Raw genomic sequence first — 140,411 nt, forward strand, 5'->3', positions numbered from 1 at the left:
CACCTAGACAGAACAGCTCTGTCACCAGAGGAACGGCACACAGTGAAGTCAGCACAAATCTTCCGCCTCTTTTTTTTTTCTTTTTCTAAATGCATATTCCTCCCCCCTCGCTCGACAGCACAACACAAACACACTGAAAATGTTTAAATCTGTGTATTCCACTGAACTTTTATGGAGCTATTCTAGTCCACAGAGCAAACTTTAAGTGCTCTAATGAAACTCATAAAAGCCAATTAGCCAAATCGACAACAGTTCATTTGAATTAATTATTTTTGCACTGCAGTTTATTATGGACTAACGAGGACGTCAAGTGCAACACGCAATTAAGCTGCAAATGCAGTCATTCAAAGAGAGATCCCCAAGATGCCCAAACTGTCACAATTTAAATGCTAATACTGATTTGTTATATAACACACTTTAGATTGCTTTAGTCAAAAAGGCACATGGTAAGTCACTGATTGATTCCTCATGAACCCCAAATGGGAGAAAACATGTAATGACCCTCAAATATGTGAGTAAACTAAAAATCTACAGCAATGCATTGATTACAAAGTAAACTGCACTTTTTCTGCAATATGTAGGATGGCATCGCAAAAGAATTCCCTAAACAAATCAAAAGAGTTTAAATTATACAAATAATTTAATGCATCCATTCCTAAGTGATTAAACCACTAGGAGGCTAACGACTGTACTCTGTCACACCCGATCCAACCCCTACTTGTCTTATAGTGACGGTGCAAGAGTCTGGGTGTTGTCAAGGCTTAATTGCTTATTGTGTTCATCCAACAAAGTATGGATGCCACTTCTTGGCCTCATGCTCTCTGGGCTGTCATTTTTAGCTGAAGTCAATCAAAATAATACCAAATAAAACCAGATCTGGTGTCAGTCTCCACTTTATGTTGTGCTATTGAGCCAGTTCGTAACAGCTGAAGCAGTTTGCTTTGATATGTAAGTCTTGCCACGTACAGCATGAAGGCCTTTTGCGTTTAACTGGCCCCAGATGAACCACTTCCTTGAGCATGGCATGCCATCATCATGTGGACACTGCATGCAACAACAACTCTTATTTTCACCTCCCCAAGCAGGCTACAAGTCTTCTGGAGTTAGCAGACCCAGATTTAATCTAACTATGAAATCTATGTGGGCTGAGTGCAACAGTCATGAGTAAAAATTGCAATAAGAAAACCGATAACTTCCCCAGAAGATTACACGATTCTGATGTGAATCAGTCATCAGTAAACGAGTAGACAGCTACGGAGGTGAACGTGTTTTCTTTTTCGATACAATCATTTCCCAGGTGGAAGATAAAATCTACAGGAAGCTTCCTGATCTGTGTTGGTGGAACTCCTACATGGCAGCCTAATGATAGCATCACCTCTGGTGACTAACAACTGGCTGAGTGGGGGCAGAGCCAGTGTCTCTGCTGATACAACCAGAGTGAATATGAAGGCTAGAGCTTCTACACCTGAACAGGCTGAATGAGCTTCACAATATCTCCACAATAGCAACATGCAGCACTCGTTGCTCAGCTTTGAGCACTTCTCTTCATCTGCGTCTCTTTTTGATCGGTGCAAATGTAATCCCATTAAACAAACCATTAAATTCATTTCGCTTCTTATTTCTGGAGTTATTACACGATCAAGAAAGTAGAACAGCTGTAGCATCTTTGGTGTGATTTTTATGTAACTACTTATTTCTTGTTATTAAGAACAAGTTGTGTCTGCATAAGCCCGCTGAGAGTTTGCTGCTTCCGTGACAGTGTCAGTATGCTTTGAACATGAGAGGAGCTTAGAGCTGGAGTAAATGTGTCACATGGCTGAAGAGTGACAGTTTAAGGGAAAAAAATTACAAAGAGAAAACAAGAAAAAATACACACACACACGCAGCATTAAGACCAGCAGAAGCATCTCTATTTCTCAGACGAAATCACTCAGATAAAGAGGAGAGGTCAAACTGACAGAGAGAAAGATGACACCCATAACCACAGAAACCACATATACCTGTCACCCTAGAGCACCAGCGCACCACACCTATGAGCAGTTGCACTGTTTCCTTTGTGCACATTTTATTATGCAAAGAGAAACCGAACTGCGCTGACAGGTGCAAGTAGATGGGAGGGGGTGCACACAAAAGAAAAAAAACATTTTGACACCCTGCAGCTCAAAGCCTTTTAAGTAAGTCTTGAAACCCAGCCACGCCTCGTGAATCCCCAGGTAGTTGATTTAGGGCGCCAGCACCTAGCAACATCACTGGAACACAGTTCAGAAACCTGTTTCAATGATAATCCTGCTGTAAATGTAAGAAGGCAGCTATGCAGGTGAAGCCACGACGCAATAAATTATACAAATTACATTAGAAATATAGGCAGCCTCCAGACGAATGTTGTGTTTTGTTATATAAGTCCAGACTAATAATAAACTGCAGTGGGGGGAAAAAAATTGTGCCAAAATAAAACGACATCTCCACTTTTACTTCCATCTGCTTCCCGTCTTCTTGCTCACAGAGGAGATGATATGCTTTGCACTTCTTCATTCAGATTCTCAAGCTGTCGATTTGACTAAGAAGGTGTCGGGGACAGCGAGAGTGTTATCTGAATGCGCTGGGTGCTTCAGCGTGTCTCTTTTCTTATGCCTCACACTTCAGCAGATAATTACATAATCACCAACTGATTCTTTCAGCTCCTTTGCAAATAGGAAGTCGCTGACGGCATATCATTATCCTGTTCTGGGGCTGACAGGAAAACACCCTGCACGGGCTACCCAAAGTCACCACCTATGGACTCTTTATAGCAATTGCTCCTTTGTTAGGAGCTGTGATACTTCCATTAGACTAAAACTTCCCCTCATTTTTGGAAAAGAGATGAGAAGCATCATCCCCCTCCTTCTCCCTTCAGCAGAGCATCAGTAGAATTTTTTGCAATGAGGCCATTGCTGGAGGTTCTATTTTGAGATGCATTAAGCTCACTAAAAAAAAAAAAAAAAAAAAACTAAACTACTAAATAATTGAGACGAAGGCTCTATCATATTCTAAGCTGAGCCACCAGCTAGCTCATCCCGGTCTGACATCATCAGGGATGTCACCATACACTTGATGACATGATGCTGAATTTCCAGTAAATATGGCTCACATTTTTTTCAACACAAGTAGTTGTATAAGAAGGCATTCTGTAAAAAAAAGAAAAAAGAAAAAAGAAAAGAAAAACTATGTCAGCCTCAAAATAGATCCCAGCCTGATATCCTATAAATAAATCAGTCCGGATCATGTAAACTCCCAAAAGAGCAGGAACTTTTCTGTTTCTCCCTGCTGTTGTTTTTGAGTGTAAAAATCCGATTTATGATTATTATTATTGTTTTCACAGCTGTCACCCTGCTGTCATAGCTGCAGTGAGATGCTAAATCATTAATTGCGTCGACCTTTTTATATGTGTGCATACCACAGAGACCACCTGTTTTAAAGCTGGCTTTAGATTGCATCCTTCTTCCTGTTCCTGTGTATGCGCTTAGACTACATAAACACGGGCAAGTGTAGGATGAAAACAACACGGCATACAGGCCTGCTGCGGACTAGGACTTACTTTGAAGTGTGACACGTTGTCATTTTTTAACACTTTCACCAAACAGACAGGCAGTAGTGTGGACATAGCTCAGTGGGCTGCATTTTTTTTTTTAATCTCTTGGCACAGCAGGAACACGGACACGCTACGGCAGTGCTGAAAAGCATGCGCTCATGCAGTGTCAGGCTTTGGATCAAAGCGTCTGCTACATGCGTGAAACAGTGCGATGAGGACAAACCGTAATTCTCCCCCTCCATCCCGGTGGTGCTGATGCTGCTGCTGCTTCTGCGGCTGATGAAGGCGTCTCTGTCCGGGGATGTCTCTCTCGAAGCGCCCGCAGCAACTCCGTTACCTGCCGCCCTCCTTCCCTCCCTTTCTCGTCTCTTCTCTGGCTTCGCCTCACCTCCCAGCTCTCAACTTGAAAGCAGGCGTAAGCTTACTTTTTTTTTTTTGTTTTCTTAGCTTGTTGCTTTTCTGTTTGTCCCTTTCTTTTTGCCGTTTCAGAGGTGTGTGCTGCCGATGCCTGGCTGCTCCGCTGTTATGTAGCTCTCCAGAAAAGCCGGTGCACATGCTGGCCCCTCCCATCCCAGATGTGATGTCACGCTCTAACTTAGCTTCAAGTTTACTAAATGTCCTGCTGCTAGGTTTTATAACTTGCTGCTTATTTGACGGGCCCTGTAACGTGTGCATACAACTATTCATATAATCCATTAAATACAACATCCAGTGAAAATATGAGAAAATTACTAAATGTAATGCGAGAAGCAAAACAGATTTAGGTGATCCTCTGTTTATTGGAGCGTTATTCAGTCTCTTTTAGCTCCCAGACGTAAATAAATCTTCCTTTTGAGCTAATGAATAGACTTCAGTTGCTCACCAGAGCAACTTCATCCCTGTTTTCCAAGAGAAAAACACAGATGGAGTAGAACAAACTCAGTGGCCGCTGCTAACGATAGTCCTTTGTGGCATAAAGTGAACACGGTGCAGAAGTGGCCCTGGTGTGGTCTTCTGCTGCTGTAGTCCATCTGCTAACATGCTCTACATGTTGTGCAATTAAAGATGCTCCTCTGGAGCTAATGAGTGGTTATTTGAATTACTGTTGCCTTCCTATCAGCTTGAAGCAGTCCTTTTCCTCTTACTTCTTCCACTCATAAATATTTGCTGTTTTTCTGACCGTTCTCTGTGAACCTTGGACCCCTGGTCTGACCCCAACATGCCATGTTCGAAATTACTTAAATCACATTTCAATAAGGAGAGAGCTAAACATGATTTACTGAGATAAAGAAATTAGCGTATTGGGCGATTAGACACCAAATGACCCATCATGGCAGAACAGAATCCCAGCAGTGATAGGATTTAAGACAGGACCTCCACAAATGGTGGTAAAGATGAAGACTGAGGCTTGAATAGAGCTGTGGCTGAGGTAACTGAAGTGGAGATGGGGAGGAGGTGGGTTGCATGAAAGAGAATCTGAAAGGGAGAATGGCAGGGAGCACAGATTTAAACCATGCAAAGCCGAGGCTTTTGGCTCAAAGAAGGCAGGCGAGAATTGATTGGACTAGAGTAATGATGTCAGAAATGAGATTGACAGCATGGGAAAGCAGTAGTCCTGTAAACAACAGAAAAGCAGCTGAATACACAGGAAAACAGACAGATGAGTGACTACAGATACCTCCTTATTGAACTTACACTTAAGCTTAATTTCTGCCTCATTCTGATGCTTACCTTGTTTCTCAGCAGGTGATCTTGACCATCTCTACATGGCTAAATGCATTGGGTTACTGCTATGTGATTATATGATGTTGGCATTAAGAAGCTGCTGAACCACTCAAAACACTCTATACTGCAGCAACATTACCTTTGCCACACATATTCACACAGCACTTTATTCTGTACTTGCATGCTTCATCTACCTTGCATTTACACCTGCAGCCAACTGAGAATCACCAGCTGACATATTTTTGTAATTCAGGAGGAAACCAGAGTAATTGGACAAATCCCACCCAAGCACAGGAAGAGTATGCAAAGTCTGCTCAGGAAGCCCTAGAAATCTGGAAGGGATTGGGCATCCATAAATCCAACTGGTATCTCTCATACATCATAGCCACAGACTGGAGGTAAAAGATGGGTTGGTCTGAAATGTCAAATAAAAAAAACAAACCAAAAACTCCCCAACTTAGTTGGTCAGCAGCATCTCCCCCTATTACAAAAATAAGTGATTATACAAAAGTGAATGAGAGACTTGATCTATCACCCACAGTAAACGTCCTGCTAATGAGATCTGGTTTCCATCTGTAGTTTTAGGACTTGTTAGGTTGTTCATCCTGTAGATTAGAGTCCTTTTCAGACAGAAAAAAGACAAGAAAGCAGTGTATACTTTAGAGCTTTGCCTGTGGGTTACAAGTTTTTGGTTTCCCAGTCAGAGCTCACCCTAATTCGTCAGATCTGTTTAAATCAAAATTTGAACATCATGCACAATTTCTTGCAATTGCATTGAGCACCATGTTTCCTTGAAATGGTACACAAATGGTTTTGAGGTCCATTTTAAATGTAACCCAACCAGCAGCATGCTGTATTAACAAGAAAGTGCAGTAAGTGGTTCAGCTTCCATAGATAAAGGCAATACAACATACATGCACCTCTTTTAGTAAGTCAGACTTTCTTAAAGAAAGAACCCTTCTTAAACAGTGATGCTGACCCTATTTGTGCTGTTTACCCACATACCATTTGTATATTTGGAAAAAGCAGAGGAAGACAAAGAGAAAAAAAAAACCCCACAATCAGCTCACAAAAGTCACAACTTTATTGCACCTTTTCAGTTAGCTATTACGAGGTAAGAGCTACTTTCATTATGAAAGCTCTCTTCTCTGGTCAGAAAAGGTGGTGCAAAATATGGAACCATCAATGCAAACATGTGGACTGTCCATTCACGCCAGTAAATGTTCATCTGCCAGTCCACTTCACAGCTATCCTTTGGAAATGACACTGCCCCTCTTGTACTGTACACATTACAGTGACATAAGGAAGGACTTGCATGAAAAACAAATGTCTCTCTTACACACAACTGAACAAACACACTTGTAGATAAATTCTCAACACCCACCGACTACTCTGAGTATTTAGTAGCACAGTAAAGATCTTCTTTAAATTACATATTTATAACATTAAAACCTATGCTTTTTATAGCCAATTCAAGGCAACATCTCTAGAATGAAAAGAAATGCGTGGGTAAATCTTTACAGCGTTGTCGGGGTGGGGGAAACACTGGTAGCACAAGATGGACTGTACAATCTACACTGGCAAAGCATTTGTTTATTTAACTTTAGTTTCTCTACACATCTGTGCCCAAACTGGTGCAAGATGATTAGATGGATTCCACACCTGATATATTTTGTATAAAACAGTTGTTTATAGGATGTACAGGATGCAACGAGGCGGCTTAGGTCCAGGGATGACTCCTACATGAAATGGGGTCTGATCAAGGGTGGAGATGGGAATACAGGAGGTTCTGGGTTCCTGAGTCTCAGCCCAGTTTCTAGACGGCGAGCATGACTGTCAGAAAAATTGCATAGAGGTATAAGATACAAGGGGACAAGAAGATCTCATCATGTAGTTATCGCATCATAACACAGTGCCAGAAGTATAAAATGTAACCCTTTAATTGCAGTATAGTGGTGAAGGAGTTTTTTTCCTTCTTTACAGAAAACAAAAACATGTTTCCAAACTGAGCTTCTCTAAATGAAGAACTGATGAGATGAGCTACATAGTTGGATAGCTGCACAGTAGAAAATTAACTGCGCCAACGAGAGTTCCTCCAGAAACGCCGGCCTCTACGACGCACACAACAATTGCACCGAGCTGTAAGAAAACAATAACTCATGAATAAAAAATAAAACTAACAGCATCCGATGCGTTTCCTCCATATCGATGACACCGAGCATTCCTTTGTATTATTAATGTATTAACATTAAAGCTGAACTTGGTAAGGAAGGGAAAAATCACGTGTGTAACAAGAACTGCGCAACTACAAACGACCCTTCATTTAAAATGGGTTTTGAACCAGTTTAGGCATGCGTAATGAGGAAACAGTGGCTATTTTAAACCTCAATTTTACCAACAATATGCAGGCAAAACTCGGTCCTTAAAAAGAAGCAGTGTGGTACAGACACTAGAGTACAAAATAAAATCCCAACTTATGAGAAAAAATAATAATAACATAAAAATATTTAAGAAATCTAAAACAAGAATAATGAATGAGTCCAGCTTTGTTATTTGACATAGAATAATTTCATTTTTTGTTAAAAAAGTCACTTTTTTTGCTCAGATTGCGTTTTCAGCGCAGTTTTCAGCGAGGCCAATGAGTCACAGCCTACCTTTCACAATTAAGGTAAAGCTTTTTGTATTTCATGGTAGCACATTTTCAGGGAAATAATCGGGGCTCAAAGGACACAAATCTAGCGCGATATTGACGTGATGTTCGTGATGTAAGGATTTTCAATTAAATACTGAATGCATAGAAAACTTTAAGCTGCTCATGGCGGCATCTAAAGGGGAGATAGTGAAATTCAGCTGTCTGCTGAAAACAATATTTCACATTGATTAGTTTAAAAGTTGTGTTGGCAGACTGCTGATGCAGTAATGTGTACTGCTTTTGGCACATATCTTATTCTTGAATATGGGGGATTAAACAAACAAAAGACAAAAGAAAAAAGAGAGAGGGAGAGAGAGAGATTGGGTAAATGAGTTTGGTAAGAAAAGTATTTTCTGTCTCAATTTCAAGTCAGCAAGACTTCAGCAGCAATCTGGACTCTCAGCGTCGGACTCCAAAAACTCTCTTCCCTCCGGGTGTTACAGACCACTTGTTCCGCCTGTCCTGAATCTTCTGGAACATGCTGCTGGCCCCTCTCCACTTCTCTCTTTTATACTGCTTTACTTTCTTCACCTGTTAATAAGAGGAAAAGGGGACAAAATTAAAATTAAATAATTGCATATCGTCTCGGAGAAGTATTTTAGTTGTTAATAATCAAAATACTAAACAGGAAAGCAGGGTAAAAACTGGCCATCATAGAGAGAAATAGGGGCGCTGTGTTGTTTAATAACAGAGATTACAACAACACATTTTTAGACAATCTTTCCAGGGATCGTACTTGATTGCACAATATACATGCAAAGTGTCACAAGTAACTGTTTAGGTCCCAAGAGCAACAACGTGTCTGAATCAGAATCAGAATACTTTATTGATCCCTGGGGGAAATTATTTTTTGTTACAGTGCTCCATTTTAAACCAACATTAAGACAAGACAGACAATACGCTAACTAAGAATAGTACAATAAAAAGTCTGGTTAGTGGCACTAAATTTGCCTGTGAAATGACAAATGTAACTTTGACCTCATGCACGTTTTGAGTAAAGACTCATTAGGTGATCACTGTGTGCAAGTTTCACTGAAATCTAACTAATTCTAATGCAGCAGTACAGATTCTTGTGAACTGAACAGACAGACAATGACTTTTTTCATGTTGCATTTCACCCCTCACCTTTCCCCTGTCGAAGTCTTCATCCCACTCGTCGATCACAGTGTCACACCTGGCATCGCGGGCATCTTCAATGGCATCTCTGCTGACAGCAGAGACCTCACCATCCCAACTGAGGACTAGTGAAGACAAGACACTGACACCCTTTAGGGTCTTTAAAAACACATTTTCTTTAAAATTGCATTTAAAAACACAAATATGACTCTGCATCTCACCATTGGCTCCGTAGGCTTTATCCGACGCGTTCCTGAGCAGCTCTTCTACCACACTACTCGTCTTTTTCCCATCCCAAGCTACGGGTGCGGCGCGGGTCGAGCCATCCGATGTACTTCCATCAGCCGCTGGTGCCACGCTGCGCTTGTAGCCGTCCTTCACTTGGCTGTCCCACACTACCACTGTGGCTGGGAATTGAGAAAAAACAAAACAAAACAAAATCACAGAACTGTGATTAAATCTGACATTCTCAAAATGCAATGAGTCACACTCTGCACAAAAGTAGAATGACTGGTCACTCCACAGAAAGGCTGAAAGGCTGCAGAGGTGCAAAGTGATTTTGTCAAATGGCTCCAATCAAAATTTTACATTGACACTCCACAGGTAATCGATGTAATGTTAAGTTCTCGCTCACACACCTGTGCTTTCTTTGTTTATTCTGTCCTTCTCCATCGTTTTCTTTTTGTACGGGGGCTCCGATGCTTCAGTCTCAGCATCAGGACAATGCTTGCTCTCCTCCCACTGCTGCATCTCTTCTTTTAGCCTCTTCTTCACTTTTAATTTCTTTTTTACTTTTAATAAATCTCCTGTATCTTTCTGGCTCCCTGTGGGCTTCATCTCAGAACTGCTTCTGGGGAAAAAGCAGATGAGAGATCGAGGTAATGAAAGGCATATAGCAGAAGCAACTACTTTGTCTCACTCTTAACCCTTAAGGGTGAGAAGATCAAATATTTAATGAAAAAGAATCTTATTTCAAGTCCTTTATGAGAGTTATGAATAATGATAACACATTTAGAAAAGTTCTTGATTCCTAGAGTCAAGCCAGTAATGTAGACTTTCTGAGAGCTTTACACACGAACTCAACTTCAGGTGAAGAACAAACATAACCAGACTCGAACCAACCTTTCTGTTGTAGAGCGTGCAGACACTGTATCCTGCAGAGCGTCTCCTGACTGACCCACATTGTCTTTCTTTTTCTTCTTTTTCTTCTTCTTCAACACACAATCCGTTTCCTGCTTTTTCCGGTTTGACTCACACTGCGATGGAGTTGTAGCGGATAACTGAGGCTTTTTCTTAGACTCTTCTGCACTGGACTGAGGGGTCAGGCTCCACATGCCACTCTGACACCAGTCCTCCTCCTGGCTTGACGTGTCCAAATGAGACGAGACACACGCCCGCTCCTTCGCCTTCTCTCCGTCTTCGTCCAGCCGCTTTCGCTTCTTCTTTTTCCTCTTGCACCTCTTCTCGCCATCGGACTCTGCTGCAGTGCACTGTGTTTGTGGAGCTGGGGATGTGACTGGCTCTGGGACGCTCTCCACCTCAGAATGCCGCCGCTTCCTCTTCTTCTTTTTGTGTTTGACATTTTGAGCGGGAGGGTCGTCAAGGTCTGGTTCTTGAACCACTGAGTTGAGCTTGTTGGAAGACTTGGGACTCTTTGGGCCTGGACAGTGAAGACCGTTTGTTTTAGGAGGAAGGCTCACGCTTGGCTTTTGCAGTGTGGAGAAAAGGGACTGTTTCTGAGGACTCTGCAGTTTGAAGGATCCAGTTGAATGGGCTAAAGGTGATGATTGGACTTTACATGAATGGAATGGATCAGCTCTGGAAAAGAAATCAGGATCGTCTTTGTTTTTGGGTGTCAAAATTTGAATGGATACACTCACATTAAGAGTATACTGACCCCCTAAGTGGCAGAGGACTGTACAACTCAACCATGCCTAGTGTGAGTATTCGCAATACGAAACAGGTTTCCATATACATACCTGTGAGTGGGAGTGGGTGAGGCAAGGGTGAGGGAGTTAAGTTGATTTTGATGCATGGGGTCACTGGACGGCAAACGGGGCAGAACATCAATGCTGTTCGGACTCCAGCTGCGAGCCTGCAGTTATCGACATAAATAAAAACTTGGTGGTCTAAAGAAAATAGCCATGAGTGTGACAAAAATAAGGAAGAGAGTAAATAAAGGAAAAAAACAGGGTGATTAAAAGGATGATTGGGGGGGGGGGTGGAGAGAGGAAAACAAAGTAGAAAGGGTATGGCAGAGAAGAATTAGAAATGATTAGGAAAAAAGAACAAACTAAAGGAAAAGAAGACAAACTTTAAACAAGTGCTAACATGTGGTTGATTAGACGGTACACTGGAGAAATAAGACATTACATAAAAGGCATAAAACGTAACACAACACCACTCTTTAACTTGCCTGAATAAAAAAGACTAATTGAAATCAACGGTGCAATTTGTGACAGCAGGTGTGGCGTTACACGACAGGAAGCAGAATTATTATGAGTTTGTAGTAAGACAGGAAGTGAGGCAACTGCTGTGGATGGGGATGACGTTCACCTTCTTGGCCGACAGGGCAAGCTTCTTGGCAGGTGGAGGTGACATGGTGCTGGTGGCTTCAGATGTGATGTTGCCGAGAGCCGGGGGTTTAATTTTTGCCGTCTTCTGCTCCTCTGTGCTCTGAGAGCGCTCCACGCTCCTTGCTGGAGACGCCAGGCCGCTGGAGCCTTTCCGAGGAGTGGAGGGAGTCTCTCCTACTGGTGCACTTTTGGGACCAATGGAGTCCTGGTCCAGAGAGAGAAAACCAAAGGTGGCGGTTATGCTTTTGTGAAGCTGCAGATCTGATCTTTTACATCAAACATGGCTTCTGAAATGTGAGAGAATCCTTGTTTTCATGCTACTGTAGACTGAATCTCTGTAGGAAAGCATGTTTCCCTAAAGAAATGCCACTGCTTTTCACAGCACTCAAATATTTTGAGTATTTTTTATTACCTGATGATCAAAATTAAAAATCCCTGTCAAGATTTCACCCTTAATGTAACATTTGTATTCATGCTTGTTGACTTTATACCGTACCTTTGACTCAGTGGTGTCAGCAGAGGAGGAGTCAGACAAAGACTTAAATGAGGTAGACGCTGCCATGCCTCTGCCTTCTCCACCTTGTTTTTTATCTCCCTCCGTTCTGCTGACCCCGTTGTTGGAAGGGGTCGGAGTGCTGCTGCGGGATGGCAGCTGGCTCTGCGAAGAGGGCTTCTTCACCTTCTTGAAAGGTTCCTCTATAACTGCGGGTCCACCCGGCAGCTTTGGCAGACCGTTGGAAGAGGATGTCCAGTTGGACAGTCGGGGCTGTGGCTGAGTGCTCACACCGTTCCTGGAAATGGGCAAACCCAAACCACCGTCCATCGACTGGATCTTGCGCAGCTGGGCTGGCTCAAGTTTCTATCAAGAAAACGAGGACTTTTCTTACATTTTTTATCCAGAATGTTAAAAGCTAGAAAGTTTAACACATACATTTACTATTTTACAAAAAGCCAAATATTTCTTATACCTTTTTCACCTGTGGGGAAGAGAGAGGCCCGTTCAAGTTGGACCTCTTTATCTGTTCCGATGGTGCCGTATTCTTCCCGGAATACAACATCCCCTGCTTGGTGGTCTGCCCATCTGCATTTTTCTTGGTTTCAGGTATCCTTTAACACACAAACACAGACTCTAGTTTGTTGGACTGCACATCCAGGAGGTACAGACATCTTTTTTGATCTCTTGCATCACTCGCTACCGTCTCACCTCAAGTAGAAAAGCACATAAGCCTGCTGGTTCAAGACCACTTTGATGTTACTTGAGTGCACCATTGAATCATTCATTTGGTACCATTGTCCATTGCTTGCCTGTGAGGATAAAAGAGGGAAGAAACATAAAATAAAGCCATTTTCCCTGTAAAGATAACTAAAGCTCTCAAATCTTAATCACTAGTTTAGCTGTGAAAGGGATTTGTTAACTTTTAGCTTTTAAAAAGGAACTGAGAGAAACCAATGTGACCCTGACTTTTGGTGAAGATCGATATTTGGCAAAAACTGGCAGCTATCTGTGTAAATGTGTTGTACTGGTATATTCGATGGATACAGCTTGTTATATCCAGGTCTGCTATGGTAAGCTATTAACAATCCACTCTCTTGTCCACATATAGTCACTTCTGACTCCACAAAACTGACGTATTAATGGGAAAGTTTCACAACAAGCTTTCACAAACAGTGTAGAAAAGGAACTTTAAATTCAGATCGCTGACACCTAATTTGTCACCTTTCCCGATCGGAATCCACAAGACGGAGTGGAAGGATTTTTAAAGCCAATTTTCCTTCACGTTCCTGTCACACGCACACTAAAAAGATTGTTTATCTATACCGTCTTACCTTCACATAGCAGTAGTAGTGTCCAGCATGACAACTGTAGCCTGAATGCACCAGAACAGCATAGAGGCCGTACATGACAGGATCGCCTGAGCTCTGAGACATGTAAGGGCGGATGTTTAGAAATTCTGGGTAACCAACATCCTGAAAAAGAAGAAGAAAATGACAGAAAGGTGTGAGATATATAGAGGAATGAGGCAGTTTTGCTAAAAATCAGTCCGTGTCGTGAAAATTCTTTAACCTTTGTTATTTTTCCACCGCTGAAGTTTGCAAACCTCTTCAGTGAAAGGGTGAGTACGTTGGATGTTCGATGCACTGTGAAGCGCTTGGTGGCCGGCACTTTCTTTTTGCACCTGAAGAGGACGAAAAATAAAAATTATGACGACACTCTTTAATCTTTTTTTAATTTTAAGACCTTTTCCCCAAAAATTTTAAGATTTACACTCACCACTGACTTTGTTAGATACACTTGTTCAACTGCTTAATGTAAACATCTAGTCAGCCATTCACATGGTAACGACTAAATGCATTTAGGTACGTACACATGGTCACAACGACCTGCTGAAGTTGAAACTGTGCATCAGAATGGAGAAGAAAGGTGATTTAAATTACTTTGAACGTGGTTTGGCCCGTCTGCCATCAACAACCAGTCTATTTCGGAAACTACTGAGCTACTGCAGTTATACTGATCTGCATCACCGATGTGCTACCAACAAATCTGCAGCTGTGTGATGCCATCATGTCAATATGGCCCAAGAGGCACCTTGCTGAATACGTGCCACAAAGAATCAAAGCAGCTCTGAAGCCAAAATGGGGTCCAACCCAGTACTAACAAGGTGTACCTAATGAAGTGTCTGGTGAAAGTATTTTGAATCATTTCTGACTACATGAGAGGGGAACTTACTTGGCACACATGTAGGCATTCTCTCCACTTAAAACATCTGGTTTAACAAACAGTTCCAAGGCTCGCACTATGTTTGCTGCTTGCTAAAACAACACAACAGAAATTACGTTACCAAACTTTCCAAAGACAGAAACATGAACATTTCCATGAAAATAAACGTTATACAATAAGGAGATATCGTGCAACATACCCGAATCTCAACGGCGATATCCAGGTAAGGATCGTACGTATCTGAGACACTTTTACAAATAGAGCATTTTACTGAAAGGCAAAAAAAAACAAGTCTCACTCTTCTGACAGTACTTGTAAGTAAAATCTGTTGAAGCTGCAGCAACCTCAGTTCAATTTCCTGTAAACATGAAACTGTCAGGCACCTCAAACAACCTCATCTGACTATTAGAGCAAACTTTAAGGGGAAATTCCTTTTACATTTTAACTCGTTTCTATTTTTCCATTATAGAACAAGCGAAACTCTTGAACCCACATAAAAGAAATTACACGAACTGTTCCTTAACCTCTCACTTTCAATATGAAAGTTAATCATAATGAATGTCTCTTTTAATAAGATTTAAATTCAATTTAAATTAGAATATTTGAGCAGTGGGTTCTTAAGTAAAACACAGAGATTGAATAGTTAAATAAATTTTGACAATGTAGTGTCTTTTTCTAAAAAAATAAATAAAATAATTACACAGGATACCTGCATCTTAAGCCAAGGTAAGATACACACATATGACACCTCTCTGTTTTCCATGCATGACTAAAAAGATTATATTAGCCTGAGCTGCGTGTTTATTCATCAGTCAATACCTCTTGACCTGAGGTAACCTCCAAAGATCTGGTGAACCAGTGTCGTGGCCTGGGTCTGCCTGTCAAGCCTAAAAACACAAAGACAAAAGTTATTCATGTAATGACTAATGACTAAACAAATATCATAAGAAGCATAAATCCTTACTTCGGATAGCCATTGAGACAGGCTTTCTGCATGGCATCGATGGTGTACCGCAAAAATTCATGGGCGTCCTCTTGACTACCAAAGCGAAAATGTCTTGCAATTTCTGTGGACGACAAAGAGCCTGTCAGATTTCATGCTTTACCAGAGTTACATTTTTCCTCTAGCCTCGCACTTACTGAGACAGGGAGGCTCAGAGAAAGGCGTCTCTCACTTTCCAACTTGTCAATAATGTTCCTTGTATTTGATAAAATGTTGATGAACTGCAATGACCCACAGGCTCATTAAAGAAATAGATCAACCACTGACTACCCAGATTATCTGACTGAGGTCACAGACATTTGTTACATATCGTGATTTCTGACAATAAGTGAAAGCAAAGCAAGAAACTGTAGAGGTTCATTAAAAATAAAAAAACCTAACAAAAAATTCATTTCTTATTTATAGCATGACAGCTTATCACTTATGGCCTGATAGACACCAAAGTAAACCATTAAAGGTCACAAATTGAAGTAATATTTTCATTATTAAATAACAGAAAAGTTATTGTTTTCCATAATTTTCTACAGAAATGTTTTTATTTATACACAAACAAAATGTAAAAACTGAATTTTGCTGTTAATTCAAAGATTTTTTTCTATTATTTTTTTTATTTTTGTTGTTGTTTTAATTACACGTCAAAGATCAGGAAGGAGTTACAAGTGCTTTTAATGTTTACAACTTTATTTCTTATAGACAAAGTCTAACAGCAATGCTTTTTACTTTCATTTACTACAGCAGCATTTCTTTACAATGCAGAAACATGAAGACTTAAGGAGAACACATCAGGTTTTTTTAAATGGTCATTAGGTAATTAACCGATTTGTCTGACCCACTGAGATTTAACTGAACTGGCCCACAACGTAAAATTAGGTTCTCTCTATAGTCTTCATAACAAGAATAACTGATTATAGTCATTTAACTATTAAAATATGACACGGCACATGTGCACACTTATAAAGTGAATGGCTAATACAGATAGTAGTGATGTACAACAATCAGTGAGCCGATTCATCGGCTCTCTCTCGGCACTCAAAGGAAATACATGCATGTCGAGGTAATATGATAAATACCACTCCTTTTATAGGCTGGCACTATACTCTTCCTACACTGGCAAACTGGACAGTACAAAACTCTAGCAGTCCTTTGTTTCTTCCTTTAGAAACTAGCACCTCCTGTCCTTTGTGTCCAGTCTCTTTAGCTACACTCCAGCCATCCAAGTTGTCATTTTCCCCAGGTTAACAGTCACACTTTTTTGTAACTATTATAGAAACAGGTTAGGTCAGCACATTCATTTCAAACAGTGGGCTGGCTGTTTCACTGTAACTACATAAAGGTCCTTTATCAGGAAATACAGTACACCCTGCAGCCAATCAAACTAGAGCTTTCACCCAGACCATGGCATAATGACCCAATAAACATGTTATGGTTACAGAGCGGCGTCTAATCTGCAGTAAGAGTCTCATAGTAGAGATAATGTACCCTACTGTTATTTCCTAATGGAAAACTGGATGAGCTATTAGAATGTGGTCATCAACATATTCCCAGCATAGCACCCCTGCACATTCACAACAATGAGTCACCCGAGAGTGGGGAAAAAGGAATATAATACATCAAGCACTAATGATCTATTCCAGGCACTTCCAGGAGAGGAGAGAGGCAACATCTTGAAGACATTAAAGCTGTGGGCATTAATACTGGTGTGTCGTGTTTTTATTTTGTTTGTGAAACCTCAGCTGTGAGATCTGGTGGCAGTTCAGGAATCGGCAGCAGTAAGCTCTTTTGTTTTTGTGCAGTGATATGGCACTGTATTAATGGGCTTTAGAGTTGGACTAGAAATACTGAGGTTGATATTTCAATGTGTGCATTTAAACTGTTCCAGCATTAGCGGCACATTTTAAGCTACAGAGGAGGCCACTAGCTAAATCAATGTATAAAAAACCTGAACACACATACAGCGCATCCTGAGCTCTGATGGGGGGGAGAAAGCAGGTGGCCTGTACATTTTTGTGCTAAAGCCCGCAGTCACAAGGAGACAGAAAGGGCATTGGGAAAGGAGGGAGGCAGAGAAAATGAGGCACAGGAGGTGGAGACATGATTGCAGCATCACATAAGGAGGAAGCAGCCAGGTAGGGAGGGGACTAGGGTGCAATGAAACTACAGCACAGTAACTCGCCGTGTCAGGGCACTACTCACACCTCATCGCTACTGTCTACGTGGGATTCATTCACTAACTGCAGTCTCACTGCTCCACTTCTATACTGCAGTTACTGCCCATTGTTGTCATACGGGACACTGTTGCAACACATTACCCTTGAGAGTAGCCAACCAATAAATGTGACGTCTGAGATAAACCTAGAAGGCATAAACTGCTCAGGCACTGTTAAAGGAGGGCGATCTTACTTTTTAAGTCTCTAATGAAGGAGACGGGCTTAATGGCGTTGCCTGTGTTGGCGAAGGCTTGGATGATATGGTTCTGCATTACACAGATCATACAGAAGCCTGACTGGTGACCTGAACAACAAAGAGGAAGAGGAGTTACACATAACATAAAAGTATAAGCAGGTGTTAGCATTAAATACAAAAACAATACCTTTAACTCAAATTTAAGGGGTTAAAAGGCATTCCACAAACCAGCTGCTGATATTACAATATGTTAATCTTTTATATAGAGTCTGTTTGAATGAGATGATCAAAACGAGTAAAAAAAAAACAAAAACAAAAACGCTCCAAATAATAAATGTCTTGATGCATGCACAATCATCCAGGTAAGGAAATCCCTGGATGATTGGGAGCTCAAAATAAACTAGCTGAACCAAATGAAGCTACACTTCTTGTTTTTCCTTCTTCAGGCACACACAGGGATATAGGCCAGGTAAAAGTAATTCCCCAAACTGTGTGAGAAACTGTTAGTGTTTAAAATAAAAAAAAAAATAAGTAAATAGGATAGTAAATCTACTCACAGACACGGCTGTGCTCCTTTGAGAGTAAGTAGTTGGCAAGTGGCGGCGTGTAGGTGAGACACTGCACTGTGGAATTGAGGAAGCAGGTGTTTCCAAGGTTATGGAGGCCGGCTCCCACCCTGTACACACGCTCCCACTTAAGGGTGATCTTGTTCCCCGGAAAGAGCATCTTCTGCGGAGCAGGGATCCCATCGCTCTGGCCCCCGACCACATTCTCTAAGACTAAAGAAGGGGTACAGGCAATTTTGTGACATTAGCCGAGGACAGAACGCCAGAACTGAGCTTTCAGGGTAAGCATCAAAGAACAAAAGGTCAAACATGGAAAATGTCAGGCCATCAAATTCTGCTCAATTTTCAGTTCATTTTGAGAGCTTACCTTGCCTCTTAATTTGAGCAGGCTCTGCAGCTTTCTGTGCTGTAGCACCCTCAGTCCTAGGATTGAGGATCACATACTTGTTCTTTAGGCTGTCGAGCTGATAGGAGAACCCCTTGGTGGCAGGCTCAAACTCTATTTTCTGCAAAAGGACCTTCTTGGCAGAAGAGGCCAATAGCTTGTTGAGGTCACCCTCATCGCCTGTGTCCTTTCGGCCAGGTTTTAAAGCCTCCTTGAGTTTATCCACTATCGGCATTGTTGGAACATCACTGTGGGGACAAACAGATTGAGTGTCAGCATCACTTCTCAAGACTGCACAAAAAAATAAAAATAAAAATGTACCATTTCAATGATATCAATGACATGCCATCCTTTTTTTTTTATATCTGCAAAAAATGCTCACACAAAATTACTTTGTTTCAGAGTTAAACATGAGCAAAATTAAACCTGCAAATACAAGTTAAATTGCTCTCATAGCTAATAAATTAAGCCCGTTTGTTTGCCCTCCAGTGGGCACCTCTCTAGGCACATTTTCTGACATCACCTTACAAGAGAGATAAGGACTGAGTGCTTCCAGCTGGGTCTTGGCAGCTGTCCCTGCAGTTATGCAAGGCATCAGATGTAACATAGGGTGGGGGAGTGTATGGGATAGGAGAGGGAGAGCATTTATGCTTACACATAAGGTGTGAGCAGCTGTAGTTAACTGCCAAATTACATTTATACAAGTCACATTTTGACCTAATCAAATTTTTTGTCATCCTCTCGACTCCAGTGAGTGCATAATCAGCAAAGCTGTAGCTCCTTAAATTTTGTCACAACAGTTAGAGATCTACAGTAACAAGTAATAACAGTAAACCTAAAAGTGTTTTCCATGTACTGTTTCTACACATAAAAAGCAGCTTAATGTACACAAAGACCATTTTAGTGTTGAGAACTGCTGCTTTACACCAGGCAGCTGTAAAGGAGCTCTGATTCAGGCTGCTAAACTAAACAGCTGATGAAGGGTGTTAGTCGATCAAGTTGACTGGCCGGCTGACTGCAGCGGGAAGAAATGAGGAGATCAAAGTCCAAAGGAAAGAGTGACACATTGTTTACACAGCTGATCATTGCAGTTAACAGAGAGCAACTCCAAACTACGGGAGCATTAGAGGGTCGGAGAGTAGGTGACCTGCAATCCCTCGAGTAACACATTCAACTATCAATCGCTGAACCTGTGACTTACTTTTTAAACTTACGAGTAAGCTATTATTACACAGCATAGCAACGCCATATTTTGATGGTGAGTGTGTAAAACATTCAATCTTCTCTCAGTTTACCCATACAAATGATACCGTCCCCCCCAGATAAAGACAACAAAACATCTAAGGAAAAAAAAACAAACAAACAGAAGCGAAGGCTACATCATAGAGACAATACAGCACTACGACTTACTCATCAGAGTAGGCAGTGACGTCATGAAGAGGGAAGGAGGGCCGAACATGCATTGTATGCACAAGGGCATGCTGACCTTCACGTGCTGCTGATACTGATACAACTAAGAAGCACAGAGCCCACAGGGAGAGGGAGCTAACTGCAGTGATGCAACCGTCCAAACAGGCAGCTCTGCTGATGCGCTGACCAAAACACGGATGTTTAATCCGATTGTGTCACATTACTGATAACACAGAAACTTTCTGACTGCTGTTTGGGATATGCTGGTTGCATAACTAACAAATGATGCTATTTAAGACACGGGTCATTTTAAGGTGAGTGAAGGTTTTCACAAACAGTGATAATCTGGGAATAATTACTTACACCGATGCTTAATTTGAGAAAAAAAAGAAAATCGATTAAATCCAAAAATAAAACAAATACAATTCCTCGTCTTGTCAACTCAAGCTTACATCAAGCATAAAATTACACTGGTAAAGCTTTTTAATGTTAAGAGTACTTCAGATATCTTAAAGCCAACTTTAATAAGTTTTCACTTTATGTGGTAATTTATGTTAGCATGGCTTTGTTTTCTGTTCCACTTTCCATCAATGCCCTTTGCCTTTTTCGTTGTACATGTACCATGACAATAAAGGGCTATTCCATTCAATGAAGGAAGGGATGTACACAGGCAGACAGTCATTAAGCGTAAGGTCTTGTTAAGCCATTTTGCCTATGTAATCAATATGTAGTGCAATGTCAAACTAAACAATACGACTTAAAGCCTATTTACAGGGGTTTAAAAACTTATAACCTGGTTGTTTCCGATTTTAAAAGGTAATCCTCACACTGATATGAAAATATTTCATTCAATTTGTAGGAACACAACTGATATTGAACTTAAATTTAGATGTTTAGAAAACTGACTCGTAAAGGATAGATTGACTCCATATTGCACAGTGAAAGTTCGGAGAACCTCAGTTTGATCCTGAGAGTTCCTTCTGGGATTGCATCACGAAGGGCATCCTGTGTAAACATGCGGCGCGCTCCTTTCCGAATAAGTGAGCAACCAAAACTAGCTTTTACTTTTGTAGGATAGATTGCAGCTGAATTAGTTTATTAAGTGCTTTTATGGACAGTCAATAGCAAATTATGTTAGCTACTAATATTTAAACAAAGAATAAAAAAAATAAAAAAAATGTAGAGACAGTGGGATTACTTTCAAGTACCCTCCAGTGAATACTTGCATTACCCAATACTGACTCTTTATTTGCATTTCGTAAACTATGCATACATAGATCGTGCACATATCCTGCCTAAACTACTGCTGGATGCAGGTGACTTCAAGGGCTACCAAAAATGTTGAATTATGACACAAAACAAACTATGAGAACATTTTAAAAAAATGATTCTTTTTGAATATATATATATATATATATATAAGGCAATATATCATTAAAAAAGGGCATTTATTTACAAGGGGTCACCACAGCGGGTAGCTTTACATGTTTTATTTATTTATTGTCTTGTTGAGCCACAGAAGCTTTGGATAATTAACATTACTTACTCAGCATAATTTATCCCTGAAATAATTCATTCTCAACTACTACTCAAACGACAGAGGAAAAAAAAATCCATAAACTATTAAAACAAAACACCAGAATATGAAAACATGCATTCAGCCCTCACCTTCTCCCATATCCAAGTCACCCACCACCACTAGAGGAGCATTGGGCCATCCTATATGTTTTTAAAACTGAGGGTTCAGATCACTCTTAAAGAACTTGCTGCAAAGGTTTGTCTAATGACACCAAAAAAAAACCCAAAACTGGACTACTCCAGGTTTAATATATAGATCTACAAAAAGCTACTCACTCGCTTCAACACACTCCCACAAGCACACTCAAAGTGTAGAGATTTCACTTCTTAAATCCCACAGCTTATTGTTTTGACCTGCTTATAAATCTACCTGGACGCATAATTTAAGCTAGTTTGAGGTCTTGTTTTTTCTAAAGGTCGTTAAGAGCTCCATGAAGTAGCCGGTGTAGCTGCTCACCTACTGGTCCCACCACTATGGGCCAATCACCAAAGCTTGAATGCTAGTTTGCTTATCTACAGCCGCAGCTAATCTCGCCCTGAACCGTTTAAAATTTATACAGGAAGCGTCGCTAAATATCGCAACTGCTCGATATTTAATCGTTTATCTGTCCCTGCTGTCGACTGATTCGTGTTCTGCTATTCAATCGTTTAACAGTGGAGCAACGCGGTTAGCAGCCAAGCTAGCTTAACGTGGCGAAAGCCAGCCTCCCTCAGTGCTGCAATGTGGTTAGCATCCCAGCACCCAGGTAGCTAACAAACCTCCCTAACCGCCACATCTCGCCTCTTAGCCCAACGACAGCACCACGTAAACAAGCAGCGAACAGATATTACACGAATACGCCTTTCCGTTCACTTACCTTTCACTCAACGGGACAAAATAATTTAAACTAGAAGCCTCTGCTTCCTCAGATGAAGCTCTTCAATCTAGTATTTTCGCCCATGCTGCATTATGAGAGGGCGATAGAAAAAAAATGACTGACAGGAATCACGGACCAATCAGAGCACAGGTCACGCTGTAGCCGAAAGGTTCAGCCAATCGGCGCTTAACGTGACGTCGATCTGTCGGGAGAGGGCTACACGTGACTTCCAGCCAGCGCTGTTTACCATTGATGCGCGATACCTGATTATGTTTTTATATAACAACAAAAACGCGCGGAAACATGGCAGGGCCTGAATCACACCGCTACTCATGCTCATGAAAATTCCCAGAGGAGGGCAACCCCCCATTTTACATTTTTAATGATGCTTTTTCATTTGCTTTTCTTTCTAAGATTGCATTTCATTCGATTGTCATTGCAAAGACCAGCAGTGTTATCCTAAGAGTAGGACATTTTAATGTTAGAATAGTAACGCATTTAAAATCTACAGTGAAAAAGGATTGCATGCTGTGAAATGCTGAATGGACTCATGTTTGCTTGATCTGGGCACATGGATTGGCTCGTGAATGTCACGTTGCTGTTGTCTCCAGTAGGCGGCAGTAGATTGCCTCAAACGAGTCTCTAAATTACAGATTTAGTAAGCTAAAATGATGCATGATGATCTGCACTAAATGCACATTCCTAGGCATTTAGATTTAGCAGCAAAGTGTGCTTGCTGCATGTACTGGTATGAAAATACTGAGCACACCGAAAGAGGTTTATGAATTTAATTGTAAGGGTCAAATGTACAGTAATGTTTCAGATGGCTATGCATACAAAAGTCATCTTATCTTTAAAAAAAAGTCCCATGTGAAACCAGCACATCATACTTGACTACAGTTTCAAATGACGAATCTTTTTACACTCTCATATTAATTATTCATGTCACATTTGCGCCACACTGACGGCAATCTTAGTACCGTCAGTGCGAGAAAAATGATTGGTTACAATCTGTTATTCCCAACAAAAATGTATTTTACTAATGTTAAGAAAATATATGGTGTTCTTTATTTAAATATACTGCAACAAAAATTAAGGGAACAATTCAATGATCTTGTTGTTTTCCACTGACCAAGCCGATGGGCCATTAAATTTTTTTCCCACAGTATATACATACACTTACATTTACATATTTTATTTATCAAAAAAAGAGAATTTAAGTGTTTTCCCAATAATTATATGTAGTACCTTAAATAAAATATGTGCTCACACGTACTAAAGTATAACAGTGCCTAGAGCTGTGATCTATATATGCAGAAACAAAACAAACAAAACAACAAACCATGGAGGATTTGATCCTCTTTTAATTCCAACATGTTTTTTTCATTACAGACAATATGAATGTTGCGATATAATTATGTTCAAAGTGCCTTCTTGTCTATTCAGGATTATAGTATAAGAAAAGCAGCGACTGTGGTTAAAGAGTCGTGCTTTAACACAAATCAGTTGCCACACATTTAAAAAGCATGCTCCTGTTCCCTGTGATAGCTCTGCCAGGATGATTGTTTCCTGGTGTTATTTATCAAAGCAGATTCACAGAACTTTGATCAGTAGGTACATGTTATTTTAATTATAGAACCCTTTAAAACTTGAATAAAGAATTACAGATTAATAGCTCAGGAAGAAATTGTATCATTGAATTATGGTGTTTTCCCCCCTTTGTTCCAGCTGGAGGAGAAGTGGTTTATGAGGATGTGCTTCAGATTCAGGGGCCGGTGTGGCAAAAAGCGCTGAGCTCATAGGAATGATAAGTGAAAACATGAGATCTGCAATTAAAACCTTTTTTTTTTTCCTTTTTTAAAAATCCACTCTACAGCTTTTTTGATAATTAAAAGAAGGGGAATTTGATGAGTTTTTTATTTTTGTTTTTGATATTTCTATGGTGGCATATTTAAACTGCAGACATGTGCACAGTGGTAAAGTTAAGGGTCTTCGATGTCCATGAAATCCTTTTTGGGCGCTGCAGAGCCTCTGTACCAGGCACAAGAGTTATCACTCCTCTTGATGCATGCATAGTGTTTAGCTTGTCTTCCATTTTCAGTCTTCTCCATCAACCAGTCCAACCAAAGGCACTCGGATGGGCTGTTGATCATGCAGGGGATGGAGCTGCAGGAGGTGATCTGAGGATCAGAAAAAGCACAGTGATCGTTACAACATCGTGCATCTAGCGGTGATTTGTTTTATGCAACTGGGAAGTGATCATCTGGTAAATGTAAACTTTAACTACTCCCTTAGACTTTTAATCATAAATTTTCCATACCCTGCATTCGCAGCCCATTTGATAGCGCTCAGTCAGACCCATCTTCTGAGTGGTAGTCAGGTTGTCCCAGGGTTCAAATAAGCCACACAGAGTGACGTGCATTGTCCCATCAGCCTCCAGCATTCCTACAGTGGAAGGAGAGCAAAGTGTAAATCTAGAGGATATATAAGAATCTATATGAAGCCACATTAAAGAACATGTTTGTTATATTACACAACATGTGCCTTACACTGCACTGAAAGTCATACCTGTGATTAGATACTCTTTCCTGCCGTCAGTCTCCAGAGACACTCCACACATCGCAGAAGAGCGAGCTGTGTAGAAGGCATCGATAGCGTTGCTGGGACCTTTGAACATCTGGGAATTCAAGCAAAAACATTTAGATTCCACTGAAGTTTTTACACATGGAAGAAAAATGATAAATGCAATAGCTTTGTCCTAAATACCTTGATCTGTTTAATGTCGTACTTAAGCCGTTTGATGGAATCCCCATAGACGTCATTGCCAACATCCACCTCTTGCTTTCCGACTACCTTTGCCCTGATAACTGGATAAAGACAAGAAAAAAAGAGAAAAAACAAATTGCATTAACATTCATTTTGTGTGAATGCCAGCTTTGTAACTGGAACGCTGCTTTGTTATGTTAAAACTGAAATGAATCCGCATCTATCTGTATCTGATCTGAGCCCTGCCCAGGTTTGGCATGCTGGAGTTGGCCGCAGCACATTGCTGTGGCTTGAATCTGAGAAGTTTGCATGTGCCAGGTCCTGGGAAGACAGAGGCGCATGAGTGTTTCATCAGCTGCAATCAGAGGGAGGAATGCATGCTGCCTGTTCCCAGGTTCCTGGGCCGACACAGGAGGAAGCCAGTCAGCAGTCTTTGAAAAAGCTGAACTAGAGTGCCCCCCGCCCCCAGGCCTCTCAGCCAGCCTGCCTTTCTGTCTGGAGAGAGGTGCTGACATGCAAATCAACCTCCTCCTTTCACATGTAGCCTCCTCCTTTTCTCTCTTGCACTCTGAAGCTGGAAGAAAAGAGCTCATGTGGAAAAAAAACAGGCTTTAATGGAAAATTACTATTAGAGCCATACAAATGAGCCGTTGAGCTAAAATCCCGAGTAGTCGAAAAACAAAAACAAAAAAACCCCAAATCAACTTGTGTTTTTCAAAGTTGCTGCTCTTTCCATGTGTGTTCAAAATGTGGAAGTGCAGTACAGTATGATCACATGTCAGCTGCAACCAGACACCCGGCAGTTACTGTATATTCACAGGACTGCAAGGAAGCAAGCGACAGAGCTAACACTAACCAGATGTTCTCTCTCAAGTTCCACTTCAGTCCTTGCTTTCCCAAGGTGGCAGCTACTGACTGTCTCTGATCGCTCCTTGCCAAATAATATCAAGCCCTTTCATTTGCCTTTTTTATATGAAGCTATGAAGATGTGAGCCATATGTGCCCTCATTCATGAGGCTTAGAGAACATCTCCTTTTAAGGGTCTAAAGCATCAATCCCAGACAAAAGGAAGCAAGAGAAAAAAGGAGAATGTGCGCACACATGGAGTGATGGAGTGATGGGTCCTGAAGCAAGCACGGGAAGGCAGTCACATTGCTGAAGTATTCTTAGCGTAACAATGTGCTGTGTATACAAGGAGAAGACGGCCCTTTAAAGTCAAGAGGGATACAAAAGAAAAGCTGTGTTAGGGATAATCTACACCAGTCACCGGATTTCTCTTTTTCTTTTTCGTTGTTTACATATCACAAACTCCCTCCCTCCCTCCCTCGCTTTGATGCAGAGTGAGGTAGCCGTGCCGAGAAACTCTCCAACTTCTCAGCAGAGTGTATTAGCGGTAATCCCCCTTTGCTCCAATGTGTCGAATCAAACAGAGACCTCTTCTTCTACGCCTAAAAGCAGGAATTAGAGCAGGTGGGAATAACCACAGGATGTTAAAGAGGCATAAAGTGAAAAATACTGAAAATGGGGTCTTATGCGCATACTGATATATAATCTTAGCATGTTTTAGAATTAGGTGTAGCTCTTGAGTTACATGTACATGAGAAAATAAGGCAAGTTATCGGGGAAAAAAGGATCTTTAAGCTAATTAATGTGATATTCCTTTGACATGCCACCTATTTGATTTGATGGATTTTTCCTCCACAAACTGTTCGAGCGGTTTAGAAGTACAACTTTATTCTCTGTGCTGGTATATAGTGTGTACGCAAGTTCTTGCCAGAGCCTGGATGTTTACTGGAACAGGCTGACAAAGCCCTTTAAAAATCATAAGTTTCACAGAACTGGAAACCGAAGGAACCATCTAATTTTCTAGTTACTCAAACAATAAACACAATATTTTGCATGCAGTATTGTGGTCATGGGAGGGTTTTAAAAACAAAGAACAAAAAAGCAAATGCATGTCATGTAATTGAAGAGCATGTGCCCTCGTCTTCCTCTCCGAGGAGCCACAAAGCGGTCAGAGTGCGAAAAAGTCAAGTACAAATTCAAACTGACTATCCTGCTGATCCTGTGCAAAGAGATACAGACTAATCTGAGGTAATCCTTTGTTTTCCTTTTAAAAACGGACAATTGTAGAGTTTAAATACTCATCATCTCATTGGTGTGCGTGTGGTAAGCAAAAGGTCCCCGGTACGATTCCAGCCAGGGATACAAATCGCCTTCAGGGAAGAGCATCCGATGTAAAACGCAAACACATGAAGCTATGGACGAAGATAACTTTAAAATCTCATCATCTACATTAGCCGTTAGTTTTGTTATGCCTTGCATAAAAAAATGTAGCGTTTTTAGCGTTTTCTCCTGTTTTTTTTACAGTCTGCATGTGACTGAGGCCATGGACATAACGTTCACATGCAGTTTCCTAAAGGGGAGTTGCAAGTGTCGCACTGCACGGATCAATCCAGCGCGCTATTGCAAGTGGTGCTGGAGCTTAAGGCAGCTGCTGTGGTTATTTGCACAAATTCTGTCCAGCTCAAAGGACGGAAATCTGGTTTTAATATCAGCTGTGTTTGCACAGCTTGCAATTTATGGGCTGCTTTTGTCCCAGAAGTCGTACCCACTACTTTCTGTTCAGGAACCAATATGACTCATTTTCTTTCTTCACAAAAAGCAGCACAGATAGTTTTTAAATTTAAAAAGAAAAATAAAAGTAAAGAATAATGAGTGTGGTTTATGAATACCCAACATTCCTCTGCCTCCGCCAAGGAACCAGAAGATAGATTTCCATTTATGAGGAAAGATTGCTCTGACTGTTTTGACAGTGGAACTGTTTACAACAAAACTTGATCCTAGGCGTGCACTACAAACCAGGCTCTACAAAGCCAGACTTACTTTGCTGGATAAAACCATATACACCAATCAGTGGCAGTTACCTTTTTCTCCTAATCACATTTTCTCTATCAGCCTCTGTGCTGACTCCCAGTTAAGGGGGGTTCTGACAAGACATTAGACTCTTCTTCTGCACAAAGTTGACCAACAGCTGACTTCAGTAAATAGGAACATAATGGCAGATGGCTGCCCCTCCCTGGTTCTGGTTTTGCCCGAGGTTTCCTACTGTTGTGATTTGGTCCTGTAGACATAAAACTGAATTGAATTGAAAATCATTGTTGTTCCAGATACAAGGATAAAAGAAGTCTCTGATTTTGTGTGTGTGTGTGTGTGTGTGTGCTTTTTTTGTTCCTGTAGCACCCAGGAGTTGCAATAGATACTAAAAGGTGCTACTTATCCTTAACTATCACTGCTCACTGACATCAAACCAACCCATCTCCATGTTTATCCAAATCTCTGAAAATAAGCTGGTTAAGTCTGCACCATAAGTTACCATGGCGATCAACTGAGGTTAAAAAAAAAGAGAACCACTGTTATGAGATTAAAAACTCTGGCTCAAGGCTTAAGCCTCCATTAATCTTAGTATCAAACTTGCATCTGGAATTTTCATTTTATATCGACTTTCAGGTTATACGAAGGCCCACCTTTAAAAATGACATCACAAGTGGTGTAATGATCTTCCTGCACTGTGGAAATGAACTGCTCTTCAGTAAGTATCTGTAATCTCCAAAAACCAAAACCAGCACTAGCTATGTGAAACTTTAGCAATACTTCCAAGTCAGTTAGCTGTCTGGCACTTATTAAGATAGTATCTTGACTTATTTTAATCTACATAGGAATGCTGTATTTAATACACACACATCATTTATTATAACACAAGCGGCCCATGGTTCAAAGAAAAACATGATTCACCTTCATTTTAAGCCCAAGAAGAATAAGAATTTTGAATGAGCTTGCTTAATGCAAAATTTCATCAACCCACTGAGGTAGCAGTCAGTTCATGGGCTGGTGAAGTGGAATGCCAACGATTTCGTAAATTCCCGAAACTTCTCTCTGACGTTTAAATAAGTTGTGCAAGTGTGCAACAGTTGACTGCCCTCTCTGTGACCCAGCAACTTGGTGAAGTTTTGCTGGCGCTTTTCTTCTCCAACTAGCTTGAGCCCACTCTTAAACTTTGCCTAAACCCCCGAAGACACGAACTCAAGAATATTTGGTCAAGAAACAGATTCCCCGAGACTCTATGGTGGTTTATGTTTATGTGAGGGTCTATCCATGGTGCTGAAGCAGGAGCGGAGGGTCAAGGTCATGTTAGAAACTGACTTAAGAGATGGAAATGAGGTGAATCAGCTGTGAGGCTGAGATGACTGCCAGCATCTTCGTTTTTCTAGAGTTCTGCACAATCTGCCTAATCAAAAAACAGAACTTATTTTAATAGGTTCACTTTGTAAAGCCTAAAGCACCAAAATAGGGTAAAAAGAAAGAAAAATTGTCTTCCCTTTTAGTGCGGTATCTGACTTTCCATTTGTGTACATTCTCAGGTAGCATAATAAAGTTTATTCATCCTCTTGAGCAATGGAATCCAGTGAGTAAAAATCTTTGAATAAGTCACCTTCTGTCCACATGCCACACACTCAGCCATCTCAGAAGCAAGAAAAAAGACCCGGAGCTGGACAGGCTGGTCACTGTTAACAGTCCTGTTAGCTTAAGGTCTGTGTTGAAGGCAGCAACAAGTACTTTTTTGTAACAGGCGAAATTAAAGGGAAATTATCCTCAGGAGCGTTTGAGTAGGATTAAATGAATTTGCCTTTCAGTAAACTATATGATCACTGAGGTGATACTGGTGAAAGAAAATGAAGTTATATTCATGTTGTCATAAACAAGCACAAACACAAATGATTTTGTTTAAAGTCTCCTTAGCAACAACAAGGAATAATGTGGTTTACTGTAGATTAAAAAAAAGCCTAAAATGGTATTGAAGAAGACAAAACTCCAGACAGTATATTGATGTGTCTATGAAAGAGCATTGAAGCTATCAACAGAAGATTAGAGAAAAAGAGGAGGGCAGTGGAAAGAAAGACTGGGGGACAGAAAATTCCATCCTCCTCCCACTGCAACTGTAAACACGGGAGCTGGGCAGTCTCCCTCTCAGAATACGATGGTTTCCTTGTGGGGGGGGGGAAACCCCAAACCAATTTATCCTAGACATTGCTAACTAATACATTAATGGCAAAAACACAACTTGATGTGTTGATTGTTAGTCTAAAAATCAACTTACCGACGTCTGAGTTGCAGAACACCTGCTGGGGATGCCTCGGGGAGCAGCTGCAGGCTTCTGCCAGTTGTTGCACTCGCCAAAGACACAGGATGGCCAGAGTGACAAAACATCTCTTCATCGTCCAGGTCATCTCTGAAAACTACGCTTTCTAACTGAAACTGGAAAAGTGAGTGAGGGTATAGATATAGACCTGCCTGTCGGGTTTAAAGGAAACGAGTCGCTGTCCTTGGCTAGAAGTCGACGCACGACGGTGCTGTGCATAAAATGATGCACAGGGCACGAGAGAAAGTGTAATCCTGCTAAAGACTGCACACCAAGTCTGTTTTCCACTACCCTCAGCAGCAGCAGCCACGTTTTATTAGCAGGCAGCAGCAGCAAACTCCTCCCTCCCCCTCCGGTGGCCAGAGAGCGCAAGAGCGCGACAGAGGTCAGGAGCTGCCGACTTTACACACGCACCCCTTAAACTACGTAAATCTCAGGCTGATGCATGAGGAGGCGGATAATTGTTTTTAGGAAACGACGGTGATAACAAACAGCATCACCCTGTGACACACGTATTTTGGGACTTGTGACTTTTTCCCCTTTTTTTTTTCGTAAGTTTTAAGCGAAGTGTTTCCTCACTCTTGCACGCCACTCCATAAAAGTACAAGTCTTGCAGTGAGAGTATGTAGGTATTACCATGAAACTTATGGGTATCTAAAAATATTTTAAAATGTTTTAATTGTTTAATTTTTGTACTTTTTTAAGGCCCCTTCTTTCATTTAACTAATTATTTGACTTATACCTTGTGTGGTTTCGCGCGTGTAAACTCTCGCGTTGTTTTAATTATAGCAACATTTTATATTTTATCATTTTTTATCTGAAGGTTTTTAAGAAATAGTAAATAAAAAAGTGCAATATTTCCCCCCGAAATACGGTAGAGCAGTAAAAACTAAAATTTGGCATAAAAAAAACTATCTGTTCTTCAGTTTGTGTGGTTCCTGCCACAGAGGTAACATTTGTTTCTCTAATCATAATAAACAATTTCTCAGTGGATTATATATAAATGCCTACAAAAGGCATCAAAGAGCTTGGAACCTGAACATCTGGATTCAACTCCAGAGGTAAGAAAGCGTCAGACTAAATCTTACTGACGTTTACAACTATGCTACTAACTTAAAATACAACTTTGGAATGAAAAGCCTTTCTAGATGGACGTGTGTGTGTGTGTGTGTGTGTGTGTGTGTGTGTGTGTGTGTGTGTGTGTGTGTGTGTTACTCATTTAAATTGTTAGATAAGGACAGGAGCTTTGTTTGTTTTAATGATAATAAATATGACGTATTACAATGCATTACTATTGTTAATACATGATATTCTGTTTTGATTTTATATACTGTTTTGTTTGTTTGTTTGTTTGTTTGTTTGTTTGTTTGTTTGTTTGTTTGTTTGTTTGTTAATTAGTTAGTTAGTTTATTTGCTTGTTTTAATCAATTTTAAATCATGCTTTTTATTTGTTCTTGTTTCTAATGTCTCTGTAAAGCACTTTGAATCACCTTGTTGTTGAATTGTGCTATACAAATAAACTTGCTTTGCCTTGCCTTGCCTTGCCTATTCATTATAGTCTCTGTACTGGACACCATGAGGCAATGGCTCAGCACACCAGAATAGTCTTGTGACTACATTTCTCCACTAACAGGAGACCAAAAGGAGCAAATACTGTGGAAGTTTTAAAAAAGTCTGTATAGTCTCATTAAATGAAGTGGTTCAATTATCACATCCTGAGAGAAATCCCCAGTACAGCAACAACTATATAAGCCATTTGTTGCCGTACCTTTTAAAAACACATTCAGCAATCATGGAGCAACACTGATATTTAGTGTCTTTTAGCCCAGTTTTTTGCATTAACAAACTCCTGGAGGAAATCTCTGTCTTGGCATAAATAATTCTTCTATCATGCTAAAAAACTATCCTATAAAATCAATGAGACTCCTGTGAGGGCAAAACCATTTGGCAAAGCTGTGGCTTGGACAGACAAACAATTTACTAAAAATTGCTATAAATCTCACTTAAGCTGTGGGTAGCGGGAAATTCAGGCCACAGTCCCCTGCAGGTTCATCGCTCAACTCCTTTCCCGTTGCCAGGTCTTGTCACGGCAACATTTGATTCACTGTCACAAAAATATTGATTTTAGATGCTTTAAACATTTGCACACATGATAATTCGCCTATGAGTAAATCCTAACGTGGGTCAGGCTGAGTAATCCGTAGCCCACGCTGCGCAGTTATCTGAGGTTGGAATTTAGCGAGAGTGTTTATGTATCTTATAGTCACTTTCAGGAACTCCTAAAACACTGTCTGACAGAAGGAGGTGTGGCACGGTGGAGAGAAGTGACATCATGCCCTTAAAGTTAATGAGCTCAGTCTGGCAGCAATTCAGCAGCTCCCACCCCCAGCCTGCCGAGAAAGAAACATTATGCTATAGTCGAATTCCTGAGTCGTTCCTCATCCCGTATTCATGTACAGAAATAAATGGAAAGTTTACCGCTGCTTCTGGAAACTGAGGATCTTAAGAGTTTTAGGGTTGCGGCCTCTTGTGTTGATTCTGGCACAGGAGGGCGAGATCACAGCGAGGACATGATGTACAGTATTCAGCGATTAGAGCTGATGATGAATGAAGAAGAATGCCAGAGAGGGGACTGGATCTGCTGTGGCTGCCTCGCTCCCTGACATCATATTTGGCCACTGACTGTGAGTCCTCTGGCCACTCCGGCAAATATTTCCACTGGTTTTCATGGCTGAACAATTTTTGCATGTTTTTCTTTTCCACAGGTCTTTTACTTGATGTCTGTGTTAAAGAAAATTTTTTTAAAAAACACAGGCGGGAGAGGAAGAAAGCAAAATGGTACAACCAAATTGGTGTCATCTGCGTAACTCATTACCTTTGTTAAATTCAGACATTTATTTTACCGTTGTATTTACATGTACCTTTGGAGTGAGATCACCACCAATGAGATAAGAAAAATTCCCAAACTGTTTGAACTCTGGTAAGTCGTTATGACTCGTAAACAGAGTGCAGTTTACCAGAAACAATAGAGCTTAGAGGGACAATACCACAGAAGATGGGTGTGAGAAAAATCAAGACAAACATACAAAAGGAAGTGACACATCTGAGACAGAGTTGCCAGAAATATGCTTCTGTTTAATACAACTTTACCAGGGGCACTGGGGGAACACCAGATGCCTTCTTTAAGGCAAGGCCTGCTGCCTCCTGTCCAAACAGTCTGCTTCCTTTACACTCATATGCTGACTGATGTGATGGGCTCTGCTCACATATCACACCCTTGTCCTGAGCTCCTGGGTATATTCTGAGCGATTTCCCGCACTACGACTCTCTCTTTAGAACAGAGTTTTATCCACCAGTCGAGATCTGGATGATTGTATCAACATTTGGTTTTAATTCGTTGAAAGAGGGCGGATTTGTCAAAGAAGTGCAATGTAAGCAGCCCCCTCTGTGTACATTACCAGCTACAAATGCCAAAAGGGGCTTAAAAATGGCCTGAACCTCCATTCCCTAAATTACAGACTTGCAAGGCCAGGAATACTCTCAAAAGGAAGTGCCCAGTAAGGCATAAAAAAGAGGTTTTCATTGTGGGTACTGGTGGGTGCTGTGGCACTGACCCACATCCTCTGACTCCCAAACAGACCCCTCGCCTGTTATCTGCACACATTGCACATGACCTGACCGCCACGCGGATTTCCAACTGTCCAGCCCCTCTTTGCACCCTCAGCCACAACCCACGGGGTATTTCCAATAACTTTCCATCCATCATTGCAGCTATTCGCAATTCACCGGTGACAATGGAAGACAGTGAATCAGCATTAGGAAACTGCTTCAGGGACACCGATGTGGAAGAAAACATCTGTTTGAAGTTCCACGCACTCTGAGGTCAAATGTCCACATCCACAGATGTTAGCAACTGAGATGTTAGTCACCATGAGTCTGCTGATAATATCCAAAAAGCTTTCTTAGTCTCTTCAGTGCATTTTAATAAGTGGTGCCTCTCTGGGTAACTACGGTGAGTGTGTTTACAGGAACTTTCACTTTTACCTAACAGGCACAGACTTGTAAAATATCAAGTTTGTACAAAATGTACAGTCATTTCCTCTGCAGGCAATAGCACTACCATTTCGTGACTTTGGTACTGTGGGCAGCTCCTTAAATGATGAGCAACTTAAAGAGGGGAATAGATGTTGTGCAATTTGTTTAACCTGCTAATTCCCACAGAAATCCAAATCCACTAGAAAGCTGTTTCCTCTTACACATGGGAATTGGGACATGGGACTGGTTTGAATATAGTGACTACACCTTTCTATCTAACATTCAAACACATTCATACTGTGAGGAACACATCAGAGACTGGAGCAGCCAAGTATCAAACTACCAACCTTCTCATTAGTAAATGAGCTGCTACGTTCTGAGCTACATCCAACAGACTCAGAGGAAATCAGAAATGTGTTTTCAGTATTCCAGTAGTTGTTAGCATAGTTCTTTTTTTTCTTAAAAAGTCACGTGAAACATCTAAAACGCTAAGAACACCTTCACTGCTACCCTTTATTCCATAGAAATGAAAAGGGTCAGTAGCAGTCAGGTGCTGCTAATAAAATATACTCGATTAACTGAGCATCAGCTAAGTGTGAGCACTCCTTGAAAAGCAGAAGATTTTGAACTTTGTTGGTCTGGGGCATTTAGCTATGTGTTAATATAATGTCGCAATCTTCCAGGAAATTCACCCTAAGGTCAGACTATCCTCGGACAAATTGTGTAAAACCCGAGAGCTACACCTTAGGATCTACAGGCCTCGGTTAGCAGGTTAAATTTTAAAGTTCGTGACAGAACAATTAGAAAAAGACTGAAGAAATGTTGGTTGTGAGGGTTGCCAGGAGAAAGTGTCTTCTTTCACGCAGCTTGCGTTTGTAAAGTTGCATCTGAACAAACCACGAGACTTCTGGAACAAAGTGGAGATGTTTGGCCACATTTGGTGAAATCAAACAGCGTATTAGCACAAATACCTCAAACCAGCTTGAGCTCCTCTGTATACCTCTGTGCCTCCATGTGCCACCTCTGTGCCTTTGTCCTATCATCTCTTTTAGCTCTGTCACCTTGTGTTTGCCACTTCCCTGCTCCCGTTCTGTGACATTTTGAACTTCCTGTATTTCTGTTAGCATTAACGCCGTTTTGATCTCCTCACTCCTGCATTTGGATGCGCAATCTATCTTCTACACAGCTGAACCTTCACATTTGCAAAGAAAAGTGGGGCAAAAACCCTCCGCGATGCTGTGAGACTGAGACCCTTTGCTGCCGAACATTTCAGTATTAATGTGATGCTTAATTCTCGGCATGTTTGCAACTTGGTTTGTTATGTTGTTGTGCACTTTTGCCATAACGACACACTTAGTTGCATCTGACATCGGTGGAAATTGGGAAATTCTGGAGGATGTTCAGATGATGAAGATTACATAGTAAGAAGAACATTGTTCATAAAAGCCATGTGGAATTTCAAAATTCTGGGGCTGACCAAACAAACAGAATATGTCATGACATGCGGGGTTAATTTTTTGGTGGGTTAAGTGACACAATAATGAAAAAGCTGCCAGATATTACTCACAAAGCAAGTCTGCCCTTATGATGAAATAGGCAAACCTTTCCTTCTTGTAAATATATATTAGAGTACATTAAACAATCGCCTTAGGATGGGGCTACTTGTGAATTGATCTATTTTCTATCAACCAAACGGTTGTTCTGAGTTTATACTAGACTAAAGATTAAGTATTTGGTAATCTTTAAATCTAAAGCCCACGCAGATTGCGTAGTTTGATCGACTGGTTCGGTACAGCTCTAGTTGTTTTTCCCACCTGCCCGGGCATGTAGAGGCGCTGCTGTCATGAATAACTCTCAGTTGTGTGAAGATGAAATGCAGGAAGACTTGAAGACAGTCTGGAGGGTGGTAAAAACAATCACCTGGGAAAATTTCATGATTCATGACGTGAGACTGCAATAACCTTTAATCAAAGCCCTGTAAACAGTTTTGTATTCGGTGTCCTACCGGGAGATAAATCTGACAGGCTTAAAATCTGTTGTTTTTATTCATTTTAACTTTTAAGACCTTTAAGTGTGACCTTTGACCTTTTTCACGCGGAGGGTGCTTGTATCATCTTACTTGCCGTTATCTGTGCAGGTACATTGGCTCAAGCACACCCCCTGTGAAGAGCAGTTAAAAATATTGTCAGTTTTTGAGAAATGTGCCAAAAGTCTGTTGTGGAGTGCAGAACTGCATTCACATGTCATCTGTATGAACAAATACATCTTCAGATATTTGTAAAAAATGATGACAAAGTCATTCCTGAGCCTTTTCAAACTAGCTTCTAGTATAAATCACTCATGTACTTATATAAGAGTATACATCATATACTTTACAGCTTTACAATTTACAACCAGCTTGCAGGGAGGCGAGGCTTCAGTGAGACAAATGACACAAAATTGCTGATTAGTTTTGGAAAGAACAACTGGAGTATCTGCAGTATCTGCCGTAAAGACATTTTATTACTCATATCAGTGTCATACTTCCTTCTCCTTCTGGACTGTAACAAACTGTCTGACAGCAGATGCCATTTAAGCAAGGTTCATGTCTGGATCTGTAATGTATTTGCTAGAATTTGGCTAAAACCTATGGAAGAAACAACTTATAATATTAATAAATCGGAATGCATTATGTCTGGTGGAATGAATGTATGAATCAATTTGGTGATTAATGTAACATTTATACTTGTCTTGTGTTTCATATCAGGCTAAACTGCCTATTACATTCCACATTATGATTTATTTGTTCTTGTAAGGAACAAATCTTTCAAAATAAGACGAATGCACAAAAAATAATGTGGAAATCACTGTTTATTTGCCAGAAAAATATTTGTCAGTAATAAAAAAGAAAAAGAAAATTCACATGGATTGTAATGAAAGCATCTTATTGCAACACACTAAATAATAAGGAAACAAAGTCACCAGGATTTTCTTTTAATCAGGAACAAATCATTCAAAAGAAGATGACTCATACAATTTTCACAGAAACCCCTTTTCACCTTTTTTAATAAATGATGCTATGATTCTTATATGTGAAGAAGATATGTTTCATATATATGTCAGAAATATCAGTAATCAAAACAATTGGGACTCGCATGGATAATAATGAAGCCAATTGATTTCACTCCATGAAATAATAAGGAAACAAAGATCCTGGACCTGATGGTGCATCACACGTACTCTGGTGTCACTACAATCTGGTAGGTGAACTGGTCACCAGCACAGGGATAAGGAAGGACCTGAGTAGCATTCGCAGAGACGGAAGCCATATTGCTTTTGAAGTCCTGGATTTGACAAACATACTGGCCCTGGCAGACCAGCAAGATCCGGTTACGAAAGAGGATTTCACTTTGGCTGATGTAGCTTTGGGGTGTCAGCTTTGCCACAGGAAAAGACTCACATCTCACACCATGGTTTGAACATTCATACCTGTATATGAATATATTTGCTTGCCAACTCATCACGATGTCCTTGAAGATCAGACTGTTGTGGACAGGTGTGGTAAATGACTTGGATCTGGTTTGACTGTAAGGATTATAGCCATAGTTGTTATAGTGGTTGTTGTACTGTCCGGACTGGGTTTCAGAGGATGAAACCTCTAAAACGATGCTCCAGGGCTCAGCAGTGTAAATCCTGGGCTGGTAATCATTATTTTCTTTGCCGAACTTTTGCTTTGTCAGATTACTGAAGAGGAGCACGTTAAACTGAAAAGCTTTCAACATATTATCACGATACACGGTCTTATGAGTGCTGTAGAGCGGAGAGCTGGACTCTATCACATACAGCTTCTCAGCAGGAATCATAGGAAAACGAATGCGTCCCAACAGATCAGCTTGCGTTTCCAAATCGATGGAGTCGCCTTTCTCACTGATCCATCTCTCTACAGACTGCAGCACAAAATATTCATCTGGTGCCACCAAATCTGAGCGAGTAAGAAGAGCCCTAAGAAGCCCCACTGAGAGGCCGGACCAAGCTGGAGACCTGGTCAGGTTTTGGTAGTTCCAGGCCATGTACTGGACACAGTTCTCCTCAAGCACTAAGTCCTTGGTCTCCACTGCATACTTGTAAAAAGACACCTGGTTGTGAAAGGTGGAGTCTTCTGGGAGGATTTTAGAAAACAGTCGGCCAATGTCCTCCATCAGCTGCTTTAACCCAAAATCAGAAGCCATTTGGTGGAGACACAGTGCAGAGGAGAGGGTCACATCTATCTTACGGGTGTAAATGTACCTAATGAAGATCAGATTATCGAATATTAGAATTTGTACACATTTGTAGATGATTGCAAAACATTTAGATGTTTTAAAGAATAAGTCATCTACTGCAAATGCAGCAAAACATTACGTTCATTATACCTGATGAAGGAGGTGAAATGTGGCTGGCAGGGCAAGCTGAGGTTGACTGTGATGTTAGTAATCCCCACTGAAGCATTAAAGAATGGGATTTGTGACAGGATCATTTTGTGAGCACAGATGGTTTTCTCACTTATCTCTGGGGTCCCATCCTCCTGTTTGTTCCCAGTAGGACTCTGCACTACGATCAGGAAGTCACAGCCATTTCCATCATCAAAGATTTGGCCGAGAAAGTCAGACAGACTGATACTGTGGTCCAGTGAGTGAGTAGAATCATTGATGTCCACATTAATGCCTGAAAAAGAATAATTAATGTAATGAACAAAGGGGGAATGAGCGGTGATCAAGCCATATTCAGCATCAATGCTTCTATGGGTTCTACAAAACGTTTGTTTTTTAAGAGTTTTGATACCTACTTCCTGTTTCACAAACTACTCCAACATCCTCTTTGTGCGTGCAGTCAGTTTCTCCCCAGCCTTTGAATTCACAGGTGAAGAGATGTGTTTCTGTGCCTTTACAATTGATGTCATCCAGCCAAATAGGTCCAGGCGCTACAATGGAAATTTAAAGGGAAGGGAATTTGTTTACATTTCTAGCTATGACAGAGTTGTGATTTGTAGTGGTTGTTATGTTGAGCCTAATCTCAACTATTTTCTGTACAGTCATTGCACTGCCCTCTGCTGGAGGATCATTTATATAAATGAAATAAAAGCCACCTTGTCCGTAGTCCTTCCCAGTCACAATAGATTTGGCTCCAAGGAAGTTGAGCTGGCGACACAACACCTGGGCGTCAGCCATGTCCCAGTTGTCGTCACACACTGTTCCCCATTTCCCATCATGGTAGATTTCCACACGGCCCTCTGACACGTTCTTAGAGCCAAACAGTCTCACATCACCTTCCTGCGGTTCGTGGTGTGTTTCTATTGAAATATATATAAAAATAGGTTATGTGAGCAAAGACCATGATGATGGAAACCACATATTCTAGCCCTTCATTCCAAGTTAATTGGTCACTCTCAAAATCTATTTGTAATTCACTTTCATACTCACATATCATACTCACATAGTCATATCTACTGCATAGCAGCTATAGGATTTATTTGAACTGCTTCGTATGCAAACTGGTGATTACTCACTTAAGATGTCAAATTTGTAAGCCCTTGCAGACATGTGCAGAAGCAGAAGAATCCAAAGAGTGCGTAGATTTTGATGCGTGAGCATTTTCGACTTCCGGTGTAGGACTGACACAGTGATTAACAAGAAAGAAATAATGTGAGAAATCTGCTCCATCAGCTGCTTTTGTTTTCAGTACAGCGCACTGCAAAATCTACTCAAATTAAATGTCTCGACCAAATTTGTGCATGAAAAAAAAGTCAAAGTCAAATCTAAAAACCTTACAAAAAATAAAGCCACATTACCCTTTTTGTGTTATCGAGCTGCGCTGTCCGCAAATGTGCTCCTGAGTGTGTCTTGCCCAAGGTTCACTCCTTTTAAAGTCGCGTGACAAAGGAAAGAGGGGAAGAGGGGGCTAAATGAACGTGCGCTCCTCCAGATTCTGTGAGCTTCACTTCACATTAAACTCCTCTTTTCCAAGCACCTTTCCTAAGTTTCATTTCTCATTAAAGCAGAAGACCACACTGGTTGCATAACTTTTTGTGGGTAAGTCGAAACTTGTCGGATCACAATGTCTGCACTTTACTTGAACTCGTGATTGGATAAAGATCCCTATGTCAGCAGAAAAGCAGAAAGAACAGACAAGTAATGGAAAAGAAACAACCACTGACTTTGAGATTGTAAAGCCCCAAAAGTTAGTTAGAGGAAATAATTATAATCTGAAAAATCATTCATCTGTATAAGAAAGGAAACACTAATGTTTAATTTTCACCAGTTAACCTGTGAAGAAAGTGATCCATCGCAATACAGCCCTGCATTCTCCGATTTGACATGTATTTTCAAGTGAAGAATAAAATGGGACTACACTTCTGTAACTGTTAGAGTCATGTGTTTTACAGTTTTCAAGAGTAAACGGGTAAACAAACCGGGGTGCGTAGATTAAAAAAAGAAAAACGATAATAATAATACAAAAAAATCACCACTATGCAAATAGGTAAGAGTGCTTCATTGGAGACTTACTGTAGTGATAAATGTTTGAGGTTATTTAAACGGAACTGATGGAGTGAGTAGCTGCTCATTTCTCAAACAACCATGCAAAAACACATCTTTCTGTTTTAGAAGGGTCGAAATATTAGCGTGCATTAAATAAAGAGAACAACTAAAGAGACTGCTGAAACTACAAAAACTGACAGTGGTGAAACTTTGTCTTCCAGAAAGAAATGTGGCTGCGTCTTTGATGGTCGTGTTTGGAAATGAGTTTTGGTCAAATCAAATTAAACAGCAGAACTCAAGGCTAGGCTTTGGGGATCAGGACTAAACAGCTGCCATAAGAAAATCACTTGCCAGAGAGGATTTTTTTTTTTTTAAAGGCTTCAGTTTGCAACACAGTGTACAGATAGGGCTCTGGAGTTATGGAAAAAAGGACATCTAATCCAAATTTACCCTGTTCCACAGTAAATTTGTCTTCCTACTTGTCAGAAAGACAAGCAGATGAAATGATGCACCCATCGTGTCTGGGGTCTACAAGAACAACCCGGGTTGGTGGCTTTGGGGTGCTTTAGTATGTGAGGTTCAGATTATCGGAGAGTGGTTCAGTGTGCATAAGATATCATTTCCACGCATGGACTGGCTAACACAGAGACCAGACCCAAAACCTATTGAGAATCTCTGGGATGAGAAGACTTTATGGAGCAGTACGACTCTGTCAATATTAACAGAAGAGCTCACCAAATAATTAACTGTGGATGGAAATAAATGTTATTGCATTAGCTTAAAAAGATGCCAAAGCAAATGCATACCAATTCAATTCAATTCAATAAAACTTTATTGATCCTGAAGATTGACCCCGAAGGAAACTGGGTTAAGGCTGCCGACCTTTGCCAGCGCCATCTTACCCTTCCGACCGTACATACATTACACAAACATCACATGGGGTAGACAGGTCAGAGAGGTATAACAATGGAAAATACACAACATGAGGAGAGACGAGGAGAAAAAAAGATCTCCCCCCAGACTGAGCTCCAACGGGGAGATCAGTTTGAGAACAGAAAAAAACACCTCAGCACATAGCACATGAATCATCGCATCTCACAACAAAGAAGACATAAGCTTCGAAGGCGTTTGGAGGGAGTGGGGGGTGAGTGTAGGTCTGTGTCAGTGTACATGCGTGTGTGTTCCGTGTTCAGCCGAGAGAAAGTGTCCCTTCACCCGGTTAAGCAAAAGTCAACAATCTTCGGTCGACTCGGGTGGCCTTGAAGGAGGGGGAAGAGAGTCACAACACAGTCTTGTTATCTAAAGGAGAGAATTGTTATTCCTGTCAGCTTTTGCCTTGAGCATCCAGCCGGCACCAGGGGGGTCGTATGAGATGAAGATGATAGCTGTTTTGGTTAGTGCGAACAAACTGCTTCCAATTTTACAGTTGGTCTAATGTCCGTCACTGGTCACCAGGTCTCTCAATTCCTGTTGTTCTTCTTCAAGATGTTGTCCATATTGCAGAGCCATGAGCTTCTCCAAGATCTTATCCATATTGTGTTCCAAAAAACACAGTCTGAGTACTCACAGCCCTGCCCATCGTCTATCATGTTGGCCAGCCTTGTGGGATTTTGAGCAGCTGTAGCCGCTTCTTGTTCTTCGATAAGCCAGGTCTGAGCCAGCTCCAATCAGCCAGAACTCTCTTATCATGGTTCCGAATTGGTAGATGTCATTCAAAGTCCACCATCGAGAGTGTTTCCAGACACACGACGCAACCGACCATCGAGTATCTGGCAGCAAACGTCTCTGCAGGACAATCAGGCTCTCCCAAGCCCAGGAGTTGTCAGTTTTGTTAAGGGACCAGTTGATCAAATCCATAATTCTTCTTTAGGTTTTTAGAGAACAAGTCTGGGAGACTCTCTTAGGGTTAGAGAATAAGCAAGACTATACAAAGACATGAGAAGCCAACCAGGAAAGATAAGGGAGAGGGGAGAGGGAGAAGGAGAACGTGTAATAGAGCAAAAAGTAATAGAGCATGTTGGTTTATTGGTTTGTTTTTTATTCAGTAGCAGTCAAGAGGCAACTTAGCCGGCCTCTTTTGACGATCGTCAAGGCCTTTAGTGGGCTAGTAGCTAAACTGTCCAGCAAGATTATAATATTTAAAGAAAACTAACAAAATAATGAAAATTAGAAGTAAAAAGTCCAAATCCAGAGTCCAATTTGGGATTACTCTGACTATGACTGTGTTTTAGATTAAAGCAAGAATGTTGTAGTGAAATGAGATAAAATATTTATAAAGGGGGAAAATCCCACAAACCTCAAAGTGCACTTGAAAAGCTTGCAGAAGAAGGCTAACTTAGCTTAGGTAAGAGAGCACGCCCAACCCCCATCCCCAGAAGCAGAAGCTAACCCCAGGAAAGGCAACGTGACAGGCAAGGCAATGTCATCTGGACCAGCTGTCTTCCCACTCTTTATAGCAGCCCTCACTTCCTCCTTAGTAATCCTTTGTCTTTCCTTTAAAGGTGGAAGTACTCCTTCCACTTTTAAAGGACACTCTTCACTTCTCCTTGATCACCCTAACCTGTTGCACAACTCTTCTCTGTCTTTGCTTAGCCAGTTGATAAAAGTCCTTTTTTCCTTCCTTAGTGTCTAGCCTCACGTACAATATCAGTTGGCCGTCTTGTCCTTAAGAATCGGACTATTGTGCTGAATTAGATGATTTGACTGTAATGACATCTGTGTGATGGGCCACCACATAAGCGCCCAGACTTAACAGTGTAAATCCTGGCCTGGTGATTTTTATGACAAATGTTGAATTTATAAGACAAACACAAAAATGGTATCGAACTCGCATTTTATCTGTCAATAAACTATGCTAGGATGGTTATATGAGGCAAAAGATATTTTTTCACATATTTGTCAGAAATACTTGTCAGTAGTCAAAACAATTATGACTCACATGGATAATATTGGTTGTTTCTTTATTACTTCATGGGCTACAGAGTGATTTGGTCAATTATTGAGAATACAAAATGATGAACGCATTGATCCTGAAGCTGACGCTGCATCACACGTACTCTGGTGTCACTACAATCTGGTAGGTGAACTGGTCACCAGCACAGGGATAAGGAAGGACCTGAGTAGCATTCGCAGAGACGGAAGCCATATTGCTTTTGAAGTCCTGGATTTGACAAACATACTGGCCCTGGCAGACCAGCAAGATCCGGTTACGAAAGAGGATTTCACTTTGGCTGATGTAGCTTTGGGGTGTCAGCTTTGCCACAGGAAAAGACTCACATCTCACACCATGGTTTGAACATTCCTGCCTGTTCATGAGAATATTTGCTTGAAGATGAGGCTGTTGTGAACAGGTGTGCTGAATGACTTGGATCTGGTTTGACTGTAGGAAGACGTTTCATAGCCATAGCCGTGGATATAGCGGTTATTGTAGCGCTGCCGTTTGTCAATCGGTCTTGAGTGGGTTTGAGAGGATGATGTTCTGATTGAAACCTCTAAAACGATGCTCCAGGGCTCAGCAGTGTAAATCCTGGGCTGGTAATCATTATTTTCTTTGCCGAACTTTTGCTTTGTCAGATTACTGAAGAAGAGCACGTTAAACTGAAAAGCTTTCAACATATTATCACGATACACGGTCTTATGAGTGCTGTAGAGTGGAGAGCTGGACTCTATCACATACAGCTTCTCAGCAGGAATCATAGGAAAACGAATGCATCCCAACAGATCAGTCTGCGTTTCTAAATCGATGGAGTCGCCTTTCTCACTGATCCATCTCTCTACAGACTGCAGCACAAAATATTCATCTGGTGCCACCAAATCTGAGTGAGTGAGAAGAGCCCTAAGAAGCCCCACTGAGAGGCTGGACCAAGCTGGAGACCTGGTCAGGTTTTGGTAGTTCCAGGCCATGTACTGGACACAGTTCTCCTCAAGCACTAAGTCCTTGGTCTCCACTGCATACTTGTAAAAAGACACCTGGTTGTGAAAGGTGGAGTCTTCTGGGAGGATTTTAGAAAACAGTCGGCCAATGTCCTCCATCAGCTGCTTTAACCCAAAATCAGAAGCCATTTGGTGGAGACACAGTGCAGAGGAGAGGGTCACATCTATCTTACGGGTGTAAATGTACCTAATGAAGATCAGATTATCGAATATTAGAATTTGTACACATTTGTAGATGATTGCAAAACATTTAGATGTTTTAAAGAATAAGTCATCTACTGCAAATGCAGCAAAACATTACGTTCATTATACCTGATGAAGGAGGTGAAATGTGGCTGGCAGGGCAAGCTGAGGTTGACTGTGATGTTAGTAATCCCCACTGAAGCATTAAAGAATGGGATTTGTGACAGGATCATTTTGTGAGCACAGATGGTTTTCTCACTTATCTCTGGGGTCCCATCTTCCTGTTTGTTCCCAGTAGGACTCTGCACTACGATCAGGAAGTCACAGCCATTTCCATCATCAAAGATTTGGCCGAGAAAGTCAGACAGACCGATACTGTGGTCCAGTGATTGTGTAGAATCATTAATGTCCACATTAATGCCTGAAAAAGAATAATTAATTAAGCATTGATGCCACATACCACATCAGTGCTACTATGGGTTCTACATAAAGTTTTTTTGTAAGAGTTTTGATACCTACTTCCTGTTTCACAAACTACTCCAACATCTTCTTTGTGCGTGCAGTCAGTTTCTCCCCAGCCTTTGAATTCACAGGTGAAGAGATGTGTTTCTGTGCCTTTACAGTTTACATCATCCAGCCAAATTGGTCCAGGAGCTACAATGGAAATGGACACAACACTCAAAAAAACTGAATCATCTTGCCATAACATATTAGACAGCACTCATTCACTCACCTACCCTTTTGTTAGGTACACCTTGCTGAAACTGGGTTGTACCTCTGGGTTGTTTACACCAAATTCTAACATTACCATCCACATTGTGTAGCAGAAATCAAAACTCAGCACACCAGGAAACAGTTTTTTCAATATCCTATTGTCCAATTTGGGCAAGCCCATGCAAACTGTAGGCAGGGTGACTCAGTTTGTGCAATCTGAGCCTGCAAATTGCAGACAGGGTGAAACAGGGTGACACACACTAAGTGACACTCTCTGTGTCACTGGCCATTTACCTCTGACCTCTGGCATCAACAAGGTATTTTTGCCCAGACATCCGATACTCACCGGATACTTTTTCTTTTTCAGACTGTTCTACAGGTGCTTGTGCAGTGAAATCCAAATAGATCAGCAGTTTGTGAAACACTCACACCGGCCATCTAGCACCAACATCCATGCAACATTCAAAGTCACTGAAATCACCTTTCTTCCTTATTCTGTTGCTCAGTTTGAACTTCAGTGACTCCAACCATGCCTAATTTCCTAAATACACCGAGTTGTGATTGGTTGCTTAGAAATCTGCGTAAATAAGTGTACCTAAAAGTGGTTGGTGAGCGTACACATACATGTAGAGTTGCTTTGTTTAAACTGAAATCACAAACTACAATTTCAATCATTTCACTGCCCTCTGGTGGTGGATCAGTGGAAATAAAAGCCACCTTGTCCGTAGTCCTTCCCAGTCACAATAGATTTGGCTCCAAGGAAGTTGAGCTGGCGACACAACACCTGGGCGTCAGCCATGTCCCAGTTGTCGTCACACACTGTTCCCCATTTCCCATCATGGTAGATTTCCACACGGCCCTCTGACACGTTCTTAGAGCCAAACAGCCTCACATCACCTTCCCGTGGCTCATGATTTCTGTCTATTCAACATAATAATGTATTCTTTTTTTAAAAAGCCAGAGTAAATACATACATTTTTATTTCATATTGAACAATATTAATATTGTTAGCTCATTTTGCATCCTGTAAAAGATCAATTAAAGCAAAATAAAACAAAAAACTATTTTTATGACACTCTATTCCAACCCTGAATTTTTTCTATTTTGCTTTTTGGCTTTTATTGCTCTCTGAACCTTTGAATTAATTAAACACATTTTTATTTATATTTTGCCAAGAAACTACAACAAGGAAATGACCGTCTATGAGTAAGCACTTGGTGACAGTGGGGAGGAAAAACTCCCTTCTAGCAGGAAGAAACCTCTAGCAGAACCAGGGCGGGGCAGCCATCTGCCACAGCAGCAAGACATTAATAATAACTGACAATAACTAATGATTAAATACATATTGGATAAACAGAGTGAAAACACTATTTCTCCTGTATCTTGATTGAGATAAAACAAACAAAAAAGTAAACAGGCCTTTAATTCTAAAATCTAGTTAATGACTAAATCTGCCTCCCTTTTTAGGAGACACAACCTCGTGAGCTATTTGTTCTGAAAACACTGAGAAAGCAATCAACCGCTGCTGTATCCCACAAATGACTTCATTCTGTGTATAAAAGGTGCCTGATATGAAGTACATCAGTTAGAAACTATTCCAAATCAGCCAGTACATTTATCAAAGATAGTCAAACAAGACTGCATGTAAAGAGAGCACAGTCAGAGCTTCAGGTCTCCAAAGCCCGAGAGCCATTATGTGTAACTAACTAAATGATCATAGTCATTACATAACTTTGACACTAACGTATATTATTTACACTTTTTTATTATTATGTGTAATTATAAAACTAGGAATATACTTAAAAGTATTTGTGGTTTGGATTACTCACTCAAAATGTCAAATTTGTATGCCCTTCCAGACGTACAGAAGTAGGAGAAGACAAAGACTATTTCGAGGCGGGAGCATTTCCAACAGCTAGTGCACGACTCTAACACAAAGACAAAAAAATAAGAAGCGGCAAATGACACATGCTCCATCTGCTTTACTTTACGTCCTAAAATTATCCTCCAAAGAATAAATAATCAACCTGCTCAGTACTTCCAAAGAGTTACTATATATTTCCATGAGATAGAGAGGAAGATCTATTCAAATTCAAACTGATAGCACAAAAAATTAAAAGCTGAAACTTTAAATACAAACTTACCTAAATCCTTACGTGCAATAAAAACGCATTACCTTCTTTCCTGTGGTTACGAAGTTGTGTTTGAGGTCTGTGAGCACATACCTGATTGCACAACTGCTCTTGGTTTAACAGGAACTTGTTTGAGGACAATGTCTAACTTTGGCAGATTGTGTTTTGAACATGTAAAAAGATATGACAGGACTCAGAAAATAGGAATTAAGATTTTACTCAGTCACCTCCCTCCACACACACACACGCACACACACACACACACACACACACACACACACACGCACAAAAAACCAAACAAAACTACATAGGATAAAATCACCAAAACAGTCTTCAAACAATATACAGGATTAAAAACAAGGCTTTTGCTATCCCACTGACAATACTCGTGTGGACAGAGTGATACTGTGGAAAATGGAGCAAAGGGGAAAAAACCTTAGACTTTCTGAGTGTGTATAGTGTGTGCATAAAGATCAATTTTTCAGGGGAAAAAAACCAAAGCAAATCACAGTCTGATAAATTAGCTTTTGTACATTCATTATAAGAAAGGCTACAGTACTTTTTAAGCCCACATTTGGCCTAGGAAGAACGCAGTCCACCACAACCCGATCCGCACATTCTTGAAACTTTACTCTTTCAGCCATTAGTTCTTTTATTTGTATTGACGATGTCACTTCAACGGTTGGAGTTATGTGTTTTAGACTCAATGAGGAAGCAGCGAGTGCAAAAAGTTCAACAGTGACTGTAAACAAACTAGAACCACAGTGAAGTGGCCTCAAGTGTGAGTGTCTCTGTGTGTGAGCCCTCTATATAAACTCCAAGCCCTCATATTTTACATCCCCGATCTTAGTTTCAGGCAAAAGGATGCGCCCATCAAGTGTGAAGGCCATAATGTACGTGGCAATCTTCCCAGCGTCCTCTTCAGACTTGAGCGCCAGGATGATCTGGTCATCAGTGTTGGGGACAAACTTGAAGGAGGAGAAACCGTGGGTAGGATTAAGTACACCCACTCGGCTGACTTTGATGTCGTTGAAATCTGGCGAGCAGCTAAGGACGAGGTTCGTGCCGCGTCTCTCGTCCGCCGTCTCTTCGTAGCGCTCGCTGCTCGCACGGCGAGGAAGGAAAAACCAGCGCTGTAGGGTGTCGCTCCATGCTGCAGACTCGTGAATCAAATAGCCTGAGGAGATTCGGGGAAATACGGTAATGAGTAAAGCACGGAGATGGAAACGGAGGCGGCTGTTAGCAAGATCAGATCTGCGTCTTTACCTGGTTGCTCTATCCCTGCGGCGGATTTCAGGGATTTGTACTTGGGAACCCAGTTCTTGTGCTGTACGTCGCCTCTGAAGCCCACAACTTTCACCCATTCTGGATTGTTGTTGACAAATTCGCCTTCAGTGGTGGTCCACTCTTTCCCGAGACCGCCAACATACAGGTGCTCGTCCTTCACTGCCAGCCATTCGGCTTTGAATCCTATCAGACGAAGGCACCATGAAAATGCAAAGCAAATGAAAAGTGGAAACAAATCATCTAAAAGTGCAACACCAACCTTTTGCAACGCTGCCATCGCCATCGGGTAAGATGACCCAGGGTACAGCCTTTTCTCCATCTATATGGTAGACTACACCCGTTCTGTCATCGACACTGTAAAGCTTCCCATTGAACACCACCAGCTCAGACAGCTCCATGCCCCTGCCTTTCTCCGACAGGTGGCTTTCCAGCACCACCCTGTCAACATCCCATTCAACGGCCACCTTGTCACCGCTCTCTGACACCAGCAGGTACCCCCGCCGCATGTAGCTGATCCACGTCATCTTCTTGTCGCTGAGAGAGCTGGTGTCCAGGTCAGCGATGACGCCGATGCGATAGCGGGTGCCCTGCGACGTGCGCTCGGGTGGACTGAGGGGGTAGGTGTCGTTGTACTGCAAATCCGACTGGTGGCCGTCGCTCGGGTTGACTCTCCAGCTGCGTGAGCCGTAGGAGCGGTACCGTAAACCCGAGCTGAAGTGCATGAAAAGCAGCAGGATTAAGGCCACAGAGCCAGCTACTGCCACGATGGGCCTCCACTTAAGGCGGAACCGGGGGTCGGTGGCATTGGCCATGGAAGCCAACATGGGGAGGCCTCCTACGGAGATACGCAGCGGGTTCATAGGCTCATTATGCTCAAGTCGAGTATAGCCTGGAGAAGCAGGCATGGGGGAACCAGGCTTGGAGTGACCTACAGAAAAATAGAGAGAATGTGAGTTCACTGTCAGAGAGGCCACTGGAAAATACTTCAGTCTGGTTCTCTGGTGTCAACATGGAGGTTATAGGAGATCCTTTTTTCAGCACCAAGCCACAGTGAGGTCATCTATTCACATAAAGTTGCTCTAGCCCAGGTGTGTCGAACTCCAGGCCTCGAGGGCCGCAAAAGTATTAACAAAAAAAATCGAAAAACGACAATTAGTTTTTTAACCAAAAGGCTCATTTTCGTCATTTCTCTTAATCCACAAATGAGAGAATGAACGCAATTAAAATAATTAACTTCAACTTACACACTTCCATAAGCGATGGCAGGCAGATGACTCATTTCAGGTTATAGCTTCATTCTTTTTTTTTTGGTTTAATTATCCTACTAAGTGTTAGAGTCAGAGCGGACAAAAGCGAGTCCACTGGTTGAACATTGATTGCTTAGAAGGAGGAAGAAACCGCTCTAGGTGAATATCAAATACAAATACAGGCCATCAAGCGCCCGACAATGAGTCTTGTCGACGTGGTGATGGGAGGAGCTTGCTCTGAGGTAATAAGAGGGCGGCTGAACAAGTTATTCAGGAAGTACACAATCACTGAGCAACTGTCACACTGATGAGCCGTCACATGTAGTGTAATGATATGGTAAACATGAGTGTTGAAATGTACAGTGGCCAATAATTCAAACTATCTATTGATTTACTGCAGAAAGTCCAGCCGCTTTAAAGATATATTCAGACATCTTCTGTCATATCTGAATATATCTGATTTTTTGTGTGCGTGAGCCGTTGTTCAAATATATAAAGATGGCTGAAGAAGGACAGAGAGTACAAATTAGTCATTCAATAAGCTGTCAGAAAACTGAAAAATCCTGCCCTACCAGCTGTCCAAAAGCCCATTGTATTCATTAAAAATATATAAAATAAAGATTGTTACAATTGGATTAATCTGTCAGGACCTTCTGTCCCTTCTTCCCTGTTTTTATTTCAGGTAAATCATCCAAACTTGTGAAGTTTTCACCCCTTTTTGAATTGCAGCGTCCTAAATATTTTGTTTTCGGATAAAACACGTGATAGTGAGATAACAGATAAACAGCGGGATTAATTGGGAATAATTTAAACAACGCATTTTTATTTTACTTTACAAGCTCACGTAGAGCTGAAAGGCCTGTAACTTGGGAAAACTACATTCCTGTTATTTGCTTACACACCCAATAAACTAGTGCGTGTGACCTTTCAGCTGAATCAACACAACCCAAACACAGCAGTGGAACTGTCCGCTGTTAGAGGGTCTCCTGAAAAGCTCTGCAACCCTAAAGCTCCTCTGGGCCCAGCTGCCGCAGGATCATACCCCGAAACCTGAACGCGTTTCTTAAAGGGGAGCAGGAGCTGAAAGGCTCTTTCATACGAGGGCCCTGAGCCAAACAGCCGTCCGTTGTGGCAGCAGCATCGGGTCTCCCTCTCTGAGGCCCGCCACTGTACCTAAACTCAGTGAGTAGCTGAGAATAGAAACAGTGTTGCTGATTGACTGTTGGTGTAAAAATTGCTTGTGCCCCACAACACAATCAGATGACGCGGCTTACCCCTTCGTCTCCTCCTGCCCGCACGCTGATCCTGTGTCATTAAGTTTACTCCACGAGTCCTTCCACAAGTAGTCCTGAGCTCGAAAGCTGTCTTTCTCCCCACTGATCATTTGCACTGCAACCATGACTATGTTGTTACAAAGCTTGTGAACTTTACCTACACTTGGAGGATTATCACCAAGTCCAAAGGGGCAAAGCCTTTTGAGAGACAACGCAGTTCATTCAGTTTGTTATTAATCACCGCCTATGAATGAACAGCTACCGAGGGTTACGAAAACCTTTATTAAGTGCTCAGCGACTATCGGCATAAAGGTGAAAAGCCACAGCCCTGGACATATGAATAGAAGTTAGCTGCAAACCTACAATCAGAGGCGTTCCTGTGATGTAATCATTACACTGAGGACTGCGAGCAGCATAGTCGCACAGGAAACCTCACTGACTCTGAGACGCAGTAATGTCTGTTAATAAGTGATTAACACCTTCTGGACTTTAGTTGGAAACATATTAAGAGCACAGACAGCTTCTTAAAAAGCAACCTTTCAGCTTCTCAGCCCGATACTTTCATGTTTCAGATTCCCCACGCAGTGAAGATGACCTAATAGACAAGACTGCAGCGCTGGGTGATAAGAAGACTCTTAAAAGTTTGGGATGAATTTGAAATAGCCTTTGTTTTTAAAGAAAAGCACAGATGTTTCCCTCTAATATAACACTGAACTGCTTAGAATTGGCATCCTAGCTGATGGTGATGATGGTGAAAGGCTGCTCATTGGAATGATCACGTTCCACTTAGTTAAAAAGCTGACGGCATTTCTCCTAAAATGAACCAATAGATTTGTGTCTCTGCAGCTGCACCGCACCTCAAAACAACCGTTTGACAACATTAAACAAGTAAAATTAAAAACGTAAGAGTTCAACCTGAGCATCAGAATGGGGAAGAAAGGTCACTGAAGTGCCTTTCAACTTGGCATGGTTGCTGGTGCCAAACTGATGATTTTTCCACACAACCATCTCTAGGGTTGTGATCCCTAGAGGATGGTCCACAAGGGAGAAAAATACCAGTGAGTGGCAGTGGGTGGAAATGCCTCTCAGAGGAGATTAGTCTGGGCTGCTTCAAGTCGTTAAATGAGCACTTATTAGAAGCAAGGTATGCATGTCTGAATGCACAACACATTGCCCCTTGAAGCAGACGGGCTACAGCAGCACAACAAGTGAGATAAAGACTCCAGGAACACTTGTGGCCTTCATCGGGGTCATTCAGGCCACAAGCCGAAATGTGTTGGCCTGCTAATAAAGTTGTTCCCTAGTGTTTCATGTGTTGCTGGAGTCTTTACCTCACCAGGTCCATAGTGTGCCATGGACCTCTTCACGCACCTTGGAAGTAGGTGAAGTTGTGCCAGAAACGTTTGGATCTCTACAGCAGCAGAAGACCACACCAGATGTCTCTCCTGTCAGCCAAGAACAGGAAACTGAAGCTACGGTTTACACAGGCTCACTAAAACTGGATAATAGATCAGAAGAATTACAATCAGACACATTATAGTCAAGCATTTTAATCTGTGTTTGCAGGTCTCTAAGTTACTTGAATAATTTAAAGTTCTCTAAACCCACCCCTGCCTGGTAGCAACTGTGCATAATTCAAAATTCAAATTCAAATTCAAATTCAAATTTTTATTTGTCACGTACACAGTCATACACAGTACGATATGTAGTGAAATGCTTGGACAACTGCTCGTGACCTAAAGAAAACAAAAAAAGGAAAAGGCTATGAATAAGAAAGGAAATAAATATGAAAAATTAAAAAGGGTAAATTTAACTAGGAAGGAATAAAATATAAATTAAGGTTAAAAATGAAATAACTGTACAACACAAATTAGAATGAAGGGTAAATTTAACTGGGAGAATAAGATAAATATATAAATTAAAGTTGAAAATAAAATAACTGTACAACAAAATACACAATACACAATATAGAACTATATAAGAATGTATGAAGAAATCTAAATATAAATAAATATATACACAATAACAGCAGCTGTACAAGTATTAACCGGAAATGAAGAATATAGTGACCAGTGTTGTGCAAAACCAAAGTCCAGAAAGTCCAGTGTGTGTGTAAGAACTGTATGTGTGGGTCAGTACTGTGTGGTGGTGTGATTGAGAGACCGTATCGCCTGCGGGAAGAAGCTCCTCCTCAGTCTCTCTGTGTTGGTCTTCAGGGAGCGGAATCGCTTTCCTGACCTCAACAGAGAGAACAGTCTGTTGTTGGGATGGCTGAGGTCCTTCACGATCTTCCTGGCCTTGGTCCAGCACCGCCTGCTGTAGATTGAGTGCAGGTCAGGGGGCTCGGAGCGGATGGTGCGCTCAGCTGACCGCACAACCCTCTGTAGAGCTCGTCTGTCCTGCATGGTGCTGTTCCCGAACCAGGTTAAGATGTTTCCCGCCAGGATGCTCTCTATGGTGCACGAGTAAAAGTTCCTGAGCACCTTGGAGGGCAGTTGGAAGTCTCTCAAGCGTCTGAGGTGGTAGAGACGCTGTCGGGCCTTTTTCACCACGGTGTTGATGTGACAGGACCATGACAGGTCCTGCGTGATGTGAACTCCGAGGTATTTGAAGCTGTCCACTCTCTCCACTGGGCACTCGTTGATGACGGGGGTCTGGTAGTTCCTCTCCTGCTTAGTGCTGAAGTCCACTATCAGCTCCTTTGTCTTACTGACGTTTAGAAGGAGGTTGTTCCTCTGGCACCAGAGGAATGTTGAGTTGAGTGAGTGTCCTTTCAAGCGCCTCTCTGACCATAAACTTGCCTCTGTGCTCCCATAATCGATGACATCTGGTAAGGCTGACCTTCAAAGTGTGTGTGAGGCCAATAAACACTTTTACTGAGTACTTTAACTCGGGTTTTAAATGCCCTGCGTGTCAAGGAGCCACAAACAAATGTGCATCACACACTATGGACCTGATGTTACGTGGTTGCGCTGTCTGCAGATTCCCAGAAGATAACAAGCTGCGGGTGAACCAGGACAATACCCAAGTTTTTATTTCCAGGCCTTTAAGCGCTGAGACACTAAACCTGTAAGGGAATTAAATGTCTGCCGGACCATCATAGTTGATTTTCTCGGTGAAGAAGGCGAAGCTTTTGGACTGACACACGCGATCATCTCATTTGCAAGCGTGCTTTTAGCTGCTGTGGCTCTCTCCTGCCAGGAGCGCAGAGGTTAAAACGCAGATGCCGTCAGTAACGGCCACCTGAAACGTTTCCGATCAAACCCCTCTTCCCGCTTCGTTACTCACCGCAGATGTGGGGTCTTCAGCTCTCAGTCCGCCGGTGGTCGGAGCTTGGATGTCATTATTGTGTCGCTTCCTTCCTCGGCCCCTTTTCCTCTTTTTGCGTTGTCCGGACAGCCGATCATTACTTCCTATGTCAGTTTGATGACGACAGCACCATGTCGTGCTTACGTGTAGTCGATGCAGAGGGAGGGGGGAGAACGCTGCCTTCAGGGGCTGTCGGAAATATGATAACTTAAAGTTTCAGCCTACCTGTGAGAATTATTATACTTTTATAATGTTTTATGGATTTCTTTAGAATTTAATTTAGTTTTACATACATTAAATAATGCAAAGAAAGACCAACATTTAAACATGTCTCTCTATTGGTGAAAAAAAAAACAGAATAAAGAATACAAAAGAGACTTTGAGATGTTTCATTTATCTATTTAAATATTGTGTGTTGTGGATGTTATTTTTTACGATGCATTTTAGAATCTTTTTTTTATGTTATGGGTTGTGTGGCTGCTACCTTGGCCACGAGATCACATCTATCTTTGTTTCTTTTACAGGTTGTGTTTATCACATTTAAGAAGTTCAGAACACGTGTCACATACACACTTTGCTCAAAGGTATAAAGGCTTTATACCTTTATGCCTGCAAGCCTTTATGATAAAGGCTTACAGTACTGTAAGAGATAAGCTACTATTCCATGTTTATTATGATTCATATTATTGGATAGAGAAGACAGGTGTTAGAATATGAGCATTCACTCTAGATTTTGTGTAGATTTCTCAAATAAAAGTATAAACCGGTGTCTATTTAAGTTTGTTACAATGAAAATTCTGCCGTAATTAAGACAAAAACCTAACTTTTAATATATTTCTTTGCTTTATTGCAGTTCATTTTTAATTGATATTTTTATTTTATCCTGTTTTAAGCCTTACTTTTTAAAAATCCCCTTCAGGGTTGCATCAGGAAGGACTACTGCTGTAAAACTCAAATCAAACGTGGAGCTTCCCGTTGTGGTCTCCTCTTAAGACAAGGGAGCAGCTTTCACTTCTACTTACTTTTATTTTAACCTATAATGCATTACTCAAATCTTAGTACCTCAGTTGTTGTCTGGATCCTGCTGTCTCCACACCTCAAGTGTTCCTCCACATTTACTATTCAAATATTTGACAAAGGGGCAGAGGCAGGAACTACACACAGTCTTGCCTTTTCTTTTAAAGAAGTCAGACTCAGAGTTTTAAAACCTGTTTTTATTTGGCACACTCCGTCTGATACAGGATCACTGTGCAAGGCACTTTAATGAGGAACATTTGCAAAGCGGTGACAAAGCAAAAGTGCAGAGGAGAAGAAAAAGCAAGGGGGAAAAAGAATGTGGAGAATGATTCAATTTGATTGTCATGTACCTGAATTTAACAGTATTAAAAAAGAAAATAAATACCAAATTTGCCACAACATCAAAGAATTGCTAAACCTATGGCTGAGACATTTATGGCATTGATTACTTTAAAAATCCTAAGCAAAGAATTCAACAGAAGAATCCAATACAAATCAATCAAAACACCTGTAAAAGCCAAACTATAAAAAGAAACGAATGTGACAAATTAAAATGTCAAACAGAAACAAACTGAGTTTTTCAGTGCATGAAAGCCTATTTAGTGGTTGATTACTTAATAAAAAGACACAAACACGTGGCATTACAGTAGTTATAGACTTCCGATACTTCTGATCTACCAACTAATTGAATAATATGAGTTTGCAATGTGGTGAAAGAGCAGTATACTCAGCTGTATGTTTGAATTGCAGTTATTGAAGTAAACACTGAACAGTTACATATTCAGTAAAAATTTTCAATGCAAACCAGATTTCCTAATGAACTACACTAAGTCTAACCTTTCTGATAATTAGTGCTTTGATAGGAACAGCAGCAAACTGCACTCGCAATAGTAACTAAAGGAGGCACTGAAAAATCTGCAGCGGTTTTGGTACAAAGGCAACTCAGGCGTGGCCATGCTCTCTCTCTCATTTTTTTTTTTTTTTTTTTTTAAACCAAGACAATCACCCGCTAGCAAATAAAAGAACATCTTTAGACTTTACCCGCTGTGAACAACACAGCAAAACTTCCACCATTGCAGGAAACTAAAAAGATATCAGTGCACCCAGAAAACCAAACGCGTTCAGCAGAAACAGAAGGGGGAGTGCAAAGAACGGTCCGGCTCTGTAAAAGAAACAACTGGCACACATATTTAAAAAGAAAAACTTCCTCATTTGATTCCTGCCTTTGAATCTTAGTCTTTCAATAAGATGGAGGCTGATACGCTCCTGGAGTCTCCTGGGTGTTGGAGAAAGGTGACTGCTGATAGCCAGAGGGCCCGCTGGTGCTGGAGTAGGGGCTGCTCTGGTAAGGAGCATTGTGGTCATTGGCTGGGTCTCTGTATTCCTGCTCGAATTCATTCACTCCTTGGCGATACCTTGCAAGTGCAAAGTAGGTCAAGAGGCTCTGTAGAGAGAACTTTGAATTAGTGCTAGGATCTTTTATCACAGCAAATTCAAAGCTAATGCGAACTCTGCCTCAGCCTCACCCAGGTGATGATCGAGAAGAAGGAGAAGGCAATGACACCTCGGGCAGCGTCGGCCACGACTTGTTCGTTTGTCGTCTTGGACCACAGGCTCGTCAGGACGCAGAAGCAGATGAACCACAGGAACGTCCACACCGCTGTCAGGTGTTCACAGGAGAGAAACATGTTTCATGTGTTAACTTTAAGTCTCACTTCCTGATTTATGGCACAGTTCCTTCATTAAACTATGTGGTGAAAAAATGAAAACCAACTCTTACCAGAGAAAGCAAGATCACTTATTACAATGTATTTTCGGTCTTTGGCATTGCTGATGTTCGGGAAGTAGGCATCTAGCATGAGGAACAAAACACAAGCCAAGAAGGCCAAGACTCCGACTCCCACCCCGTAACTGCAAGCACTGTCAGAGTTGTGGAACATGCACTCGTTTTCAGCTTTTTCCTTCGTGTTGGTGTAGCCTTCGGCTGTGATGGTTGCAAAAACCACGATAGAGAATATCTGCAAAGACGGGACACAAAAAGGTCAAGGCCAAGTTTAAGCCACGCAGCTATGGAGTTTGCGAAATTACCATGACTCACATTACAAGAAAGCTTCTTTAATCAAAAAAATAATATCTGTCAATCCAATCTAAACAAGTATAACGCCACCTTTTCAGCTATTCATGACCCACATCCCCTTTTTCATAACACAGCTAACATGAAAAACATTACACAATTACGTGACACAAAATGAAAATACTACTTTTAAAAGGCAACCGAATCACCGAGTCACTGTTCACTCATGTTCTAGCTTCTTAATTCATGAAGACTTCATGCATTTTGTATGATTTTGAACAGGTTTTAAGCATTCTTATAAATACTCTACATGAAGACATCTGAAGAGAATATGAACTTATGGACAACCATTTGCCTGCAAAACCATGTTGGTTTTATTTATAACATTTGAACACTTAAACTTTCCTACATTAGTTATTATAGTTTTGCATTCTTTTGAATTGTATTACATAGTGACTTTTCATTTTTCTTTCGGTTTCCAGACTGGATTGACTTATTGCAGTTTACTTTATATTGTTTGAAAAGGTTTTAGTTTAATATTTATAAATTTCAGTGCTAGTTTTAGCCTTTGTTTTGATTATTATTGTATGGAGGGTGTATGTCAGAAGCGAGATTTAGGAAAATCAGTGCAGGAACCTTTTGAAAACAGTTGATTCATAGTTTTAGTTAAATAAAATATCCTTGTTTTCTACCCGTCTTGTTCACAGATGTAGGTTTTCACTAATAGGCCCACTGAACTTAAATGCACTTACCGGAAAGCAAATACTGTAGCACAACTTTTACTTGTCTGTTTTCTGTTAGTATTGCTTTTTTTTTTCTTGCAAAGCACTGTGAAGGTATGCTTTAGTAACACTGCATACTTAAGCTTCCACTGCAGTGCCTGCATATTAAGCATTTCCAATCACCTGACAACTGGAGTTGACTTGACAACAGATGACGGCGGAAGCTTCAATTTCTGACAATTATCTAAACTATAAAACTGCAAGAAAAAAAGCAAACAACTCCTGTTGTTTTAACCTGTCTCGTTTTTAAACCACGGGAACACAGAAACTTTAAATTAAAAATCTGCAGATCGCTTATCATCATGTGGCAGTTAGTGTGGTGACACAGCACTGGTCAGTTGCTAGTTATTATTAGCTACCATCAACCAGAGCCACAGAAACACCATTTTTTACACTTTACTGAAAGCTCATTAAAATGTTTAAACGTGACACTCAGATAATGTCCCGCGTTGACCGCACAAAAAGCTAAAAAAACAAAATTTTCACTAATTTGGGTGGGCGCTGGCAGCGCACATCTGTTAAGCTAAACTAGGTGCAGTGACAGCTGGCTAACTGTGATGCTAACGTTTCCGTGAAGTCACTCACCCAGCTCAGGAAGCGCAAAATAGTTTGAGGCTGTTTTAGAAAGTTCGCTAAATCAAAGGCGCCACCGGCCAAAGAGGCCCCGTAAGCACTGTTCTGCATTTTCCCCGTGAAGAAAACCCCGACAGTCAGACAGTTTAAGGACAAACTGACAAGTCTTCCTGTCACGACTGCGGCAGTTTCGATTTGTCAAAAAAACTTCCTCAAAACTTTTTTAACGCCGCCCCTGCGGCGATGCGTTCACGGGACTCCCGGAAGTTTAATTCCTCAACGCCGTGGATCTTACGGAGGCCGTGTTATTATGTAAACCTTGCTTTTACCGTGTTTGGTGTTCAAGGCCCCTTTTCCCACCCAGAACTGCTTTAATTCTTCATGGTGCAGATTCAACAAGGTGCTGAAAAGATTTTAGTGCATATTGACATGATAGCATCACACAGTGGCTCCAGATTTGCAAGCTGCACATCCATGATTCGGATTAACCAATCATGTGAACGATTCGAACACATCCCAAAGGTGCTCATTGAGCTAAGATCTAATGACTGTCGAGCACTGAATGTGAGGTAAAGAAACCAGTTTAAGATGTTTCTGACCTTTACCTGTCAGAAGATGGTAGTCATAAAGGGATGGACATGGTTAGCAAGGTTATGGCATTTAAATGATGCTCAGCTGCTGCTAAGGGGCCCTAAATCTGCACAAAAAATAAAATAAATAATAATATCCCCACACCATTACACCACCGGCAGTAGCCTATACCACTGATACAAGACAGGCTGGGTAGACGCTTTCATGTTCAGAAATCAAGAATCATCAGTCCAGGTAACAGCTGTCTCGTTTTCTTGAGCCTGTGTAAATTGTAGCCTCATCCTCACGTTCTTAGCTGAGCTGGCAGTATGCCCATGGGGTCTTCTCCTACTGTAGCCCATCTATGCCAAGGTTCAAAGTGTTGCGTGCTCTTCTATATACCTTAGTTGTAACAAATGGTTATCTGAATAACGTTTGCCACAGATGAGCACAAAAAAAAAATCCCTCATCAAAAAAAAAATCTAATAAATTTTTACACAGCTGCATATCTGTTACATGCTGAATTTTTTTTCATTTCACACAAACACTCATAATCAACAGATTTCTACTAAATTATCACTTCACACTGAGATGAAAAAAGAAACTGTTTTGCAGAAAGGGCAGGATCAAGTGTCCCTGAACCCTTCCTTAGTTCTACTGCAATAGTGCTAGGGTGCTGGGGGCTTTCTACGATGCAATTAGTTTTCCGTTTTCAGTCACCCATGCACCTCTTTGCATTTAATCATTAGCTATTTTGATTGTTATATAATAATAGACAGAAGACACTTGATTGTTTTGGGGTTCTCTCTATTATTGCAGGTCTTTACCTTACAATATAAAGGCAATTGTCATGATTTGGTGCTATATAAATAAAACTGAATTGAACTTAAGAGAACAAAAGGGCAAGTATTTGAGCACCACCAGGAGTCTATCTGCCTATCAGCTCCAAGCAGCCTGGATATTCTTCTTTGGCATCAACGAACAGTGCTGGGGTCTTAACTCAAAAACGAATGCATACTCCTGCGCTTTTGTGCAATAAAAATAAAGATACTGTTCACATCTCCACTCCTCCCCTTTGCCATCCGTTGACTGTAGTGCAAGTGCACAAGGAGAAAAAGGCATGTTTGATTTTTATGTTTTATTCCTTTGCGCCTTTGTAACGGAAGTAATGACATCACTTTAAAGTGGTTACTGAATTTAGTACAGCATTACATTATTACCTCAGTGCTGTGTGTTTATTGTCCTTCTACATTCAGTTCTCATCTGATCTCTTCCTTTCGATAATTAGCTTATTTTTGCAAGGTTTGTGCTAGTCCCTCAAATTCACTACACCAGAGTGAGAACGGTCATTTCTAAAACAAGCACAGGGCTGGAAATAGCCATTTAACCATGAAGTAACCAATCATAATACTATTCACTCACCCACTCATAGGTAACCAAAAGGTCACGCACATTGAAACAAATTACAAAGCACAAACTATTTGCCAACAATGGTACAAAAATAATTATACAAGAAACAATGACATATACTCTCAAATGCATGAAATACAGTACTACAATACATTGGTTTTGCCTTTATTTCAAAAGCCTGTATATTTTTTCCTGCAACTCATTTAGCTTCCTAATATAATGTTGTAGTTTGTTATTATGACCACTGGAGGGTCAACCATAACTCAAAATGCTCATCTTATTCTTCCAGATGTCTTGAATGCAAATACAAATGTTTCCAGTGGAAAAAAATGAATTAGACGTATTTTCTATTATTGCTGTTGTGATTGTGTTACAGTTATTCATATACTTTGTCCCCATACAAAGAATGGTCATGAAATGGTATAGCAAACAACTGAAAGGAAACATTTATGTCTTTAAAGAGTCAAGAAAGACTAACCTAACCTCCTCCTCTTTGCTCTGTATTCATATTCAAATGATTAAAGAAAAAAAAAAGAGATCGTAAATCAGGAAGTTGTTAATACCCCAGCGGCTATGATAAAGGTTGTGGCAGGATGTCACAAGTAGCAAAGCAACACTGTGAGGTTATCAGAGAAGTAGTTAGACAGTGTGACAAAATAAAGCATCATACTCATTTGCAGATAGTTTATTTTCAGAAGTGCAACACAGCACTGCTCCACTACACAGCAGACTTGGACGTCGTGTTTGAGATAAACGGTGATCATCAAAAACCATGGATTACAATGTGAACATTTGTGAAACAGATATCGACTACGAGTAAGTCTCTTTAAAAAAAAAACAACTATATATATATATATATATATATATATATATATATATATATATATATATATATATATATATATATATATATATATATATATATATATAGTTTTTTTAAAATATTTTTCTGTGACGTAAGTAAGTAATAAAGATGTATTTCTATAGCACCTTTCCAGGTAAAATTACAAAGTGCTTCACTTCAAATAAAAATAGCAAAAAGGGGGAATAGACAATGAGACACAATAACATGCTACCTAAACGCTAGTTTGCAGTTTATTAATTTGGTTTGTCAGAGAAAAAATATAATGAAACTGTTACCACAAATCAACATTAATTAGATTAGGGTATTTCCTGTAAACATGTTATTTATGCACTAGTTTGCCTATAAAAACACATAATTCACATGTTCAAGGCCTGGGATAATAGGTGATGCGTTTAATGCCAGAGGAGTGCCGAGTGTCTGTTTTAACCATGACTAACGAGGAACACACATTTTCTCTAGTACAATTTAAAAATGTCTTGTTACACAGCTGATACAAACAACGCATACGAGCCTGAGGAGCAGAGCTTTTTCTAATCCGAACATTTTTTAAATAATCAAATGGAAAGTCTTTTACAGACGTAGCTTCTCATTGGTTGAAAATGGTTGAAGTAAACTGTAAATAAACAACAAACACATACAGGCTCCTTTTGTTTTACTTTTAGTAGCCTACATGTCCAATCTGTTTGGCTGCTGAAAGTCAGTCTCAAAGTTAATATTTGCTGCCTCGAATCCAAATCTCACCTGTGTGGGGTTTGAACAATCAAAGTCTATGCTGTACAGAGGGCACCGTGGGAGAGAGAACATCTATTCAGAATTTCCATTTCCAATGATTCTGGGAAATAAAGCAGTCAGCCACTCACAGGTGTTCAGGTTTACATTATACCTTCCGTATGCAACGTACGCCAAAACAGCCTGTTGAGAGAAATTTGAATTAGTACATTAATTGTTCGCACAAGAGATTCCAAACCAACTGTGAGTTGTATGTCAGACATACCCAGGTGATGATTGAGAAGAAGGAGAAAGCAACGGCAGCTCGGGCAGCATCGGCCATGACATATTCGGAGTTAGTTCTGGTCCACTGGTTGAGCAAGACACAGAAACAGATGAACCACAGGAAGGTCATAGCCGCTGTCAGGTGATTCAAAGCAGAGAAACAAATTCAGGGGAAAAGATTACAGCTGATGAAAGCTTCAAGTTATGACAGGCTGCACTTCCTTCTTTTGTACTCTTTTGTTCCTTTAATGAACTATATGGCATAGCAGTTAAAGCTGACTTACCGGAGAAGGCCAGATCTCCTTTGACAATGCGATCTTTCGCTGTGGCACTAGAGATCTTTGAAATGATGACGTCCAGGATGGGGAACACAACACAAGCCACAAAGGCCAGGACTCCAACTCCCACCGCATAGCTGCATGCGCATTCATTGTTGTTAAACATACAGGTGCCATTTGTTTTACTCGTGGGGCTATAGTAGCCTTGGTCTGAGATGGTTCCAAAAACAACAATGGCGAATACCTGCAAAGTGGAGACACTCAGGGTTCAGTCCCGGGTGAAGTTGCAAGATCATGACATTGCAACATTGCAAGATTATGAAATTGCAAGAAAGCAGTCTAAAAAAAGAAAACAAAATAGAGACGCCTTTCTGAAGAAGTAGAGCTCTGTCAACATCAACTTGCTTGCCTACACAGAATATCAAACATAAAATAAACATGTTTGACATTTGTCCGGAAAAAAGATATTCACATAGTCCTGTAGGTGGGGCACTGCTCTGGACTACAGATCGGTGATTGCAGAGAGAAATCAAACTACTAACCTTCCACCTGTTTTACCTCCTCCTGCTGCAGCCACGGCAAACACTAAATAAATATATGAATATAAATACTTTAAAGCATTGACTTCCTCGTTTGTGATAGTGTTGATTTGCATCTTTAGTTGTCAAGTTATTTTTATATAGTCAATTAGCTACGCTTAGTATTGCATGATTAAGAGAAAATGCTGCTTAAAATTTTGTGCTATGAAAAAGGAAGCGCACCTTCTCTGACTTTTAAATGTAAATTTCAACTACAGGAGCAAAAAACTTTAAAGCCTTTAAGACATGTCACTCATCATCAGGTGGCAGTGTGGTGACACAGGGTTATTTGCTACTATCGGTCGTTGCATAGTTTACATTTAATTTACATTTAATTAAAATGTTTAAACCTGTCTACACTGGGTGTTCATGCCTCATGTAGACAGGTTTAAGCACATATATCTAAAAGCCCGCATTAGTCACTACTTTGCAGTGAGTAATGTGGCTGGCTAACTCTGATACTAATATAATTTCACTCACCCAGCACAGGGTGCGCAAAACAGTCTGTTTTATAAATCTCCTCCAATCAAAAGAATCATTATCCAATGAGGGTAGATTGCCAGTGTTTTCCATTTTACTCCACAAAAATTGCCTATCAGACAGTTTTAAGTTAAAAAGAAAAGCCTTCCTATTACAGTTGGGTACTTTCGATTTGTTGAACAATCTTGCTGAAAAGCACCTCGTAGGTGCCGTGGAAACTGGCCTTACAACATGCTATGCATTAGTGTGAAAAAAAGAACAGGTTAATCTCGTTTGCAATGCATCTGCCAAGTGGATGAAAAGTTGTGAAAATGATGAACACGACGCGCACACTCATGGGGAGATGCCAGGCTATAACTGACAGTGTTTCTACTGTGTTTTTATTCTTTTTTTTATCCACATCTGCTTTTACTGCATTGTTGTGCTTAAAAATGAAGCCATTGCCAATCACAGGTTTTCCAGATTGCAGTTTTGCATGGTGATCAAAACCTGACGACACTGTGTTCGTAATTCCATCAATTCTAGCAAAATGCCCAACACAAAAAATGTAACCTATGGTCGAGCCGCCACTGTGTTTTAGAACTCTAAACACTCATATCTGCACCTCTGTCGTTACGTCTTGCGTACATGTTAACCATGATTTGAACCAAAAACTTTCCAATCTGGGTTCATCGCTCCATCAGACCTGCTGCCACTGATTTTCACTCCACTTCTTGTGCAACTTGGCATATCTCGGACAAACACTGAAAACATTTCTGATGAGGTTTCAGTGAATAGAAGATGGATTAAATAAAGTTTCGAATGCATCTTTTAGGTCCTGTTTTTGGTCTTACTTCGAAATTTTTTTCTATTTTTTATGGATTTTCAGATCCTGTCCATTTGCTGTATATATTATTTCCTTTTCCTTTTACGCTCGCTGCTTCTTCTTTTGTGGTCCACTTGTTTAATTTCCTCAAATTCGTAAGGACTCACTGACCAACATGCAAAGATATTCTTTTTTAAGTTTTCAGCTAATAGCTGTTTGAGCTAAAATATACAAGAGCCTAAAGATACAATTTAAAATGGTCAGTCGTGGTTGTTTTCTGAGTTGTCTTTGATGTGTAGACATAACGCTGTTTCCTCACTTGAGTTAGGGGCCATTTTTATGCATAAATGATGCAAAGTTAAGAGTTAGGCGGCGTAACAGATGAAAAAAGCACTCCCCTGAAAATAAGTGAAAAAGCAGCCAATGTCCAAAGAAAAACTCCAAAAGCTATTCATATAAAACAACATGAGCTATAAGTCCTCTTCATGTTGGTCAAAGGTTTTGGGGACTTTTGGTCATTATTCTGTTCATTGTTGTAGGAATCTGGCAGATGGAGAACCAGCTCAGGATTTCTCCTTCAATCCCATCAATGAGCCAGAAACCAGCACCCAAAATTGCCCTGAAATACTGGAGATGGAAGTCTTTAAAGAATGCACAGGTACAATGACTCAGTGTTTGCTGTTTACACCCCAGCGAAATGTTAGAATCCAATTTCTATCTGTAGTTTTATTTTTGATCTACAGATTATAAAACCTATAAAACCTATCATTTCGTAGATGTACAGTCAAACAGAAGCAGTTACACGAGTGACGAATCACACGACAGAGAAGAGATCAGCCATCTGCAGAGACACGGCTGGTCGGCTGCAACGGTAAAGGTGCTCGCCTCGATGCCTAGTCGCACTGCAGGTGAGGGGAAAATCTCTCCGTGCTGTCTAAATGTTTGCTAGGATTTATTCACACATGTTAACTACAACATTTGTTCAAAACGAAATTCCTCATCCACACAGAATTAAATAAATCCCGGCGAGTGCGATATCAGGCCTCATCCCATGAATCTCCTCACCTCTCCAGACCAGTCCAGGGTGCCTCTGTTCTGGCAGAGGCGGAGGAAATCAACACTGAAGGTGCCATTTGCTATTTTTTTGACAGGTGTTAACAAGTGTTTTCGTTCTACTTTTAACCCTCTCACTACAGTGAGATCTGACCTCTCTTATTCCACAGATTCCAATTTGTGCGCCGCTGAAAATAATATGGACCAGCTGGTGTCCAGCCTCCAAGGCCTCTCAGTGAGTGAAGGCACCCGCAAGCTGCGAGCAATGCCACTTAGCTTGGCAGATAAGATCGAAATCCGGTATGTGAGACACAAACCACTGGCGTGACCAGAGGAGTCGTGCAATGGAAATCACAATCAGTACTTTACGTCATCTTCAAGAATCTTAGAATCTATTTGGATGGCGTCTCACCATTTTTCTCCCTATCTTCTTCTAGAAAAGTTGCTTTCAGTTTAAAAACTGAAAGTTCATTCATTGGCAGAAATATACCCTGCTACACTCATCTAAGCATGTACATTTCAATGGTAAGTGCAAACAGCGTACACAGTGATAAGATTTCACCATGTGTGTAGGCGACACGCTCATGTTCCTTTCCCCTCAGACTTGGCGCCACTGCCTCTTTAGCTGCCTGCCCGTCTTCAGTTCGTTCAAATTGTGGCATTCAGCCTTGAAGACACTGAGCGGACGTTACGGAACCGGTGTGCTGTCCTACTTCCTTTTTCTGAGAACACTCCTGTTCCTTAACCTTCTCCTCTTTGTCATCACTGGCTTGTTCCTAATCATCCCACAAGGCATCAACCCTCCTCCTAGTCCTAAAGCAGACTTCAGTGGTATTGAGCTTCTCACGGGCACGGTGAGATGGCTGTACATCATATCCCAGCTGTATTTACAAGCTTATTTCAGCGACAAAGAAACCAGAGCTATCTTTAATGTTTTCGTTGACAGGGCTACTTTTCTGACAGCTTGATGTTTTATGGCTATTACTCCAGTGAAACGTTACCTGGAGACCAATACCGAATGCCAGCAGCCTATTTCTTTACCATTGGCTTCACCCTCTTCATTATCTGCATCATCCTTGTGTACAGGTTGAACTCTAACTCAATTACTTATGCTTTAATTCTATTTTTGTTGTGTCTTTTTTTTAATACTGTTTTTTTTGGGGGTTTTTTGACAGGTTGTCCAAATCCTTCGGAAAAAACTTTCAAGTCCTCAAATCTAACAAGAATCTGGCTGTGAAAGTTTTTTCTTGCTGGGACTTTAAAGTGAGCAAGAAGATATCTGTCAGACTCCAGTCTGAGAAAATCAGCACTCAGCTCAAAGTACGACTTTATATGAATACTCACTGAAGCGTGAAACGTTTCTTTTGGTTCTTGTTTTGTTGAAATTATTTTTAAAATAGACCAAACCAACCAAGTTATTTAAAAAGGGTTTCTTTACACTGAATGCTCTCTTGATGATTCTTAGCAACAAGTATTTCAGTTTTTGCAGCAGTCTTTGTCAGTTTGACATCACACATAGTAGTGTTTGTGGTTATCGTTTGCTCACAGGAACCTGATCACATGTTCACGTGTTATGTCACCCTCGGGGCCATGTCCTTAGTTTAAAAAGAACAAGCACCCTATTTGAAAGGCTTAGTTTACAAATGGTGCTTTTCCAACAGGAGCAGCTGTCTGAGATGATCAAGGGAGAAGACAAAAAGACCTGCATGCAACAACTTCACCGCCTTATTGTTCATCTGTTGGCGTGGACCGCATGCTTAATAAGCATTTTCTTGGGCACCATAGGAGTGCACAACCTGTCAGGAAAAAAAATCAACATCGAGGTACATTGTTGGGAAAAGGAAATGGTAGCATTCATGCACAGTCAAGCACCACTTTAAGTATGTAAATTTTAATTCCCCACCCACTGTGGTTAGCTACTTCTTCTTTTCTGCTAGACCTTTTGATATCTTTGTCTGTCTACTTTGTGTGATAATAAGCGCCCCCCACCCCCCCCCCCCCCACACACACACACACACACACACACACACACACACACACACACACACACACACACACAACCCCCCCAAAAAAGATACTGGTGTTTCAAAGCTTTTCTGTGCAAGGACAAATAATAATAGAAATAACAGGAATAATATAGAAGTAATAAACTTTTGTGTTATCATCTCACGACTCACAAGGCTCAAGATGGTCCTGAAAACCTGCATATACAGCGCGGTGAAAAAGTACTTGCCCTCTTCCTTATTTCGTAGATTTTTGCATATTGCACACGTTTCAGACCTTCAAAGTAAATGCAACATGCAGTTTTGACATTATTTCATTTATTAGGGGAAAAAAGCTGCCAAAACCTACCTGACAATGTGTGAAAAAGTAATTGCCCCTAAACCTAACAGCTGATCATATCACCCTTGGCTCAGCTTTCTAAAACATTCGGTTCATCACAGTTAATTCACGATTTAACAAGACAGGGCAACTACTTTTTCACAGCACTGTACATACTCAAAGCGGTGTCGCCAATTTCACTCTTCTCTTTCTGAATAAGTCTAAAGACAGTTCTTTAGTAATAACGCAGAATCAGTCAACGTTAGAGAACTGCAGATTGACTTCCAGTTTAACCTGGACACGTCCCCATGATGTCAAACACAACTGCAGGTAGATGGTGTAAGAGGATTACTGATACTATAGCAATACTTCATTTTTAAATATCATGGTTGTCAAGACGATCTCACTTCAGTTGCATATAATGTTTAAGCGGAACTTCATTTCCTGTTTTGATTATAACTTGTCGGTCTGCATTTTTCATTGTGATTTAGACCACTTTAAATCTGCCCAAAGACACTGAGTTGCTGGTCTTGTCAGCAGTGGTGTCGGGCATTAACCTGTTACTCCCTGGCTTCTTCAACCTGTGCGTTTGGGCAGAGCAATATGAATCACCTGGCACACGTGTCTATGTCTCTGTCTTCAGGTAAGGGAAAAAAAAAGGAAAACACGCAAAAGAAGTTTTCAAATGAATAACATAGTTCAACACGATGTAAAATTATTGTCTTTGTTATGTGATTTGATTTTTATAAAGTTTAAATATTTATAATAAAGTATTTGATCATTTATTTTTCAGGAACCTGCTGTTGAAGGTCAGTGTTATTGGAGTTCTATGTTATCGCTGGCTGGAGAGCATTCCAGCCAATGGTCTGGAGGTTAGTAACATCCTCACGCTCTTACATGATTCAGCACTCAGTTACTGTATGCAATCGTTTTTATTCCTTAAAGAAAGCTTTTTGCACGCAGATGTTTAACACATGCGATATTATAGCTACAGTTTTGGAATCTGAAAGCATTTAACATCCACATTTTTACATTTTTTCAGTGTTGGGAGAGTTCAGTTGGCCAAGAACTGTACCGGCTCCTTGTGATGGACTTCATCGTTACGGTGCTTTACACTTTTTTGGGAGAGTTCCTATGGAGGCAAGTTTACCAGTTAGAGCAAGATCGGGTGATTGGTTTTACTTCTGTTTTAAGCCAAAACCTAATTCTTCCCTTCTAGGGTCTTTTCCCAGACAATCCTGCAAAAGAAAAGAAAGCCAGTGTTCGACATTGCTCGTAATGTGTTGGAGCTCATATATGGGCAAACTCTTACATGGTGATTATTCAGTAAAAACACAGCTTTAATATCAGCGATAAAAAGGAAAATCAGTGGTCATGTGTTGCATTTCTTCTTGTAGGATCGGAGTTCTGTTTGCACCACTTCTTCCTGGAGTCCAACTAATAAAACTGATTGTGTTGTTTTACATGAAGAAGGTTGGTAGAGTGTGTATGCAGTGGGGCTGTAGTACCGTATGCCAAGACTGCATTGCAAACATGACTCTTCCTCTTTGTTTTCCAGAGAAGTCTCATTCTCAACTGTCAGGCCTCGAGAAAGCCCTGGAGGGCCACTCAAATGACAACGCTGTTCATTTGCATACTGTGGTTCCCCTCATTTCTTGGCACTGTCGTGACTATCATTTATACAGTATGGACGTAAGTATAACAATCTTCTTGGAATGCACGTAAGCGTTTTCATGCTTATAGCGTGAAAATGCTTGTGAGCGTTTCAAAACCACAAACACGCAGCTCGCTAAAAACAAACCTTAAGTAAAACAACAATCTCTTAAGTACAAACTAAAACTACAACTGGAATATTTTTACCCTGAAGGTAAATGGCCTGGAAATGACATTTTCTCAAGAAAGACCAAAACCAATAGTTTCAACTTAACGATTACAATCTATGTATTCAAATCTTTCTATATTCACTTGCTACTGTGAAGTAACAGGCTGGACACTCTTTTGCCTTCAGACCTGCTGTAATGAATCAACACTGAGCTGCAATCACACAGGAAGAAAACAAAAACAGGAAATAAGAGTAGGACAAGAGACATCTGGTAGATAAGCAGGCTGAAGGTTCCCACGTGATTCATCTTGAGTTCACTTGGAGTTTTCTCTCTGCGAATTCAAAACTACAGGAAAAGACAATGAGTTTACAAACTCATCAACTGATTCAGATCAGAGTAAACAAAAAAACACGAGACATAAAGGATCAGGCTAAAAAAAGATGATATATATATATATACACACACTCTTTACTGTATCCCCTTAAATGCATCTGCCTGTCATGCACAGAATCAAACCCTCGGAAAAGTGCGGCCCTTTCAGGAATCTCACAACAATGTTTGAGGGAGGGCAGATGTCGACCAGGCACCTGGAGGATGCTCATCCAATCCTGAAGTGGCTCAGTTGGGTCTACGACTGTTTGGTAGAGAATCCAGTGTTTCTATTCCTCGCCAGTGGAGTCTTTCTGTGAGTGGTAATGATTACGCTCCTGTTTCCGCTATGTATTTCATTTCATTAATTAGCAAGTCAGCGTTGTTTGTTGGTAGCAATTCGTAGCAGCAAGCATCTCCTCCATTGAAACATTTAATGTTCGTGACTTACAGAAATGGTTTTACGCTCTTAAAATTTTGAAATGATCCATTGCTATTTTTGCTTTTGTTTTTGCAGAATGGTGATATACTTTCAGGCTCAAGTTGTTGATGGCCAGAGGAAAATCATCAGCCGGTTAGAAAAGCAGATTGAAAATGTATGCATGAGTTTGTCTATGTTAGCGGCATTTGTGAGTTTAAGCGCTAACACTCGCACCATGTTAAGGCTGACACTGATGGCGTACTTTTAAAATGTACAAGTAGCATTTGAACCGCTTTTAGCATTTCCCCTGATGATGGCAGCGGAGAAAAAAAAGGCATCGCTAAAGATGTGAAAATTCCTTCTGAGTTGAGAGACAGAAATGACAAAAACGAATTCAGCATCCTAGTTTGAATTCATCATCTGAGTATATATGGTTATGTTAAAATTCTTCTTTCGTCTCTTCCCTCCTGGTTTTCACTTCTTCCTCCTGTCTTTTTGTCTGTGACATCATCTCTAAAGCTTGCAGCCTACGGTCTCTTCTTCACCTCCCTTTTATACTGTCCTTTGCTTTGGATGGTTGACCCAGGTATTTAAACTCATCCATCTTCAGCACTTCTACTCCCCTCATCTTCACCTTTCCACCTGCTTCCGTCTCATTCATACACATATACTCTGTCTTACTTGTACTGATTTTCCTTTCTCTTCTCTCCAATGCATGCCTCCAGATTTCCACTCTCTCTTCCTCCCGTTTTACCGACACCCAATCATTTGGACATTTAATACACGCTTTAATTCTTTTCCTGTCTTGATCATTGTAACTGACTTTTCATGTGCTTTTTATAATGCCGCTTCATGGTGATCTGAACAGACAAAAGAGCTTCCAGTGCTACTGAAAGGGCTTGCTACAAGCGTTCAAAGATCTGTGAAACATAGTCCAAAACATTAGTTTTATTGGATTGTGCAGAAGTTGTTATTTAAATAGTTTTAAAAGACCCCTGCACTGAATAACCAAAAACAACTTCAGCTGGGCTAAGACACAGGGATCCTTGTTTAGCTTCCCGTATTGCACATACCATTAGTGGAACTCCTTCATCCCAGTCATTACCAATAGCCAAACAGCACTTCTGCAGCATAGATTTAATAGTCTGGTGCCACCTTTCCAGAGCTCCCTAGGACTCAGGATGACAGGCACTAGAGACCACATGTTTAACTACTAATAGTCTGCATGACCTAGTTAAAGAGCACTCAAAAGAATCTGTTGTTGGATGAACACAATTTAATCATGGCACCTATTTCCACGTGATTTAACCAAGTACAATAACCAATTTTTGACCATGTCAAACCAACACATTTGGCATTTGGTGGTTTAACGTAATCAGATTACATTGGATCAACGTAGTATACTTACATTGAGTTGAAGTGATTTATTTAAGTATGAAATCTGTTTTAATTCATTCTACACAAGTTAAGGAAAACGCAAAGAAATCTTGTTGCTTGAATAACTACTTTGTTAAGCAAGACAATTACTGCTAGTCTTGCGTAATGAACCAATACAGGGGTTGATGATTTTATAGAGAAAAACAACCATTTACACTTAGATTCATGGGTAATGCAGAATCACCAATTAACCTAACTCTAATTACACACAGCAAACTAGCCAGATTGTGGATTTGAACCCAGGTCCTTCTTGCTTTGAGGTAACAGCATTAACCATCACACCACCAAGCTGTCAACCCAGGCTTAACAAACTAGGAAAGCTATGATTACAAGGCTTGATGCAGCATTTTCTGTACGTTTTTGTCCTTGACAGGTTAAACCGCAATAAATAGCAATGCCATACACGTGGTGTGGGTGTAGTTGTCTGCCTCTTAAAACTCCAGCGATTTTCCTGCAGTTTGACATCTAATGTGATTTTCGTGAGTCCAGGCAACGAACCACTCTTACTAGATTGTATCATGTCATCTCAACAAGAACAAATTAAGTTGCTGAATTTCATGCAGATGCTACATGATTTAATTACGTTCACCATAGAAACATGAAATTATTTAGTTCAAATTACAAGTTGTACATGTAACAACCACCCAATTTCATCTTTTTGAGTGTGTTTTGATAGAAAATTTATGCCTTTGTCTGTCTGAACTACTTTGGATTTTGGGAGGCCAAAGATGGTAAAAAAGCCTTTATGATTAGAGGAGCTGACTCACTCAAGGGCAACAAATCAGTGACTATCAGTGACCGAGATCTACCAGTATCCCTCAGGACTTTTATAGTTTGCTCAACCTCTGGTTTGCTTGTTAAAGGCAAAGATCCCTGAAAGATAAATTGTTCAAAACATGGATCAGGCTCTGGGTTTGAATTGTTTTAATTAACCCCACCCCGGCTCCAACTTCCAAAGTTCAAACTCTGTCTGATGGTTTGGGATTTATCCTGAGCCTCCAACTGTAATCCTGCTAAACATTCCTTGAGAAATGCTTCTTCCTTTATTCCAGGAAGTGAAAAGAACTAATTGAGCTAGGTCAAGTGGTTATTTTTGCAATTTTGGGTGTGTCTCGATAGCAGCCAATTCCCCATCATCCACTGGCAGAGCAAATTTTGCTTGTGTAGATCTATTAGGTAAAACTGGAGGACAAGATGAACCGAGCCCAAAAGTTTGTTTGAGACCACATTTCTCAGATCTCTCATAAGCATTTGCTTGCTCACATTTAATTCAAAGTGTTATGCTATGGACGACAAATCATCTTTTCTACACAAATACAATTCCGTCCATGAAGCTTCCTTCAGAAACTTAAGTCAGAAGCAACAGCTGCCATACTCAGTCCTGTTAACAGTCACCAAAAACATAAGATAAGATAAGAAACATAACATATAACTTTCACTATCTAGTGTTTGGTTGAGAACAGGACAGATCAGTCAGAGTTAACAACCAACATCAAGCTAGCCACAAACATAAACCTATCAAAAAGACCCGACGTGGGTAGGCTCCTGCCTACATAGCAGAGCTTATAACAGCAGTCAGCTTCTCTGATCGTCGGTTTATAGTTCCACACTATTTATAACCAGAGGTGACCACGCTTTTCACGCAGTAGCTCTAAAACTTTGAAACAGCCTTTCTCAGCTCATCTGGTTGGCTCAGTCAGTATTTTATTACAGTTTTTAATTTATTGAATCAATTTATTTTTTAATAACTGCTGAAATCAATTTTTTGTCATTATTAATGTCAATGCATTGTGTTTTGTTTTAATGCTGTTCAAAGGAGGGTAAGGACAAAAAGTTCCTCATCGCCAAATTACAGGATTTATGCAAATAATCATCCCACTTCCCCTCAAGGGTGAGTATTCTCAATACTGCAGCTCTTCACTGAGGCTACATAATTTTTGTTTTGTTTAGGTTTTTTTTGCTTTGCACTGGTATTTCAAGTCAAAAGATGAACTTTCTTTTCTTCCCCAGTCTCTGGCTGAACACTGTGAACAAAGTGCACTCTCTCACTACACATCTCTCACTACGCAGCAGTTTGGCTCACTGAGAAGTATTTTGGCTTCGATATTATCTCAAAGCTGAGTTGATTGTCCAGATAAACAGGAACGTCTAAAACATGCTACAAACATGAACAAAATAAAAGTAAAATCAGTAACCGTGAAGTTTGCTGTTTTTAAATATATGTTAATCTTGGTCATCTCTGAAAACTGAATCACTGACAGTTGGCACCTCAGCAGGGTTATTAATATTTATTTATAGGCTTTTATTATCACAGTGTACAATGATCTTCAATGTATTTTACGACAAGACAAAATAAAATTTCTTCTTTGTTTTTGTCCCTGTTGTTTCTTTTATCTGATGGCAAGTGTTAAATTCCGGTTCTTTCGGATTCTTTACGGCCAAAAAGACACGGCTCAAAAGTGGTCTTTTTACTTTAAAAAATGATCTTTATTTTACATATCCGGATATGGAGACCTTAGCACACAACACACAACCCAAGATTCTTTAAAATCAGTCATCATGAATACCTTCACAATGGATTTCTTAAGAACACATTCCACGTGACATTGTTTAACCGGTAAAATATGCAGAAGTGCGAAAGAAAAAGTAAAGTGGGGTCCTGTTGGATATGTTGTCAGTGAAGAACGACTTTTGCCTGACTGTAAAACCTTTTGAGAACACATAAAGGTTATGTGAGTAAAAACTTACCTGAGCTGACTTGAAGTTGTTCTTTGATCTTTTTGTTGTTCTTCTTTTCCAGTACAAACAAATTGAGTCATATTCATGGTATAGACCACCAAGTTCTAGTCAGTTCATCCTTGAGTTCAAGTGAACAATTGAAGAACATTTGCCAAATCTGAAGGAATATGTTTCATCAAAAGAAATAAAAATATTATAATTATTTTATTTACATTTTTTTTACTGTTTCAATGAGAAAAGTCCAGCTGGATGAACCAACGGTCTAAAAATATGACAACTTGCTCCTGCGTACCACCATGTCCAAATACAGTAAGTTAACTAGCACATTGCTACATTAACAAGTTTTCAGTAATGCCAGCCGTCCCTAGCCACCATACAGTTTCCCCCTAGCTGCTAAACAAGTTAGGTAACTCTGAACAGTTATTCAAAAATTCTTCCTGACTTTCCTTCATGAAAACACAAGAATGAAAGTGGGAGGAGTTTTCCTACCTTACATATTAACCCACTTTGCAGCAGGTTATTTCATTCTTTACCTTGGTCTAATCTGAAGTGCAGGTTTGTCTCACATCCGACTCTCAACAATGACTTCTGGTAAGTAAGGGCTTTCTTGATTTCATGTCTCATCTTTAAAGAAAATGAAATTACAAATTGTTGTGCGACTGCTTTAGATGCATCACCCTTCTATGTTATAATTTTCTTGCTCATCTTTCCCCCAGGCGGCATGAAGACAGCGCCTAACAAAAGGCCGTACATCTGTATTCCGAAAAAACTCATAGATCTTTTGGCCGAGCAATATGAACTTGTAAACAACTTTTCTCATTCCCATATCTTTGAGCAAAGCTATCATTTTATTTCCTTTTATCTTTTTATGTTTAAATGTTTCATGAAGCTCTTGAATTTCTGCTATTTAACAGGAACATGGACTGCTTGTAGAAGATCTGAATCCCTATATAAATGAAGGATATATACAAGCTTACTTCCGAGAATGGGGCACCGTCAAATCATGCAAAGTAAAGACTGAAGAAAAAAACTATTGGTTTGCTTTTTTTTCCTACAAGAGACCTGCGATAAATACTTTCTGTTTTATACTGGATCTTAGATTAGGAAGAATCCCAACTCTGGGAAACAAAAATCGTTGGCCTTTGTGAAGTTTTCTTGTGAGGAAGAAGCAGACATGGCAGACTGGGTCGGTCCTCACAATATCGGTGGAACAGAAGTTAAAGTGAGGCGCTTTGTTACTTTCAAGGTGAGCAAATGACAACTATTTTATGTTAGGGACTTTTCCAATCACAGCCTATCATAATTAAATAATATTTTTTTTAAAAATGTCTTGCAGGGTGAGGAGGATTCAGAGCAAGGGGTTGATGGAGCCACAGTTAAACCTCGACCACGGCCTTCAATGGGTCTTGGCTACCTACTCGAAGATGCTCAGTGGTTAGACGAAGATGAATGAATAAACAAAGCTTTGATCCAAAGTTGACCAGCTTGAGGGCATTGGTTGTTATGTCAGTACCATACATGAGAACATACAACCTAATGCACATGTATTTATGTATGTATTTCTCTTAGTTTTACTAATAAGTTTTACTTACTTACCCATAACTGTGAATTTCTGGCTAAACAATATTTTTTTGTTTATTGTATATTTTGTAAATGTATTGTGTTTATGACATTTTAGTTAAATGTTTGTAAAGGACCTACAGATGTCACACTATAAGTGAAGTTAGTCATGTATTCCTTTGTCCAGCCACTGTTGGTGAATGTGACATGATTGTTGACTTTATGGTAACAAGACAAAATTGTGAAGTTGTAAGAAAATATTAGTTATTGTTGGTTTTCTTTGCTCAGGAATAAATACAAAGAAGTCAAAGGATTCGTGCTCTTCTGTGTTGCTGTTTTTCTGTTTTTCCTCCTATGGTAAATGTTTTATTTGAAATACTATTTGCGAAAACCAAAATATTTTTGTTCGTTTATATTATTTTGTTGTGTATTATATATAGCAAGAAAAATATTTATAAATACATCTAATATATATGTATGTGTATATATATATATATATATATATATATATATATATATATATATATATATATATATATATATATATATATATAAAATTTCAAATCTTTCTGTAAAAGTCCTGTGTACTGTACCGTCTACATGAGTTTTGCGTCACGGGTCAACAGCCAATCGCTACGTAGAGCGCCAAGTTTCTTCTACAGCGTAAAAACAACATGGCGGAAAAGGACGTAGAAATTTCCTTTAAAAAGGTAGGAGCAATCAGCCGTTTGTTTTTAAGTGTTTATGCCTGCTTGTCCCCCCTCGTGTTTTAATAAAAAAAGCGAACTTCTTTGTCGCCGACTTGTGTGTTTTCACGCCCACCATATAAACACAACATGTTTTGTCAGACGACAGCTAACACTTTACATCTTGTTAAGATATTCAGATATTGCGGGGAATAACATTGTAACTACCACGCCGAATAAAAGACTGGGTCCTAGCGATTGCTTTAAGACCACACTTTCCAGGACAACTTCCGTTTTTTGCGCGGACAGCGGAGAGCCCTTTAAATCGCCAAATTCACCAAAGACGTTTGGTTGGCGAAAACTCGAGAAGGAATTCGACGGACAAACTTAGCTTGAAAGCCAAATACGGGTTTTTTCAAAAGTGGATACGCAGGCAGGTTTTGTTGTGTCTGTGTTGCGTTCATTTGTTATTTTTACTAAATCGTGTCTGTTTTGCTTTGTTAGTGCTTTACTAATACACTCAACAAAAATATAAACGCAACACCTTTGTTACTGCTCCCATTCCCCATGGGATGGACGTAGAGACCTAAAATTCATTCCAGATACACAATATAACCATCCCTCCCAAACAGTGGTCACAAATCAGTCCAAATGTGTGGTAGTGGGCACATCTGCAATATTGAGATAATCCATCCCACCTCACAGGTGTGCCACATCAGGATGCTGATCTGACATCATGAGTAGTGCACAGGTGTACCTCAGACTGCCCACAACAAAAGGCCACCCTGGAATGTGCAGTTTTTTGCGCTATTGGTGACCACTGTTTGGGAGGGATGGTTATATTGTGTATCTGGGATGAATTTTAGGTCTCTACGTCCATCCCATGGGGAATGGGAGCAGTAACAAAGGTGTTGCGTTTATATTTTTGTTGAGTGTACTTTCTTTGGCCAGCTACTCAGTGGAAAACCTTATGACTAATACACTCTCCCACTTTATGTGCTCTGTTCTGCACACAGGATACAGTAAGCAAACTTTTGTCTAGTTTCTTCAAAGAAGACAAAACAAAACGTGAGTGGGATAACTATGCTGTTATCAGTGACGTCTTGCTCTCTATGTGACCGTGCTGATGAAATGCCACTGTGTTGCAGTAAGCGGAGATGCCACACTGCTCATGGTAGAGATGCTTAAAGTGTTCGTGCAAGGTAAGGAGCTTTGACACAGTTGCACAACATTTGAGACACAATAACAGACTGGCTAATGATAACACTCTGAAGCTGTTATCTCCTTTTTCAGAGGCTGCTGTGAGATCACAGAAACAAGCCGAATCTGAGGACTGTGACCAAGTAGACATTGAACATTTTGAAAAGATCCTGCCTCAGCTGGTATGTGGCTCAACAGGCTCAAGAAATGTTTTCGTTTCACTTATTTCCGCTTGTTTGCATAGTCTTATCTTTAGCCCAGATTACAGCTAATACTTAAAAATAATGGGATTACTGGGCAAGTTTTTATTTTTCTTTGCAGTAAAATATATTTGTTGCATTAGCTTTTGCACTTTGTGTATGGTTCGGGAACAGCTTCTACAAATCAAAATCATCATGGGTCTTCTGCTGAACTATCTAATATTATCTATATTTAAATGGTCCATCTACTCACTTCCTTCATGCTTTTTGTTTCTCACTTTGAAATCTAAGGCAGTAGACACTGCAATAGACAGCTAGTGACTATGTCTGACTGGTATTTAGGCATATTTCACAGTGATGCAAAGCACAGTATTTAGAGTACTTTTTAACATAAAATTTTTAGTTGCAAAAATGCTGTTTTCATTCACCTTTCATGCAGTAATGATCCAATATGGCAATATTGTACAACAAAAACAAAAATATCAGTAAATGGCCTCATCCGAATGCAAGAACATTCTGTAATTTCCAGATGGTAATCTAATTATAACTGAGAAAATAACTTTGTAAGCATGCACTTTGCCCTGGAGTTTAAAATACACTAAGTTATGAAAAGCTCAACAAGTATTGTAATATCATTCTTAAGTATTTATAGTAAAACAATTAAGATTAATTAAAAAGGGATTAGTAGCTCATGTCACATGGGTAGTATTCTGGTACTGACTACCAGAATGAATGCTACAAGAATTGTAATATATATGAAAATCCTACATTGTTTAGCTTTCAGTAACTCTAAGTATATTTTAAACTTGGTGTCTTGTAATTAAACTGAATTATAAAACTCTTCCAGGGTAGCAAGTCTTGAAACAGTAGCTAGAGTAGGCCTTTAAAATGAAAGATATGCACATATTTGACAAATCATTTTCTAATCTAATCTCTGTACCATCTGTAAATTACAAAACTGTGTTCTGTTCAGAGCAGACTATCTGCTGATGTTTTTAACTTATTTTTCTCAATCCAACAAAGCTTTTTTATCAAATGCCATTTTTAAGACGTAGAATGTTATAAAGTGTTTTTGCAGTATTGATAAAAACATCTGTATACTAATCTTTTGCAATGTGCATTTGTTATTAGCGTGTGCTCAAATATGGAACTTTATAGGAGAGCTTGATTTTTTTTGTTGATGTTTTAACAGCCAAATACTCTGAGATTTTCTTCATGTATCAGTCCCAAATTACAGATCCTGCTTTGTTTTGATGGTTAAAGAAGGCGGTGAAAAATTCTAGCTTTTATCTTTAATAGGTTTTGAGGTCTTTATGCTCAATGACTGCTTCTGATTTTAATCCATTAAAAAAAAGGCCTGAAAGTAGGTGGAATGGCCTTTTAGAAAAGAAAAAAATCCGGAAAGATATTTGATATATGAAGCTGAAATGTTGCAGCACTCATTATATATGTTCACACTTTTAGGCACATTGGAGATGGTTGAGTAGAAAATGTGATGATTTGAAATGGAGTGGTAATGCAAATTTTTTCTGGGGATACGTAAACGAAAACCTTAAATGTGTAGATGCTATGAGAGCTATCATTAATCTCAAATGTATTTAACCTTTCTGCAAAAGACTTTTATGTCTGCTGTCTGACAATCTCAAATTTCTTCAATTTTCTCCAACACAGCTTCTGGACTTCTAGCACAGTGATACCACAAGATGGAGCCAGAGTGCTGCTGAGATGTCTCTCGATCAACAGTCCCCCCTTCCACAGTTCCACCAGCTAAAACTTTTCATTTTTTAGTATGACTGCAGTTTCATAAATCCCCAAATCTGAGATAACGTTGAGATTATGTTTTTATTGGAGCTGCACGATTTTAGCAGGAAGCCCCATTGCAATCCGCACGCTACCACGCCACCACCAATAAGGGCCACCTGTGCTCCTGTGTGCAACAACAGGTGCTTCCAGCATGCTCCGTGGCGCCCTTCATCAAAGCCTCCTGGAGCAGTTGGAAGCAATTAGAGTAATAAGGGGAGCAGCCAGTCCCTTAGATGATGACAAGTGCCAGGAAAAAAGGAGTACCCCCTCTGGCCACTTTGAAGTTCCCTTTTGCTGTCCTGCGATGTTTAGTTAGAGGAGGGGGGGAGGGCAAAGGGGACCTCTGGCACAGGGGGAAAGTTGAATGGGAGTGTGTGTGCACGTATGTGTGCGTGTGTTAGCCAAACACGGCCAGAGACCACACGCGTAGATATTCTATTTGAAGGGAAACATAACAAAACACATTGGAACATGGTCCAAGAAGAGCAGGCTGTAATTCTGAAGGTAAATAAACAAAAGAGGCGAGTAGTGGAGGTGCTCTCTCTACTTTCATCACAGCACAGGGAGGGAGAGGGCGGGGGGTGAAGCTGGGCCTACAAGGAAGAGGGTAATGTGGGGTTTTCTAACCTGAGCGGCTCTGATGGTTTTCCACCAGCGGTGTGTTTGACCAACGCGTCCTCGCTGTGAGTCAGCATCGCTGTGCAACACCTCGCAGTACTTATTTGTGGGGTTCTTGGGTGACTTACGAATGCTACTCACGTTTACACCTGGAACCAACTTAGGCTAAAACCAAGAATCCAGCCCTGAATAGGTGTTCAAGGACACGACACCTGGAATTTGACCCAGCATCTTTTTAGTAAGGCTCACGCTGGATTTGTGTTTCCCAGGGGTAACTTCCAGACCACACTTTCTTGTAAAAAAAGAAAAAAAACTTGAGCACAGCTTAAGTCATCACCAGAGGAAGAAAAAAAATTGTAAAGGGTTTCGTTTTGTGCGTAGCCTTTGTGGAGATTAACTCAAATTGAAATGGATCTTTCCCAACAGTTGATTCTTGTGCACAAAATAAAAAAGATTATTATCTTGGATCTGTCACTGTTTTTTTTTTCCTCCCCTCCTTATGCGTGTTAGTGGAAAAAATTCATCTGAAGTCGGTATTATTAAACATACGAAAGCAGTTAGGACAAGAATTGGGAGGGGCATTGTAGAGAGTAATGAGTTAAAGCTTTTCTTGATCATACATTAAAGGCAGGGAGTGTCGACAGCCAGTCCAGACGCTTTGGAGAAGCTCCGCAGTGAGAAGCTTTTCCCAGGAGACGGAGACTGATCTGTCTCCAGCTCCTGCCTGGTCTTTGGACAGCGCCGCACGTGGGATCGGGCACTCGGCATGGCTTCAATACATCCACAGTCAATGTCAGTAGAAGCACCTGTGACTGCCATGATGGATCTTCATCTTTTTTGTTAAATTTGGCAAATTAATTAATAATCAGTGGGACTGTCAATGACAAAACTGACCCATTATGATTAAATATAACTGAGGTTATTGTCATTCTAGGAATGCCTGATCTATGTGGCTGTCTACTTTAAAGAGAGCTGGATGTTTACATAGCTCTGATAAGTTTGTGGTTCATGGTAATGTTTGTCTGGGGTGGAGTTGTCTGCATTTGTCTAAAGTGTCCCTGCGAGAGTATGTCAGGATTATGTCAGATTTTTCTCCTTAATTCTCCATTTACAACTCGGTGGTGTTTTTCTTCTGTTAGAGTCTCTGTCTCCAAATTTCTGACATCTCAAAGCTCCTTTCCTCTGAGGCCCAAAGCAAAAGGTTATGACATGTCATCATAATACGCCCCTTTCTCCCTGATTGCTGGCTTTTTTGCAATGGCAACATTCAACCAGTCAAAGAGTATGAGCTTACATCAAAGTCAAGGGCTTACATGGCCCATAAAATATTTAGCTTTACCATGATTATGTGTTAAAAACCATTTAAAGTGCCAAGTAGAACATTGCCATTACTAATGCTGCAAGTCTGAACCCTTTTCAGGCAGCAGTCCTTCAGCTTCTTTAAACATTTAGTTCTGAAAAAAGCCATTCTGAAAATCGAGAATCATAATCCAAATGTGGCGACAGGTGTTATCGGCCTGTTGCCATTTTATTTAATCTATGCATGTTGGGAGGCACTTGCATAAATAAACATGTAACGCATGGCGTCTGTTCCTAGATGTCTGTGCTTTCGTTTATTCTATGTGCTTGCATGGATGTTGTGCTTCATCGGAGGCTGTGATAAATTAGGAGACAAGAGGCCCTTGTGGCCCCCTCGTGGGCATGAAACTGCCTAACCATGGAGGAATGCTTCAGAGGACAGAGTGGGAGCATTCCTTTCAGATACCCCATGGGTAACTCTCACACTCGTGAAAAGTTACCAGTGTTTATGGTGCTGTCTGAAAAAGACAAAATATGGTAGCAGACGATTACTGCGTGTGTGTTTTACAGGAAACTCATGTGTGTTTTGAGGCAGCAGCTCTGCTGACTGTACATACTGCTGTGACATGTGGGTTTCTGGGAGGCCCCGGGCCCCACTAAGCGGCCACGGGCCCGTGCTGGGGATGATAAGAACATACCTGGCGGGTTGAGCCACTTGGGCGCTCTGCTGGGATCACTCCTAAATGGTTGTGGCGCTTGGCTGTTAGTCTGAGGCAGAAGATGGTTTGCTGCTGTGCTCCGTGTATCGGCTGGAGCTTTGGTAGCCACAGGGGCCCTAGGGGACGGAAAGGATTCTTCCGGAACCAGTGAGGTGGATGATGAGGTCAAAGACCTTGGCACGCAGCTGGACAGGGAATAGGGAGCAAGAGAGATGTACAATTAGGCCGGCGGCAGGGTTATTTCTGGAGCCCTGCGCTACTACCTTAACTACATCACCCTCCTCTTCCACCCTAAGTCCTTTACTGTCTGTGTCCACCTCCCTCCTCTGTGTGGTGGCCTATTTGGTCTCTGGATATGAAATAACAACAAAGTAATCCCCTTACATAACACTGCACAAACTCAGCGAAACAAGACCATTTAATTAATTTTGGGAGCATCTAAAAATAAAGAAGCAGTTCGTTTGAGGTGACGTGCGGGAGGTGGACTCATACCCCAAATGAGCTGCTGAGGAGCAGAGGTCAGCAGAGAACTCTATTTTTAGGTCCCATCAAAAGTGGTGATATAAAAATACTCCAGAACTGAGCTTCACAATATGTGTCAGTCATGCTTAGAGAAGCAGTAAACCTGAAGGTCACGCACTTGGAATGATGAAAGGGCCGATGTTTGATGATATTTAAAAAGAAGCCAAGTAATGACCAAAATCTCTTTAGCTGGTGGCAGGTGGCACAGTGTGAGGTTGGCCTTTGTTAGACTTGTTAAAAGACTTCATCAGCTGACATGTGAAGCCCTTGGCAAAGGGCTAATATTCGCTACGATAACACCAAAAATGTGGGCAAAACTGGTGAACCGCTGCCCGACTCTGACGTCCAAATTAAAACAAAGACGAATAACAGACAGTCGAACTGACGGTGTTAGCATTGCGCTTCTTCACATGCGCCTGGCTCTCAAAAAGCTCAAAATTGAGAGAGGACAGCGTAACGAAAAGTCAAGCGTACGTTAGCTTTTTTTGTGTGTGTGTGTTTGTGTTGGGTCAAAATAGTCCGTCTAAAGTTTCCTCCAGAGGCCAGCGTGTCGACTGTCTGTCCTCACAGTGGTCGGGGGCCCCGGAACTCTAAATTAGCCCTGGTGAGTCAACAGGACAGCTTTCATGTAGACAAGGGATCATGTCAGATTGCAGGAGAGGTCAGGATCTAAGGGTTAGAGGTCAGGATGCAGTGTTGGTCCCTGTCTTTAACAGCTTCCTGTCTGCCATGTTGTGCAAACTTGGGCAGTAATCCCTTGATACAGGTTCAAAGTAGGGAGATCTATCTTGGTATTACACTGACGCCCAGGTAGTTTTTTCTGCATTAACAGTGGAGTGAGTCTTAGTAAGTGACTAACTTATAGATAGAGTTGCATAAAATTTCATACATTTTAATTTTATATTCATTGTATAAGGCCTTTACCAGGTGTGTGGCACTTTTATTTTAAATGTGTTGTTTATTGTAGACGGTTCTATTTTTATTCTTTATCAGGCTGCTGTAACACAGCATGCTGGCAACAACATTAATTTTAGTCACATGATTTAAAAGAGCACCCCAAGAAGAAGAATCACACAGTAGTAAAACTCTGTGATTGACTAGTGTAACTAGTTCTAGTGTAAGTGTAAGAATAATGCTTGTCAGCTTAAAGCTGTAAAAAAAAAAAGGGTGTTAGATTGGAACTGGGCATCAACAATCTGACTCGATCAGTTGAGGAGTGCTAGTGCTGCTAACATTTGCAGACTGCAAATGTTAAAGTACAAGTGCTCACATAAATGGGGGTCCTAAAGGTGAAAAAACTTGAAATCCCAACTCAGGACAGTTACTGCTGGTGGTTACTGTTTATAGGTACAGATAAATCATGATACACTCCTAAAATAAAATAGATTAAATACATATTGTAGTCTTTATTGTTGTCACATATTAAAAAAACAAAAAGCAGGGTGCAGGTTTAGCTCAGCTGGATGAGCAGGCAATCGTATGCTGCATGGCTGAGAGCGGCCGGCCTGGGTTTGAATCCGACCCACGGCCCTTTGGCGCATGTCTCCCTCTCTCTCTTTCTGTCAGTCTTGTCTTCACTGTATCTGTCCAATAAAGCCAAAGAATATATGAAAAAGACAACTTGAAATGTTTACATATGCTGTTACATATCCTTCGTGGTGTATATATAGCAGCATTTTACTTCAAGCAAATTCAAAACTGCAAGCTTTGCTTTTAAAAATGCGTTTCTTTGACACCTATTTCTGAACGTGTTCTGTAAGACTGCAGAGAAGCTCAAACTGTCGGGTGTGCAGTGATGTTTGATACTGTAGGGCTCTGCGATGCCGGCAAATCGCCCGTTTTTTTTTCTTTTTCTTTTCTTGGCTCAGTGGCAATTTCTAATAAGGTACTAACTTAAGTGGCCTCATCTTTGAAGGCAAGTATGTTCTCTTTATCCGACAGACAGGGTAATGCTTTTATTTCCCCAGACATAAAATATAAGCCCTCTCCAAAAACAGCAAAAGAGCAGATCCACTCACAATGAGCTGTATTAAAAAAAAGAAAAAGTAGCTCTCCTGGAAAAACAACAATAAATTTGAAAGGGCTTCAAAGAGCTGGTGCTCTAACTTTTCTGTACATAAAACAAAAGCACCGGCAAGTTCAAAAACCACTCAAATGTTCAGCCCATCGTGAAACAAATATCTTGCGAAACACTGAGAGAGACAGAGAGAGGTGGAAGGAGACGAGGAGAGAGATTTCTTTGAATTTGACTTTCTGTGTAAAGGTTTTTATGGTTTCTGACTAGAGGACTCCTTTCTCTTTTATATGACTTTGTTTGCAGTCATTCTTAATATGGTGATATTTTGCTGCAAAGGACAGAAGTGGCCAAGAAAGCTCCCTATTTGTCTGCATGCTTAAAATCTGTAGGTTCCCCATTTGTTCTAACAGCTAAGATTCTGTCATATAAAAGCATAGACTACTGCAACCAGATATCCTGGAGGAGCAGTTGGATACACTCCACAGGCGGAGGAGTTTCAGGACGCACATCAATGGGAGGGCAATATCCTGCATTCTGATTCTGTCAAGAGGCACAGCCATGACATGTGTGAGTGCCCAAAGAGAAAAGGCCAGGTGTCCCCGGGTCCTCTTCCATTTCGTCCAATCTAAAGCTGATCTTACTAACTAACAGCACCAGGGATCTACCACCCCTGGCACAGGAACCTGAATCACTGAGCTGTGGAGCTGCGTGGAAATGAGGAATTAGATTACTTTCAATTGCTCCCTGGCAAAAGACAAAAAAAAGGAAAAAAAAAGGCTGAAAGAAGAAAACAGGCGCTTTAATGTGGCATTTCAGTGTTACAGCAGGATGTTAGATGTTCCAGATTCCCAACACTCCGGCTCTAACCATGTAACTATACAGTGCACACTAATGCCTGTCTCCCATTTGACATTTAAATGTTTAAATAAGCTGAACTGCAGTGTGCAGCAACAACAATTCATCAGGAATGTGCTTTGATTTGGGTTAGCTGATATATATATAAATATATATATATATTTTTTCAGTTTTCTGGTTTGGGTAAAGACCTTTGACAAAGAAAAAGTGTCACATAGGGACGTCGATGATATAATATGAAATTTATTAAATTTTAGTGAGAAAAGAAAAGTAAATAGAAAAAAGCCATTACAATATTAATAGGATCCAAGTTGACTTAAAACACTAGCTCTGCAAATTGGTATTGACTGATTCAGTATTTTGTTATTATTATCAATAACTAATTGAATTATTAGCCGATGAAATTGCAGAGGCGCACAACGACTGACTCAATCTAAAATGTGAAAAATCAAATCTCAAGGAAGATGTTGACTTAATTTATTTGAAGAAATACTTCAAGAGGATTGATCCTCTTTGAAACATGGAATTAAAGCACAGCAGAAAAAATATATTTATAGTAACTTATATTTTATATTAAAAGATTTAAATAAAAATGAACGGACGCAGCTCAGACTTGCAAAAAAGGTAAATATACCACTTTGTTATCACACGTGCAAGTCTATAAAGAATCACAGGCTCCAGATTTGGTGCCAAACATTACGATCGCTGCAGAGAGAGATACTGTCTTTAAAAGCTTTCTTTTTTTAAAGCCTTTGTTATGTGTTTTTGGGGGATAGGGCCAAAGAGCTCTCTAAGGCCTTCAGTAAGATTAAGAATGAATTTAAAAAGATCCCGAAATTATTTGAAATATATTGAGTGCCGTCAATTTTAAACGGTCAGTTTGTCCAATACGGGCCACTTCAGTAAAGCCAGGCTCTGCAGGTGACTTTTGAAATGGATGCAGTAACAGGAAGAGGTTGCAAAGGCCGGGAAAAAATCCTTTGGTCATCAGGACAGGCTAAAGTTCTTTGAGAAGAAATTCACACCAAGCATGGTGGTGTAAATCATAGGGTTTGGGGGTCTCTGGGTCTGGGCATTGTGCAATCATTGTTTAACACATCTTGCAGAGACAATATACAATATTAGGGCATCTATGTGAAAGTTGAACTTGAACAGGCAGCAAAATGAAGCAGAAAGTTAATTTTGCATGCAATCAAACAGTCAAAGAGTTGTTACTGCCATAAGCTTCTGAAGCTAGATGCTACTGAATGTTAGACTTATAGGATATTTAATTGAATACATGAATGATAAATCATTACAAAACTACTACACTATCTTTAAAACCAAGTACAAGAGGATCAAGTGAAATGTCTGTTCAAATGTGTAAGGAAAGCCGACAATTTGTTGTTTTAGTTAATGAACCACAGTGATAAAAAAAACTGAAGATAAATGTTTGCCGTTTTTGCACTTTAAATGAGTGGACTACAGATTACAAAAAACTGCAATTGTATGACTTAATATTAAAATAAAGCAGAGTGTACAAAACTGTTGCCTGTGAATAATGATAAAACTACTCCTTCTAGATATAAATTAGCATCAATCAGACGACTTGTAGCCCTCATAGGATACATTTTCACTCCGCTGAGGTCATGGGTAACATGTTTACAGAAAGTGGAGTCTTACGGTGCGGTGCTGCTGACCCAGCTAGTCAAAACACAGAGAGAACTGGACGTGCCGTTCGCTGTGCTTCTGAGGTTATGAAACCTTGTATTTGCTGACGGCACCCGTATCTCCTTCCTTCATCTTTCTTAGCTGAAGAAATATTGTCACAATATGAAAAGGAAGGTTAAATGCTTAGCAGCAATGTAAAACCACAGCCACTGCTGATGCTGAGAAGGGAAGCAGACCTTGTTCATCCACAGCTAAATAAACTACTTAAGTCTATCTTATATGACTACAGACGTGATTTCTTTAATGGAAAAACCTCAAAAATGGTAATGAAAGGGATATATAAACATAGACACGGTTGATTGCCAGACTTCCTTTTGTGATTTCGCAGTGTGTTCGAAGTCTGGGGAGAGTTAGTGAAATCGTACATTGCTGCACTTTCTCTGAATCAAAAACCAGCGATAAAAATCTGCTGCATGAGATTCACAAATACGTCTACAGGCAGCCAGGCCTCTAACATCTCTTACTGTCCAAATCAAATCTCAAATCAGCTGTGTTAAACCTGACAGCAATAAGGTAACCTCTGGGTCTTGTTTCCTGTGCTGCCGATAAATATGGCCTAATTACTCTCCAGTGGAATTGTTGGGACAGATGTTACAGTTGCATCCCTGCTCCTTGCCGAGGTACATGTTGATGGTTCACAGACTGTTTACACGCTTCTCATTCATCTGTGCTATGACCATTCCCAGTTGTAGCTGTTTGCAAACCCAAGTTTAGTGGTTTACATAGCTGAGCCCCTCCAGCATGTGGAGCCCATGCTCTTTACCCTCTGCTTGTTTCGTGACTGCACGCGAGCAAATAAATACAAAGTGAAGATGTATGTTCAAAAGTAATCCACAGAGGAGTGGGCCTCGCGGGCATGGGATCTAAACAGACTATGAAGACTGTATATGTGGAATGAGTTAAACAAGTGACACAGAACATTATACTTTGATCTGCTAATTATAGCAGAAAACAACCTGGAAACAAAGCCGCCGGGATCTGATTGCTCTTTGTTCTTTTTGATTTTTCTATTACAGCAGTTACAGATTCACAAACAAACTAATGATTCTTGAAAACGTCCCTTAACAGTTTCAAGACTGTGGATTTTTCTTTGCCACTCGAGGGCAGCAAACAAGCTGTGAGTGCAACACTGGCATGTAATGAATGTGCTGGCTTAATTACACATCCAGCAGTTACGGATAAGTGTTGCTGGCCACATGAGGACTGTACGGAGAAATCAATGAGTTTTAGCTCTGTTCTTAGCCTTAACTAACTGCTGATAGAAGGTTCTGGCTCTTTAGTTTTTATTGACTCAGCTGTGGGCGCCAGCTATCACTGATTGTGTTTTGGGAAATTTTTTTATTTCCTGTCAGCTTTACTGATATCACTTCAAATAACAAGTTTAAAAGTTAGGAGTAAGCTGAGACTCCCTTGCAAAAGATAAACTTTCTGGACTCTCATTTTTGAAGTGTCAATGTTAACATTTTTGTGGGACCGAAAAGTAGCCACATGTACGCAAGAGGGAGGATTGTTTATCAAAGTTCATCCATAAGCTGCAGGGCTGCTATGCACAGACACAGAGAGCTGCAACTCTAAGGAGGAGACTGATAAAGTACTAGAATTTTAAATCTGCGTTTGTGTATGTTATATGTAGGGTGTAAATTCTGAATAATGATTAAACAGGGTCAATATCTTATACTCGTGAATTTTTCTTCCAGTGGCAAAAGAAAACATTTGATTATTGTTGAGCTGTCATTTTTATCTTCCAAAGATTGTACACTCCTCAAAGGCATTAATACCTGCGCCTTGGTGATGCCTTTAATTGCCATTTAGCATTAAGCTGGCTGAACAATAAAACCCAGGCTGCGGGGATGTTGTCAGGTTTAATGAGACCCTTGGTGAATGAGGTCTGCTGTGTCGGCACCACCAAAGGCTGCTGCCTGAATTCGCCTCCAGTGGACCAGAGTGGTCCTGTGGGGATTTGATGGGCTCAGGGAGCACAGACTGTCCCCCCTTTCATTGTGGGGGTGTCAGCGGCCGCAGTGGCACCAGCAGCCCTTGCTGTGCGTGGATATGCGGACAGAGAGAGCAGCAAAAGAGAGTGATGTGGCATTAAGACGATCAGCGCACGGAGAGAAGAAACTTTTATGAGGTCCAGGAGCAGCTGGTGGTCGTGCACAACACCTGATTCCAAAGAGTAAAATATGGGCCATTTTGTCCCATTGGCAGAATTAAAGAATGAGAACATACAGTGCCAGGCACAAACAGACTTATGGAGACACTGACATGCTACACAAAAGAGAACAGAGCCAAAAAGAAAGAAAGAAAGAAAGAAAAAGCAGTAACAAGTGTGAACTCTGGGCCCAAATTTTAGAGGGCTACATGGTTCACAGTTTCACATGGAGTCCTCCGCCTTCAGACCCCATTCCAGTTACTTTGATTCTTTATTCACCAATCCCCTCTTTTAACCCCCACCTCCCCATCCTTAAGTCCAGCTGATGGAGGCTCTTTTGTCAAGCAGCACCCAGGCAACAACATCAAAGAGCTGCTGGCTGACTGAAAAACAAAACTAAACTAAAAACTAAAGAAATCCTCGAGGGAATGGAGATATTCAGCACCCCGGAAAGGGAAGCGAAAACTACATATACAGCAGGAGAGAAAGAAAGAAAGCAAAAAGAAAGAAAGAGAAAGAAAGCTGTCGGATATCCGTCATCATTAAGTGAATACACAAAGGTGTGGGTTGGGTCATTCTCAGTTTGATGACAACAATAAACAAATGAAAAAAAGACATTATACTTTGCATAAGACCTTAATGACACTTTCTTTGTGTTGGATCATCAAAGCCCATTACGGGACAGAGAGAGGGCCTCCACTGCTGTTCGTGACCACTTCCTCATTCAGTGACAGCTGAATTGGAGGATAGTTGGATTGTTGTGCAAGACAATGTCATGCTTTTGGACTGAATGCTTTGCTTTGATCTCGCGGGATGCCCTTGAAGCTTCATCACGGGATGATATGTTAACAACCTGTCTGGTTACTCTAGTTTGATTCTTCACCTACTTCCCTGCCAGTCGGAGCTCCAAGGGAAAGGGGACAGTGGGAGGGGTAAGGGGAGATAAAAGTCTTTCATCTCTGCCCCCATGTGGGAGCCCTGTAGAGTCTCGCTCGGCGTGGCATCAAGCCTTGTCTCGTACCCACATAGTGCCCGCCAGTGACACACTGACTCCAGAGCTTGGCACCAGGTCTTCAGTCAGCGCTGAGCAAACCCTCTATTCAGCAAGATGGAGGAAACACAACTAGATCGGGCCCGCAGCTTATAATTAAAAGTCCTTAGCCTCAAAGAGCACAGCATCTCCATCTTAATGGTAGGCTTCAATCTGAGGTATTGGTTTAATACTTACTCTGCGTCCCATCAGATAGGGATGAGGACATAGTAGGAAGGGAGACATTAGGACTACAAAGAACATGTGTCCCATCAAGGATTAGAGGTTCACTCTTCCCTCAGTAGGCTAATTGCTGGATTGGCCGGATCAAAATCACTTCATCGAGATCAAGGCCACTGTCTTCTTCTTGTCTCGCTACTCTGTTGCACAATAACTCAACAAAAGCAGCGGAAAACCAGGGGAGGGAGCGAGGATGGTGGTGGTGGTGGGGGGAAACCAGAAGTCGCGGAGCAAAGATGAATGTAGTTCATGTTTAGAGAGCATGTTGTGTGATTAAGGGAAGCCCACATCAAACATTGTGGCTCAAGAAAACCACCAGTTGAAAAACAAGTTGCTTCTTCAGTGCAGAGCAGCGCAGACTGGAGATGCTGTTCAGAAGGCAGCCCAGCCCAAAACTAACCCGCCTGTCTGTCTTTTGAGACAAACAGGGAAATAAGAGGCATAGGTTTGCAGAGCACCAGGAATTTGTTCTCAATGAGAGAGCAGGACGAAGCACAGGCTTTAAGCAAAGTGAAACTTAAGGATGTAAACATACATGAATTTAAATCAGGACATGCCATAACTTGTGAACTTTCTCTCAAAACACCCAGTTGATAGAATTTTAGATGTAGACATATCAATATCATTTCAAAAAGCAGCTTCACCTTTTGCCCGTCACTCAGTGCTGATGCATTTAATATAAAAATGTTGATGTTGCAAAAAATGGCTTCGTGTACATAGTTTTGCATAACAGGAGACGGAATTCTTCTCAAGCCTTGTGTTTGGCTTAATATTTCTATGTATTTGGACAAAACCTCAATGCCCTCGCAGGTTCTCTTGTACATCCGTGAGAAACGCGACATGAAAAGGATGGATAACACGCCCTTTTCCCACAGAGGGCACTTGAGTGGACAGAAGAACGGCAATGTTGTGGCCACATGTGTAATCTTGTTTACTTACGCTTGCCTTTTAACTGCAGGAATCTCGTGATCTAAACAGCGGCATGAAAAATTATTGGCATGTGAGGCGCTCTGCGTTTGATTGGAACGGGAGAAAGTGCCTATGCGTCGACCCGCGTCAGCTAGAACGCCTACAGGAAGACGGACACAAGCGATGTGTCTCCTGCTTCCACACACACACAGAAACACGCAAACTTCAACAGCCTCTTAAGCAAAGATATGTTTATTTTATAAACCGCAATCATGGAAATCTCCCCTTTAAACAATAAACTTCCAACTACTTCATCTCTCTCCTTGCCAGGACCACATCAAACAAATCCTAAGGTCAACAAGGGTCAGCAAAAGGATTTGGATAATGATGAGGCTCAGAGAAAAAGACTGAGGGTGGTGAAAGAGAGATGGTAAAAGAAGGGGAGGGGAGCTGATGGGAAACCAAAGGAAGAATGAAACTGGTGGAGAGAGGAAAGGTGCAAAGGCTAGGTCTTGTAACGACAGACCCCTTGATTACATTGTTGCACAAATAAACAGGCCCTCTGCAGGCTCCCTGGAGCCCAGCTGTGGTGCAGGAGAGGAAAGCTTTCATTTCAAGGGGCTGAGGTCGAGCCACGCAAGTGATAGGATGGGGCCTGACCATCTACCCACACCATCTCCATCAGCAAGTCAATGAACAGAGCAACAGGGAAACATCTCGCTTAAGGAGCCCATTGCTTATGTGCCATTTCCTGCCCTTACAGATTGCCTAGAAACGCCGTCAGGGTGCAGATTAATAACTGTCAATCTCTGAGAGCTACAGAGAGGCGCTCTTTAGGTTGAAAAGCGCAGAGGAAGAACGTTGCATAGCTGCGCCTTTTGATGATGATGAGGGACCATCTGTAAGGGGTCAGATAAGTTTTGGAGGCAAGAAGCTGAGAGAGACAAGGTTCAGATGCCCTTGAGCCACATCTGCAATCGTCTTTCGTTCACCTCCGACCATTACAGAGTCCTGGTCCTCTCTTCTCTCTGTGTCCTGCAGCTATCAAAGCCCACATCAAGGCATGCCCCTGCCAAATGTGTGCCCCCCTATTAAGGGGCCATCATCAGATAAACAAGATAAACAAGTCTAATTCCTGGCAGGACTGATCAAAAGACTCAATGTTAACCCCATGGCCAATTTCAAGTAGGCAAAAATCAAACACAGATGAGGTCATATGGAAATGGGCACAAAAGGGGACAGTGAAGAGGGAGGAGAAAAGAATGGAAATGGGTTTGGAAGCAAGTATCCCCCATGAATTGTACCCTTATCCTCACAGGAAAAACAACATTCCTGCCTTTCGTGCAGCCGTGCGCACCTGTTCATCGCCACACATCAACAGCAACAGACGGTGAATCCCTCCAATCCCCCCAAATTGTAAAAATCATCTTGGCTGCTCGTAGTTGGAGCGACAACTTGGCTGCACACTCCTGCAAAAAATGATACATATGCAACCCTCCATTTTTTTCACTTTTTTTGGATTTCCCTGAAAAGATGATTGCGTCACACAGCCCAAACATTTGCGTATATGGTGGTTTTTTATTAATCTTTTTAAACTTTTTTCCAAAGCTCTTATGTCATTTCTTCTATAAATCACCCTAACCCTTCGCAGACTCTTCCCAGACCCACACACAAACAATCAAACAGCTGGGCTTGCCAAGTATGAATACAGTTATTCATTGCCATCTACATATTATTTTAAAAGCATTGTTACATAAATACAAGACAAAACAGTTTTAATTGTATTTTTATCTTTTCGATGGGATGTCCACAGATGTTGAGAAAGCAGTGCCAAGCAAGTACTGAGAAGTTGTCTGCCTTCGCTCGTGTAATTAGTTCATTCAAGCTCTCTCAAGAGGACCATACTGAATTGTAATCAAAAGATTAACCCAGAATAATCAACCCCCCTTACCCACCCAATAGGACCACCCACAGAGTCTAGAGAGGAACGTGAGACTGGTCGCACGTTCTGCTGCATGTTCTGCTTCTCAGCGAAAACTCAAAGGAAGAGCAAATACAGAAATGAAAGAAGGACACTCACTTTCAAAATCTGTCCCTGACTTGACTGACATTGTGTTGCTTTGTTTGGCGTTAAGTGATGGAAGCATCTGCACCACAAGTACAAGTTCTTAGTTCTTTTTATGGATCGAAGATCCCAATTTAACTGCCACATCACAGATAATTCGCCCGACGTAATACTTAGGTCACGCTACCACAATCTACTCCATGTCATTGTTTGTGTTGCAGGCTTATCGCATAATTGGAAAAAGTAGCTCCGAGCAAAACAGCAGCTTTTCTCTCAAATGATCCTGATAATGACAGGTCTGGTCTATATTTAGTGCTTGTCTCTCTGAAAGACCTCTGACTGTCGTAGCTGGAAGGGAGAGATGTAAACAAAGCTGGCAGAGCTCAGACGAGCATGCGATGGCTGATCTGTGCTGCCTGATATACAAACCACGAAGGCCGGAATCAGAGACGGGCGGTGGTGAGGGTGGGGGGGATACGTGAGCTGCTGGTTGAGGTTTGCGGTTCATCTTAGAGCTCCGACAGACAGAAAAACCCCACGACAGACCAGCAGTCTTTGCTGTTCAGGATTGCCGGTGATGTTATTTTCATCACAGGCCAACTCTGATTGAGGAGATCTTTTTAAGGATCAGTGTGTCAAATGATGACTTCACTTCACATTTTATGGGGTTAAATAATAGGAAAATGATTGCATATTAGGAGTAACGCTCATTTTCCTCTAAGTCTGGGGTGTTGGGTGGAGGTGCTTGCGGTATGTGCTGGGTAGAGGATAGACAGACCCAACCCAGTTTCCTTAGTCCTGACTAATTAAAGGACCACAACTCATCCAATTTTTGATGGGTTCAAAGAAACCTGAGTGTCCTCTGCTGTAATTTCAAATTACTGATTTCCGTTATTAATTATACATCTTAAGCGCCTTTGAAGAATGCTGCAGACTATCCTTCACGAGGAAGACATAATGTCTGGTGCATGTATGAAAGACTTAGAAAAGCAACGAAGCTTCCCTCCATCGGCTCCAGGGAATCTCGGCTTCCAGGAAAATCAGCAGGCCCCGTCTTATTGTATCATTATTATTTTTCTTCCTTGGTTTTTCAAGCAAAACACCCGTGTCTGACGTTAGTGTATCATTGTCATTTCAAGAGTAGTCTGGAAGCAGAGCAGGGGTTGTGATTGAACTCTGAGATCTGCCCCGGAGCTGTACTTTGAGGAAGAAACCACGGAACCACAGATAATGCTTCACAGTCCGCTAGTCTCAACTACTGTCATCAGATTTTCACTTTGTAAGAGACTTGAAAAAGATTGTCATTCTTGGTTCCTCCAGAGCAAAGGACACTGCACTACTGTTAAAGTGAAGACATACATCCCAGAGCATGAGATTTATGCAAAGACAATGAATTATATGTATAAATGCTTGGAAACTGCGCAATATAGGAACATGTAAGACACTTTATTTAACTTGCAACATGAAAGTCGAGTTCTCCATGATATAATATGATCAAATTATATGGACATGAGAGCGAAGAGAAGATATTAAGACCTCTCGACAGTGCTGGGATCTAGGGCAATCTGGCCAGTATTACGGACAGAAAACAAAAGCATCATAGTGTCAAGAACACAATAAAAATGAAACCACCTCTGTTGACTTGTTGAAGACTAGGACGGCACGAGACACAAGTTCAAACACCACAGAGTCTCTTCCTCGTCTACTTTCCACTGGTGTAAAGAGTTTTCAGGAGACAGGGAACGGCATCTCCCTTTCATCCTTCACCACAGACAAACATAGACACATAAAAACATCCATGTTGAAAAGTGGCAATAGTCCTTTTAATTCCAGACAAACCCAGTGTGTAGAACTTAATTACAGAACGGGGGCAACCCAGCCCTTTTGAAAATTACACTTACAGTAAGACCTTTGAAGCAACTACATCCTTTATCCTATTTTCCTTTTGTTCGATGTTTTGTCTCTTGTAAAGCATGCCATTGACTACTGTGGTTTCTAGTGGGTCTCTGTCTTTTCTCGTCTGTCTCCATCTTTGTCAGGCATTCACTCATCAAAGGCACATCTTTTGGACACAAAGCAGAGGGCACGAATATAACAAATTACTATGTGGCTTTTGGGCACATTTTTATGTAATCAATTATTAACACCAGACTTGGAAAGAAGCTAAATTTTAGCAATCAATGAAAAAACAAAACAAAACGAACTGCTTTTGTGGAAAACAATCATATGAATCTGTTTTAGTTTTTTTAGTAGCCTTGGTATTGACTGAGTGAAGAAGTATAGGGGAAAAAAATCTCAAGTGAATGTAATAGATCATCTTTATCTTACAGTTGGCCTTCATGCAGCCCTTCAGTGTGTCCTGCATGTACAACAAATCATTTTAGCTCTTCAATCTCTCTTTAAGCTATATTCTGATTGGCCATTTCCATACAATTTGAAGTCCATCATTCAACAGTGTAAGACATCCAAAGTGTCAAATATTCAAAACAGCTGTCAATCCTCTCAGGAGTGGACGTCCCAGAAAATCCCCCCCCCCCCCCCCCCCCCCCAAGGTCAGAGCTGCAAGAGCTGCATCTCTACAGGGCTACAGGGCTCAGTTAGCATGTTAGCAATTATTTAATGATTCTACAACCTACTGAAACTCTTAATTTAATGATTTTAAGACCTAGTAAGAACCAGATGATTTTTTTTGTATAATGCTCTCATATGTAAAATCTCCTACTTCCTTTTAGCATGACAGTACATTACTGAAAATATCAAAAAGCATGGCGAGTCCCTTTTAGCTTTTCGCTGGCTTTCTTACAAAGCTATGGTGTTTTCAAATATTACCCTGGTGATTACCCAGGTGCTTCTTTACAAACTGCTCTAAGTTGCCGACTGCCAGTGCAAGTATTGCAATCATCCATCAACTATTTACTCTGCACAAACATGTGGGAAGTCATAAAACCGTGCTTAAATAAGACAACTTCAAAGGTGAAGTGTAATACCATGATGTAATAACCCAAAAATAAAAAACAGACTTTTCCATTTTGTTTGACAAGAAAACTGTTGTATGTGAATGTCTCGCACAAGTTAAAGATTTCCTCTTCATTAGCTCACTAGTTTCTAGCATTAAAGATAAAGCAGAAGGCCCTGTGGTTGGATAGCAACAGCAGATCTGGCATTAAAACTCCACTTAAAGACATTGTAGTGAACTGCCAGAACGTGAAAGAGACATGCTGGGGGCTGTGTGTGTTTCACTCTCATCTTTCTCTCAGGTAGCTGTAGGTGATGCTCTGCCAGGTACAAGCTGAGGTGTTGGGTTCACCAGTAAATCAGCATGGTCTACGCTGATCAAACGCTTGTTGTATTTCCCACACTTTCATGTAATCTCATAAAAGGCCGAGAGCTCTGATGGACACAACCTGCCTGCGAAGCCAGCTGGGCCTCCCATACTCAGCACCAAAGTGGGTATAGTTCAGATGGTTTGGTGCTCATGTTAGACTCATGTTAAGGAGGAGGTGCCCTAAGTAAAATCAGATAGACCATTGTCCATGATTTTCCATTATAACACCCCCGACTTACTGTTTGGTTTAACCTCCACTAATTGAAGTCACTGTACTTCCGCACCATTTTTAATGGAATTAACTTACAAATAATATAGCCATCCTTGTGGTACAGCCCATCCATAAAGTTTGTGCTAATGTTCTACTTAGTAGAGTTGTAGCACAAAGTAGCAGGTAACTGTGCCTGGGCATGGTATCTATATAATTTGTAGATGCTATCCAGGATAAGCTACCTTAGCACCCCACCCTAATGATTAATTTAGGGCACTGCGACCGTGGCAAAATGCTACATAGAGTCTTCCAAAATCCAGTGTGATCACCGTAGGTTTTACTGTTTGTTTGGCGAATGCTGATTGGATAACAGATTAGCTGAAACAGGAAATTAACTAACAGTGGTATTGGGACAGATGCAAAAAAAAAGAGAAGTACAGATAGTATTTAACGCTCGGTTTCACTTTGTAGTCTTTAACTTTGCCGTTCATGGCTAGCTGATGGAGCAACAACAACTGCTAACACACTACCTTTGTGTAACCATAATTTTTCCATAGTATGGTAAGTTATGGCTCTGAAAAACATGGCAGTGGCTAAAACGCTGACACTGAAGCTTCAAAATGTGAAGTCCAGAAACCAACGGGTGACATCACGTGCAGCAATATATGGGTAAAAGTTAGGGAAGACCGTGAGCATTCGTGCCAGTAAAACATGAAATGCGCACCTGAAAAATAGGTGGCAGAGAGAAGATGTGCAGCGTCTTTGTGAAAGACTAATAAAAAGTCTGAAACTACTGCAACTCACAACGAAAGACATGAACATCAAAGTCAAATGACTGACTGTTTGATCTCAAGTTTTTCCTCCCTTTTTAACTTCACTCTGGCCTGTTTACACTCTGGTCTTCATTATCCTCATATGCCCTTAAAAATCATTTAAAATCTATCTGGGTCTGACATATGGTGTGATGGGTAATCACAGCTTTTCAGATATAGAATAAAAGAGAACTGTACAGAGTACAAAGCATTTAGCAGCCATCTCCCACCAAACTGGATATCTTATCTAAGGTACGGTGTCACTTTTAATAGAGCAGTTAGGTAGCTTCTCTGTTCTGTTCTCCGCCTCCAGGGACGTTTATGGCTTGTTTTTTGACAAACGGTCAGGAGGGAGATAAAATGCTTACACACAGACTCCATCCTCAAATAAACTAAATCAATAACTATAAAAAGGCAGCTATTAAAGTGTTGGACAGCATCGCATTGGGAATAAAACTAAGATGTTGGCTGCTGTGCAAAGTCAGAAACGGCCACACACATCACCAATAAATGAATGTTGGGTGCTATTGTGGTCAGAATGTATCAAACATGCTGTTAGGCCAATAAAAAATAAATATACAGCACTGGCAGCTGCGAGACAACTCAATCATAGCTTTCTGAGATTTGGCCAGGTTGGCTTCCTCTCGTGAAACATTTCCCTGCATTCAGTATTACTGAAATTTTATCTGGATATCTGCCTGACTTCATAGCTAGACCGGCTTCATGTTTGTTTATCTGTGCCGTTGTGTGTTTTTAGGCTGTAGGTACTTGTCAGATGTGCGTGTATATGAAGCCTCAAAGAGACAAGGCCACTTGTGCCCATGGCGTGCGGTAGAGCTCGTGACTGTGCCTGTTTAACTCCACTAACAGAGCACCATTCCACAAAGCCCATCACGCAACCCACAGATGTCCCACAGAACAGACAGGACTGTGCCGCAACCAACAAGAAGCAGTAATAACCCCCCCCACCTCCAATCGGAGCACACATACACACACAAGCATGCACACAAGCAAACAAACACATACTCCGAAACACGGGGGTCTACTGGGCTTTAAGTTTGGTAAAAAACAAAACAAAAACAAAAGCAGATAAGTAAAAGCATTTCTTTATAAAAATGTTGTGGTATTTATCTATAAGTACAGTTTGGTGTTCATAATAATAAGTCACTTTAATACAATAAAGGTGACTGAAACTTGAGTAGTATATGACACACCCCCATTACATCACGTAATCTGCAGAACAGGTTTTCACAGGGACTACCTCGTCTGCAGAAAGCAATTAAAACTGTCAAATATCAAGGGTGTGAATATCAACAGAAATGGGTAAAAGGAAATTAAGGAATTATTTATTTATTCAATAATAAATAAATATAACTAAATAAATGTTGAAGAGATCACTAAACAGTAATGTTGAAATTTGAAATAAAGGAGAATATCTCAAAGTTAAGCTAAAAACTGTCCTGAAACACCCTTCATTTCTTTACGAACCCGGAAACCTTGGAAGAAGTTTGCTTCCAAGGATGCAGACTTTCTTGTAATTGTTTTTAAAGTGAATTTGACCAACAGTCCTTCAAACCTGAAGGTCTTTCAAAGTTTTTTGCTGGACACTGACTAATTTTCCCCCACCTAACTCAAGGGATGTGTTGAAGAATAAAGGTGCTAATATGATCTATATTTTTGCCTTTTTGACTGTACATAGGATCTATTTAAATCCATTATATTTTGCTTTTCTGTATACTTTGAATAACAATCAGTTGTAACAAACCTACGAACATAAAACTGTGCTACATATAATACATAAAAACTTTAGTGACTTGCTCAGGCTAATTTATAGATTTAGTGTTCTCCCACCTTATGTTCTTTGGATTAAACACACATGTACCCATTATAAAAGCCAGATATGTGAGCTGTGAAATAAAGTCAGGCCTTTTTTTACTACGTAAGAGTAAATCACTTTAGAGATAGAGTTTTCGCATGGGTGGTTTTGGACAGAACGTTTGTCAGTGGTGTATCTCTACAAAGTTTGCCTTTTTATTTGATCCTTATGGGACATTTAGAGCAACACCTCTAAAATGAACAAATCTAGAATCTATATAACTTGATACTCTGAGGAAAGAAATACATGAATATAAAAAATTTTTGTGTTTGTGAAATCACTAAGTCCACTGAGTCAGAGGTTGAAATCAAGCTATTTTTTGTTTTCATTGCATGCATGTATAGGCTACTTTTCCGAGTTGCCCGGGGCTGACATGCAACTTGGGCCGTGACTTCAAAGCCTCCAAAGAAAATATATAAATACAAAACCATTAGCCGGCTTGTTTTCTTTAGTTAACATTTCAAACACACTGCGGAGTGGATCATGTTTTCAGTCCCCCTCCCAGTAACTTGAATGTTGATGTTGTTTTTGTGATGGTCCTAGGGCAAACTGCGGTGCCACAGCTGGAAAGTCCTCAGCATCCTTGAAAAATGGCTGCACAAACACCCGAGCTTCCCTGCCAGCTGCCCTCTAGGATACAATTTGCATTTGGCCCTCGGCACAGTAGAGCCACAAACATAGGGTTCAGTATCAGCAGCAGGTCAAACGCACATGCACGCGAACCCATCACCGAGGTACCATCACGGAGGAGAGAGAAAAGTCGATGCTGCTGAAACACATCACATCGTTTGACACACAATTCCTAAACATGGGCATAGTAGAAGCTGTTTTTATTAGAGATACAAAGGAGATTATAAACTGAGCCACTTGACACAGTGAACTTCACATTTGAGGGTGAACCTCTGTGTAGACAGATTACCACTTCATTAAACAAACGAAGACCTCAAAGAGTAACAAGCCCCTTGGACACGCATACCACAGAGAGAGAGAGAGCGAGAGAGAGCGCAACCCGGATCCTGTAGCCACATGAGACAGCAACAGGCTGTCTGTCCCAGAAGTTATTACAATTCCAAACATTTATTGGAAGGAAATCAAAAAATGTGTGTCTTTTTTGTCTTCCCTTCTTATTTCTGCCCACAAAATTACAATTGAGCAATAAAAATGTTAGGTACATAAATGCTTGGGAATAGGGCTTTTGGTGTATTTTTAAACCAGCTTGGAGCTGAAATAACATCATAAAAAAGACACATGAATCAGTAAAAATAATGCTCAGAAGGAAAATAAAAACCTTCCTCCTTTTCAAGTAGCTATTATAAAGGCGCAGACAGCTGTCAGGAGAACAATTTGAAATGTGCGACCACAGTGCAAGTTTGACCGGAATAGGCCATAAAAACATAATGAAGCACTGGCTAGAGCAGCATGAAGGCATGCATGACAAAAATCAGTAAAAAGTGAAGAAAGATACAACGATTATGGTCTGGTCAGTGACTTTGAAGAGGGGGCAGTTTTGTTAGTGCGAGGCTTCGGACGTCTTGGGCATAATTTAGCTGTACTCTCAGTTTAAAGAAGAGAAAGGAAGGGAAAGTATATATGATGGCTCCTTCTTCAAGTCTTTGGAAATGTAAGAGCAATGAATGAATTTATTAATTCAATTCAATTCAACTTTATTTAGAGAGCGTCAAATCACAACAACAGTCGCCTCAAGGCGCTTTATATTGTAAGGTAGACCCTACAATAAAAGACACCAATCATATGACCCCCTATGAGCAAGCACTTGGGAAGCAGTGGGAAGGAAAAACTCCCTTTTAATAGGAAGAAACCTACGGCAGAACCAGGCTCAGGGAGGGGGGGTGACTGGTTAGGGTGAGAGAAGGAAGACGGGATAAAGACATGCTGTGGAAGAGAGCCAGAGATTAATAACAGGTATGATTCAATGCACAGAGGTCTATTAACACATAGTGAGTGAGAAAGGTGACTGAAGAAGAAATACTCAAAGCATCATGGGAATCCAACATCCAACAATCCAATTATAACTTGAAGTGCCCACCAAACACTATTTCATAAAGTCCTCATCAGGGAATAGCTTACTGTTTTCCATTTTGTGGAAAATCATAATACAGTTTCTGTGTTTAAGGATTACAGTTTCTATCACCATTAACTAAACACACAAAGACTTGAGAATGTGCCCCTCTTCGGGTGAACAGTAACAAGATGTATTGAGTGCATTGTGGGAAATTTGGACCTTCAGTATAAAGACAAAGGGGATCGTTTTGAATTTTTCTCCTTGGCTCTGGGCAACAGCTGCGATGTCTTTGACACAGCCCAGTTACTCATCTGTGTGAGTAACAAAATAGTTTGAAATTACGCAGGACATAGCAGTAATACACTCAGTGAAAGGGCCTGTGACAGAGAGTGATTTGTTCATGGAGGTAAGTGCATGCTTTGATAGACTGGGGCTGAAATGGAACAGACTGGAATTGTTGATTAAATAGTGATAAAAATGTTAGTGTTTCTACAATGTCTGTTTCACTGTTTTAGTTCAGTTTATTTTTGCAACCTTCCACAACAGCCAGTTTCTCATATGCCCCCCCTGGGAAAATGAATTGCCTAGCCCTGCTCTAAAACCATTTTCACCACACACAGTCATTGAATCAGGAGTAGGGTTGTCAAAAAAAGGATACTCAGATACAAATCGGTGCTAAGAATTCATGTTGGATTAGATAACCATCTTCAAAAGTGTTGTCTTCACTGGGGCGATCGTGGCTCAAGAGTTGGGAGTTCGCCTCGTAATCGGAAGGTTGCCGGTTCGAGCCCCGGCTTGGACAGTCTTGGTCGTTGTGTCCTTGGGCAAGACACTTCACCCGTTGCCTACTGGTGGTGGTCAGAGGGCCCGGTGGCGCCAGTGTCCGGCAGCCTCGCCTCTGTCAGTGCGCCCCAGGGTGGCTGTGGCTACAATGTAGCTTGCCATCACCAGTGTGTGAATGGGTGGATGACTGGATATGTAAAGCGCTTTGGGGTCCTTAGGGACTAGTAAAGCGCTATATAAATACAGGCCATTTATTTACCATTTACTTTCTCCAGCTGAGATACAACTTCACACAGCACAGCTGCACACAGGCAGCGCCCCACCCCCCCCCTCTTAGTAGCAGCTGAAGTAGCTGACTTTCACAACACTGAAAAGAAGTTGGTAATAAACGGATGGACAGATTATTTATATAGCGCTGAATATCAACAACTGTTGTCTCAACATGCTTTATATTGTACGGTAAAGACGCTATAATAATAGAGAGGAAAAACAACAATCAAGTGACCTGCTTTGAACAAGCACTTGGCAACAGTGGGAAGGAAAAACCCCCTTTTAACAGGAATAAACCTCCATCAGAACCAGGCTCAGCGAGGGGCAGATATCTGCTGCGAACAGTTGGGGCTGAGGGAAGGAAGACGGAACAAAGACGACAGTAAAACTCTGTTCATTTATCATTTATTAATTCTTTCATCAACGATGGCACGCCCATTACTGTTAGCCGTTTAACGATTAGCAAGTACCCGAATGCCACATTAGCTGTTAAATTAGTGGCTAGCAGCTGTCGGTAAAGGCCATCACACACTGAGTGTATTTCTGGGTTTCATCCAGGAGTTGGTGCTGTATTACAAATGCTTTTGTGCATGCATTTCAGCATGTTGTGTGGGGCAGTTTGAGTTCTCGTTAGCGGAGATGCGACCACATTTGAGAAGTCTGAGAAATAATTTCACAGAGCCGACTGACCCAGGGCAGCCTCTAGCTGTGTCTCTGAAGTAAAACAGTGTAAGTTTACGATTTCTATATGCTGTAAAGGTGTGCATTATGAGCTACGATGTATTTGTTACCAAATCCCCTGGTCTGATTGGTCAGATCTGTTCATTCGCATCCAAAACATCTGAAAAATTCTTACTTGGTTCCAAAAAAAGAAATGCTGCAAATTCATCCAATGAACTGGATGAATTAAGTATCTTCTGAGTTTTAAATTCTAGTCTGGAGCAGCTTAACAGTCCTTTTAGATTATGTCATTAGGCAACAGGAGGTTAGCCAGTTAAAATATCTGATGCTCATGCTAAATTAGAAAACAACTCTAACATGAATATTCTATGCCAAAAAACAGGGAAGGTTTAAAGTCGACACATTTTTCACATATACAAGACAACTAGTGTTCAAAGCGTTGCAAGCATTCAGAACAGAGACACTGTTACGTGAATACGTCTGTATGCACATAGATTTATTCATTAACTCTTCCTTTAAAGTTCCTCTAAGGATAAAATATACTTTACAGTAAGTGTCAAACATATCTCTTGTAATCTTCTTCTTGTCATCTGGGATAAGTCAACAGATTTGTTCAAACACCTGTTAGACAGAACTGCATTTTCAAGTGTAATTCTCCTGCTCTGCTGTAGACAAACCTGACCAGACATTTGGACACTGAAAGGGGATTCCATTTGATCCAATAACAGACAAGAACCAGGCAGGCAGTGACACCATTGCAGAGGAAAAACAGACCCATTCTCACTTCAAAGAGCTGGGGAAGGGGTGCTTTTAAAAATCACACCGGCAATAAATTACAACAGAAGTTCATCGCTTGTCCACAACATGAAAGGAGTTTTCAAAGTTATGTCTCCTCGAGCAGTCCCCTCTCTCTGACCCGATTCTACCCCTAAACTAAGTTCATATCAGCAAAGAGCTGGTGGCGCTGATGCTGTTAGCGTGGAGATGTTACCATGGGAGCGGTCCAATTATTTACAATTATTTATTTCAAAGGCATAGGATAACATCATATACTTTTAAAGGCAGTGCTTATAAATCACTAATCTTATTTCTTTGTTTGAAGGGTGTTCACACCCTTTACCTTAGATTCAAATGGCTACTTGATTGACTACTTGCAACAGTGACATGGGAGTAAATTATAATCCCAGAGACAGCAGCTGAAACCCCTCCCTCCTCACATGACTAATTGAAGTAATTACAGAAAGGAGATGAAAGAGCTGCCCTGCCCTGCCAAATAAACAAGCGCATTACATGAACTCTTCATTTACTCTGACAGGATAAATATAATAACGAACACAATACCAGAGAGGGGTGAAATTACACGCAACGTGCACAGAACCAATATGAGGATGAAAATAAATGAAATAAAAAGAAGGTGAAAGGAAGTCACCATCCAAATCATCATCTGACTGTCAGCAGAGGAAATAGTGAACAGATGAGAAAACGGCACACTCACTGTCATGTCATCTTCAGTGAGAGCAGTAGTAGCCACACGACTCATTTATGTGTTTCTCATGTGTCATGAAGGGATAGGGTGCAGAAGCATGTAGTGGAGGTGAGGTGACAAAGTCTGCACTTGGTGGTTGCGACTGAAATTAGCAGAATCATGAGCAGTTGCAGCTCCCTCCTGAGGTAGATGCTTGAAACAGCATAAGCTTCTGGGGACACCTCAAATTGCTGAGGCTCATATGTAGTGCTGAGATCATATGAAAGACTGGGAAATTAGCACAAACTTTGAAAAAAGGGGGAGGGCTTGCAGAAGTGTTTATTAAGGCATTATTTTGTGTATTTTAGGATATGGAGAATTCCCAGACTTTGTTCCACATGCCTGATTTGCATCTTCCCGACACAAATTATTTCTTGAAGCGGACAATAAAAGTCTGTTTCAGTGATTTTTAGTTTACTTATATATATATATATATATATATATATATATATATATATATATATATATATATATATATATACATTGGGAAGATGGCCCCAACTGACCGAGTGCTCAGTGAATACCTCAAGCAGCAGAAACCCAAGAAAGAGGAGGGAGACGAGGAACCATCATGGAAGGACAGGCCCCTTCACCGGCAGATAGAGGAGGTGGCTGATATCCAGAAATCCTACCAGTGGCTGGACAAAGCTGGACTGAAAGACAGCACAGAGGCACTAATCATGGCAGCACAAGAACAAGCTCTGAGTACAAGATCCATAGAGGCTGGGGTCTATCACACCAGGCAAGACCCCAGGTGCAGGCTGTGTAAAGATGCCCCAGAGACAATCCAGCACATGGTGCAAGATGCTAGCAGGCAAGGCATACATGGAACGCCATAACCAAGTGGCCGGCATAGTGTACAGGAACATCTGTGCCGAGTATAACCTGGAAGTCCCGAGGTCAAAATGGGAGATGCCCCCAAGGGTGGTGGAGAATGACCGAGCTAAGATCCTGTGGGACTTCCAGATACAGACGGACAAAATGGTGGTGGCTAACCAACCGGACATAGTGGTGGTAGACAAACAGAAGAAGACGGCCGTAGTGATCGATGTAGCGGTTCCGAATGACAGCAATATCAGGAAGAAGGAACACGAGAAGCTGGAGAAATACCAAGGGCTCAGAGAAGAGCTCGAGAGGATGTGGAGGGTGAAGGTAACGGTGGTCCCCGTGGTAATCGGAGCTCCAGCAGATCCCGGGAATAACATCGGAGATCTCTGTCCAGAAGAGCGCAGTCTGGGAACAGCTAAGATACTGCGCAGGACCCTCAAGCTCCCAGGCCTCTGGTAGAGGACCCGAGCTTGAAGGATAAACCGCCCGCAGGGGCGTGCTGGGTGTTATATATATATATATATATATATATATATATATATATATATATATATATATATATATATATATATATATATATATATATATATATATATCACCATATTATGGTGGTATGATTCCACCTAAGCATTATTAGGTACTTTTACTCTACATCTTTATTTTCTTTTAAAACTATTCTGATTTCCTTTTCCTACATCTTGTACTGCTCGTCTTATTTTGCCCTCTGTGAGAATGTTATTCCAAGATGTGAACTGAATATGATTTGGGTGTGAAATGACATATATAGTAACAACTGCTGTCCATTTTTTTGTTCCTTTTTATCCCGACGCATTCCACAGCTTCTTTTGATTCCCCGCGTCTCATATGTGGCATTCATTCTGCGCTAAAAAAAATAAAATAGAGGTAAAGATGACAAAAGCATTCTGCAAATTACAAGGTTTTGTCTTTACTATTTTCAGCTTGAACATGACATTTAGTCCAACAGCATGCTAGTCTTTCAGCTTTTTTCTTCTCTTCTGAACAACAACAAAAAAAAAAGAGTAGAAAAAAATACCACAGTCGACTAGAAGCACTAAGTGAAAAAAAAAGAAAGGCTATAATCATAGCTGAAGATGAAGAGCGAGTTAGTCCCCATCAGGAGCTCTCATCTGCTCATCTTCTATTGTCCCTCACATGAGAGTGCGGTTAACTCTGGTCTTGTTTAGCAGAACATGTCAACAGTCATTCCAGTAATGACTATATATGCCTTTGTATGAGTGTTGGGCTTAAAATGGCATTCTCTGAGTTAAACCCCCTCAATCAGGTTGATTTAAACAATACGTGATTATAAGAGCTTTGCAACACTATTCTGAAACGCAGCTACGACGGTGGGTTTGGCTGTTGCGGCACAGAATGTGAGAACGAATATTATCCTTGCATTTTTTTTCTTTTTTTTGTGGTTGTAACTTTTAGTCTGCCATCTGGACACAGATGAAAATGGACTGTCATTCTGACTAAATACTCATCTCAAACATAAAAGGACATCCTAGAGAAAAGGGGGTGTCTGCAGGAGGGGGGAAAAAACTGCAGAATACCAAGAAATTCTTTGTGCTCTAACAATTACTGATGGTGAGTGATGGTGGTTAAATTCTTCATTTGTATTCTTTCATGCATCACATGCTCTGTCAAATATTTCTGTATATGTGGTTCCTGCTAGAAAAGTAGTTAATAGCAGGAGCCACCATCAGATAATAGGAGGATTTCCTGACATCAGGATCAAAAATGAATAGAAGAAGACAAAACTCATTAATTCAGTTGCAAGAAAACATTCCTGATGGCAGGTCTGAATATTGATACCTCTCGCGTGTCTATGCTACAAATAGAACCCATCGTTTTTCCATGTTTTGGTGGAGAATTTGGAAACTGGTGCAGCAATTTATTAAAATGTGCATACATAAATGAAAATACAGTATAAAAGGCAAAAACAGAGTTTATACAGTCCTATCGAGCTTGAAAGTCAATATTTGATATGATCATCTTTATTATTCAACACAGCCTAAACTCTCTTAAGCAAGCTTTCTTGAAATTTCTTTAAGTAGTCTTCAGGAATAGTTCTCTAGGCTTCTTGAAGGACATTCTAAAAGGATGATTGGATTGGATGATTCACAGGTGGGTCAACAAAAAACAACAACAAAACATTCCTGTGAAAATAGTCAGGTATGAAGATTGGACTGGAAATGTCCAAAAAAAATTTTTTTAATTAGAAGAAAGTCTGCATCCTTGGAAGCAAACTTCTGGCTTATAACTTATGCACATTATATTACGTATTCTTAAATTATCACCTAAGATTTGTACCACAGGAAGGCTTGGGTGCTACATTTTAGTCCCAGCTCTTCACAAAGCTTCTCTGATTCAGATTCAAAGAGCTTCAAATATCGTTGTGGTACAGCTTTGATCAGGACGTCATCCCCATGTTTTCTTGGCCTCTGCCATATGGTGCCTTGTCTGTCTATCTTTGTGAGCATGTGCACACACACATGCTAAGATGCCAGAGCATCATTGTGTTTCCCTTCAGGCTCAGCCTCCTGTTCTCAAGTAGATATCAAAGGAGTGCATTTACAGTTATCTCTGCTTGGCTGCGCCACGGAAGTAATCACTGCAGGTCAGGGGTCAGTGCTCTGGCCCAAGACAGAAACGCAACTTACTGACGCTGACTTCAAAGGAAAGTGATCCTCTGACAGACTGTTGTTTTAGCCGGGGACTCAGGATATCATAATCACAAGGGTGGAAAAGGACAGTAAGGAGAGAGAGAGAGAGCAGAAGAGTGTGTGGAGGGATGAGTGAGGGGGGACTCGGGTCTCTGAAGAGAAGTCGAAGAGAGAAAGGCTCCTTTTGAATACTCAGACCTAACAACATCAAAGTGCAGGTTCAAGTTTGGCCTGCTTAACCTTTGTAAAGCAGAAATGGAGCACAACAAAAAAGCGGAATTTTATTCTGTCCTGTTGTTATTCCTCTGGTTGGCGAAACCCAAAACCATGTTAAACATAATGGAAAATATTTGAGGTCTTCTTTTATTAACCAAGAATGGCTTTGATGTTTGACGTCTTTATTTGTTTTACAAGAAGAAAGGGAAGGGGCAATATGGCATGCAAGCGATCTTCTTTTGGAGGAACACACGAAAAGGAGGAAGAATGAATAATATGGGAGCAAACCAAGCTAGTTCATTCTACATAATCAATTAAACATCATTATCGGCCCTTTCAAGAGCACTGACATCAAAGACCAGTAGGAAATGATCAAAGTGACAGCATTTTGTTTGAGCACTAATCCCTTCCTGCTGATGCTGCTTTGCTACAGTATTGATGATATGACAAAAGTCTGGTTTGCTGAAAGTGTGTGTTTAACATCTTATACCAGTGCTGCAAAGAAGATAGGCTTATATATGGCGCTGAACTTCCTGCACATAATCAGCATTGTGTTATTTCTTCAAAAACGATCAGGTTACAGGGGGTGCATAACAAAGCTAGGTTGTTGAGCTAGGTTGTTTGTCGCTTGTGCGTCTGTGAGTTCCTCAGCTCACTGCTGAGTATAGCCCATTCCAAAGTAATGCATTGCTGCAATCACATTACATTTTCACATTACTCTACTGAATTTAGTAATTACATTATAATTACAATTAGGTTATTACTTTTGTTACAAAGGTTCTTCAATAATCTGCATGACAGGAAGACAGAATGAAAAATAAAACATGAAACATGCTGTTTTCTTCCAGAGAACTTCTTGCCGTACAATCAGCTGATTACAGTTTGTGTGCAAGAGAGGAGAAAAATAGAAAAGCAGTCTACAGCTTTTGAGGAGTGTGGATATGGACGTTACCGTGTCCACTGCTAACATGACATCAGCACTTTGCAAGCATCTGCACAGACAACACGTTAGCACAAAGCTAGTAAATGGTGATGGGATCATAGAAAACCGGTTCACAATGGTTCAGTTTCTTGCAATTGTTAGTACGCTTGCCTATCGAGGTGGTTTTTTGCACTTGTGCTGCAGTCAACTGGTTTTCAACTTTGCGTTGTGTTGTTGGCTTTGTGATTTTGCTAAAATACTAAGATAAAGATGGTATGTGTCTCCTCATTAGGATAGGGATTGCAGCAAGGGCAGCTCTCTCACACTACAGCACCGTGCACCACATATAAACACACTTCTACACATACACACACACTCATGGACTTGCTTTCAGTAACGATAGCAATAATAATAAAAAAAAAATACAAAAACCAAAAGACCATGAGTACAAATTACGTATGCTCTTCATGCCCACTGCAACACAAGTCACTGCAGAACATGTCTTTTGCACACACATTGCACAAGTGGTTCCTTTCTCTCCTTCTCTACTGCAGGTACAGTATGTCTGAATGAACTCAACATAAAAGTGCCCTCTGTCTGAATGACAAAATGCCATCACTTTAACACACTAATGAATTTTTTTTATGTGCGTCATGTGTGGAAAAAGGCTTGGGAACAGGAATTATCATGATGAAAATTGTCTCTGACAGTTCTGACAACAAATGGTTATTTGCAGTCATTTTAGAAAAATTAACAGTCAAAGGAAAAGATAAACAACCATATAAAGCAACTCTTATGTCTACTTGTCTGCAAAGCTGGAAAATAAATTGGCTTACGGTTGTTGCCTTTTCACACGTAACTGTGTAAGTATGTCCAAAACAGCATTCCAGTTATCAAAGGCGCAAACCACAGACCATCTTAAGTGTACGTTTTAAGCAAATCAACACTTGAAAGGCATAGCAGTGGCATGAAAAGCAGCCAGAAAACAGGTAGCAGGGGCAGGAGGGAGTCTTTCCTATACAGAGGGAAGGGAGAGGGTGGAGGAGCATTGGAGTGACCTTAAGAAAAGTCAGCAATTCAGGCTGGTCAGCCAAAGAGGTCAGGGAAATAGTGTTGGAACTAGTCCACAAAACCCACATCGTCCTTGTCTTATCACTGCATTCTTGGTGGCTTCAGTCTTCCTACCAGTTTTCCTAACAATTTTCATGACCAGTGTAAACCACTGTCATTTAGACTGTCATAGGTCCTCCCCCTCTCCTGCAGATTGGAGGTGAAAGAAGAACCCAACAACAACATCATTTGGCTTTTTTGTTCAACCAATAAACTACTATTGATCTAAATCACCTTCTTTGGTCTTCATCAGAAGATCTTAAGAACAAACGTTGGATAATATCCTTTTAGAGGACTATGAGGAGAAAGTGGTTTGGGCTAGCTGCCTTTTAACTGTGCTTTTGGAGAAGCTCAAGCTACACCCTTTTTCCACTGGGATGTATGTCCAAAAAGGATCGATCACAATGATAGCATGAAGGTGTTTGTAGAAATATTGTTGCCTAAAAAAATATAATCTCTGAAGTATTCTACACAGCAGAACTGAGTGATGCTTTATGGGAGCTGATAATATGGCAGCAAGTCAGATCAGATCGTCCGCTGCGTAAACCTGTCCAAATAACTTTGGTTGGACATGACTTTTCGCGGCCCCTGTGTAAAAGATCTTACACACTGCATTACCGGACCACAGAGGAGACATTTGATCTTAAACCCAAGTGGAGCAGTGTTTTGTTTGAGCAATTCGCACACATACACATTCACTGACACGCATGCACATACTGCTGAATCATGCCAAAAAGGCTATTTGATCAGCGTCGAGCCGTGAGCGGTGACGTCCACTGTGACAGTATTCACACGCTCCCCTCTCTTCAGCACAAAAGGGCAGAACAACAATATTATGGTGTCCACCGAGCGCCCACCCCCCAGTAAAAACAGTTCTATGAGAGGAGGCTTGACCTACCTCTTCTCTCGTACATAAACACAAAGCCGAGTGTATTCTGACAGCTGCTGCCCGGGTGCCCTGTGGAGAACAGAAGGAGAGCTTTGAAGATCTTGACCTTCTGAAACAATAAAACGGCATCATCAAACACTCTCCTGAGACAGGCTGCTGACCCACAGATCCAAATGTCTGCTTGAGGTAATTCATATTAAACTGTAGGGATCACTTTGTGTTTGATTCTTGCAGAGACACAGACATTGTTTATTTGAAGTGGTCCAATGCCCCTGACTGACAACATGTGGAGTTTACCACTGCTATTTGAATTATAATGCTTTCAATACTTTTATACTATGCTGATACGCTCTCAGACATGAATGGGTTACAGTGTATCCATCTGGACAAGAAGTTAGCTGGTCCTAAGTTGGAATTTCTCATTTTTGAATAATTAAAAACAAATCAGAAACAATACAAAATGTAATTTCATTTAAATAAAGGTCAGCTAAATAGCATCAGAAAACTTTAAAAAAGTCATATTAATCTACCTTATCAGCTGGTTATCCTCATCCTGTTTACAGGGAGCACCAGTGACTCTTAGGACCACTTCCAAAGGGGTGAGCACCCCACTATGGGTTAAATACTTGGACTCTCTGACATTTGTTTTAGAATTTAAGCCTCTTGGATGAGAGGCAAAGGTCTTCTCAAACAAAAAGGAATCCAGTTGTCTTCCTAGAGTGCTCAATTCCATCTCCATCATAATGTGTTTGTATGTAATCCCTTTAGCAACAGAAAAGACATTTTGAAAGACTTTAACTCAAGCCAGATACTTCTGCACACCGACAGGTGTATCTGCAGAGTATCTGGAGGATCAACAACCAATTTTCTAGCCAGTTCCATCCATCTGATCAGTTCCACCAGCACTGACTGTGACGCCAATGCTACATAACTAGATAGCTAACTGCAACTATAAACAGATATACCAAGAATCTGTAAAAAAGGCTTTATACTGGTGGTTTTAATCTCTCTGTAGGTTGAGTTCATGTGACTAATCGTGAAAAACCATCAATTACAAAACCATGTGAGCAGGAGTTGGCTGCATACGGTCCTTGTTGAGAACAAAAGAGCAACTGTGTTTGCTGAAATGTGGTCTCAAAACCAACTATCATCTGATGACACTTTACCTTTGACTGGCTTTTTTAAATTCATCTACATTTTTATTAAATGACTGGGACACAAAAATTGGAAGTCTTGAGCTGGACAACTAAATAAAGCCTTAAAAAGTATATCATTGCAACCACGGGATAAGTGAGTAAGCTAGCCAGTGAGTTCCCAGACTGCACAAGTTATTATATTATTTGGTGTTTATGCAAGTTAACCTGCAGTTTTAATGTAGAATATTTTAGTACAATGTGTGGGCAAAGTCTTGGCCAGTTATAGCCTAAATGTTTGCAAAATATGGCAGCCAGCAGTGACGATCACTGGCAATACTGTAACTCTGCTGAGCTGCACAGTTGTAAACCAACTTGCTACACTTTAAAGTGCAAAATCAATCAAGTTGATCCATGGAAGTGTTATAATGGATGTATACAATATGAAAAGTAATGACTATAAACTTAAATGTCAAATAATCCCTTTTGCACTGGAAACTAATTGGACAAATGCAATTAATAATGTGTTAATTAGTAAGGTGCTGATGAGGGGTATTTGGTTATGTGTGAAACAGACCAATCAAACTGTTCCCCTTTGGTTCCAGTTTTATTTGAGCTTGTTTAATACATTGCATTCATATGAACTGTCAATCTTCTCATTTGACTATTAGCAATAAAATGATAAGAGCTATTTCCCATAATCTAACATGTCTTTTACAGTTCATTAAATGAAGCAGAATCTTTTACAGATTAATATTTTGGTAACAGATTACTAAAAAATATGTTTTTATGATGATACTTGTGGTATCTGTACTGGTAGACAAATCAGATGCCATAAAGGGAAACGTGACTTATCTTCAAGGTCAAGAGAAGACTTTTATTTCTCCATGATGGCATCAGAGGAAGTAAAGCTATTTACCACCTCAAGAGACAAGTCAGGTGGTGTTTTTGTAGCACAGCATGAGTCACAAGCTGAAATCATTGAAACACATCAGAAAAAAGATCTGTTTGTGATGAAAAACATCAAGAAATGCATTACTGATCCCAGCTCAAATGTTCCACACACTAATGTTGTAGTTTAATTCTTAAGTCTTACCAAAAAACAAGCCTTTGATCTCCTAACCCTACATTAGCATAACTGGCAAAAGGTGTTGCAGGGCAAAGATGCCAGCTGAGTCCCCTTGCTCATCGTGCGAAGGTCGGAAGGCCTTCTGTCTTTGACCACATGCTAATCTTTACAGGGCACTCAAGGAAGTGGTGTTGACAGGCTAGATTTGAGGTCAAGAGGGGGCCAAGGGTCAAGCACTTCCTGCTGACATGAAAGCACATCCAAGCACACCTTGCTCTCGGTATCTGTCGTCTGCCCCCTCACCATCTGTACCGACATAATCTGGGGCTCATCGTCCAAAACAAAAGCCATGTGTTAATTACCTTTGAAGGTGTAATGACTTCGGGGCCACAGCCGATCTTCATCTGGTTTCAAAGTGAGAGCCGGAGAACAGGTTACGCTTCAGACGCGTTGCAGTTGTCCTTTGCCTACCTGCCCTGCCGTGCTTTCATTTGCTATGGTTTCCCATATCAAATCCAGAGGTGCATAACTGCTTCACTCTCACTTTGGTGCGCTCTTAAATAAGTAAATTAAGGAGAAATTTCTGAAACACAAGAAACAGGACTACACCTGTCCTCCAGATGTGACGGCATTCGCTTTGATGGAAGTGCTCCTTGTTTTCCCGATGTTCGCACGCCGCACTTGAGGATTATTACTGTTTTTTATGTACTTCCATTATTTTCCAGGTCTGAAGACCTACAGTGAAGAAAAAGGCAACACTTTTAGAGGAATCACTGAAAGTCTTCACATTTACCGGCTTCCCAAATGTTTTTTTCAGAGAGAGTCCATCTCCTAATTCCAGGAATTTGAATTATGAAAAGATCAAAAATGGACAGAGGCAGTGAATGGTGCTGGTAGCAATCTTCTCGTTAGTCATCACGAAGACAACATGAGTTTTTGTGATGACTGCGTGAGTAGAGCTTGAGTAACACTTTCTTCTTCCCACAAATGACCAACTTGAGAGGGAAGTGGGTGTTGTCTATTCCTGAACAGATACATCACCACGTTCTGAATAAAGGAAGGTGATGTTTTTCTACTATCCAACCCCAGGTGACCTTGAGACCAGAGATGAAATCATTTTCGGGATGACACGCATGTTGCTTTTACAGGAAGTGGTTCTTGACCTCATTCAAATCGTACAATGATACTTACACCTACCAGAGTTTGTAAGAGGATACATGCTCCTGCATCTGAATACATCAAAGGGTAATGGGGACTTGGCAGCCTCATTAGTTATGTGCTGTCTGTGCCACTTCAGCCGCTTGAAGATATGCAGCCATTTTCTCCATTTTCTCTCTGCTGAGAATAAACAAACTCTCTCTCTTTCTAATCCTTTGAAATGCTTCCCCCCCCCCTTTCCTTTTGAAAATCCTAAACTCTAGTTTCCAGTCTCAGGATGGTCAGAGGAGCTCACACACCTTGATCTTCATGACATCTACAGGAGAGTTCCTGTGATGTGGGGAGTAGAGCCAGTCTGCTCCACAGACCTACAGGTGAACACAGACAGTGGTCCTGTGAAGCTGACGCTGGGCAGAGAGGCAATGCTGCTGGTTTGCCGGTGGAGAAAGAGGGTATAAATATCCACCTCGTGCAGCAGTTTCCTCAGTTTCCTCCAAAAGCAAACACTTCAGATTCTACCTTGTAATTTATCACTGCTCTCTCTCACTCTCTCTGCCACTGAGGGAAAATCTCGGTCAGGAAAACGTTGACTTGAATGATCGCATTGTTTTTGTTTTTCACGTTTCATTTTGTCTCTTTGCGCCGTCTGCGTGTATAAACTGCACTGGTTTTGCGAGAATCACAAAGTAGTAGTACTACTTTACATCTTTTTTTTTCTGCCAGGTTGGGAAAAATCTTAAGGGAAGTGCCTCACAGTACAAACAGCGTACTGTTAGCTTGGATTATAAATACTCGATGTATGCCACACGCAGTAATGTGTGCCTCAGATGTGTGTTTCTTTCATTCTAAAAGTAAGGGTGTAAAGGCGGGGATGATGATTTCAGATTCCCGGGAGAACATTCCCAGGCCTGGAAGAATCCATGGAAAGTAATCAAGTAACAGAGTGATGTCATTCTGATGAAAGGCAGCTTGTCAGACAGTTGGCGACTAGGGGTGCTCTTTGGCATCGGCCGCAACCCGCTTTACACCGAAATATGACATCAAAGCAGGTACCAGTCCAGGCCAAGAGGCTGGCACTGATCATTGTCTTCTTTGATTACAGTAGCCTCATCTTCGTGGCGAGAGGATAAAAGAAAACGGCTGCTTGGTGTTAAAAGAGTGTCGGAAATAATGAGCCACGTATCATGTGCAAATGGTGTCCCAGTGGTTCAGTGGATTGTGTAGTCAGAAGATGGGCTGATTGTCTCAGACACGAAAATCTGGTCCAAAATTACCCTTAAGACTTTTTTTTAATCAATGCCCTCCAAACTGGCATTACCGGTTTTTCACAAATCAGATTTATGTTGCATGTCAACAGCTCTTTCTCTTTGATATGTTTAATTCTTCATAAAACCAAGATTAAACAAATAATTATGGGGATTCTCAAGTCTTCCTGCCCGGCTGCTTTAAAGTCTGCATCTTAAAAAAAAAACAGCTACAAATGCAGCTCTCACATAACTGAATAACGACCATGTTTTACAACAGGGTGTGGACTTCAAAAGAATTTCCCCATAGAGAATACCAGGTTAAGGGACGGAAAGTGAATAATGTGTTGTGGCTTTACTGTCATGACCTGTAATAAGGGCTTTTCCATGTCCTTTGGCACAACTGTGGCATAAATAAACATTTCCGAGACTAAAGGGACTGATTCTCCTTCTGTCTCGCTCGAGAGGAGAATAGGCGCAGGGGCAGGAGGGCTGCCGCCTCTCTGATGATAATAATAGCAGGTCTCGAATGGTAATTGGTCTGTGTTCCCTCCTCCGTCACTACCAGGTAGAGGGCATTGAAAAGGGTGATTCAGGCACGAGGCATGAGTGGAAAACTCCAGGAGGAAGGCCGCACGCTCGCGCACCGGTGCCTCCGACACAACCTGGTCCACCTCAGTCATCCTCCAGCACACATTCCTACACACATGCAGACGCCGAGACGTGAAACACGCATGTGCACCCGCCCTGACAAACGCAAACATCCATCTTGCTTAGTACGAATGACGTGACAGAAATGTATAGAGGCAACAGCAGCTACTTTGTGACTGTCACTCAGATGAAAGATGAATAACAAGCAGCTGACCTGTCAGTTGAACTATTTGATTACCCCTCAGTGCCAGAGAGACCCCAAACGCAAGCTGTCCTATCTTGAAAGAGTTCATTTTTATCAAACAGGGCATCATCTGTAACCAATAGACCGCCTCCTCTTACAAAATGAGAGCCTGCTCGACAGATGTCTCCTGCCTCTCTTACTCTCTTACTCCCCATTTACATTCACATCTTAGATGGCACCTCTTGACTTAAGTCGAGATCAAGGTTGTTTACCGATTGTCTGGGTAATATCAGGAACATGTGGTGAGGGTACATGAAAGGAACTCCACGGTGTGTTAACACCCAAAAAACCTCTGTACATGTTTGTTTTGGGTTTTAAACAATAGCTTCAACATGAAATTAAGGGGGCCTGCTTCCGGAGGTTTGCCTCAAGGTGACACAGAACAGAAGCCGAGGCTGAAACCGTTTTCGCAGGGGCGCAACGTCAAAGCCCTCTAGCGTTACAGTCATATCAACTTATAAGTGAAGTTGTTGTGAAATCTATATATTTGCATTAAAAAACATCCAATATTAGTCTTCTTTTTAAGTGCATGTCTCCTCAATGACAAGCACCTAAAGGAAATTTCCATATCTGGTGTTATATTACTGGCAGGATGAAAAATTAAGAGTCATTACTACAATATATACAGATCTGCTGAAGGGTCTGTCAGCTTTTCAGCTAATTCGTAACACATGAACAAATTTCTAGTTCTCCTTCTGTCATCTTTTATTAGCAGATTTCTGCACATAAACACTTTGTGGCTTAATAGCACTAAGACATAAGATTTGCTGTTGTGACCTTGGTGGAATTTAGTACTTTGGTTCAGTCCCACAATGCCCAACCTGCCATCATGTGTTTTATACTGGTGCTGTGTAGGTTGTGTGTGGGAATTTAAAGAAACTCTTCTATGAAATATAAAAGTTTTATAGATGGCGATCTCTCCTTTGTTCTCCTGATGAGGACCTCCACCTGTTTCTGATGATGTGAGCCAGAGCATGTCCCTTTCAAAAGGCTGATCCCTCCTGATCTCTTTGATGTAACCTGACCTAACAGTTCCAACTAGCGGGATTTGATGATCGCGGATGGATCCTCGACAACAGCATGTGCGAATCAAAACTACCCGGCAAGGCGAGATGGACGACGGGAATGTGTGAGCAGAACTGGCAGGCTGTGTAGACAGACGGGGCTATGATGTGTATAAACACTAGGCAGGCAATGGTCACATGATCAATGCTGCCAGCCCAGACTTAAGCAGTAAAACCTGTGGATCTGTGAGGGCACATGCAACTGATCGGAGATGAAAGACAAGCTTTGACTTTCACAGGAGGCCTGGGGTTGGGGTGGGGGCTACGGGGGCACTTCTGAGGGACTGCCATCAGAACAGCTGGGTCATTTTCAAATGACCTAATTCTAGGATTAATCCATTCAAAATTTGTGTCTATGCTACGCAAAGAGAATGGGAGGCAAGGAAAAGGGGAGAGAGAGAATTACAAGTGAAAGCCAGAAGAGCTTAATACTTGGAGTTCAAACAAGGTACTTAGCAGAGAACAAGCCACCATGCACCAACAGTAGCAGGACTGCCTGGTGTTTCAAAGTTTGTCTCCGGCACTTGAGTTGTTTTGTTCAAATTAAATGAGAAAGCCTTTACGTTCGCTCTTTGAATCTACAGATTTCTACCCTCAAAGCGAGAGCATCTGCAGCTCTCACTTCTTCAGTCAGACGATGCTTCACCACCAGGGCATCTCCTCACGTTAGAGAGTGTGTCAGGGGCCGACGTCCATCTGCGAGTGATTTAAGGGTTACATTTTTGAGAATGACGTGTGATAAAACAGGGCAGTATGGGTCAAAGTGACTGGCCTCAGTCTGTGACAGAGCCACTTCTCCTGGACCCTACCACATGTTTTAATCTATACAAGCCTCTGTTTGAAGTTCCCAATTAATACCATCCATCCTGGTGGTGACTTCATATCCATCTTACCTGGCTCAAAACAGTTTGACATTCTTTCGGCCCGCTGATTAACCATGGGGCTACAGTGAGCGGGAGGCTCTCTCTGAGAGGATGTCAAGCTGTTTTAGACTGATGGTGTTCTGTGTTTTACGTCTACCTGATCCATCTAACTTGTCCACTTTATTTTAACTTTATTTCAGCAGTTTAATTTAATTGTTCAGAGAGTACTTTCTTACAAGTTACACAAATGAAACTATCTATTGCAAAGTCTATAATGTGAAAAAAGAACTATTTGGCTACGTGGAGGCTAAAGTGTGACCACAATTTGACCAGCCAGTTTCCAAGCAGTTGCAGCCCTCTCTCAGCAATGCGTCGTAATAAGTCTTGGAGTTCTGTTTTCTATTTCAGAGCTCTTGCCTTCGTGGATTGTTATGAAAATTGTGATGAGTTGGTATGAGGAGATTGTATTAAAAACACAGGCTTATCCTAATCCTGCTCCCACAAAGCTGATACAGCGCTAATCAATAAGCTATCTAAGGCTAGAGTTCACATCAGAACTCTTGTGGGCATGACAAAAAGTGGTGTAGCGTCACAAAAATACTATCTGTGAAAATAAATATGAAAGTGTGTGTAAGTGTTGTTAAAAATATTCGGTTGACTTTAGAAATCCCTGTAATGTCCTGTCCAATGAGCTCAAGTCAAAACGACAAACGTCACCAAAACACCATCATGAAGTCTCACTTTGATGAACGATCCCTTTTGCCCTGTGGGCTACACTTTAACTTAAATGTGTCCTTAAAATGAGAGGTTGTTCAAGGGAAGCCTACCTCAACTGTAACGAGGCATTCCTGTGTTAAAAAGCTGGCTTCCCATCAGGATGCTCTGCTCGACTTAAAATATACAGTAGAGCAGGAAAGTTTGGAAGAGACTGAAGTGGGAGGGAGGAGGTGAAAAGAGGGGGAGAAAGAGTGATGGTTGCTTTGATCTTTTGGAGGCCCCATCTGGATAAAAAAGGAGGGGTTGGGGGGGGGGGGGGCGGGCGGGGGGTGTCTAAGTCCCTTTTTCTAAACCTAAAGCAAAACGTGAGCAACTCAACTCGTCAGAACTGGAACTGATTTTTTATTTTTTTTTATTTTTAAGAGGTCTGCACTTTTCTTTCCCAGGTGGGGCGTGGAGTAGCGATAACAGACGGTGCTCTGTGAAAAATGATCAACTTTTACTTTTAAGTTACATTTAAAAGTGTTGAAAAATAATTTTAAAAAATTATAATAGGTAAACTCTTAAAAATAACCTGGCTAAATATTGACGCAACTCTGCCAGTTTATGTTTTGTTTTTTTCAAGCAAGTGTGTAACAAGATGCATATTCTCACTTCATAAATTTGTGGTGGAATGGGAAATGGGCATTTCAAGGCCAATAAAAGCCACCACATCAAATAAAACATTGCGGATCAAAAGAACCAACGCATGGACATTTTTTTCCCTCTATAAATTAAAAGGGGGGGAGGGAGTTAGTCTGCCAGACTTGATCATGCCCTGAGTCCTGCCCCGCTCCTGTGATTGGCTGGACGGTCACACAAGGGGGGAAAGTTTGAATAAAAAACAAGCGCATGGCACCAGTGTTGTCGTTCAAGCTTGTGTGCTTGGTCCAGAAGGGCTTGAGTTGTACCAGACAGATGAGGAAAGAGTTGTAGGCGCACTCGTGAAAGAAAACCAAAATTAAGCCTGAAAGTATTTCCAGTTATTTCAGCGGGTGGCTACAAGTGGTCTTAGGCGCACTCGTGAAAGAAAACCAAAATTAAGCCTGAAAGTATTTCCAGTTATTTCAGCGGGTGGCTACAAGTGGTCTCAGAGGACTTTTGATTTTACCTGACATTTAATTTGTCTCTTTTGGAAGCTGACAAGTGTTTTTTTTGTTTTGTTTTTGTTTTTAAATGAGAATTTGGAGAAAGGACGTCACAAAGATGACACTGATCAGAGTGGTTTCATCAGTGCTGCTGTTGGTACTGATGCAGTCCGGAGCTCTTTGCGCACGGAGGTTTCGGGGTGGCCGCAACCCACAACCGCGACGCTCACCGCCTCCTCCCACTTACCGGGCAGACCGGGGTGATACCACCGAGAGCTTCCCTCTGGATTTCACCGCGGTGGAGGAGAACATGGATAACTTCATGACACAAGTGAAGAACCTTGCGCAGTCCCTTTACCCCTGTTCGGCGCAAAAGCTTGACTACGACATGAGGCTGAACTTTTTGGAGAACACATCAGTCACCTGCAACGACGGCAGTCCTGCGGGGTACGTAACAACTGACCATAAACATGTATGAGGTTACTGTCAAGTCAAAAAGAGGCCAGCTGGGCTAGTAGGAGCTGTTATTTTGCCTTAAGAGTGCTTCAGCAGGACTCATCCGTCCTGCTGGCCATTAAAATAACCCACATGTATCTGGCCTGAGGAGAAAGTGCATCTCCGTTGATTTTCTCAGTATTTGGAGTGCTGAATCGCGTATTTTATTTTCATTTTCGATCAAGAACCATATAAATGTTTTTTTTAACATATTAAAAGAATATATACAAATAAAAGGAGAATAAATGATTAAAACAATGTCCTGATGCCTCAGTCAGAGTAAAAGATAGACAGCTGCTTTGCGTCAGTGAAGCGTGAAATTTGCAGAGAGCCGCATGGCCTATGCTTCATTTCCTTTGCTTCAAATTAGAATGCAGGTTTTGCGCTGCAGAGTTTCGATTTTACTTTTTAGACCCCCGCCCATCTCTGTCCGTCTTTCTCTGATGAGTACTCGGATGGTTGACCTGTTCGGCTTTCAGGGTGGATGCTGTAAAATATCCATAAAAATATAGTAGATTTTTAACTACATTTTTTATAGAAGGTTAGATTAGATTTTTTTCAGTTGTTTTTATTGTTAATAATATTGTGAAGCAAAAACATTCATTGTGAACCCCCCCCCCCCCCCAACTCTACTAAAGAGGAATAAATCGTGCTGCTAAAACAGCAAACGCCAAATATAGTCCCTCCTTCTCTAAAATAGAAAAGGCATACGGACTCTTTTTTTCAGTGTAGTTACAAGAAGACAAATTGTAGGTTAAAGGTCAGCGACACAGATCGGTGTATAGCTGTAGACGGTTTAATGTGTCATGTCTGTCCGCGCATTATGCTGCATCACAAGAGAAGGCTGAAACGTTACACACAACTACACGCGTACTCATTATTCACTGCTGTAAAGCATGTTGTGTCGTCGTGAATACTTTGGTTGTCGTTCTGATTTGTTGATATATGTGACTGAGCAGAGTGAGCTGTGCATTACACGGCGGCTCCTGGCTGTGTAAAGCGTGGGGACGAGCGCACGCAGGGAACAGTTACAGGCACAAGGCCTTTCATTCACTGTGGCTGTTATCAGCTGGGATGCTAATCCATCAATTGTTATAGCTACACGGATATTCATAAGTATGTAATGTAAAAGGGAAAAAAGTTACTAGAGCAAGTTACTAGGAAGTGAGTGGGTTTTTCATCTGTTGGAAACTTGTTTAAATAGGTGGATTGACACAACACCTCCCCCTTTGTTTGTTCAGCTTGTCAATTCTGGCTTCAGTATGTTTGATGGAAATAAGAGTGAGCTGCCTACATCGCTGAATAATAATAGTTAAAACATTAAGCGCAGCCAAAGTGTGATTCAGTGTCTGAGTTAGCAGCTCAGAGCTTCAGCCAAGTCTGTTTGCCTTAAAGTCACTGAAATGTGTTTGCCAATCTTCTGAGTTGAGTCACTGGTAAAATAAAGCAGATATTCAGTGAAATGGGGGGGGGGAAACGCTTCAACATCACAGAAGCACATTCAGAAGCCTCTTGTTTCTGCAGCGAAAGCTACTTTACACACCCAAAATATTTAATTTTCCTTGTGTTTCTGTGTTTTTGTTGAATAAAAGATGAGGATGATTTGGTTAGGACTGCACCCTAAACCATGGGTGCATTGCCCTCTTCTGGACTGACCACAGACAGCACATATCTCCAATATTCCAAGATAGGTTTCCTACAATCTTAGAGCAGCTATAGCTCAGAGTCACGTTGTCTAAGTGCATTCTAAGGGCGTTAAATTGGGCTTATGCAGGTTTGTTGGCACCTACTGCACCTGAGCAAAAGAGTTTTACTTCCTATCATGCCATTACTTTGAATGGCAGCCTTGGTTTTATCCACATTTTATGACATTGTGTTCAGAGTGAAGAGATGATGGTATGTTGCTTATTATGGAAAAATACCATCTACTGGAATCTACAGTGGAACCAGGATATGGTAGAGGATGATGTTTATCTCCTTTTCGATCACTGTATCAGTGTTTGAAGTGCAGCGTGTACACACAGCATCATTGCTTTCATCCGTGGCACCTTTTTGAGATTAGCATCAAGTTCATGGCATCCTTGTTTGTATTACTGATGATGCGATGTGTGTATTTTACGCTTGGGTGCAAGCACTGATGTAGAAACAATGGCCACATTATCTTTCAGTGTCTATTTCTTTCTCCATAAGAAAGTCTCAAACCTGTGGGCCAAGACGTTCATGCAGGCAGCGTAAAGCAAAACTTGAGGAATTTAGAATCATATACACATATTGTTTAAACTCAACCATGCCTATTATCGTGTGCTCACTTCATTCTTTGGTTCTTGTAGGTACTACCTAAAAGAATCTCGAGGCAGCAGGCGGTGGTTGATATTTTTAGAAGGTTGGTATTTTGGACTAAACTGATTCACCTCAACACATTCCTCATTTCATGTCCAGTTATACCAAAAAAATCACATGTGACATGATTGTTCCTATTTTTTGTTATTGGTATATCTGCCTGCAGGTGGCTGGTACTGCTTCAACAAGGAAAACTGTGACAGCCGATATGAGACAATGAGAAGGTTAATGAGCTCCTCCAAGTGGCCCCAGACTAAAACAGGTGAGCCTTTCCATCAGCCCCCCTGTTGCTCCACCCGGGGCTCCTGACCACAAGGTGAAAAGCATACCTGCTTTTAATGCCTCAGCAATTAAAAGGATGGGATGCATCTGTGCTCATTTACAGTGTTATTGAAACTGACACCCGGTCATAATGTTGCTGCGGTGTAGGGCTACCTGGCGCCCACCACTAAAGGAAGAGAGACGCCTCTCTCTCTTGTTGCACTGTAATAACTGTAATCCACGTGGTAATGATGATGAGTAAGAAGAGGATGTGTCTCAGGGAGCCAGAATGGCTAATGATACACGTCGGTCTGTCTCTGCAGGCACAGGGATCCTGTCTCCACTCCCTGAGGAAAACCCTCACTGGTGGAACGCCAACATGGTGTAAGTTGCCTTTTGTGCTCGTTGATGCCCAATTTTTAATCACAAGTGGCATTTTAAATGTTACGTTTGTTGTGTAGGTTTGTGCCCTACTGCTCCAGTGATGTTTGGAGCGGTGCTACAGCCAAAACAGATCAAAGTAAGAGACACCACTAAAGTCTCAAAATCTTGACATGTATTTGCCCTGAAAGAAGAGTTGTTTAGTTCGTTTGTCTCTCTGTTGTACACAGGTGGTTATGCCTTCATGGGCTCACTCATTATTCAGGAGGTTGTGAAGGACCTGCTGAAAAAAGGTCTGGAAAATGCCAAAGTCCTCCTCTTAGCAGGAAGCAGGTGTGTTCACATGTAAAAATATTGCCCAGGGTTTTATATTGAAAGCTTCTGCACGTCATTCTTACTGATGTATGTGTACTGATGAAAATATATATTGTTTTTGTATGAAGTGCGGGAGGTACTGGCGTTCTTCTGAATGTTGACCGTGTGGCAGAGATGCTGGAGGGACTGGGCCACACTGCGATACAAGTGCGAGGCCTTTCTGATTCTGGCTGGTTCCTGGACAATAAGCAGTACCACTGCACTGACTGTGTGGACACTGCCAGCTGTGCCCCCACTGAGACCATCAAGAGAGGCATCAAGTATGGGATTTCTCTCAGTTTAGTTTTATTTATTTCATACCAATATTTATCTCAAGATACAGATTCCTATGAAATTATAGATAGAAGTCCCAACAATAAGACAATAATAGCAAGCACTGCTAGATGTGGCTGGCTGCTATGGCTGGCTGGGGAGAACAAACAAAACATGCGACAAAGCACAATCTCTTGGAAAGAGATGATGACATCCATTAGTCACATATAAAGGCACTGGGAGTGAAAAAGCACATCATGCACGAGCCCAAGCAGTCTGAGCCTCAAGCAGCCGAACTAAGGAATATTTCAGTGTCACCTCATGCATTTATCTACCAGCATTATTAAAAAGAAAAGCATTAAGTCTAGTCGTTAAACTGAGATCACCAGGTTGCTACTATACCCATCATATCCTATCTGTGTCTGTTTCTATTAGGTACTGGGGAGGGATGGTACCAGAACGGTGCAAACAAGCCCATGAAGGAGAAGAGTGGAACTGCTTTTTTGGATACAGAGTCTTCCCGTCTATAAAAAGTGGGTTTATGATCTATGTGGATACAAGTAAATGTGCATTGTGATGTGATCTACGAATACTCACATTGTCTGGCTGATATTTTTCATTTTCCCTGAGCAGGCCCTGTCTTTGTGGTCCAGTGGCTGTTTGATGAGGCTCAGTTGACAGTAGACAACATTCAGCTGACAGGTCAGCCTGTGCAGGAGGGCCAGTGGCGCTACATCCAAAACCTGGGCACTGAGCTGAGGAACACACTCAAAGATGTCCCGTAAGGCCATGCATCTGGATTTCAGGTGGAAAATTTACAAAGAATTATTGCAAAGACTTTTACTGATTACTGTTTTTTTCTGTTGTTTTTTCTTTAGGGCTATGTTTGCTCCAGCATGTTTATCGCATGAAGTTATCACCAGAAAGTGGGTATTATTCATTTTCAAAAGGCCTCTTCCCCGCTGTACGATTTTCTACCTGTGTGCTGACAGCGCCCTCTTGTGTTGTGTTCTAGCTATTGGATTGATGTGCAGGTTAAAGGCACCTCCTTGCCCAGAGCGCTGCACTGCTGGGACCGCAGCCTCAACGACAACAGGAACAACAAGGCTCCGCCTAAAGGCTGTCCTGTGCATCTGATTGACAGCTGCCCGTGGCCACACTGCAACCCCACCTGCCCCACCATCCGAGATCAGTTCACAGGGCAGGAGATGAATGTCATTCAGTTCCTCATGCACATGGGCTTTGATGTGCAGAAGATGGCCCAGCAGCAGGGAATGGACCCCAGCAAGCTACTGGGCATGCTCAGCAGTGGCAGCTAAAAGGACACAAACACACAGGCATTATCTCAACGTTAAACTAAGCAGAGTTGGCTGGCTGGTCTCTCTGGCCAGTCTCCCAAGCCTGATACCTCCAACTACCCCTCCATCTTCACAACCCATTCTACCTATAATGAATTTCCTCTGACCTCCTGTTTACTTTACTCCAAACCTCAGTCAGTGCAGGGACTTTGACCTTGTCCCACAATCCCTTTTCTCCCATCTGGTGACAAGTACTGTGGCAACATACCACAATGACAAGGCACAAATCTTTGCGACTCATCATTTAAATTATATTTTGTTTTGTAAAAGAAAATATCATGAATGTAATCCAGTTTTAAGGATGCTCACTGATGTTTTGTTTTTATGTTTGTCCTTCCATATAGTTTAAATTTAGTCATTGCCACAGTGGCATAGGGATGCTGTTTTTGTTAAGTAGCCAATATAAGACTGTTATCAGTGCAATTGGGCCCTAGCATTTTTCTGTAATTGGAACTCTCATTGCAAAAATAACTGACATCAAGGCAGATATAGGAAAATATCATAAGTGCGCTAAGTGCTGAATCAGAAAGGAGACATTTTATATTTACCTCTAAAAAAAAATAAAAGCATAAACAATAGCCAGAGAAAGACAACTGACACTGATGCTCTAATAAACTCATAGCAAAAGACTGTCAGTTAGAATTACCCTGTTTGAACTAAACAGGCACAAACCATGTGTTATTACCGCTAATGAAAGTAATGCAATAAGACACAATGTTCCTATAGCTGTAACTCCCTTGATAGCATCTAAACCAAATTGGTATATTTTAAGATGTCAGAATGTCCCCTTTAGTTGTTTTACAATGCTAACTGTGGTGCTAAAGTGGATCTGGTTTAATGTCTATACATAGTTATACAAAAACCACAGTGCCATCACATCTAAGCTATACCTCTTACGCACAGGCCGCATCATCATGACAAGACAGTTCAAAAACTCATGTTAGGTCACCTCAGTAGATCAGCAATCCTCAAATCAATGCAATGAACATTTAAAGGGAGACGAATATTGTGTATTGTATTTTTTGAGTATATGTATAGGCTCTATCAAGTGTTCACTATTGTAACTCCCTTCTTATTATTATCTCATAGAGATCACTTTTTAATATAATGACAATGTTGTATGTAATGATGTCTTTATAAATGATGTTTTTAAAGGGCCTCTATTTCGCATCACACCAGAAAAGGAAAAGTATTACTAATTGTAATTTTATTCTGTAACATATTTTTTAACAGGAAAAAAAAACTCAAGCTACATTGGTAATTTACATATTTATTTTGTTATGTAAATCATATTTATAAGTGCTATTTTCACAGAGAAGTGATTCTTTGTAAATTGTAAATACATTGCTGTTTTTCTCTTTGTGTTGACTGCATGTCTTTGTATCAGACCAGAAGAAAAGACACATAACATAATATACTACAAGATAAATATTTTTTGCAGTCTTGTGATTATTACTTCTATAAGGTCTACTAAAATGGTATTATTAATGTGTAGAAGATGTGGCATTACTATACTAAACTATACTTAAAGTCAGTGACTGATCACCTTCAAGAAATGTGGTTATCACCTAAAATAAGAGAAATATTTCAGAGTGAGTGAAGTGATCTGGTGGATAAACAAGAAAATTTCATTATAAGTTCTGCAGACCAGAAGGTACTACAAGCTAACTGAATAAAAGGTGTGCAAATGATGCAAAACTAAGCTGCCTTGCATAATAAACTCTGCACCATGTGGCTCTTATCTTGCTGTGTATTTGAGCCTAGTGCAGTGTGTTTATGCTACCTGCACTGCACACATCACAATTTAGCTTTTGTTCACACATACACTCACAGTGTGATGGTATCTACCACGCAAGGGCCTAAACATCAGGAGTAGTCTGGAGCCTTACTTACAGTTCAGCAGTTCATGGGCAGGACAACCTGGGCATCAAACCACTAATTCACTTTTGCTCCTGAGCCACAGCTATCTTTACACATGCTTATCAGCATCTAAATGTTCTCTCCAAATTATTTAAGCATAAAAACCTTGCTCAGAATAACTCCACCTTGTCCTCCCATGGCACGTCCATCACAGACAAAAAACTTATTTTGAGAAAAATAAATTCACACCCTACTGGAAGTAATTAAAGCTAGCAAACTTAGAAAGGCGTACCGCTTTGATCTTTCAGAATGAAGACCAACAGAAAACTTTGTATAACTCACATCCTAAATGGAAGAAAAATTTGACAATTAAATAATACGTTAAATAATATATTCACAAACACAGTAACACATGTAGGTTTTAAAGTAGATAGGTAAAAATGATCATTATTGTACAGGAATTAATATACACTATTGCAAAATACCAGTATAATACTGTACTTTAGAAAGTTTATTGATAAAAAAGCATAATAATGATGCTTTTTGTTTTACTGTTTTACATTACTGCTAAAAATTTGGTAGTTTTACCGTATTAATTGCTGCCAGTAAAGAACTTTAATTTGAAATGTGTGCTGATAACCCAGAGATGGGTTTGGGTTTTTTTGTTTTGGGCTAAGAAGTATTACTGTTCCCTGTGATTGATTGGTAACCCTCTTGCCTTATGATAGCGCAAACAGGCCCGACCCCCTGTCACCCTGAATTAGATAAGCAGATAAAATGGATAGATAGTACTGTTCTCTATATTACCTGTATAACAGCTCATTCCCTAACAGTGCAAGTGCTGCAAACTGCAAAACAAAGAAGATAAAGCCTCTTTAAAATTCCACACCAAATGACATATTCATTTTTAAAATGCAGTGTTTAAGGCAATTTTGAGTAACTTCCTCCAGAGCTGAAAAAATGCTGCTTTGAACTTGAAACTGAAAATAACTTATAAGTAGTTTGCAGTTATGTATGCATTAAGCAGTTATGAATATTTAAGTTTGCTTTTGTTTTTTGCAATATTCTAATTAAAGAAATGCATATACATGCATGTACATTTCTAAAATTGTTTTAATAGTGATTTTATGTAAGAATATCCTTGCAATGTTTCAATTTTAAAAAACGAGGATACTTAAATAAGAAGGTTAAAATATTTTAAGTAATTGCCACTTCATTTCTACCTCCCTTTCATATGCATAGGTCAAATCTGCCATCGCTTGTGTATAATCATCCCTCTGAACCTGTGTGTAATTTATGCCTCTAATGGGAGTCTTAGCCCTCCTCCCTGTCATTACACAGTGTGTAAATGCCAGTTTCTGACTGTGGGAGCTCTGACTCAGCCACTCTGGGTGCTCCCTAGAAATAAGACTCCCAAACTGCCTGCCACATGCAGCCTCCCACCCCTCTGTGGAATATAGACCCCCTATTTATAGCGCTGGCAAGGCCTGTAACTCTGGGCTCGGCACAAACTTTCATTTAAACAACCACCCCTAGCAATCCACCGAGTGCACACTGACAGAGACAGGAGGAGCAGGGTGTGCTTGCGTGAATAAGAAAGAGTGGGAGATCAAGTCTGAGAGGCAAGAGAAGACAGAAAGCAGCAAGACAAAGAGCAAGAGACATAGCCGACAGTTTGAGTGATTCTGGTGGACAGTTTAGGGAAGAAAAAGAGAAAAGAGAAGAATTTATAAGGACTGAGTCCATGAGGAGTTGAAGTTGACTGACAGGACAACAAATTTGTCCACCTGTTTGGCACTGAGGGATTTTGCTGGAAGATTGATCTTTGGATATCAATTTTCAAAGAGGGCTGATTGGAGAAGACGTTACTTCACTTTGATATTTTGCTAAACTGGAAAAAGTAGTGAGGAAAGAAGCCAGCAAGCAAGGCAAGCAAGAGAAAACCAAGATTTCACTGCAGCTTTTGAGTAAGACTCGATCATATTATTATTACATGAAACACATTTTGAAATCATTAGAAATCAACTGTTATTATTCTGCACAGAAATTAGACTCTTTTTACAAACTTGTGCAACCAAGAAGAAAGAAACCTATCAAAAAGATAGCTTATTATCAAAGTTGACTGAAAGTCTTTTCTCATTTTAAGCTATTGAACAAACTTCTACATAACAATGTACGCATGTAACCTAAGCTTAAACACACTGCTGTAATTACAAAGCAAGGTCAGGAAAGAAATTACAGACATTTGTAATTAAGGACCATCTATAACAGGAAACCAAAAAAAGGGTGAGGTCTGCGCGAAAAAGACAGAGGAGGCCGCAAGGACACCAACACGGGCAACGGGACATTAAGAATCTCACCAGCAACAACAGCTGCTTTAGAGGGACAACAGGCACCATGGATTCTCAAGGAGGACATTACCTCAACAAAGAAGCTGTGCTGTCCCCTTTAGGAATAGCCCGAATGTTCCAGCTACTGTTTGGCTGCACCATAATGGCCCTTGTGTCCCACAGCGCAGGCTACAGTGCCAATTATGGAATCTTCTGTATGTTTGTGTGGTGCTTCTGCTTTGCTGTCACACTGGTTGTTTTCACCTTGGACATTACCCGGCTCCACACTTGTATGCCGATTTCCTGGGATAACTTCACTGTGGCCTTTGCCATGCTGGCAACACTCATGTACATCACTGCCTCTGTGGTCTACCCCGTTTACTTCCTCCAGACAGAGGTTCCCGATGAGGAGTGGGAAGTCCAAATATACCGAATTGCTGTTACAGTCTGCTCTGCAGTCTGTTGCTTCCCCTACGCAACTGAGGTGTTCTTAACACGAGCCAAACCAGGGGCTGTGGTTGGATACATGGCCACTGTGTCTGGTCTGCTCAAGGTGGTCCAAGGTTTTGTGGCCTGCATCATTTTTGGGGCCCTGGCTAATGACAGTGAGTACAACCAATACATTGCCACCCAGTACTGTGTGGTGGTGTACAGCCTGTGCTTCTCTGTCACTGTGATAGTGGTCGTACTGACGGTTTCTGGTAGGACCTCTGCCCTGCGGTTCCCATTTGATCGGTTTGTGGTCATCTACACCTTCTTTGCTGTGATCCTCTATCTCAGTACTACGCTGATCTGGCCCATCTTCAGCTTCGACAGGAAGTATGGCAACACTACTCGTCCCGAGGACTGCCCACGAGGAGAATGTCCGTGGGATAGCAAGTTGGTTGTGGCCGTCTTTACTAACGTCAACTTAGTGTTGTATTTTGTAGATCTTGTTTACTCCCAGAGGATTCGCTTTATCTCTAGTTCTGCTGTCTGAAACCACCACCAACACCCAAGTTCAAGGACATCTCCAGTTTGTTCTCCATATCCAGGTCTATGTGAAAGACTCAATGGCTTAAATCCACCATTTCACAGTGTTATGTAGCCAGAGTATAACACTTTTTTTTAATTAGCAGTATTATCTAGTTTTTATGTTACAGTATTCATCTAGTCCTGAACTTCTTCCTACCATAGAGAACATGCACCATGGAGACAATCTCAGCAACTCTGTCCACAGACGACTCTGGGAAATATATCCATCTCTCTAATACAGGCATCCATCTTATCTGGGACCTAAAGAAGTATCAGACCAGTGTTATGTCATTCAACCTTTCAGAGGCTTGGCAATTTATTTAATACTATTTATATAACAATAAACAGGGTGGAAATATATAGATATGTTTAGTATCTGTTAGGTCAACAGTTTGCACTGAACATAGAATATGGTTTTGGCTTTCTAGCCACTTCGCTGTATTTTTTTCCCAGTTTAGATTATATTCCCCACATATGTTGAAGTTTATAAGGTTTTTTTTTATTTACTGAATGTCAATTTTTTTGAAGGCAAATGTTTGGCAGCAGTATTAGATTTCTTATTTTGTTGATACATTACATGTTGACCACAAGCACGAGTGTTAACATTCTTTTTCCCATGTTTGTACTCTGTTCTGTGTTTAATAAAATGTCTATGTTTTCATTTGGCCTTCTTTCACTTCTTTGCATAAAGTAGGACTTAAACACACAGTGTTTTTCATGTTCTAGGGTAATTTGCTGCTACCAGTGAAACTATTTGGACAATTTCATGTTTTTTCTTTATACTTGGTAATTTAGCATAGACTGGGATTCGCCAATACGTAACTTTTTTTCTCTTTTTAAAAAATAAAGGTTTTCCAATGTGTTGATTGTTCATAAAATGCAGAAAGAAAGAAAAAAGATCAAGCAGCATATGCTAGTTTGTTTAGCCTACATGTAGTCTACAATTTTAGAGAAGCTGTTGAGTTAAATAAAAATGTTTATAAACATTAATGCCTAATAATGTAGGTTTTAAAGTATAATGTAGTTTAGAATGTTTAACTTTTAAAAAAAAAAGCATTATAATGTTGCTTTTTGTTTTACTGATTTACTTTACTGCTAAAAATCTGCTAGTTTAACCACGTTAATACAGAAAATACATGCTGATAACCCATATATATATATACACACACACACACACACACACACACATATATATATATATAAGGTAAAAGTGAACATTATTTTATTGTATGTTAATATACCATGTTGCAAAATAACTCAAATATGCTGTACCCTGTTATACTATATGCTTAAAATGAGGTAGTTTTACTGTTATTTCACCATGTTAATACAGAAAACACTTGCTAATGGCTGCCAGTAAGTCACTTTAATTCGACAAAAAGCTATGACCTGTCTGTATGGCACAACTTTAATCATTACAACCACAATAAGCACAGTAACTACCTGCTACTGTTGAATAGCTAACAAATATAAACAGGTTTACCGACAGGATAATGAAGAAACTTAAAAGAAAAAACGCCTAACTCGGAGTTACTTACATCAGTCTGTTAACTATGTTGCACTTTATCTGCTCAGAATATGTATGTTATGTCTGAGCGCCTCCATCTCGACATGTCTTTCCAAGCTTTTCGCCGGTAGATGCCAGTAAAGCGACTGCGTCTCCTAACCAGCTTTTCCTCTCAGCAGCACAGCCTGGTGCAATTTAAACCCCGCCTCAAAGTTTACGCTGCTGCCACTGCGATTGGTTGAAATTGTCACGCGTAAGCTAAGGGTGAAAGCTCACTGGCTCGCAAGCCTCGTCAATCAAATTCGTTTCTGGTCGCTGTTGCAGAAGCTACAGCGTTAATCACCTGGGACACGTTGACAGAGTTGTAATTTCAGGTATTTATGAAGAGCTGGTATTGGTCTGTCTGTCTGTCAGCTTAAAGATTCTTCCGTTTGTTCATAAATGTAATGAATGTTAGCGTTATGGCTGCTGCCATTATGTGTCCAGGATTCGCCTTGCCCTCCCTCAGTGAATAATACGGAAGTAAGATTATGTTTGCGCTACGTGTCGGAGCTGTAAAAAGGGCACACGGCTCATCCTTTCTTGGTTCATCTGTCACTTGTAAGACAAAACGTTAAATTTAATGTTTTAAATTGTGTATACCTACAGGCAGAATGAGCGTGGGTTTCATAGGAGCGGGCCAGCTGGCCCACGCTCTGGTGAGAGGCTTCACGGCAGCAGGTGAATTTCGAAACATACCTTTAACCATATGTGCATTAATTTCATTTCATTTGTATTCTTGATGTATGTAGATTGCAATCAGGCACCGAAATGATTTCTGGTTATTTTTTCCCCTCTTCAAGGCGTGATTGCCACGCACAAAATCACAGCCAGTTCTCCAGACACAGATCTCCCCACAGTGCAGCAACTACGGGTGCATAGTTTGTTATATTAGTGACTCTGTGTAATTATGAATATGTATTTTACCTGTCTGAAGAACTACTAAAAGAAGTCAATTTGTACAGAAATTGGGTGTAAATTTCACTACCAGCAACAAGGAGACAGTGAGCAGGACTGATGTTCTCTTCCTGGCTGTGAAGCCCCACATCATTCCTTTTGTCCTCGATGAGATTGGACCAGATATCGAAGACCGTCACCTTATTGTGTCCTGTGCTGCAGGGGTCCGAATCAGTTCCATAGAGAAGGCAAGTCATAGCCCGTCGTGTTTACATGTTGTGTGTTTTATGGTGGGAAACTTACAAACTAAACACATTTAAGCCCCCCCTTCCTATTCAAGCTGCTTGTTACACTAGTTTTTATAAGTCAATTGGTGTAAATATAGTAATTATCTACTAGTATTTGTAGTGACATGGTATGGTGCATCGTAGGAGTTGGTGTGTACCCTGCTTGTATGAACACTAGATCACTTAATTATAGTACTACTTTTAAAACATTACGGTAATGCAAATCATAAGCCAGATGAATCCAGACGCATAACTTAAAGTCTTATAAACGCTATTGATTCATATTTTTCAGTGCTCACATCGCCTATACATACATCTAATCTGTTTTTGCTTGCTGTATCCATCCATTATAAGAAACTTTAAACTGGTACTTTCATTCATCATCCCTTCAAATGAAGTCACTAAATTAGAGCATTGCTCCTTTTTGTAGAAGCTGCAGCAGTATCGCACTTCTCCAAAGGTCATACGTTGCATGACCAACACTCCAGTGGTAGTCCGTGAAGGGGCCACTGTCTATGCTACAGGAAGCTATGCAGATGTGGAGGATGGAAAGCTCCTGGAGCAGCTGATGGCCAGTGTCGGCTACTGCACCGAGGTGGAAGAGGACCTGATTGATGCAGTCACTGGCCTAAGCGGCAGCGGCCCTGCTTATGTGAGTCCGTTCTACCTATCAGTGTGTTTTGCAAATCTGCCATAGCTGCAGCATTTGTGAAAAACGTGCCCTCCGGCTTGTTGCCCTCTTTCCATCATAGTAACGTTGATGATTGTGACCTTGCAGGCTTTCACTGCTGTAGATGCGCTTGCTGATGGTGGTGTGAAAATGGGCCTGAACAGGAGATTGGCTGTACGCCTCGGAGCCCAAGCACTGCTGGTATGTCCGTTATAGATGCAGTATATACTTTTTTTTTTTTTTTTTAGGTTTTGATCCTGGTTTGATGTTGCTGTGTTTCTGAATACCCCTAGTGCCTATGAGTTGAGTTTAAAAGAATACTGTTCAATTATGTGTGACCTGCAGCTTGTCCTGTCCCATTGTGCACATTGACACAGTCTGAATGTTCATTATCACGTGGCGTATTTTATGCAATCAATCAGTGGCGCTTCCTTTGTGTTTCTTCAAAGGGGGCTGCTCGGATGCTGTTAGACTCGGAGCAGCACCCTGGGCAGCTCAAGGACAATGTGTGTTCACCAGGGGGCGCCACGATCCACGCCCTACATGTTATGGAGAGTGGTGGCTTCCGCAGCCTGCTCATCAATGCTGTGGAGGCTTCTTGCGTTAGGACGAGGTAGGTTGGCGAGAGAGGTGTTCAACAAACAGAGAAACATTTTTGTCGTTCCTGTCATAAGACACAGAAGAAAAGCAATTCACTCAATTGCTCAAAGGGTGACAATTTTTTTTAAAAGTTTATTATTCAGACAGCAGATGGAGCTATGTATGTACAAATCATTTTAAATTGTGGCTTCTCTGGTTACATATCACCTAGTGTTGAAGTTATTACTACACTGATTTATTATGCTGTGATTAATATGTATTATCCATTCTAACTTGTATGTTTATCTTCTTTTGTTTCTGCTTTTTTTATATTTCAAAAAAGGGAACTTCAGTATTTGGCTGACCAGGAGAAGATTTCCCCTGCTGCCATAAAGAAGACAACTCTGGACCAAGTGCTGCAGCAACCGGGAGTCACTCCAGACGCTGTTGGAGTCAGATCTCGTGGGATCAGTATGTTCAACAGCAGCAGCAGCAGCAGCTCCAGGACCAAAAAGAAATAAAATAACCTGCCAGGTGGAGAAACTGCAAACTTGTCATATCACTGATGATCTGGCTATATGCTACAACCACTACTGCCGGGTAGTTGTTGACCTAAGTAAGTAAATCACCTAAAATATGAGGTGAGACTTAACAAGAGAAAGATTTCAAGCGATAATAGCTTCCTTTTGTAAGAAAATCTCCATTTCCGTTACCATGAAATGCTTTTTTTCTTTCTTTTATATCCCTGTTCCTGGTATTTTAGTTGACTCATGGAATAAAAATGCTCCTATCAGTTTCTTCTCTGGCTTTCTAAACCTTGTTTCTGATGATCGTGTTTCATGCCAAAGAGGTTCACTTCACAACTGTTTTTTTTTTTTCCTCGAGGTGATATCCCATTGCAGCTTGTATTGTACTTTGTACCAAAATCATGTTTTGCAATACTACAGATATTGATAAAATGCTATATTTTGTACTCCAAATGAGTGTATTTTCAAAATAGTTTATTAAATTTAGACATTTAACTAATTCTGTGGTTGTGATTTATTTGTGCCAGTGCTCACAGTGCCAGCAGTGCTGATTCTAAGTCACAACAGGAAGTATAAGAAACAATGTAACAAAGGATGCTGTATTCTTAGTTATCATTTTTTCCCCCTTGCGAGCAAAGAAAATCTTTCATGAATGGAGGCACGTGACCAAACACGATGACGTCTGGCTTCGGTACAAGAGAAAGGAATCAACAAGGAGAGCACGGGCAGGCGTTTGGAAGCGCCGTCGCTTCTGTCAGTGGAGCCGAAATTCAGCTGTGCCTCGGATGTTAGGTTTCAGACGAGCACTTTAACAGCTACAACTTCGGAGGGGCGTCGTTTTGAAGTCAGGTGGGCCCATAAAGCAAACAGAGCTGCTGCTGCTGCTGTTGTTATGCTGAGTGTGCATGCCTTCGCCTCGCCGCTGTCAAGCTGGCCGAGGCTAGCTTAGTGGGTTAGCATAGCTAGCCTCCTGGTAAAGTTAGCCTTTCTCACATCAGAAACATTTCAAACTAAAGTGCCCTGATTATCCAAGTGGTCAGCACACGTTTTGACACAGCTCGGGGGTTTATTTTGAAAGTTTACACATGAAATGCTCGGTTGTAACCGGGAACATTAGTGCTCCTACTACGGTGAGATGGCAGCTAATCTTTTACACACGCGCGCGCGAGCTGTGAATTAAACGTGTCAATCTGATTTTCATGTAGTAGAGAGCGGAGGGGGGGCTGCCAGCCAGCCATTTCGCGCTTGAGGGATAACTCCCCCTCCCTGAGCTGTGGATTCGCTCTCGTTGCTGTATTGCTACAAATAGTAGAAAGACTGAGCACACGGGGATTTCCTCGCTTGCTTGTTTTGTAGGCGGGGAGTTGTTTGCCACTTTTTTTTCACGAGCAGGCGCTGAGAGGCTGGAGACGAGAAGAGTCGTGGAATGTCAAAAACCGTGCGACCCTGTGTTAGGTCGCTTCTTTTTCCTTTCCTTTGCGTTTAAATAAATAGTTTGCGAGGGACGCGTTGGTGTCCGCTGTGCCGCTACGCTTTCTTTTGGTGGTTTGTCAACTCATGCGCTTCTTGCTGCTCAAACCTGCTGCTTCATCACCTCGTTGTGGAGGAAAAAAAGGAGCAAGCGCGAGCCGAGCCAGCGGTTTAGCGAGACCAGGTTGGTTGTGTTATTCTCTCGTAACATTTCTGTCATAGACGCGGTTGTGATTGTCAGATCTGTGTTGTTTCTTTGTGTTTTTTCTTTTTCTTTTTAATAAATGCATTGATTTTTAATCTTCCAGGAAATGCTCTCAGACCAATCGTTTCGAACTGAATTGCTTCACCTGAAGTGACAATTCATTTAACCACTAGTTAAATTGTAACAATGGCAGAGCCAAATCAAACCAGCCGCCCTTGGCTTTAATGCCACAGCCAAGCAGTTAACAACACAGCATTGTTTTATTGTCAGAGCCTGCAAACAAGTAGCGGTATTTTATATCATGCTGAATCATCACAATGATGTATTTAGACGTTCTCAGAATCCACCCCGAAATATGGGTCGATGTTTATCACCAAGCCACCGTTATTAGGGAGATGGATCGAAATGGTGCTGAGCTTTCCTGCAAGTCAGTCAAGCCATGAGCATCAAGTGATGACCATCATGCATTTATCAATAGCCTCATCTACATTCAGCTGAGAATGTGCATTTTTATGGCAGCACTGTCATGATGTACATCAACAAACAGGCTGCGAGTATATTTAGACTAAGTGCTTAGGTGTCAACTGCGATGTCAGATCCATTTAAAAAAAATGCACGATAAGCAGATATTATGCGTGTGTTGCTATTATATAGCCCTGCAATGAGTGGATGCTTAAACTAGGTCAGGTGTAATTATATGATGTATAGGAAGTTAAAAAAAAAATACACCACCCAAATCAGGGTAGTGTTTGAAACATCTCTATAAATGTAAATGTAAATGGTAAATGTGGCATTCTGTAAATGCCCTCGT

The 140,411-nt window shown here is 40.9% G+C and overlaps 13 protein-coding genes and 1 pseudogene across 20 annotated transcripts in view; 7 read left to right on the plus strand and 7 right to left on the minus strand.

Moving 5' to 3' along the window:
* Positions 1 to 6,333: 6,333 nt before the first annotated feature.
* usp36 (ubiquitin specific peptidase 36) lies at positions 6,334 to 22,713 on the minus strand. Of its 2 annotated transcripts, none has more exons than XM_080905138.1 (20): positions 22,578 to 22,713; positions 18,715 to 18,980; positions 18,339 to 18,560; positions 17,779 to 17,889; positions 15,340 to 15,442; positions 15,195 to 15,262; positions 14,575 to 14,645; positions 14,385 to 14,467; positions 13,722 to 13,833; positions 13,484 to 13,624; positions 12,861 to 12,961; positions 12,625 to 12,763; positions 12,153 to 12,515; positions 11,637 to 11,861; positions 11,060 to 11,175; positions 10,203 to 10,898; positions 9,719 to 9,927; positions 9,302 to 9,487; positions 9,090 to 9,205; positions 6,334 to 8,495 (listed from the first exon to the last, which is right to left on the minus strand). In XM_080905138.1, the coding sequence occupies exons 2-20, from the start codon at positions 18,965 to 18,967 to the stop codon at positions 8,364 to 8,366; spliced, it is 3,447 nt and encodes a 1,148-aa protein (XP_080761264.1). In that variant the 5' UTR covers positions 18,968 to 18,980; positions 22,578 to 22,713; the 3' UTR covers positions 6,334 to 8,363. The 2 variants fall into 2 exon arrangements, with proteins under 2 accessions (XP_080761264.1, XP_080761263.1); XM_080905137.1 differs by having other exon boundaries at positions 9,719 to 9,930.
* A 1,318-nt stretch (positions 22,714 to 24,031) lies between these two features.
* LOC308411782 (metalloproteinase inhibitor 2-like) lies at positions 24,032 to 30,898 on the minus strand. The gene is made up of 5 exons (XM_080905812.1): positions 30,502 to 30,898; positions 25,344 to 25,444; positions 25,146 to 25,254; positions 24,898 to 25,022; positions 24,032 to 24,757 (listed from the first exon to the last, which is right to left on the minus strand). The coding sequence occupies exons 1-5, from the start codon at positions 30,629 to 30,631 to the stop codon at positions 24,560 to 24,562; spliced, it is 663 nt and encodes a 220-aa protein (XP_080761938.1). The 5' UTR covers positions 30,632 to 30,898; the 3' UTR covers positions 24,032 to 24,559.
* Positions 30,899 to 37,422: 6,524 nt separating this feature from the next.
* Positions 37,423 to 43,394, minus strand: LOC308411312 (galectin-3-binding protein A-like). Its single transcript, XM_080905197.1, has 7 exons — positions 43,369 to 43,394; positions 40,385 to 40,453; positions 40,103 to 40,207; positions 39,683 to 39,886; positions 39,383 to 39,517; positions 38,970 to 39,261; positions 37,423 to 38,844 (listed from the first exon to the last, which is right to left on the minus strand). The coding sequence occupies exons 3-7, from the start codon at positions 40,185 to 40,187 to the stop codon at positions 37,788 to 37,790; spliced, it is 1,773 nt and encodes a 590-aa protein (XP_080761323.1). The 5' UTR covers positions 40,188 to 40,207; positions 40,385 to 40,453; positions 43,369 to 43,394; the 3' UTR covers positions 37,423 to 37,787.
* A 621-nt stretch (positions 43,395 to 44,015) lies between these two features.
* On the minus strand, positions 44,016 to 48,078 carry LOC308412115 (galectin-3-binding protein A-like; annotated as a pseudogene). The gene is made up of 5 exons (XR_013974700.1): positions 47,732 to 48,078; positions 46,620 to 46,823; positions 45,708 to 45,842; positions 45,318 to 45,609; positions 44,016 to 45,192 (listed from the first exon to the last, which is right to left on the minus strand). The product of XR_013974700.1 is annotated as a galectin-3-binding protein A-like (transcript).
* Positions 48,079 to 48,281: 203 nt separating this feature from the next.
* cant1a (calcium activated nucleotidase 1a) lies at positions 48,282 to 55,285 on the minus strand. Of its 2 annotated transcripts, XM_080906227.1 has the most exons (5): positions 55,131 to 55,254; positions 53,214 to 53,340; positions 49,581 to 50,249; positions 49,301 to 49,504; positions 48,282 to 49,211 (listed from the first exon to the last, which is right to left on the minus strand). In XM_080906227.1, exons 3-5 carry the CDS (start codon positions 50,224 to 50,226, stop codon positions 48,841 to 48,843), a joined length of 1,221 nt encoding a protein of 406 aa, XP_080762353.1. In that variant the 5' UTR covers positions 50,227 to 50,249; positions 53,214 to 53,340; positions 55,131 to 55,254; the 3' UTR covers positions 48,282 to 48,840. The 2 variants fall into 2 exon arrangements, with proteins under 2 accessions (XP_080762353.1, XP_080762352.1); XM_080906226.1 differs by lacking the exon at positions 53,214 to 53,340 and having other exon boundaries at positions 48,286 to 49,211; positions 55,131 to 55,285.
* A 1,062-nt stretch (positions 55,286 to 56,347) lies between these two features.
* On the minus strand, positions 56,348 to 59,801 carry syngr2a (synaptogyrin 2a). Its single transcript, XM_080906349.1, has 4 exons — positions 59,610 to 59,801; positions 57,949 to 58,186; positions 57,695 to 57,828; positions 56,348 to 57,612 (listed from the first exon to the last, which is right to left on the minus strand). The coding sequence occupies exons 1-4, from the start codon at positions 59,706 to 59,708 to the stop codon at positions 57,409 to 57,411; spliced, it is 675 nt and encodes a 224-aa protein (XP_080762475.1). The 5' UTR covers positions 59,709 to 59,801; the 3' UTR covers positions 56,348 to 57,408.
* A 2,548-nt stretch (positions 59,802 to 62,349) lies between these two features.
* LOC308411379 (transmembrane channel-like protein 6) lies at positions 62,350 to 75,057 on the plus strand (the record flags this gene model as incomplete). The annotated part of the gene is made up of 20 exons (XM_080905258.1): positions 62,350 to 62,393; positions 66,116 to 66,234; positions 66,353 to 66,484; positions 66,586 to 66,702; positions 66,800 to 66,929; positions 67,067 to 67,154; positions 67,232 to 67,483; positions 67,576 to 67,715; positions 67,805 to 67,949; positions 68,291 to 68,452; positions 69,443 to 69,594; positions 69,745 to 69,823; positions 69,994 to 70,091; positions 70,171 to 70,266; positions 70,349 to 70,424; positions 70,510 to 70,643; positions 71,283 to 71,459; positions 71,661 to 71,739; positions 74,818 to 74,892; positions 75,012 to 75,057. The coding sequence occupies 19 exons, from the start codon at positions 62,350 to 62,352 to the stop codon at positions 74,869 to 74,871; spliced, it is 2,274 nt and encodes a 757-aa protein (XP_080761384.1). The 3' UTR covers positions 74,872 to 74,892; positions 75,012 to 75,057.
* On the minus strand, positions 63,238 to 65,059 carry LOC308412007 (synaptogyrin-2-like). The gene is made up of 4 exons (XM_080906077.1): positions 64,772 to 65,059; positions 63,720 to 63,957; positions 63,437 to 63,570; positions 63,238 to 63,354 (listed from the first exon to the last, which is right to left on the minus strand). Exons 1-4 carry the CDS (start codon positions 64,862 to 64,864, stop codon positions 63,247 to 63,249), a joined length of 573 nt encoding a protein of 190 aa, XP_080762203.1. The 5' UTR covers positions 64,865 to 65,059; the 3' UTR covers positions 63,238 to 63,246.
* A 2,888-nt stretch (positions 75,058 to 77,945) lies between the features above and the next one.
* cenpx (centromere protein X) lies at positions 77,946 to 82,274 on the plus strand. Its single transcript, XM_080904676.1, has 5 exons — positions 77,946 to 78,010; positions 79,003 to 79,054; positions 79,135 to 79,188; positions 79,280 to 79,368; positions 81,058 to 82,274. Exons 1-5 carry the CDS (start codon positions 77,975 to 77,977, stop codon positions 81,070 to 81,072), a joined length of 246 nt encoding a protein of 81 aa, XP_080760802.1. The 5' UTR covers positions 77,946 to 77,974; the 3' UTR covers positions 81,073 to 82,274.
* Positions 82,275 to 122,518: 40,244 nt separating this feature from the next.
* On the plus strand, positions 122,519 to 129,575 carry notum1a (notum, palmitoleoyl-protein carboxylesterase a). Its single transcript, XM_080904390.1, has 12 exons — positions 122,519 to 122,601; positions 122,681 to 123,200; positions 125,579 to 125,631; positions 125,755 to 125,850; positions 126,173 to 126,233; positions 126,311 to 126,369; positions 126,461 to 126,563; positions 126,674 to 126,865; positions 127,293 to 127,390; positions 127,491 to 127,638; positions 127,736 to 127,783; positions 127,873 to 129,575. The coding sequence occupies exons 2-12, from the start codon at positions 122,842 to 122,844 to the stop codon at positions 128,174 to 128,176; spliced, it is 1,521 nt and encodes a 506-aa protein (XP_080760516.1). The 5' UTR covers positions 122,519 to 122,601; positions 122,681 to 122,841; the 3' UTR covers positions 128,177 to 129,575.
* Positions 129,576 to 131,614: 2,039 nt separating this feature from the next.
* On the plus strand, positions 131,615 to 134,035 carry myadml2 (myeloid associated differentiation marker like 2). The gene is made up of 2 exons (XM_080906385.1): positions 131,615 to 132,042; positions 132,347 to 134,035. The coding sequence occupies exon 2, from the start codon at positions 132,473 to 132,475 to the stop codon at positions 133,382 to 133,384; it is 912 nt and encodes a 303-aa protein (XP_080762511.1). The 5' UTR covers positions 131,615 to 132,042; positions 132,347 to 132,472; the 3' UTR covers positions 133,385 to 134,035.
* Positions 134,036 to 135,206: 1,171 nt separating this feature from the next.
* Positions 135,207 to 138,411, plus strand: LOC308411314 (pyrroline-5-carboxylate reductase 1, mitochondrial-like). 2 transcript variants are annotated; one of them, XM_080905199.1, is made up of 8 exons: positions 135,207 to 135,300; positions 135,575 to 135,646; positions 135,769 to 135,839; positions 135,931 to 136,110; positions 136,580 to 136,801; positions 136,928 to 137,020; positions 137,269 to 137,432; positions 137,742 to 138,410. In XM_080905199.1, exons 2-8 carry the CDS (start codon positions 135,580 to 135,582, stop codon positions 137,917 to 137,919), a joined length of 975 nt encoding a protein of 324 aa, XP_080761325.1. In that variant the 5' UTR covers positions 135,207 to 135,300; positions 135,575 to 135,579; the 3' UTR covers positions 137,920 to 138,410. The 2 variants fall into 2 exon arrangements, with proteins under 2 accessions (XP_080761325.1, XP_080761326.1); XM_080905200.1 differs by lacking the exon at positions 135,207 to 135,300 and adding an exon at positions 135,325 to 135,448 and having other exon boundaries at positions 137,742 to 138,411.
* Positions 138,412 to 138,644: 233 nt separating this feature from the next.
* LOC308410784 (transcription factor MafG) overlaps positions 138,645 to 140,411 on the plus strand; it is a 16,303-nt gene continuing 14,536 nt past the window's right edge. The window contains exon 1 of one of the 3 annotated variants that reach the window (XM_080904398.1): positions 138,645 to 138,774. The gene's annotated coding sequence lies outside the window, so the exon portion shown is untranslated. Of the gene's footprint in view, positions 138,775 to 139,439; positions 139,580 to 140,411 lie in introns of those variants that run through there. The other 2 variants (XM_080904396.1, XM_080904395.1) reach the window with 2 other exon arrangements.
* Positions 138,685 to 140,411, plus strand: part of LOC308410783 (ethanolamine-phosphate cytidylyltransferase-like) — a 31,523-nt gene continuing 29,796 nt past the window's right edge. Inside the window, exon 1 of one of the 2 annotated variants that reach the window (XM_080904394.1) lies at positions 138,685 to 138,774. The gene's annotated coding sequence lies outside the window, so the exon portion shown is untranslated. Of the gene's footprint in view, positions 138,775 to 139,461; positions 139,580 to 140,411 lie in introns of those variants that run through there. The other variant, XM_080904392.1, reaches the window with a different exon arrangement.

The sequence above is a fragment of the Rhamphochromis sp. 'chilingali' genome, assembly GCF_963969265.1.
Source record: "Rhamphochromis sp. 'chilingali' genome assembly, chromosome: 15".
In the NCBI taxonomy this organism is placed as follows: domain Eukaryota; kingdom Metazoa; phylum Chordata; class Actinopteri; order Cichliformes; family Cichlidae; genus Rhamphochromis; species Rhamphochromis sp. 'chilingali'.

Bases quoted from the DNA above. Each gene is read 5' to 3' on its own strand.
- usp36 (XM_080905137.1), bottom strand. From the start codon at position 18,967: ATGCCGATAGTGGATAAACTCAAGGAGGCTTTAAAACCTGGCCGAAAG. The intron at 15,263-15,339 runs GTAAGGATTTAT...TTGTGTTTTTAG, and splicing joins TGTCTCAATGGCTATCCGAA to GCTTGACAGGCAGACCCAGG. The intron at 8,496-9,089 runs GTGAGGGGTGAA...TCTTATTAACAG, and splicing joins AAGACTTCGACAGGGGAAAG to GTGAAGAAAGTAAAGCAGTA.
- LOC308411782 (XM_080905812.1), bottom strand. From the start codon at position 30,631: ATGACCTGGACGATGAAGAGATGTTTTGTCACTCTGGCCATCCTGTGT. The intron at 25,023-25,145 runs GTATGACTTTCA...CTTCCACTGTAG, and splicing joins GAAAGAGTATCTAATCACAG to GAATGCTGGAGGCTGATGGG. The intron at 24,758-24,897 runs GTATGGAAAATT...TCTGATCCTCAG, and splicing joins AAATGGGCTGCGAATGCAGG to ATCACCTCCTGCAGCTCCAT.
- LOC308411312 (XM_080905197.1), bottom strand. From the start codon at position 40,187: ATGCTCACGCATCAAAATCTACGCACTCTTTGGATTCTTCTGCTTCTG. The intron at 39,262-39,382 runs GTAGGTATCAAA...ATTCTTTTTCAG, and splicing joins AGTAGTTTGTGAAACAGGAA to GCATTAATGTGGACATCAAT. The intron at 38,845-38,969 runs GTATAATGAACG...GATCTTCATTAG, and splicing joins CATTTCACCTCCTTCATCAG to GTACATTTACACCCGTAAGA.
- cant1a (XM_080906227.1), bottom strand. From the start codon at position 50,226: ATGCCTGCTTCTCCAGGCTATACTCGACTTGAGCATAATGAGCCTATG. The intron at 49,505-49,580 runs GTTGGTGTTGCA...TTCGTCTGATAG, and splicing joins CGATGGCAGCGTTGCAAAAG to GATTCAAAGCCGAATGGCTG. The intron at 49,212-49,300 runs GTAAAGACGCAG...GAATCTCCTCAG, and splicing joins CGCAGGGATAGAGCAACCAG to GCTATTTGATTCACGAGTCT.
- syngr2a (XM_080906349.1), bottom strand. From the start codon at position 59,708: ATGCAGAACAGTGCTTACGGGGCCTCTTTGGCCGGTGGCGCCTTTGAT. The intron at 58,187-59,609 runs GTGAGTGACTTC...CCGTCTTTGCAG, and splicing joins TTTTGCGCTTCCTGAGCTGG to ATATTCTCTATCGTGGTTTT. The intron at 57,829-57,948 runs GTAAGAGTTGGT...AACACCTGACAG, and splicing joins AAGTGATCTTGCTTTCTCTG to CGGTGTGGACGTTCCTGTGG.
- LOC308412007 (XM_080906077.1), bottom strand. From the start codon at position 64,864: ATGGAAAACACTGGCAATCTACCCTCATTGGATAATGATTCTTTTGAT. The intron at 63,958-64,771 runs GTGAGTGAAATT...TCCACTTTGCAG, and splicing joins TTTTGCGCACCCTGTGCTGG to GTATTCGCCATTGTTGTTTT. The intron at 63,355-63,436 runs GTATGTCTGACA...TTCTCTCAACAG, and splicing joins TCTTCTCAATCATCACCTGG to GCTGTTTTGGCGTACGTTGC.
- cenpx (XM_080904676.1), top strand. From the start codon at position 77,975: ATGGCGGAAAAGGACGTAGAAATTTCCTTTAAAAAG. The intron at 78,011-79,002 runs GTAGGAGCAATC...TTCTGCACACAG, and splicing joins TAGAAATTTCCTTTAAAAAG to GATACAGTAAGCAAACTTTT. The intron at 79,055-79,134 runs GTGAGTGGGATA...ACTGTGTTGCAG, and splicing joins CAAAGAAGACAAAACAAAAC to TAAGCGGAGATGCCACACTG.
- notum1a (XM_080904390.1), top strand. From the start codon at position 122,842: ATGAGAATTTGGAGAAAGGACGTCACAAAGATGACACTGATCAGAGTG. The intron at 125,851-126,172 runs GTGAGCCTTTCC...CTGTCTCTGCAG, and splicing joins GTGGCCCCAGACTAAAACAG to GCACAGGGATCCTGTCTCCA. The intron at 127,391-127,490 runs GTGGGTTTATGA...TTCCCTGAGCAG, and splicing joins AGTCTTCCCGTCTATAAAAA to GCCCTGTCTTTGTGGTCCAG.
- myadml2 (XM_080906385.1), top strand. From the start codon at position 132,473: ATGGATTCTCAAGGAGGACATTACCTCAACAAAGAAGCTGTGCTGTCC.
- LOC308411314 (XM_080905199.1), top strand. From the start codon at position 135,580: ATGAGCGTGGGTTTCATAGGAGCGGGCCAGCTGGCCCACGCTCTGGTG. The intron at 136,802-136,927 runs GTGAGTCCGTTC...GTGACCTTGCAG, and splicing joins GCGGCAGCGGCCCTGCTTAT to GCTTTCACTGCTGTAGATGC. The intron at 137,021-137,268 runs GTATGTCCGTTA...GTTTCTTCAAAG, and splicing joins TCGGAGCCCAAGCACTGCTG to GGGGCTGCTCGGATGCTGTT.